General features: G+C 41.5%; 2 protein-coding genes across 2 annotated transcripts; one reads left to right on the top strand and one right to left on the bottom strand.

Annotated features, from left to right (window-relative positions):
* Window positions 1-73236: 73236 nt before the first annotated feature.
* On the top strand, window positions 73237-105862 carry LOC137282522 (uncharacterized). Its single transcript, XM_067814278.1, has 4 exons — window positions 73237-73255; window positions 74938-75000; window positions 100257-100334; window positions 103102-105862. The coding sequence occupies exons 3-4, from the start codon at window positions 100296-100298 to the stop codon at window positions 103978-103980; spliced, it is 918 nt and encodes a 305-aa protein (XP_067670379.1). The 5' UTR covers window positions 73237-73255; window positions 74938-75000; window positions 100257-100295; the 3' UTR covers window positions 103981-105862.
* An 8245-nt stretch (window positions 105863-114107) lies between these two features.
* On the bottom strand, window positions 114108-115908 carry LOC137280971 (zinc finger protein 862-like). Its single transcript, XM_067812143.1, has 2 exons — window positions 115795-115908; window positions 114108-114947 (listed from the first exon to the last, which is right to left on the bottom strand). Exons 1-2 carry the CDS (start codon window positions 115906-115908, stop codon window positions 114108-114110), a joined length of 954 nt encoding a protein of 317 aa, XP_067668244.1.
* Window positions 115909-138520: the final 22612 nt, after the last annotated feature.

Raw genomic sequence — 138520 nt, 5'->3', positions numbered from 1 at the left:
TTCTTGTGGTTACTGAATTTTAGGATATTATCACCTTCCTTAGGCATGTCGACTCGTATGGCCGTCTGCCCCACACCTTGACAATCATCCCGGTGGGATTCTAATAAATCAGCTCGTGTGAAGCCATGTAGGCATCGTTCACAGAAGTGGGTCTTTTCTCTGTGTGCCGATTGGTCATACAACAGCCTGCTAAAGTGTTTTATCCATGTGTAGTGATACTTGTCACCTCGCTGGATCATGAATATATTGATAACTTGGCGATCCTTCACCGGGCTGACCCTGTGTACTATTGTTGTGTTACCTTCGTGCCCAAAGACATTTATAGCCAGATTATTCTGTTTTTCTACTTTAGTGATCTGGTATATGGGGGTGGGTTCATCTATACCATCCCAGTTGAGCCCATCATCCTGAGGATAATTAGAAGGCCTGTTCGGATTAGTGTCAGCTGGAAATAAGGCTGACCTGATAGCTAACCTCAGGCAATCGTTTCCTCTATTCTTAACATTTACTATGGCATTTTTGGGGGGCAAGGCTAGGTATGACCCGCCTCTGAACGGCACGTAGTTAGCTATGTCTAGATAGACATTATCGATTTTATCTACACCCGGACCCCAAGTGTGTGTAGCGTTCTAGGTATTCTCGTATCTGCTGAAAACTGGTATCGATTGATGCGTCAATGGTCTCTGTATGTGTGACGACCTCTTGTTTACCTCGGAAGTAAGGCTGAACATACTCAGTGGTCCCTGTGGGCCCCCCAACCTGCTTATCGAGCGACATTTTCACTGTGATCTGAAACTTGATACTTCCTAGGTTATTTAGTTCCTGGTTGACCTTATCAGCTATCAGAGGCTTGATATCTGTAATGTCTATGTTTCTATCAACGTGCATGCGCCAACCTCTCAAATAGTTGCCTACAGCGCGCTCAGTGCGCACGAACTGTAGGTCAATAGCTCTATTCTGTCGTAATAATTCTACAAGCTGTGGTTTTCTCATATGGGAATACCCGCCTAAACCCAAATCGTGTGCCTCGGCTTTCAGTTGTTTTACAGTGGGAGGTTTTGCTACGGGGGCATGTGATAACAATGCGGTTAACCCGGCTCTCCCCAGGTTTGAATAACCCGTGTATCCAAGCTGTTTTGCTTGAGCTTTTAATTGTGTTACCGTAGGAGGGGCTTCTAAACCTAGTAATCTCAACAATGCTGACTTCCGCATTCGAGAATACCCGATCACACCTCTCTGTTTTGCGACCCGCTTCAGCTCGCGCACAGTAGTCATAGTGTTTACACCTAAGAGAACCAATGTCTAATTGGTTCACAGTAAAGGGAGGTAACCCTTAATAAAAATATGTGGCTGTTTCACGCACTGTTGGATATAGTGTTCCTTGTGTAAAACATTTAATTGGAGTCTATCTTGAGCAGTCGCCTACGTTCTTTTATGTAGCCCTTTTTATTCTCGTAGATGAGTTGATGTCTGACTACGTTCGCTCCGTGAGCTTTACATAGACAGTAGTGCCCTTTAACCCCGATACCACACACAGAACACGTGTAGTTAGGACTTCCCATATGGAAACAACAGAACCCCTGATTCCTGCATTTCCTACCACAGGCCTCGGTCTTCCCCATAAGTATGTATTCGCATCGGTATGGAGCGGGTCTCATGTTTACTTATATAGGTATTTAATTTAATTGCTTCGCAACCAACGCAGTAGCTGCTATACCCAACACTATGAAGCCCAGTTCACGATTCATTTGTCCCTTGGATGGTGTGTAGTACTGAGCGAGTGTGGGTTTATTGAGCGGTTCTAATCGTTTACCAGTTAGTAGGTAGTATTCTTTCATTGCTTCATCGACATCGTTGAATGTTTGAACGGCATGGTTTTCACGCGTGAGTTGTTCGTTAATAAAATCGATCCTCTGGAGGCGTTTTTTAGCGTACTCGGCCTGTGCCCTTTGTAATTTCTCAGTAGCGAGATCGTGCCGCTTCCTTTCTTCCTGTATTTCAGCCGCGTTGTCATTTCGTAGTTTCGAGAAGAGGAAATTACTCCCGGAAAATGCCAGGGCATTCACTAACGCCCCACCGGCCATCATAGCTATCGTGGCCATCCTATATTTATTTCATTATATTTTCAGGTATTATCCCTTGTTTTACTAGGATGTCTTTTGTGGCCATCGCCATACCAAGGTTCATTATGAGCATACCCATATCCTGCAGGTTGAAATCTAGCTTGATAGTTGGTTGTTTAAGCACCATTTTAGTCAACCGAGCGTACCCTACGGCTAGACTGGCGACCACTGTGGCGTGGTATGCGTCGTTGACGAACGTTTTCCCCTCAGACATTATGTATATGATATAAAATATTAAAATTATAACATGATATGCGGGTCAATAGTGGGGGTTACCTCACTGTTTGGGGGTACCTCACGGTGAGGGTTTCCCTCACTATATAACCACGAGATAGCCAAGGCAGCAGTTACGCCTACAGCCAACAACAGTCGGGTTGGGTTGGTCACTGTAATAATTTTATGTTGGTTACACCACCGTTTTTTACCGGCAGCTACTCTCTTAGGATTCTTCTGCCTGGTTACTGTTGGGGTCACTTCCCCCACTGTGGGGTGTACCCCCACTGGTTCCTGTGAAGGGGTCTCCACCGTCACCTCGGGAGGGGTTTCCCTCACTGTGGGGGGTACCCCCACTGGGGTTTCCTGTGCAGCATCCATCTATACTATTATTATTATTCTTTCTCTCAAATTGACAATGCTTTGCCGTGATAATCGCCGTCGTCACTGGAGCCAACAACATGCCATATTTGTGGTACAGCTCGCAGCTGATAGAGCTCACGGCGTGTTCGATAAAAGGGTCTTTCTCGAGGTCCTCCCACAGGTAAAGTCGGCGCTCTGGTGGAATGGGAAGGAAGTATGACACAATACCGGTGTATATCTGGGTCATAGCCGATCCTATTGTCTTTGTCATTTCTGCTCCGAGCCGGGACTCGTATCTAGCGTACAGCTTATCGATTTCTTCGGCTGACATTTTGTGAATTTTATCCGGAGTGTAGTCTCCAAAGTAATGTTTGGCTTTGCCGCCAACAGCCAACGCCACCAGTTTCTCTCGCTTGTCATCAGTGGGGGAGACCCCCACCGACAATTGTTCGAGCAATTCCTCACACTCCATCTTATAATATAACAAGTAAGATTTAGTTTTAACTATATAATACCCGATGCAGACAAAACACAGAGAAATGAAGATTAAGTTGCACACGACAAATACTTCAAATATCATAGCTATACTTAGCATTTGCTTCGCTTTAGCTTAGCTTTGCTTAGCTTTGCTTAGCTTTAGCTTAGCTTTGCTTAGCTTTGCTTAGCATACTATATATGCTACTGGTTGGTCGGTCTTGAGCACGAGCTTAGCGTGTTTAGTTTCAGCGAGCTGTTTCTTCACCCGTTCCCGTTCTAATTTACTCATCACATCATTCTCTCTCAAACACTCCTCGAACGAATCCCTGTCCTTGCAGTGAAATAAGGCCACCCATCGCGTCTGCTCCCTGAGGTCTTTCAACACCGAGTTGAACTTCTGCGTTAGCACCCAGACGCTGTGATTTGCATGGCGGCCGGAGAAGGCCAGGTACGATAGCATGTCTCTCTTTTTTGTTATCTCGCGATTAGCGCTGCAGTCGTCCAGTATGAACAGCGTCGGTTCCCCTTTAAATTTCTCGTGAAGAGCTTTCAACCAGTCCTGCAGGCGTGTTCCAGGGTCGATTTTGTGTACGTCCGGGTCCGTCATCAGCCAAGGTCGCGCGTACGTTTTATTCATGCTCAGAGTAGGGCACATGATAACGATGTTATCGAACACATCCTTGTAGTAACCCTCTAACATATCCAACACGAAAACGGTCTTCCCACAGCCAGTCTGCCCGCACACTTTGGCGCAGTGTGGGTCAGTGGGGAGGTCAATAGATGGCTTGCACGAATCTCCCATTGTCTATATACATACAGATATAATTTCAACTTACCAGCGGGTTGAGCCTTCTTAGTAATCTGGATGGTTATCCCTTCGCTGCCGTTATCTATACGGCGCCCGCTACCGTGCAGTTTATCATCATCCGTGGATCGCATGTCCAACCATAGGGCGTACTTGGTGGTCAGGTATTCACCGATCTGCACGGAGCCGAGGTCCAGGTCCTTTGTTATATAATGTGGGGTCCCCACTGGTAGCTTTTTTATCTCATCCCACTGCTGGTGTGGTCTCATACCATGACTGAACAGCTGGTTGGGCACGCCCTCGATGGTCACTTCCACCTTTTCAATCTCGGGGTTGAAAAACTTCTCGCTGTCCCTCCGGAATGGATCGTAATACTCCACGGGGACGACCAGGATACCTTTCATCAATCGCGCCGGCACGTTCAGGTTGATATTCCACACAGTGTCGCTCTTATCTCGCACGACTGATCTATGCCTCAGTACGCGATCGTACAGGATGGCCATCTTCCCAGAGTACTGGCTTCGAACCTGCCTTTCCAGCTCCGGGCTAGTGACCATGTCGAACTCCAGAGAGATGTTGTCTATGGCATAACTGGCCTCATCACCGTTCGGCGTACGCACTACTTTGCTATAGTCGTTAAACGTGAGCTCGTATTTGAGCCTATCACCCAGCGCGGCCTGGTAAAACGGCGCGTGTCCCGTGAGCAACTCGAAGTCGAGCGGCACGCAGAATCGATTCCCGTATGCTCGAGCGATGGCCTTTTCACCGTCCGATAGCTTGTCTTGCTGGTCTGGCGTGAAGGCATACCCTATGCGCAACCGGGTTGATTTGCTGATACCCTGGTACACATCATTGACTCGTTCTCCCTCGCTTTTCCAGAGATCCCCGTAGCAGTGAAACACGTCGCTGTCGTCGATGCTCAGCACCTCGTTACCGCTGATCTTGACGGTCGTTTTCTTGATGATGGCTCGCCCCACGTTCCGCACTAGCTCGCGTTTGTCGTTGTCGGAGGTCAACGTGATATTGAACGCCACTCGAACAGTTCCTGGTACAATGAGGTCATTCTCACCAAGGTTTGGAAATCTAACCAGCAGAGTTTGATTCTGGTCTATCTTGCTGGGATTGTTGGTGATGGTCACCGACTGGCGCACGGCTCTGGCTCCTAATGGCTCTCTCAATCTTCTGAAAGGATCTAATTTTCTGCCGTACATTGTTATATATAAACGAAATATATTTTTAATACTAAATAATGGCTGAAGACATACCTATGGAGGAGATGTGGGATGATACTATGGATGATACAGGGGCCGAGCAGGAGACCTCATTCAGTACTGGCCTACAGCCGGCTGTCGACGAAGTTGAAGATATAAACAACATCAAGCTCTCGCAAGATGGCTCACTCGTGAAGGGCGCCGTCGACAGATTTTATGATGGTTTAAAAAAGGATAAAAATTACGTAGAGCCGTTGGGGCGAGACTATACCAAGTTTTTTATTAATAGTGATGGCAAGCTGCGTTTGAATAAGCACCCGGAGATCGATCTCATGAAAAAACACACGAGAAAACCGCTTGCTTTATCAACACTGAGCGGTAAATATGGACCTGACTTTGTCCGCAAGGAACTAGGCTTCGAAGATTACGGTGGCGCGCGACCTAAGCTTCCCCCGAAGGCCCGTCAAGATCTGGAAGGCCTCAGGGACGCCACATCGGTTCAAAACATGACTTATGATATTGAAAAGGTGTTGGACGACTACAAGAACAAGCCCTTCCCAGGCCTCGAAATTACCTTTCGGGAACTGAAGGGGTTGGACCTGTTGATGCAAACCATTCGTGGTCAGCTCTGGAAAAGCACGGCCAAAATGAGTGAGATAGACGACCACATCGCCTATGAAAAGAAAAAACTCGGTGAAACTGAGGACGAGTCTATGAAAGCCACCATCGAGGAACGAATACGTAATTTGGAAGATGAAAGGCAGACCTGGTTGGAGACAGCGTCCGGCTACAAAGAAAAGCTTCGATCCCAGACCAACTGTGTGCGGGAAACCATCAATCAAGTCCTCTATCGAGACACCACGTTAGCAGACAGGATTCGGATATTGTTCCGGGAGCAAGGGATCACCATCGCCAGCATTCTGACTGCATTGGGTTTCATCATATCAACCTTGGTGGTGTCACTGACAGGGGGTACTGTGGGGGTTCCCCCCACACCCCCCACACCTGCCAGTGGCGGTGGTGTTAAAGACTGGATAAAAAAACTCGGGGAAGGCCTAGCTAAACTGGCTGGTAAAGCCGCCGAAGCCCTTCCCGGCATCCTGGGTAGCATCGTCTCGTGGTTGTTGGGCGCTCTGGCTAAAACTGCCACGTGGCTCAGTCAAAACCTGTGGGCAGCCATCGTCGCCGTGGCGGGTCTGGTGTACGTAGCGGCTAAGAAATCTTTAACCAAATAAGTCCCAAAGCTACTCCACCAACCACCAGGGCCGTTTTACTATCAATATGCTGCTGATAGGAGGCCTGAATATGGGGGTGTGTGGTGGGTACCCCCACATGAACTTTAGACTCCGGGGGTGGCGCCACTATACCTGTTTCACGTGGTGGGATGTGTGGGATATAGGGGGTGTTAATATCGGGGTTGATACCCAACTTTTGATCCGCCGTGGCTATGACTATTTTGTTGTTATAAACCACCACGTTTTTTACTCTCAGTTGCATATCACTCGGAGCCATGTACAGCCCCACGCCGAACACGTAATTGACTTTCGATCTGGCGTATTCTAACACGTTTTGGTAACGGTCGATGGCCCGCGGGAGATCAACTGGAGAATTGATAGCATCCTCAACGTTGGCAACGAACTGTTTCTGAGCGTCGAAAGCAGTTCCCTTACCGAGGATGTTGGAACGCGTCATCGACTGAGCACCCAACAGCGCCCACACGTACGTTCGAATCGAGTCGTTCAACCTGACTACCCCGGCACGAGTGAATCCTTTCGACGTATCCAGCATAAACATTTTCCACCCGTCTGCGGTTGACTGCTCCACTTTCTGGACTATGAAAGCAACACCACCTTCAAAGTCCATACGATCATCCCTCCATTCATTACTCGACAAAGCAAAGTCCTGCCTAAGTATACCTCGTTTCACTAAATCATCACTTGCATCTTTCACTGGTTTTGGTCCATATTTGGTAGGTTTAGGAACAATATCATCTAATGCATGGAAAAAATTCTCAGTACTAAACATTTTTCGTTTCATAAAGTTTGTTAGTAAATCTTTCTTAAATGCTTTTACTGAGAGCCCATCGCTGTAAGGAATACCCAACCCGTGGTTCAGCCCCGGCAAACGCCAATCCGTCTTCGGGCTTATTTCGAATTCATTGCAAATACGTTCGTAGACCCGTCTATCGTACGGGTTGTTTGTTGCGTCCCACGCTTTGTCCTGTGGGAGGGGGGCGCTGATCTCTTTAAGGATACGTCTGACCTGATAGTACACGTGGAACTTGAACACAGACTGACTCAGCGGTCCACGCCGAGTGTCGGTCAATGTCACACCACACCCCGTTGTAGCGCACCACACGGCAAAGTTTAATTGATTCTGCCAGAACTGCATAGGGTTGTTGAACCAAGCGTGGACTGCCTTGATGTTAGTCACCGAAAGCTTATACTTATCGAACACATCTAAAAGCTGGGCATTGAAATACAACCCAGGAGCAACCACGATCTTCATGGGGGAGAAATCTACGTCCAGTTTAGGGTAAAACAACATTTTAAAACTCTTATATAATGAGCATATATACTCTAACATGTACATAACACTTCCAGGAATAACGAGCGGTGAGGCCGTTCAGCTGACGCACGCGATCGATAACACGTCAGGCCAACTCGAAGTCGCACTCTGCGATATCACCTACCTACCGCAATGGACTAACATCAACGTCAGCAACAATAAGCTGTTTGTCAGTGGAACTCGCAGCCAGATAACTGACGGCTACTACAGCGTGTGCTCTCTAAACGACGAGGTCTTCAAACCCCTGGGAGCCGAACTCAAGATGAACGACTCAAACGGTACAGTGGTGTTAATCAACAACGGAAGAAACCCCTTGAGGCTCGGTCGACCATTAGTGAGGATACTCGGTATGTCTCCTGACGAGATAAAACCAACAACAACCGTCACAGGCACAAAGTTACTCGATCTAGTACCGTACCGAGAGCTGTACATTCATCTCGGTCAGGTGAGCACAACGTACAACATTCAAGGAGGTCACCCTTCCACTATACTGAGAGCAGTGCCGGTGAAAACTGAGAAATACAACGACGGTAGAACCGAGTCGTTTTCACCACGGCAGTATAAGAGATTAACCCAGGGCAACATACATGAGCTGACAATATCGGTGTTAGATATAAATCATAATCCTGTAAATATAGGATACCTCAGCTTAACGCTTCATGTAAAATCACCAGCGCACAAGGGCCCGGAGTGAAAAAATGCGTCAATATCGGGATCTCCGACCTCGGAGACACGCGCGGTTTCGACGCTCCCGGAGAAGATGGTACATCGTACGCCTTTCAACTGAAAAACAACATTTATAAACGCGTTGAAGTCCTAAGTGATATAATAGACACCACAACAGCAAAAGTCAACACTAAGTACGCCCTTGTCAACACCGGTAATAATAACTGGATAATATACCCATCGTTCGGGAGTAAACTGTTCGACTTAGACGATGTTGAGAGCACTACCGTCGCCCGAAACAAACCATATATGCTCGTCTTCACCGAAGATGACAAGTGGGTGTTGTTACCCGATAACGACGACTGGTTTCTCAATATTAGACTCGGCTCCCCCTACGTGTTCACGGATAACAAAGACAACCACCTAAACAAAATCGTGAACAATGGAACCCTGCTAGTGGCTTACGTCCCAACTCAGAGACGTAGCGTAGTCGTCAGCCCACTCAACACTATGGCAGCCCACATGCTATCGAGTAAACCGGCCATACAAAACGTGAAATTGCAGTTGGTGTCTGAATTCGAAGGCGTGGTCACTATACTAGAGAGTCTACCGGCAAACTCAACACTGGTCATCAAAGTCTACCTAGGGGAACCATCGGGGAATGATGTCGAGATCGTGAAGGGGATCAAACTCGGGTGGGTGAAACGACACCAGTATCAAGTTTGCAACGTTTACGTGCGGGTGGGTGTCGACTCCAACACCAGTCTGCAGGGGGTCAACGTGATCGTGGAAAACAAGATATCACTAACCAATATCTTCCTGCCTAACAACATACACTTCATGGGTATGAAGTTCACCCCTGAACTATTATCAAAAAACCAGTTGGAAATTATATCGTAAATAGTATAACAATGGCCAGTCATCGTCCCAACACTACGCTTAACGACCTAGGAGATACGGAGGGATTCGATCAGCCTGGTGAGGAAGACGCCTTATATATCCTGCACTTCAAAGACAACGTGTACAGACTGGTGTCGTTATCAGATTTAAAAGAGCCCAAATGGTTGATCAACTTAACACTCGCCTCACCTTATATCACAATAAACACAGATACGGGGTATATCTCTAAGATTAGGAACAACGGTATCTGGGCCGGGGATTTCATTCTGGATAGTATATTCATAGCAACTACTGATACCGAAAAAAATAGGTTAAAGACTGCAGTAAAAAATAAATTAGCATTTATCAATTATTCTTTTAACATATATCTTGATATATCCTCCCCTTTCACACTCATCATAGAAGTCTTCTTTAGTAATTTAGGCAATGAAAACACCTCAAGAGTACACCAAATTTTACCCGGGGTGTCAATACACTGGTTTGACGAACACCAAGGCCAATATTGTCGTATTATTATGCAACGGGATACCCACGGGGGTTCTATAAACCGCTTAATAAACCTCAGTGGGGTTTTTATTACAACAGGAAAGTCTATTAGATTATCACCTATTACCCTGAGTAGTAGTCTAGAACTTATAGACTTCAAATTAATTTATAGAATATTAACTGAAACCCAATTGAAATATCTTTCAAAATATATATTATAGATGGGTCTGTACCCAGTCGTAGAGGAAGTAGCGAAGACGCTGGAAACCGTAGATGGGTTCCGCTTGAGGCAGTTATGTGATGTGAAACGCCAACTAGAACAAGACCGTGACACGCGGAAAGCACTATATAAAAAGTACCATAGAGCTTTCAATATCTTGGACGGGGCTGACACTACCCTTATGACAACCAGCATGGGACTAGGGGCGGCAGGTGTTGGATTGTTAGCTACCATCGTGGCTACACCTATAGTGCTAGGTATTGAAATAACAGCTGGGGTGGCAGGGGTGTTAGGGTTGGCACTTAAGTTGATATCACGCAGACTGCATCGTAAGGCATTGAAACACGACGAGATCAGGGTTCTGGCTGAAGCAAAGCTCAACACAGTAAGTGGGCGTATTTCCACGGCACTCTCTGATAGTAAGATCTCAGAAGAGGAGTTTCGTTCAATCCTCTCTGAACTCACAAAATATAACGGAATGAAACAAGATATTCGGTCCAAGTCTCGTAAGTCTGCTATCAGCGAGGACGAGAAAAAAAAGTACATAGAACAGGGGATACAAAAAGCCCAGCAAGCCTTTATTACGAACACCAAAGAGATCATAGGCGGTTCACGTTAAACTGTTTCATCGAGGTAAACGTGACATAGGCCGGGTAAGAGAAGAATTATTGATCGTACCGTACGGCACAGTGTTACCTCCTACCAACACACGGTAATAGTAGCAAGGGTTCACGTTAAACTGTTTCATTGATATAAACGTGACATAGACACAGTAACTTTTTGTAGTAAGGGTAATAGTAGCAAGAGCTAAGGTCCCAACCAAAGCCTTATTTAGTAAATAAGGCTTTGTAGAGACTTTTCTTGAAAGTGTTTTAGAACCCCCATTGTATATACTACTAAAATATATGTATTATTGTTGTGATGTATAAAAACAATATGCACAGCAATCAGAGCTCACTTATGTATGTGACAATGGTAAAATATTGCAACAGAGCCAGGTTCCTGATAACACTTCCTCATACTCATCCTACAAAACATAGCTCTTTTGATTATTTTAAAAATAAATATATGCATGTAGAAACAGGACGCTTTTGGAAATATTGCATTACAAAACAAATGACCATGTATGAGTAAAAAAGAACAGAAAAAGGGAGTTTTCTTGACAGGGCAGAAAATACATCATGGCAAGTTACTGGCATGCATGGCATGTCCTGCTGGAACACCAGTTGACTTGAACTACCTTGTTGACTTGAACATTAGCCACCCAGTTACAGTTAAGTTATTAGAAAACATGTGACGAAGCACAGTCTAATCCTTTCTGGGATACCCAGAATATGGTAACATTCAGAAGTTCCTTGGTGATGCTGTACCTTTCTTTTTAACTGACTCTACATTATACATGAACCATTAGTCTCATGCACTTGGAATAAAGCATGCAAACCCTACAGTTTATGGAGTTTCAATATTTCCTTTGTAGAGATGATAGTAAATTGCACTTCAAACTTGTGGTCAATTTCTGAATGTACTGGGTCAAAAGTTCTTACTTTCCGAGGTTTTTAACGATTTCTATTTGTTATACACCCTTGACCAGAAATGGAATATTACCCTTAAAACCTACAGTTTTTGGAATTTTGAAGATGTTCTCTAAGCTCATTACAGTAAACAGCATTTCATACTTGTTAACAATTTGTGACTCTACCTAGTCAATAGTTCAGATTTTGAGAGATTATTAACAATTTAATTTGTCACATGACCTTAACAATATATTGAATTAACGCCTTTAAAATTTACGTTTATGGAATTTGGAGATGTTCTCTGGGCTGATGATACCAAATTGCATTTCAGCCTTGTGAGTACCTTCTGAATCTACGTGCTCAATAGTTCTAATTTTTAGAGATTTTTAACTTTTTTATTCGTCACATGACTGTCACCAAAAATGAAATGATGCCTTTAAAACCTACAGTTTAGGGAATTTGGACCTGTTCTCTGGGCTGATGATACCAAATTGCATTTCAAACTTCTGATTAACTTCCCAGTATACTTGCTCAAGACTTCTATTTTTTACAGATTTTTAACTTTTTCATTCGTCACATGACTGAGACCAAAAATGGAATAGGTTTTTAACTACATGCAATTTATGTCCCACACTGTTCCTGCCGAATAATAAGCTAGGTAACTAAGACTGATCACATGGTCACCACTTTGTATAGGAATTTATTCATGGGGATCTATTTTTACCTATAAATCCAGCACAGCTGCACGGCAATGGCAAGTGGGTGCATGAATTACCCTAACTAAACGCTAAATCTAGAAATTCAACAGTGCCGCTGCATTCAGTTCATAATGCTTCACTTGAGAGCAAGAGTAGACATCAACTGAATTCCAAGCTGTCTGCAAATTGTTGATCTGGACTAGGAGATCAACCCAACATGGGACGAATGGTGAACAACCTGTGAACATATGAAGTTAGTCATTAATAAAAACATTTGGTTTTAATGTCATGATAACCTGAAGGGAGCACAATATGAGAAAAATATAATGGAATTAAACATCAAACATAAAAATGTCTTACTGGACAATTACGGCTAAAATCTAACGTGTCAGAAACCTTTGAACTGTCAAATACATTTATTCACTGAATGGAAAAATGACAAATATGTCATTAGCCATGCCACTACAGAGCCGAGGAAATTGTCTAATTGTTACTATGGCATATAGTATTGGTACTAAGGGTTCACAGAAAGCTGAGCATATACTGCCTCACCAGTGGAAACTTGCAAGTCAAATACATCTATCTGTGTATCTGTCTCAGCAATAATTACATCAACAATAATTTCCTTTATATCATCTGTGACTAAAACTTTACATATGACCTTAAAAAATCACATGTGATATCTCATATCAGATCACGCATATTTTATTTGATATTTGTCAACTTCCTTTCCCTGAGATAGGGAATGTTGAGTTTGACTTATTGTTCCCACATCAAGGCATAACTGATTGTGATTACACTGCCATTTAGGAAGTGATCAAATGTAATGTATGTCATATTTGGGATTACACTTTCTTAGTAAAGTACAAATTCTATTACTTTTTTGGTTGAGTCCCATCTGGGACTTGAACCTGCACCCTAATCGCCAGCACACAAAGTCAGCTGTCTAGACGGATCAGCCACTGCGACTTCCTTACTTTTCTTTCTTGTAGGTTGTGCCTGAAATGTATCAATATCAATCATTAGGCTCAATTGTACTTCACATGTTTTTGTTTATTTTTTGTTGTTGTTATTAAATGCCACCCTCAACAATATCTAAGCTATATGGAGAGGTATAGTAATAAATAATGTTGTGTTTACCATTCTTTTTTATCTCACATTATGTCATTAATGTTAATAATGTTATAAAATTTACTGAAAATGAACAAGAGTAGACAAACATATTCAGTGCAAAAGCCACAGATACCAATCCATATTTATTGACATGTTCATGTAACATGTCTGGCTTAGCTATGGATGTGAAAAAATACATTTTAGGTACAAGGACATACTATTCAAAAACTGTCCATAATGGACTATTCCTTAATTGTATATTGTTCATTATATACTACTACAAAAAAAAAAAAAGAAAGTGGGAACATCACAAAATTTGATAGTCATATATATAAACTGAATCATGGTGAAGTCATTTATACTCTTAGATAAATGTAAGTTTTTGTGTGCTTAATGGGCCCTTTAAATAAAATTCAATATTCGTTGAGTTTGAGTGAAAAGAAACACTGTCAAAAACAGCAAAAAGCAAGGGTGTTGAAATACACCAGCACCAAGTTTGATTCAAACTCCCAAACACAACAGCCTAGTGCATGAAGAAGACAGACTTCCTTACGATGCACAGGTAATGGCAACAGGGCACTGGCAGTATATTTAGTGATAACAGTTTTCTATCTCAACCTATATAATGTGTTGACTAAAGAAGAAAGACTATTAATCATATGTCCATGACAGTCCTGGTTCAAAAATGTGTTCCAAATTAAACATGATTTGTACATTCCAAACCTTAGTATAAAAATACATGAACATGATGATTACTGTTGACTTCTGCACTGAAAATAATTTTAGAAAGCCTTAACTTACATAGCATGTGCATGTTGATGCTGCTGCACTACTTACAGTGTTGGACACTGACCAAAATGTGTCTATGATCCAATGCACCAGCCTACAGAAAACGTCTATTTGTCCAAGCTGAATTGCTGGATTCAAATATCATTGCTTCCAAAAAAAGAGGAATATAAAAATACTTTACATCTAACCTGTACACTTGTTCTACTTCCAAATTAATGATGTTTTATATCTTGGAAAAGTGGAAATCAGCATCATGTCACAACTACAATGAAACAAGGGTCATCAGAAGCTGACATATTCCACTTGCCCCCAAATATTTAAATTAATAGTTACAGGGGGTATGGTAGGTGAACTGGCTAAGGTGCCAGGCTAGTGACCCAGCGAGGTTGAGGTGTCAGGATCGAGCCCAACGGTGATCGGGTGTAAAAAACCTTGAAGTCAACTTTGTGTGCAGACTATTTCAGTGTTGCAGACCTCTAATGTACAGTGCACAACCCACAAATCCGTTGGCATATGACCAGATGGTGGCCACATGAATACTGGCAAACTCCAAACATGCAGTGAACATGGACTAAGTACTGTGACTATGTGTTCCAGTCCACCCAGCTGTGAATGGGTACCTCGTAAGGATGGGAGAATCACAATAAAACGTGGTGCACCTAGTGGTAGCATGAGTTGCATACTCCTCAGGGAGTTGAGATTGATAATACAATGTGCTGTTCAGATTGGCATCTAGTGCCTTGAACATGTACTAGTGCGTGGATATGTGTGCTATATAAATACCCTATGTCATGTCATGTCATGTCATGTCATGTATCATATATCATATCATATCATATCATATCATATCATATCATATCATATCATATCATATCATATCATATCATATCATGTCATATTTAAGGTTAAAGTCCAGCTTGTCTAATTCCAAATCATTTCCATGGAAATCATGAAAAGTATAAATGCCATATATCTGTAATCAGCAAAGTCACCATTTCATGATCTGTATCATATATCTGCCCAGATCTGTTGAAAGATATGAAATGGTTTTCGAGTTGTGCTCCGGGAACAAAGCCCATCCCTCTATTTTGAGACCAAGTCCAAGAAAACCAAGAAAAGAAGAAGTCACAAAAACCCGTAAATACCAAAAGGCACCACTTTGGGGTCTGCCACACATATCTACCAAGTTGTACTGACAGATATTTAGAAGACAAATCATCTGACAGTTACTTAATGTCTTTTTAGACTGGGTTTGAATTGTCTCCATGGAAGTCAAGAAAAATGTAAATGCCATATATCTGTAAACAGATAGGCACCACTTCAAGATCCTCCATTTTGAGACGAAGTCCGAATTGTTTCCCCGGCAATCAAGAGAATGATAAATCACACAAACCTGTAAATAGCGAAAGGCACCAGTTTAGGTTCTGACTGTTACATCTACCAAGTTTTGCAGAAAAATACTCAACGGTTTTTGAGTTCTGCTCCAGAAACGAGCCCACGGCACCATTTGACTAAGACCAAAACGTTTCATAGAAAAACAAAAAAATCAAAATCTGTGAATAGCAAAAGGCGGAACCATAGTTTGAGATTACTGTATCTATCAATTTTGGTCTAAAATTATGGAACGGTTTCTGAGTTATGCTCCGGAAACGAACTCCACCCTTCCCAAAGTCTGAATTGTTTCCACGAAAAAAAATGACAAAAATCTGTAAATAGCTACAGGCACCACCTCAGTGTCTGTTTGGTATATCTACCACTTTTACTGAATAATATTGAACAGTTTTTGAGTTATGGTCTGGGAAGAAAATCATTATGGACAACCAGACGGACAGACAGATGAGATGTCGACTATAAATGGGAATGGGATGAAACTTCAATACTTTCTCCAGTCCAACACATCCATAAAGAGAAGATTTTTTGCATTCAAATAGCTGTTAGAGACAAATTAGGCCTATTATAATCCTCAGGTAACACTATTTCAAAAATGCTTTGCAAAATGTATTTCTGCATTAATGAAGAATCTTTTATAATCATACAGATACCATGTGATTTTACTCATTTGTCATAAAAGAAGGGGGGTCATGTGATAGTTCCAAGCAAAGGCATATTTCGAATATCGAATAATGTTTAAACTTAAAAACTAGTAACTACACAACTTCCTGTTCATTAATGGTCAGTTGTTTGCCTTCCTCTACTGACACAGCAGAGTCTACTACATTAAAGGAATATGATTTTGATACTCATGACCTCGTGATTGAGATTTAAAATTGCTTCAACAACCCCTCATTTCATACATTAGTCAGTTTTTAAAAAAATGATGAAAATTTAATCCTGATAACTTAAGGAGTATATTGGTTACTCTTCTCAAAGTGAAAAAAACCCCTCAGAAATACAAATCTAATGAATAAGGGTAAGTGAGTCATTAAATTTGATAATGAGACACAGCCTGGACCAGAAGACTTACTAAACATGGTATGTACCTACATGTCCAGTTGTGACAGCATCTACAAGGTTGTAGAGGATATCAGTGCAAAAGGAGGGTGCTTGATTACATACTGCCAACATTAGACTAACTTGGATGTGAAGGCTTCTGATTATGCTGATTGTGCAAAGATACACCTCCCCAGTCACAACAAGTCTTTCTAAAAGTTGAAAATGGTGTCAATATCATGTTAAATGTTAAATAAGAAATTAACAGCCATGAGACTAAATACTTGTTTGAAAGCCATTAATGAAAAACGTGGGTTTTTTTAAAAAAGAAAACGATGTCTATTCATATGCAAAAAGGGTCAAACAGAAAGAATGAATCCTGTGTAACATTGTTTACTTCAATTAAAAGGGTTTGTGACATGTTGTGCCAACAACAGTGAACACATTTCATACTCACAATACTCACATCTTGTCACTTTACACTGAGAAGATTAACTCAGACACCCAAATTGTGGCAGAGGTGACTTTATCCTCATTTGTTGTCAAATTTATCGGTTCTATAAATTTAGAAACCAGGTAACAATGACTCGATGTGGGCTCTTGTCACTGATAGACCACAAAACAAAGCTCTGTTCAAATCTGGGCCACTAAACATTCCATTCCATTTATAGCTTCACACCCAGTACTATGAAATCTGTCCCTATTTGCCAACTGGTATCCATGGTAAAATATCAACAGGAAAGCAAAAAAGTATGAATTATTAAAGTGTGTACTTGCCTTTACAGGTTGCTTAAAACTGAAGTGTTTTCCCATTAACTTCCACAGCAACATTATGTTTCATTGAAAAATATCATTTCTTAACAGGCTGTTAACATGTTGCTGAAAAGTTATCAACATATTTTAGCAGTATTTACGAAAATATTCCGCGCAGTCAGAATTAGTTATGGTACTTACTGAGCTATTCACCAATATGGCCTGTCAGTTCACTGCTGCTGATCATGTTTTTATATAAGATGGCAGAAGAGAATCATGGCAGTACAAATAGGTGTTTCCTCACAATTTACTCTATCGCCATTTCAGAATTCCTTGTCTCATTTGTGAATTAATGTATGTTTGTATCATGATACAGTTACCTCTGATATTTGATTGTGTGACTAGTTGATTGATTTTTGCGGTAGACTGATGAATGGAGCAATTAATCACTTTTGTTAACATGAACTATTATGTATCATATAGATTGTTATTATATTGATTGTGTGATATTGCCCCGACTAAGGTCAAAACATTTATGCAGTTCATAAATGTTTCTTTAATTTTCCTCTTATGTTACATCCCATAAGATTCTTAAGCTGTCCTTTAGTGTTGTGAAAAAACATTGCAAACAAAACAGAAATTGTTAATTCAGTGCCCCGAACTGTGCACAGTGATACTGATGTATTGGCGATAACTGTTAGGTAGCAATAACTATTTGACAACCATATCGGCATGGAATGACCATCTCAATTTTGCCATACCCACTGTCAACAATGGTCACCAGAAGTTTCAATCTGAAACACACTAAACAACCTTGAACTTTTGCTCAAATCATGGGTGGGTGGGGTTAATACAATGTGCAGATTGTGGACCAAAGGGAATGTCAGTAAAGTTCAGTGTCTTTCATCTGATCTTTTATGAAAACTATCACAAGTCACCCTGAAGAAATTGAGCCCAGAGAGAACAGCCCATTTAAACAAAACACTGTATTCTCCTATTCCATTATATGACGGGTGGATAATAATGAATAATTTTTCTCTGATGATACATCTGTATATCCGAAATGGGATCCCAAACTCTAGAAAACCGTTAGTAAAACCCACATTTAAACCCATCAATTCGTTGAGCAAGTGACGTTAGTGAAACATCATGTTTTGCATGTGCAATCGTTCATGTGATCTTTGCATCGAAGGTTTCTTCATTTGCACATGTTTACATTGGCCTCAAGAACTGAAACAAGAGTCATCAGAAGATGACATATCCTCCGGTCCGCATATTGTTTGAAGGGACAAATAATATGAGAGTTACTCATTGTTTTTTTAAGACTAAGTTTGAATTGTTTCCATGGACATCATGAAAATTATAAATGCCATAGACCTGTAATCAGCAATGTCACAATTTCAAGACCTGTCTCATATATCTGCCAAACTCTGTTGAAAGATATAAAATGGTTTTCGAGTTGTGCTCTGGGAACAAAGCCCACCCCTCCATTTTGAGACCAAGAAAATAATACATCACAAAAACCTTTAAAAACCAAAAGCACCACCTTGGGGTCTGCCACACATATCTAGAAAGTTTTGCTAACTGATATTAAGAAGTTTGAGAGTTCTGCTCTGAAAATGAAACACACCTCTCACTTTTCAGGCTAGGTCCAAAACGTTTCCATGGAAACCGAAAAAATAATAAATCACACGATCCTATACATAGCAAAAGGAACCACTATAGGTTGTGATTGATATATCTACCAAGTTTTGCAGAAAAACATTGAATGGTTTTTCAGTTCTGCTCTGGAAACGAATCCCATCCCTCCATTTTGAGACTAAGTCTGAAACGTTTCCATGGAAACCGAGAAAATAATACATCACAAGATCCTGTACATAGCAAGAAGGCACCACTTCAGGTTCTGACTGATATATCTACCAAGTTTTGCAGAAAAATATTGCATGGTTTTTGAGTTCTGCTCCAGAAACGAAGCCCACCCCACAATAAATCTAACACCAAAATGTTCCATGGAAAAACAAAAAAAATATAAATGCCAAAAATCTGTAAATAGCAAAAGGCACAACCATAGGATGAGATTACTATATCTATACTATCTATACTATACTATAAGTTTGGTCTAAAAATATTGAATGGTTTCTGAGTTATGCTCCGGAAACAAAATGATTACGGACGGACGGACGGACGGACAGACGAGGCATCGACTATATAAAAACACATCTTTAAACCACAGTTCTAACGATACTTTAAATGGCACGACTGTCAAATGTGCAACGTAAATGTGCCGTTGGCATGTGAAAAGCAGGAAGATCATTCATTGACGTCGCAAGAGCAATGGGATGCAGATATCATACTGTGTATGACTTGTGAGGTCATCTACAAAAAAACTGGCACCACTTCTGATTGCAAAAGGTCGAGTTGTCCATGTGTGACGATACGAGCAGAAGACTGTCAAATCATCCTACATCACCTACCTGACAGATTTCTACTGGCTACACGAACCAGGGCTGAGATGTTATGAGGTCGACTGTCCTCATGGACCATTTGAAATCATTTGCAGGCTGCCAGTCTCCATTCTCAACATCCATATTGTGACTTGACATTCTGTATACCCATGTTTTTGGAAAGGAGGTGTAGCCTAATGGAACTGACTGTGGCACTGTCAGTGTATCGAGTACATCACTCAGTTCTCAGCAATGAAATAATAACAATTTAACCATCTTACCATCTCTTGTTCTTTTATAGTGCCCTAAAGAAAGAATATTTCTTTTTTGACTCAGCATACTTAAAAACTTGTCTGCACACATTCTGCAGAAGTCATCAGACTAGAAAAGAAGCAACTAAATATTAGAAATTAGTTTTAATTACTGCATGGATACAAAATTCTTACACAAAATCATCAAATTACAGCAGATGATTCAGTCAGCACTGAAGGCTGTACACAATGCATTTCAAAAATAGGCCGAGCACAAAGAAGATGCGTTTCATTTCCTACCAGTCCCAGAGTTAGGGCTGTATGAAGCTCTCCTGGGGTACACCCTGACTGTCTGCCTGACATGCCAAGGAAGTGGCCAAAGTGGGCTGGGATGAGAGAGAAAATGAATGAAATGTTGAGTCAAGAGGGGATTGTACATCTCTCTGCACAAAACAAAGCAACAAAGAGGGTGCAGAGAGGGTCCTAAAGCACCGAGAGTGCGGAAAGTGGTGACTGAAATGGGAGAGAGAGTGAATGAAATATTTGGTCTACAGAAGTCTGTACAGGTTCCAAGTGATCAGGGGCAGCCTCTGCACCAGCCACAATCAACCATGAGGGGCCAGGTAGGGGGCAAGACTTCAACCGGCACTTAAGACCTTGTCGGAGTTTAAGGGCTGCTATAGCTGTTCTTAAAGTCCAACAGGGTCTTAAGTTCCGAATGGTCCTTTTCAGAAGTTCCCCTGAACAGCTGCCAAAACCTGTGATCTGCCTACTGACTGTTCGCCGTGAAGCGCTGAGAATGCAGATATTGGTGACTGAAATGGGAGAGAGAGTGAATGAAATATTTGGTCTACAGAAGGCTGTATAGGCTCCAAGTGATCATGGATCACAGAGATTGTCAAGAAGGGATAAAAATAATTCCATAAATACTACCAAATTGTTGATATTTGAGTGATGAAGGAAATATAATTGACTTTTAAGAGTCAATAAATGTACTGTCTTCAACAACAACCTTTACACAATGGTATTCCAGAGAGAACAGGCCTGCTACAGACATATTAGCTGGTGAAGGTTTTGGCATAGTGGTTATTTTTTTATGCTTTATATTTATATTGGCTTCATACCAGAAACTATTAAATTTACACTTTAAAAGAATTTATCTACTTCAGATACAAGACCAAAAATGTAGAAAAATGAGTTGTCATTCTAGAAAAAATTGGGGACATATATATTTCTTTTTTTTTCAAAATGTGAACTAGCTGATAGCGTGACTAGCATTGCTTCAGTCTGGGTAACCTGTCTTACATCAGTGCACTATCAGAGTTGACCCACTTGACATGCGCGGAAATAGTCTAATTAGGTGTGACAATATGCATCGCATAAGTATTACGCCGGCTGACAATATATTTAGCTGTGTATGGAAGGATTGCAATGAATGTTCTCAAGATGGCTTTCGAAATTGCTTCAGCTCCGCCAATGCTACCTGTAGGAAGCTGCGTCTAAAAAATTCAAAAACACAACATATTGAATAAACGGCACATATACTAAATACTTACACATACCTCGTATGCATCTCATGGTTGAGACATTGCATAATGCAAAGAGGTCTGTCAATGAGACATGTATTCTATCCTTAGTTCAACGGAAACCATTGTTGCCCATATGTGACGTAACACATAAGTCCCGCCCACTGATGATTATTCATGTTCAATCGGGACTTAACACCTGTCGGGGTTTAAGGGCCGCACATACGTGTTCGTTTTGATGGTTTCATTGTTTCTCCGACTTGAAAAGCGCTTGACGTAGAGTACACCTTGATCCTTCATTTCAGATCCTATATGAAGTTCAGACATATCATCAAACAATCGGTCTCGATCTCCAACGGTACTATTGCTTGAGTTCAAGGTTTTGTGTGCAGAGACCATGACCAGAATGGCCACAAAAGATTTGATGTTCAGCGAATTAGTTGTTTGTTGCTTTTTCCCGCACTCTACTAGTAGGCCACCTGAACGTGGTTACTGTAAAGCCATGGTTAGTGTAAATGGTTCATCATCCAAGCCCCCCGCCCACCACGGAGTATCACAAGGATAATGCTAAAGTAAGCAGGCCTCCAGCTTACAGCAACAAGGATACTCGGATGATATACTCCAGCAGAAGAATTAAAACATTAATAATTTTACCAGACTGGCACATGATCCACCGCCTTCTGGCATACGACTCTATGCAAAACCATGAATTAGTAAAATTTGAAATTCACAGAAGATAAACAAACCGGTCAAGACCTAATAATAAGCATATTACGATTCCCAAAATTTTGTGCAACATTACATACAGTAATGCTCAGGGCTTGGCCATTCAACCTCCCGTCTAGGTGAAGTCAGGGCCGAAGTGGTGTGTTGAGCAATAGGAACACTGGTCCTGCTCCCATTGCCCTCAGCCACCAGGATCCCCTCCTCCACCAACACAGGGCTGCAACCCGGCAAACGGGTTGGTGGACCAAATATCCCCCCGGGTCCACTACGGGGGTGTCTGCGAGCTCTTGGCGTTACCCAGCACCCACCACGAGGAGGTGGCTAGCCACGCCACTGGTGCCGTCACCGCCAAGCCCGACGACAATTTGCTCACCGGTATGGGCGTCAACCACGAGAATTGTGTTTTCTGTTTAGTCGAGGTACTGTGTGTCCTTTGTTGATGGACGAGAACGTGTTTACTGGCAACATGGTGAACGTTACGCCAACACATGTGTGCGACAGCGAGATCGATTCGGTGGTGGCAGTGTGATGATTTGGGGGGCAATAAACGCACGTTTCAGGAGTGATCTTCATGTGAGCCAGGGGAATCTCACAGCACAGCGCTATGTGGATGAAATTCTTAGGACGGGGGCTGAAGTCGTTCCTTTACTTCGCCGTCACCAACAACCCCAATGTCAGTTGATTTTCCAGCATGACAACACACGTCCCTAGAGTCACACAAGCTTTCATCCAACAAGCTGGGATCAATGTGATGGACTGGCCAGCATATTCACCAGATTTAAAACCCTATTGAACACCTCTGGGATGAACTGGGCAGACGAGTTTAGCGACGTCCGATACCGCCAACCAACGGTGCAGAACTGACCTTGGCCTTGCAGCAAGAATGGAGAAACATTCCAATGGCGTTTATCACTCATCTCTGTGACTAGCGTATCCATTCTTGTGCCCAGGCTGATGGTGGCCACACAAGATACTGACTGTTAATGTGAGGGTAGCTTACTTTGAATGACGTCATTCTAGTACTGTTGAAACTTCTGCATTGTTTTTTCTTTGTACTGAATTCAATTCAATGACCTTTTGAGAAATAATACCAATTGATATCATAGTCGTTTTCATTATTTTTTCCATATAAAAGTTTTCAAAGTTCTTCAGTATAGAACCATGAAACAAATGCCCAATAACTGACTCACAATGTTAATTTAATTGTGAGTCTGAACCGTTCGAAACATACATGTTCCTGTCAACACAAAGCCAGACATATTCTTGTGTTCTTTTGAAAATGTGAATGGACCTGTGAATAGTTGGTTCCCTTTGGATTGCCTTTCATTTATATGTTCTCGAAACATTTTTAAACCATTTGTGCACAATGTATAGTGTTCGAGAGTATATTTTCTGTAATTTGTATTATAATTGATAAATTGATAGCTATGCTGAGTCCCAATGTTTAGAGTTCTGAGGGATCTTTATTATGGGTCACGTTTCGTATCGGTAATAATGTTGTGTTTTAGAATGTTTTAGTGTACCATAGTTCGCTGGAATGCTCACGTGGCTAGGCAAGCGTGCTTTTGTACATTACATTGGAGGCACCTGTGGCGAGCCACCTCCTCGCCGACACCCCCGTTGTGGACCCGGGGGGATATTTGGTCCACCAACCTGTTTGCCGTGGGTTGCGGCCCTGTGTCGGTGGAGGACGGGAGTGTGGGGGTTGAGGGCACCGGGCGACTGTGACCGCGATCCCTTTGCTCAACACACCCCTTCGACCCTTACTTCACCTAGACGGGAGTTTGAATGGGTCCGGTTCAACCAATCGACTGGTCATGCCGAGCCCTGTGCATGGAATATGCATATATATATCATTGCACAAGTATGATTTGAAATTGATGTAATTTTGGTCTTGGTTTTATTGTCAAAAACATGTTTGATTTGAACTATGACGTTTAGGACTTTGCCTAGGGTCTCATGCCCAGAAGGCGATGGCTCATGGGCCAATCTGGTGGATCAATTATTTCATAATTCTTCTACTGGAGTATAATCATCCAGGTATCCTTGGTGCTGCAAGCTGGAGGCCCGCTTGCTTTAGCATTGTCCTTGTGACACGCCGTGGTGGGTGGGGAGCTCGGATGATGAACCATATGACACCAACCATGGCTTATAAAGTACCCAACAAAAAAACCCAAAACGTCCACTTGAAAGTGATCCTGTTGATACTGACCACAGACCATCTCTATCGATTGGCCACGTTTTCTTGTTATTGAGAGTCCGGACAAGACACCATTAAAGCTGAACCCTTTTGCAGTATCTAAGGGTAGTCAAGGTATTGCTTGGGATGTTAAGACAAGACTCCGGACAAGACACCATTAAAGCTGAACCCTTTTGCAATATCTAAGGGTATTCAAGGTATTGCTGGGGACGTTAAGAACATTAGACGCTTACTTTCAGGTGCGCTACTAGTTGAGTGCGGCAAGAAACAACAAGCATCCAATCTGATGAGTATTGAATCTTTTGTGGGCATTCCGGTCACGGTCTCTGCTCACAAGACCGTGAACACAAGTAAAGGTATCATCAGAGATCGTCATTGATTGTTTGCTGATATGTCCGAAATTGACATAGCATCAGAAATGAAAGGTCAAGGTGTGCTGTATGTAAAGCGCTTTTCAACCCGAAAACACAATGAAACATACATTCCAAACAAATACGTATCTGTTCACCTTTTCATGTCCAAATGCTCCTAAATCAGTGAAGGCAGGCTATTGTAACATACAAGTTGATACCTACATCCCCAACCCGCTCAGGTGTTTTCAATGGCAGAAATATGGACACGTTGTAAATACTTGCACATTGTCTGTTGTGTATGTTCACTGTGATGAGAAAACACAGACAACAGAAGAATGTGACAGTGATTTAAACAAATGCACCAACTGCTCAGGCGACCATTCCTCATTTTCTAAACAGTGTCCAATTTGGAAAGAGCAAATGGAGATAAACATTTGAGTTTACTCAAAATATCACCTTTTCTGAGACAAAAAAAATGGTAAAGAGGTCCGATCTTCCAGAAAGTTATGCTACAGTAACAAAAACATCATCGGAGTCTACCTCTGAAATAGCAAAATCATCCACAGGCTGCCAGACTACCTTGACTTGAGTAAATTGCGATTCTCCACAGCTTTTGTACCCTGTTATATCATCACAGACTGAGGACTCACTTCCTAGTACATCAAAGTCTTCTTCTGATCACAAATCATCATCATCTTAGTCACACTCAAAGTCTCAATCGACAGCTGATAGTCAGTAAACTGTGAAAAGTAAGCCTAAGCCTAAGCCTGATGCTTCAAAACAACAAAGTGGCAGAGCTCCAAAAGGGTCACAAAATAAAATTTAATTGTTTAATAAATATGGGTCTCTTGAAGACATGGGCTTGTCGCCATCCAAAAGAGTGCGGGGTAGATCCCCAATAAATCCCCCTAAAAGATAGTTTATTCCAATAATATTGTACAGTGGAACTGCAGAGGATTCAGGACTAATTTACATGAATTACAGCTATTAGTCCAAGATTTTAAACCTTCAGTGTTATGTCTCCAAGAGACATATCTAAAACAAACAGATACATTTGACCTTCGTCATTTTAATGCATATCATTGTTTTTCACCTCTGGGTGATAGGGCCACTGGTGGATCATCCATTCTAGTCAGACAAAACGTCATTCAAAGCCCTGTTCCACTTATAGCTAATATGCAGGCTGTTGCAGTGAGAGTTACTTTACATGTAGCGTTTACGCTATGCTCTCTTTATATTTCACTGTCTTCGAAGTTTACCAAAACTGATCTTCAAGCTCCATATGACCAACTCCCGAAGCCCTGTATTATGGATAGGAGATTTAAATGGGCACAACCCACTCCGGGGTAGTGAAAATATAAACACTAAAGGTAAATTGTTGGAGGACTTTTGTTCTGACAATGATTTATGTATTTATAATAATGGCCCCACACATATTTACACCCTGGTACACGGATTTATTCTTCTCTCGACTTGTCACTCACTGCAGAACTACTAAATGAATTCGAATGGTCAGTCCACGATGACCTCTGTGGAAGTGACCATTTTCCTACTATACTAAAAGCTGTAACTCCATCTGATGTTCCTTCATCACAAAGGCGAAATTTAAAACTTTATATGACTATATGAAACACTGTGTGTTGAAAAACGTAAACCTGAACGTTTTATTGATGTTCCTGATGCTATGAATGTTTTTCTGATGAAGTGAATTCCATAGCTGATGAGTGTATACCAAATTCCTCTGTAGTTCCACATATTCGAAAACCATTGTTCAGCGATGAATGCAAACAACCTATAAAGGCAAGGAAAAAAGCAGAACATTATTTCCGTTGCCATCCTATGGTGCATAAATTAAATAATTTTAAAATTTTAAATGCTAAAGCGCAGCGTACTTTTAAACAGAACAAACACCAATCTTAGCAAAATTATGTATTCAAAATAAATTCTCGGACACCCATGTCCAAAATGAAAGGTAAAGGTACTAAATCTAGTGTCCATCATCTTAAACAATTACTTAATGATAACGCACCCGTTGTGAGCCACCTCCTCGTGGTGGGTGCGCCAAGAGCTCGCCAACACCCCCGTTGTGGACCCGTGGAGATATTTGGTCCACCAACCCGTTTGCCGTGGGTTGCGGTCCTGTTTCGGTGGTGGAGGGGATCCTGGTGGTTGAGGATAAGTGTTGCTAATGCTCAGTACACCACTTTGGCCCCGACGTCAACTAGTCGGGTGGTTGAATGGGCCCGGTTCAACCAATCGGCTGATCATGCCAAGCCTTGTGCATGGATTATATGTAATTGCACAAAATGTGATTTGGAATTGTTTAAATGTTAGTCTTGGCGCCCTTTGCTCACAGAATATTATTTGACTTGAATTTTGTTTACATGAACTTTGCCTAGAGTGTTATGCCCAGAAGGCGGTGGCTCATGGGCCAATCTGGTGGAAGAATTAATCTTTTGGTTTTTCTGCTGGAGTATATCATCCGATTATCCTTGGTGCTGCAAGTCGGAGACCAGCTTGTGTTTAGCATTGTCCTTTGTGATACTCCGTGGTGGGTGGGGAGCTTGGATGATGAAACATATATATTACCAACCCCCCCCCCCCCCCCCCCCCCCCCAAAACGCAATAATCGTCAACTTGACAATGATGATGATGACCTGCGACCTTCCAGCTCCATCGACTGTTGGCCACGATTTTTAGTTATAGAAACTGTAGACAAGACACCACTCAAACTTAACCCTTTTGCCATTTCCAAGGGTATACATGGCATTGCAGGTGAGGTAAAAAAACATTAGACGCTTGCGTTCAGGCTCTCTGCTGGTTGAATGCAGCAGAAAACAGCAGGCAACGAACCTGATATCAACAGAAGTATTTGTTGGAATTCCCGTGTCTATCACTGCCCACTACATAATCAGAGACAGAGATGGATTGTTTACTGATATGTCAGAGTTAGATATTGTTTCTGAGATGAAAAACCAGGGAGTTTAAAGATTTGCTATCCGCAGAAACAATGAAACGTTCCAAACAACTACTTATCTGTTCTCCTTCTCATCGCTGAATCCTCCGAAGTCTGTTAAAGCAGGTTACTGTAGTATTTCAGCTGACGTGCACATCTGAAATACTTTGAGATGTTTTAGATGTCAAAGGTATTGGCACGGTGTTAACACTTGTACCAAGCCCATAACATGCACCCACTTTAGTGAGAATATTCATGTCACAGAAGGTTCTAACAGTGACCATAAGAAGTGAACAAATTGTTCGGGAAATCATTCGCCTTTCGCCAAAGAGTGTCCAGTCTGGAAAAAACAAATGGAAATCAATAAAATTAAATTCACTCAGAACATCAGCTTTTCTGACGCATCTGCAGCACACACTGAATCATTTGCATCAGTTGTCAGAACTCCTGAATATATGTCAAAAGTAACTACCTCGTCAATACATTGTCAGACAGATTTGACGTGGGTTAAAACAAATAATGTTCAGTTTGTTGCACCCGAACAGTCTACTCAAACCTTGACATCTTCTGTCAACACTCAGTTGGTATCTAAAGTCGCGTCACAGTCCTGTAGACAGACTTCATCTGTATCTGGAGAACAATCTTTGTCTCAGTCAACTCATAAACCACGATCAAATACAAACTCGAAGAATATTGTTCAAAGTAAAACTGACTCAAGAACTGAATCTTCAAAAAAGAGTGGCAGACCCAAGAAGGGTTCAGAAAATCCTGTAAAACTATTCAATAAATCTCTTGGGGATGTCTTGAGGCCATGGAAGTGTCAGAAAACTGCCAACTTCCAACCTCCAGAAAAAGGTGAGGGGTCAATCCCTTATTATCCCACCCAAAAGATTATTATTCCAAAAACATTGTGCAGTGGAACTGTAGAGGTCTATGGACTAACTTCAGTTAGGTACAGCTGTTAGTCCAGGATTTAACACCATCAGCATTCTGTTTGCAGGAAACGTATCTGAAACAGACGGACAGTTTTACATTACATCAGTTTTTCTCCCCCAGGTGATTGGGCCACTGGAGGATCTTCTATCCTTGTGCGACAGGATATTATACACAGCCCTGTTACACTCAAAACTAATCTTCAAGCTGTAGCAATACGGCTCACTCTTGGTATTGGGTTTACTTTATGCTCTCTGTATATTTCACCTTCGTCAGCACTTCAGCTGACTGATCTTCAGTCTCTCTATGATCAACTACCGAAGGCCTGTTTTATCATGGTTGACTTAAACAGCCACAACCCACTCTGGGCAGGTACACACACCAATGGCAAAGGTAAAATATTTGAGTTTATCTCTAACAACGACCTGTGCATATTTAATGATGAGTCAAGCACGTTCCTGCGTCCAGCCCTGGCACATATTCTTCTTTAGATCTGTCGGTTTCAGATTCTAACCTGTTTTATGAATTTGAATGGAAAGTTCACAATGATCTTTGCGGAAGTGACCACTTCCCAACAATACTTTCAGAAATAACTCCATCTGATTCTCCATCATTTACAAGATTTTTTTTTCGAAGGCTAATTGGTCCTTGTATCCCACTATGTGTAATTCGAAACTACGACCAGAATGTTTCAATGATGTATCTGATTCCATTCAGACATTTTCTGACATTCCAAATGAAAGTGCTGATAAGAGTATACCTAAGTCCTCTACGACTCCACATGTACGAAAACCATGGTTTAATAGACATTGTAGACAAGCCAGGAATGCGAGGGAAAAGGCTGAAAATTATTATCACCATCAAAGTGTCCACAGCTTGAATAAATTTAAAATATTAAATGCGAAGGCACGTCGTACCTTCAAACAAAATAAACGACTTTCTTGGGAGAACTATGTCTCCAAACGTAACTCACGCACGCCTATGTCCAAGGTGTGGAACATGGTTCAGAGAATAAAAGGCAAAGTTTCAAAATTAGCTGTTAACCATCTTAAAGATACAGATAATTCTGATAAAACTCAAATTGCAAATAAAATTGGCGAAACTCTTGCCAAAAATTCATCATCGGCGAATTATGTCCCAGAGTTTCAGAAATATTAATTTTGATTCCAATAATGGCGAAGATTATAATGAAATCTTTTTCATTACACGAGTTATATACAGCTCTCGAGCAAGCTCACGACACTGCAGCGGGTGATGACAATATTCATTATCAGCTCCTGAAACACTTGCCTGAACCATGTCTGATGACAATTTAGATATATTTGATAAAGTATGGACGTCTGGAAAATGTCCTCCTTTGTGGCGTAATGTCATTGTAGTCCCAATACCAAAGCCTGGCAGTCATCATACAGATCTGTCTAATTACAGACCAATATCTCCCACTAGTTGTGTCTGGAAAACCATGGAACGTATGGTGAATAATAGATTAGTTTGGTATCTTGAAACCAATAACCTTATCACAAATATTCAATGTGGTTTCAAGAAAAATAGTACTACCACTGATCATCTGGTACGACTAGAATCCTTTGTTAAAATGCCCCATTAAATAAACAACATGCAGTATCGATTTTCTTTGATCTCGAGAAAGTATACGATACAACCTGGAAACATGGCATTTTGAAGGATTTACATGACTTTGGTTTAAGGGGTCGTTTACCTCTTTTTATATCACAATTTTTAAAGGACAGGCAATTTCAAGTCCGAGTGGGTTCAACCCTGTCTGACCATTATAATCAGGATCAGGGTGTTCCACAAGGCAGTATTTTGTCTCTTACACTCTTTAGTATCAAGATAAACAGTTATTCATCAGTCGATGGATCACTTTTTGTGGATGATTGTAATATTTCTTGTCGTGGGAAAAATATGCATACTATTGAATAGCAACTGCAGTTGTGCTTAAAGAAAATAAACAAATGGTGTCTTGAAAACGGCTTCAAAATTTCTGAATCAAAATCCAATTGTATACATTTCTGTAGAAAATACAAACCGCATAAAGACCCAGAATTGTTTTTAAATAGCACTCCCATCAAAGTCGTTAAGGAGGCAAAGTTCTTGGGTCTGATTTTCGAGTCACATTTAACTTTTCTCCCCCATATCAAGTCCCTAAAAAATAATGCCCGAAGGCGCTGGATTTATTAAAAGTCGTTTGAATTCAAAATGGGGAGGGGATCAAGCTACCCTCCTCCGCTTATATCACTTGTCCGCTCAAAACTTGACTATGTTTCCATCGTCTATGGTGGAGCCTCCAAAAGCAACCTGAAACTATTAGATTCTGTCCATCACCAAAGTCAAAGACTTTGTCTTGGGTCCTTAAGAACCTCACCTGTTGACAGTCTCTACGTTGAGGCTGATGAATCATCTCTTACACAACGCCGTATAAAATTGTCTTTACAATATATTACTGACTTATGCTCTAATGAATCTAACCCTGCCTATAACGGTGTCTTCAATCCACTTTATGAGGAGTGTACGACACCTCTAGGGCACAGAATTAAACCCTTTCTTTCTTCGGCCGGCATTGAGGTGGAAAACGTAGCTCCCCACCGGCGTTTTTCTTCTCCTTGACTGTGTAGAATTCTCCATCACTAGGGATAAGTATTTTACAGTTAAAACAATTAAAGATCTTTTTACCAGCGTTAATTTACATTTAATTATTGTTTTTTGTTTTTTTTAAAAAAATTGATCTCTTGGTTGAATTTTGAATATTATGTTGTGTAAATAGATGTATTTTAATGATTGGTAGTTTGGATTAGTAACTTGAATTGTTGGTGGCTGTACCCTCAAAGGGCGTTGAAGTATTGTAAAATTATTGTCCTCCTGCGAGGACTAACTTTTCGTACAATCGCCAGTAGCTGAAGGGATGGTGTAAATCCAACTGGGGTCCATGTAGATAGCAAAGGAACTCAAAGTCCCCTTGGTTCCTAGTGTGTCGATCTACCTTCTGTTGTTGGACATCTGTTTTTATATTGTATTGTCTAAAAAGTGATATTAGTTTTAACTTTCCATGCTAGTTTTAATTGAAATTGTGATATTCTAGTTGCTTTACTGTCCTTCGTTGACAGATATTACCACATGCATATATTTCATTTAAATGTTCTCGTCACGATATGCCTGAGATATTGCCGATGTGACGTTAAATTTTAACTTACTCACTCACTCTGACATTGAATGGGTGTGGCCTTAACTTGCGAAGTGGAGTGAGTATAGTTTCACGCCTCTTTTACTTGGGTGAGTAAGTGAGTTAAGATTTAACGTCACATCGGCAATGTTGCAGCCATATCGTGACGAGAACATACGTGACATAAAAAATATGTGTGCATATTATGTAGAACCTGTCGACGAAGGACAGTAAAACCACTAGACTATCACAGTTAATAGTAAAACTAGTGTGGAAACTTATAAAAATATAACAGTATCATTATTTGGACAATACAATATAAAAACAGGCTATAGATCGCCAACAACAGAGGGTAGATCACCATACTAGGGACCATGGGGACTTACAATACCTCTGCTACCTGCATGGTCCCTAGCTGGATTTACACCATCCCCTCAGCTGCTAGCGATTGTATGCAAGATTAGCCACAAATTAAAATGACACATATTCTACGGCTAAAAAAAGTGGAATTATAAATCTTACTTCAACAGTTTTTGGACTTACGTACCCTCTCAGGAGGACAATATTTTTACGGTACTTCAACCCCCTTCGAGGATACAGCCACTAACAATCGTAGTTCCTGATTCGACTTCCAATCTTAAAATATTTATCTATTTACAAGTCATGTAATAAATCTAATTCTTTTAAAAACGCAATGATTAAATGATTACTAACGTTACTAAAAAGATCCTTCATAGTTCCCGATTTAAAATAGTTATCCCTTGTGATGGAATATTCAACACAGTCAAGCAAAACGTGCTTGACTGTGATTCTTTCATCACAAGGGATACAGAACGGAGGATCTTCACCTTTAAGCAAATATTCATGCGTATATCTTGTGTGGCCAATGCGACATCGTCGCATGATGACCTCTTCAAATCTGGACTGACAACCCAAGTAGGTGTAACCAATGTAGGGTTATATTTCATATAATTTGTTGATACCGACTTGAGTGTCCCACCTTTTCTGCATCAGATCACGAATGTAGGACCTAATGGTAGCTTTATAATCAGTGCGTGGAATGAGAATTGGTGTCACAGATTTGTTGAGTGCTGCTTTAGCAGCAAGGTCAGCGAGTGTGTTCCCAGAAATGCCAACGTGGCTGGGTAACCAACAAAAGACGATGTCGTATTGGCCGGTAGCAAGATCGTTATACAATTCAATGATTTCTATTAAAAGTGGATGTTTACAAGAAATATTTTAATAGCCTGAAGGCAAGAAAGAGAGTCAGAAAAGATTATATATTGTTTACGTTTGGGGTGTCTTTGAATATATTTAAGAGCTGTTAATATTGCATTTGCTTCGGCAGTAAAAATGGAGCTCTTATCTGGAATTCTAGAAGATATTGTTCTGGATCCAGTGACAGTGGCACAAGCAACTGCGCCACCGTCCTTGGAACCATCTGTAAATAAGGGTTTGTATTTGCTATATGTACTTTCTAATTGATTATATTCTTGTTTATATTGTAAATCATTAGTTTCTGATTTTTTAAATGAAGTTAATGTTAGGTCGACTTGGGGCCTAACCAACTGCCAAGGAGGAGAAGAAAGAAGACAGAAAGGAGCTATGTTTTCCAGCTCAATGCCGGCAGAAGAAAGAAAGGGTTTAATTCTGACCCCTAGAGGTGGAACCAGAGAAGACTTCTTGCCGTACAAATCCTCATGAAGGGGATTGAACACACAATTATAGGCAGGGTTAGATTTATTAGAGTATAATTTAGTAATGTATTGTAAAGACAATTTTATACGACGTTGTGTAAGAGATGGTTCATCGGCCTCAACATAAAGACTGTCAATAGGTGAAGTTCAAAAAGATCCAAGACAAAGTCTTAAACCTTGATGGTGGACAGAATCAAGAAGTTTAAGGTTGCTTTTGCAGGCTCCACCATATACGATGGTGCCATAATCAAGTTTTGAGCGGATGAGTGATCTGTATAAGTGAAGGAGAGTAGTCTGATCCCCTCCCCACTTTGAGTTGGAAACAACTTTCAACAAATCAAGTGCCTTCAGGCATTTAGCATTTACCGCGACAAGAAATATTAAAATCATCCACAAAAAGTGATCCATCAATGGAATCGTTTAAAACCTTGGATAAACTGTTTATCTTAATACTAAATAATGTGACAGACAAAATACTGTCTTGTGGAACACCCTGATCCTGATTATAATGGTCAGACAGGGTTGAACCCACTCGGACTTGAAACTGTCTGTCTTTTAAAAACTGTGATATAAAATGAGGTAAACGACCTCTCAACCCAAAATCATGTAAATCCTTTAAAATGCCATGCTTCCAGGTTGTATCGTATACTTTCTCGAGATCAAAGAATATCGATGCAGCATGTTGTTTATTTACTATAGCATTTGTGACAAAGGATTCTAAACGTACCAAATGATCAATGGTACTTCTATTCTTCCGAAAACCACACTGAATATTTGTAATGAGGTTATTGGTTTCCAGATACCAAATTAATCTGTTATTTACCATTCGTTCCATGGTTTTGCAGACACAGCTGGTTAAAGAGATCGGTGTGTAATTGGAAGGATCAGTATGATCCTTACCAGGTTTGGGTATAGGGATTACAATGGCATTACGCCAAGAAGGAGGAAAGTTTCCAGATGTCCATATTTTGTCAAAGATATCTAAAAGTGTGACCAGACATGGTTCAGGCAAATGTTTCAGCAGCTGATAGTGAATATTGTCATCACCCGCTGCTGTGTCATGAGCTTGTTCAAGAGCAGTATATAGCTCATGTAATGAAAACATTTCATTATAGTCTTCACCGTTATCCGATTCAAAATGAATGCTAGTCTTCTCCTGTTGTTTCTGATATCTCTGAAACTCAGGGACATAATTTGCTGATGAAGAATGTTTGGCAAGAGTTTCGCCAATTTTATTTGCAATTTGACACTTGTCAGTAATTAAATTATCACCATCTTTGAGATGGCGTACGGCAGATTTTGAACCTTTACCTTTAATTCTTTGAACCATGTTCCATACTTTGGACACTGGCGTGCGTGAATTAAGTTTGGAGACATAATTTCTCCACGATTGTCGTTTGTTTTGTTTAAAAGTACGACGCGCCTTTGCATTCAGTATTTTGAATTTGTCTAGGTTATGGACAGTTGGATGACGGCGAAAATAATGTTCTGCCTTTTTCCTCGCTTTTCTGGCCTGTCTACAATCTGCATTGAACCACGGTTTTCGTACATGTGGAGTCGTAGAGGACTTTGGTATACACTCATCAGCTATTTTATTTAGAATGTCAGCAAAAGTGTGAATTGGATCAGTTACATCACTGAAACATTCAGGTCGCAGTTTTGATTGACACATAGTTTGATATAAAGACCAGTTAGCCTTCGAAAAGTTCCATCTTGTAAACGATGGAGAATCGGATGGAGTAATTTCTGAGAGGATAGTTGGGAAGTGGTCACTTCCACAAAGGTCATTATGAACTGACCAATCAAATTCATTGAGGAGGTTAGAATCAGCAAGAGATAAATCCAGAGAAGAATAAGTGCCAGTTGCAGGATGCAGATAGGTGTTTGAATCATCATTAAATATGCACAGGTCATTATTTGAAATGAAGTCTTCAATTATTTTGCCTTTAGTGTTAGTGTTAGTACTGCCCCAGAGTGGGTTGTGACTGTTTAAGTCACCCATTATAACACATGGTTTTGGGAGTTGGTCATAGAGTGATTGAAGGTCAGTATGTTGAAGTGTTGAAGAAGGCGGAATATACAGAGAACATAGTGTAAATGCTACACCCAAAGTCAGTCGCACTGCAACAGCTTGGAGATTAGTGTTTAGTATAACAGGGCTATGAATAACATCTTGCCCTATAAGAATAGTAGAACCTCCAGTGGCCCTATCACCCGAAGGGGAAAGAGAATGATAGGCGTTAAACTGGCGTAAGTTAAAATTATCTGTCTGTTTCAGATGTGTTTCATTCAGACAGAATGCGGATGGTGTGAGATCCTGGACTAAAAGCTGTAGTTCATTGAAATTAGTTCTTAGTCCTCTACAATTCCACTGTACGATATTAGTTAAATGACCTATCTTTTAGGTGGATGGATAGGGGATCTACCCCTTGCTTTTTTTGAGGGCGACAAGCTATGTGCCCTGGGATGGATGTTTTCTGACACATCCATGTCCTCCAATGAACCATATTTGTTAAATAATTGAAGATGGTTCTCCGAACCCTTTGAAGCTCTGACACCTTTTTTCACTGTTTCTGCCCTAGTCTTGACTGTATTTTTAACTGTTTTCTTTGAACTTGTTTCTGGACGAGTCTTCTGAGTGGACTGAGGCAATGACTGTGATTCATCCTGAACTTGGATCTGACTGTTTATACATGGTTCCGAAGTCTGAGTAGACTGTTCAACAGGTATAAGAAGGTGAGGGGTGTCAGCTGTTACCCAAGTCAAATCTGTTTGACACTCTATGGAAAAACTAGTGACTGCCGAATTTACTCTTGACAAACTTTCAGACGGTGACTGATGCATATGAAACATTGGGTACTGTTGACTCAACAATCTTTTTAGCATCAGCGAAGCTAATATTTTGAGTAAATTTAACTTTGTTGATTTCCATTTGTTTTTTCCATACTGTACAGTCTTTGGAAAAGGATGAATGATTACCGGAACAGTTTGTGCATTTTTTTAACGTACTTTCACAATCTTCAGTTACGTGTGAAGTCTCGCTACAGTGAGCACATGTTATTGGCTTTGTGCACGTGTTGACACCATGACCATATTTTTGGCATCTGAAACATCGCAAAGGATTTGGAATGTAAACATCAACTGACATAGTGCAGTAACCAACCTTGACACACTTAGGAGGATTTGGTGAAGAGAAGGAAAAGAGGTACGTATTTGTTGGAACGACATCATTATTTTTCCGGGTGGTGAATCGCTTGACATATGTGACTCCCTGATCCTTCATTTCAGAAACGATGTCCAGTTCTGACATTTCGGCCAACAAACGATCCCTGTCTCTAATGATACCTTTGCTGCTGTTCAGTGTTCAGTAACTGAAACCTAGATTCCAGCAAACGTTTCTGTATTCATCAAGTTAGTGGCTTGTTGTTTCCTGCTGCATTCAGTCAGAAAAGATCCTGAACGTATACGTTTTATATTCTTCACCTCACCTGCAATGCCATATATGCCCTTAGAGATTACAAAAGGGTTTAGTTTAAGTGGTATCTTGTCTACAGTACTGAGAACCAGGAAACGTGGCCAATTGTCTGTTGAGTTGGATGACCTCTGTTCATTATCATTGTCGAGCTGACGTTTGGTTTTTTTTGTAGGGGTTTGGTAGTCCATGGTAAGATTATTTTGATTCATCATCCGGGCTCCCCACCCACCACGGAGTATCACAAGGACAATGCTAATTGCAAGTGGGTTTCCTACTTGCAGCACCAAGGATACCCGGATGATATACTCCAGCAGAAAAATTAATAATTAATAGTTCTACCAGATTGGCCCATGAGCCACCGCCTTCTGACACTGGCATCTAGGCAAATTTTCTCAATTTAAAAACAAAACAAAAAAACACATGTATCATAGCATATGTATATATGTATATTTAAATATTGTGTTGAAATTAATACCAAGCCAAACAATGATCGAGCAATGAAATTTAGTGCTCAGGGCTCGGCATGACCAGCCGATTGGTTGAACCGGGCCCATTCAACCACCCGTCTAGGCGAAGTCGACAAGGACAAGCTTTAGAATGGGCAGAATCATGCATCTGTGTGTTATGAGTTTCTACTGTTCACACTGTGTTTATCTCGTAGGAGTGACCTTCCATTCGCACAGGTTATATACACCTCATCAAAAGTAACGCACCACCCACATTTTAAGAAAGTTGTGGTACATACAAATGACTGTGCGAAAGAAAATTGTATTCATAGACCATTGAATGGGATATATGTGATCTTTAGGTATCTTTCTCAGTTCTCATTGGCAAATCACCTGTGAAAAACGGTAATACATGAGTTTGAGGCAACAATACCAGCCAAAACAAGACCCTGAAAAGTATTGCCACCCACAGTTATTAAATGAACACAAGACATCGAATGTGCATAGAAACTGAACCTTATATGGGACAGTTTCACACAGAGAAATGGCTTCAATATCTTGTGTATCCACCTCTGGCAATAATGGTCACTCTGCTCCTCTTGACCTCCAGACTCGCGCACGGCCGTCTGTAGGAGGAACCGCCTTTCGTCGGACCAGTGTTCCACCCTTGCCTTGCTGTGTACCAATTCAGACGATCCTGTTTGTGCCTGGGTGTCAGTAGTGGTCTTTTGACTGGACGTTTTGCTCTCAGACCTGCATCATGAAGACGTCTCTGGATAGTGCCGGTGGACAGTCTTTGGAAGTGGCGCCATAGGTTCAGTAGCTGCACTGTTGAGGAGTGGATTACGCTTAACCATTCGAACAAAAGCTATGTCCTCCCTGGCATCTGTTTTCCGTGGCCCCCAGTCCTGGATCGGTCCTTAACCGCTCCTGTGGCACCATTTTTGGCAATTAACCTGCTAATCGTCGTGTGGCTTAGATTCAATTCTCGGCCAATAACACGGCATGACATCCCGGTCCTGTGCATACCATCTTTATTCTATGGACACCCTGGGTGAAAAAGGCAGCATAATTTATCTGAGGGTAGACATGCATGTTCGTGTTGAGATGGTGGCCTGTTACCCGTGCGTTTCACGTGCACGTGAATTTCCCCAAAGTGCATGCTTTAGGCAAAAAGTATGCACAGAACAACGTTTTCTCATAGAGACCTATCATAAAAAATTGTTAAGTTAGGGTAATTAATATTGGGTAGTGCGTTACTTTTGATGAGGTGTATATAAACATTTCAAGTGTCATTTTCAGCAATTCACAATAACAGAACATTAGTGCTTGTTTACCAACCCAGGTCACATTCTGTGAAAAACATACTTGAAACAGCATGGTGGCGTCAAACACACCTCTCAGTATTATTGATGGGGGTTTTAAATCACGCTCAATATAAGCCTTATACTTATCAATAACATAGATCTAGACCACCACCCCTCCCATCCCCCCACCCCACCCCCTAAATGTGAATCGATCGATACCGGCTAGAGCTGGGTCCCACAGTTCAGACGGCCTCGATAATACCGCTCTGTGGTGGTTCACCAAGGACGACTTGCATGGCCAGCGTGGTACTATGCACGTGTCTTTCTAGGACGGTAGTCACACCATTGAATTCAGACGACAACTGTTTCCTCAGGGTTTACAGGACAGCACAAAGACTGGTCTATTCGCGATTGCTGTGATGATCACACTGCGTCTTTCTGATGGGACGGAAGCCACGTGCACGATTTCATTGTTTACGACTTTGTTTAGGTAGTGGTCTTTGTTTTCTATGAAAATGTATGGAGAAAATAGTGTTATGTTGAGAAGCCAGTTGATTTGAGCTGGTAAGAACAACCACTTAGTGTCACTATTGAGTACTATATGTTGGGGTTTATTCCTCTCAACAGCTATTGTCAATTCAAAGTCTTCTAAATCGCGCAGTTTACAACCGAACGATGGGTGTTGTCTCCATTCATCTGCGTCGTTGCGAACTATATCGTATCGTGTGCTGCTGTCAGATCCTAATGTATCTAGGTTAAAAGTACTACCAGATCCACCGGCTGCGGGAACTTCAACCCGTTTGTAAATGCAGTTCATAAGCTTAAAAGCGTGTATTTTACCATCTATTCCTGTGTCATCAAACCCTCTAGTATCACCTAGGTCGGATAAACTTGTATTAACACATTTACAGACATTCCTGGCCCTTGATTACTAGCCATTTTGTATATGCAGTGTTACGCTTAGGTATCCTATATTTACAATGTTGTTTTTTGTATCTAAAATTGATACGTTTGATTCAGAAATATCACCATTTGTTATTTTTTTTATACTGACGGCGATCAAAATGGCTCGGTGCGACCCTCATTGCATTTTTCTGTTTTAACTGGGACAGCCCTCAACAACGTGGAAGGACGTACGTTCTCTTTGTATATCCCTATCCCTAATATCTTCGCCAACGGCTGACTGAGTGACAGTGTATTTTTTATATTATTATTGTCTAACACCACTGTTCCGTTTGAGTCATTTATTTTAAGTTCAGCTCCTAAGGGTTTGAAAATGTCATCGTTGACGGTTACGTTCTTGATTCCATTGACGAACATCTTGTTATTATTTTTGTTGATATTTGTCCATCGATCAATAACATAGATCTAGTGATATCGCATAGTGTTATTTCGAGTTGGCCAGACGTGTTATCAATGGCGTGTGTAAGTTGAACGGTCTCACCGTTCGTTATATCAGGAAGAGTACTGTACATATAATATACATTATATATATAATAATAATATACATAAACCAGAAGTATGTTACCCCAAAAATGACAACATAAACATGACTTCACACACATGAAAATCTTGGTTGATGTGGGTGGTTCGTATTCCAGAGCCCGATTCATGAATGTGTTTGAACATTATGGGTTTTCTGTCACTAGCGTGAAAACGGTACATGCATGGTTTAACAACTGGCAGAATCAATTTCGCTGTGTGGTGTGTGACGACTGGATGTGACTTGACGTTGACAGACACTAGACGTGATGAACTGAGTAAATCTGTGTGTACTACCATATCAGGTGTGTTCTCAAAGAAATGAGTGCACCAATACCCCAGGATAAGGCGTGGAATGCAGTAAACAACCCGTACGATAGAAGTGCATACGAACGAGTTTGTAATGAATGCGGTGTTGATCCGACGACGGACTGGCGTTTACCTGAGCCAAATCATGGATTAGGAATTCTTATCGTTCACAATCAGTCTCTCGCGGAAGCCAGCTACGACGTGGTTCAAAAAGAATGGGGTTACAAGTCGGATCCCTACTTCAAAACAAACGAGTGGGACGACAGGTACTTGGCTTTTGACGACAGCAAGGATTACCGCGTTTGGAGGTTTAAGCAAGGGCCAGGTGATGATTGGAAAAAATTCATACTGGATACATCCAAAGGATACACGCTGGTGTTATCCGTTTAAACGATTCAATTAGAACGTACGTGTGGGCTATACTCAAGGCTCTATCTCAGGTAAGGGAACAGCTTACGACGCGCAGAAGCAGTTCGTGGCTAACATCAAGAATGCTATCGCATCACCTGTAGATCTACCTAGAGTTATAAAACGACATCAGGACACGTTGCAATATGCCAGGTCAAAGGTCGACTATGTGTTCGGTGTTAGATTGTACACGGCACCGAACGACATGCGCCTGAAAATCAATAAAATAACTACAGCCGATCACAAATTGGGTGTTAATTGGGTGTTAATGGGGACAAACGGGTGTAGTCGCGCCACCACCAGAGCCAAGGATTAAACCAAGGAGTCCTACGGACAGCCGACTGCCACTCACCCTCACGTCTAATGACCAGCATATCGGTCGTAAAACAGCGCTGGTTGTCGGAGGTGTCGCGGTCGGCTTGTGCCTTATTTGTATATATTGCTGCTTGTAAAAAAAAAAATAAACAAAATTATGATGATTGAAGCTGTGTATTGCATATTGTCGTTAGCAGACAGGCAGGCAGACACATAGGTGTTAACAGACTTGACATTGTGCTTTCTCTGTGACAGAGGCTGCTTACTACAATCAACAAGGTTTATTTTTATGTAACTAGTAGATTATTTACTTGTGTACACAAGGAAGATGAGTCTACTGCGCACGACACGATACTCCGGGCATGCATACTGTTTCAAGGTCCGCGAACCTATTCACTGCGCATGCGTCATGGGAGCAGCAAAGCACAGCTGTTGAAACCACTTTTTACCCCAACGCTGGGGGAAATTAGTGAAACGTTTGAACTCCGATTTCGCGGGCTTTTTTTCATGGCGTTTGTTTTTCAACTTAATAGGTTGAATTAGCATTTTTGATGATTTGTTTCGGTAAGTGCATACAGAAAGGTATCAGAATCTGCAAAGTTGTATTTTTTCGTTGCATGTGACCTTCAAATATTTAATCAGCCAAACACAAACTCTGACACTGAAGTGCAGCCAGGTGTTACTGACGTGAAGCGCATGTGATATAAAGCCAAAGTTGATTGCCAAAGGCAGATGACAATAAGGCCGAGCCGGACGACATAGGAATTCCTAACTTGACACACAGAAGGGAGCAAGCCACAAAGACATATTTTATGTCATTGGAAAGATCCCGAGGATATGTCTTTGTAGCTTGCTCCCTTCTGTGTGTCTAGTTAGGACTCGCTGGCCATTCCTGAGTTGTCCCGCCCGACCTTCAATAATTTGATGACATGAAAATATGGACCTGTACCTAAAAACCAGTCATTAATAGCAGCCATTCATCCAGGATGGTATGGCAACGAACTATCGAGGCAGCCGGTTTCTTTCAAACAGTGTATTTATAGTGCATTTTATATGGCACAACTTGTCAAGCACAGCGACTTGCACATATGCAAATTGTCTTTGTTAAGAATAATTCGTATACTACATAAACATGTGTCAAGAAATATACTGAGGTAAACAATTGATGGAACTCTGCTTGATGGCTGTGTTCCTTTATTTATCCTGAGATTTCCTCCCACAGCGATATTCAAAGATGGTGATGAAAACTGGGCAATGGAACAAATATATTAAATACACCGTTGAATTTTCCTCTGTTCATGTATTTGTTTTATCAGTATCTATTCAAGGCTAAGTCCCTGTACTGTGATATTCTAGAACTTTCACTGTCCATCGTCGACAGGTTTTTATAATGAACATATACTCCATTTCAGTGTTAAATGTTCTCGTCACGACATGGCTGAAATATTGCCGATGTGACGTGAAATATTAACTCACTCACTCACTAACTTCCTGTAGTCAAATTCCCAAAGCTACTTCTGGCTGTACCTCTTGCTCACCACGCACAGCATAAAGGCTGTCTAAAATGAAATATGCTTCAGCAACCTTTATCCGTCAGATTAAGTCTTTTTACATAAAGACTGAAAACACAACGAGTTTTCAACGGCGTTGTATCGAACTCAAATGGATATCGGATTCCAATCAATATCAGAAAAAACAAATTATCAAGATTATGTTTGCTTCAGACCACACAGTGAAGTATAACACACACATGTCAAGGTGTGGGTATGTTTGTGAATAATTACTACCCAGATAATAAACGAACTCATTTACCTGAATGGCCACCATCGCACCTCCAGCCACCACGGTGGACATGCTAACAATACTGTTTTATCAGTATGGTTGTATCGAGAAATGATAGAAACGTCATGTGTTACTTAAGGTCAATTCGGGTCCGTCATTGTGTATACAAGTGAACTTCTTTGAGTGCCATTTTGAAAGTTAGGAAGCACAACACTGATAAATTTATGGAAAACGAAATTATTATATTTTGTGAGCGCGGAGTTTTGCTATAGAGTATTGTACTGCTGTCTCGCGGAACAAATACCATTTACAAAACCATATTTTTAACAAATATTACTTGTATGTACGACGTAAAAATGCCCTGTCCTTTTAGCGTCACATTATGATAATAAACACGTTTTCATGCACCTAAATAATGCGGGCTACAGCAGCATATATATTATCGAATAATGTTTATTTTTTCTAAGCTCGTAAATAAATAGAAATGTATACATGCGCGCACACACGCACACACGCACACACACACACACACACAACACACACACACCAACACACACACACACACACACACCAACACACACACACACACACACACACACATACATACATACATACATACATACATACATACATACATACATACATACATACATACATACATACATACATACATACATACATACATTTTCAATTTATGCTCATGTCATGTTGAGCGCTCTGCCATGTCTCCCGGCACAAGTAACCAAGGCAGAACCACGGATTATAACGGCTTTTCGTTTGAGAAAATAACTGGATTCGTACCCGAGGCTTCAATTCGGACGATGGGAGGTACATTGAATAGATGACCTGCTGATCTGTGTTCATTAAATGTTGTCTTAACAACATCTTGACTGTATTCATGTAGTCTTCAGTATAATTGTGCAACACTTGAGGAGTTCCCAGAAACATGGCTCCACCTACCCATGCCTGGTTTCCTTTGATTATGCCTTCTGTTGTTTCTTTATCGTTAAAACCATACACACTGCTATAGGCGACTTTCCGTTTGTCCCACTGGTTGGGTATTTGAAGCTTGAACGTCGAGGTATCGTCAACAAGGCCGCGGAAGAGTACAATGTCCAACCAACAAAAATATTTGGTAGGAAACAGTTCTTCTAAGACATATGTGATAATCTAGTGTTTTACTGCCATCGTTGACAGATTTTACTCTCAATAATGGTTCCTTTTTCGTATGAATTGTTTTCGTCACAATGTGGCTGAGATATTGCCGATGTCACGTTAAATATTAACTCACGCACTCACTCCTGGTTGGGACAACAAATGATTATCATCATTATGCATAATATTTCATAACGTCGTGCGTGTATTTGACAGTGGATGAGTGGTGGCCTTAACTTGCGAAATTAGTGAGAGTGAGTGAGTGAGTGAGCGAGTACAGTTTCACGCCTCTTTCAGTTGAGGTGACGTAATTACTACAAAATGTATTCTCACGAAGTTTTACTCATTGACTGTCAAAAGTTCCATTTGTTGCACTGCATTTGATCCTAACATGTTACGTGCATTGATGTTTAGGATCACTCAATAATTTTCAAACTGCCACCATTTAGCTGGAATATTGCTGAGTGTGGTGTTAAACACCAAACACGCCAAACTAACTGGATCATCAGTGAGGTAAACATCTGGTGTCATGGAACTAGAGAGCTGTTTGAAAATGATGTGTCAACTGTGGAGACAAGGACAGAGATCGAGAATAGGTAGAATCATGTGTCTGTGTGTTATGAGTTTCTACTGTTCACACTGTGTTTATCTTGTAGGAGTGATCTTCCATGCGCACAGGCTATATACATTTTCAAGTGTCATTTCCAGCAATGCAGAATCACAGAACATTAGTGCTTGTTTACTAATCCAGAAAGCGATAGCACGACGCTAGAAAGCGATATGATTGGGCGAGAAAGTTATAGAGCCATAAAGCGATATGTGAAGGCGAGAAAACGATGGAGTGAGTAAGCGATATTTCCCCAATTCTGCATGACGTCTTGTCTGCGCATGACTTAAACCAAAAGGAGGCTTTGTCGCCATTTGCAAAATGGAAGACATCCTGAAAGATCTGAACTTAAGTTATTTGACAACAAACTTTATTGGCAACAAGGTGGGATTTAAAAAGTCATTACTATTTGTTGAGTGTATGTATTTGCACCTGTGGTGATCCGCTTTAGAATTTCTCTTGAGATACCCATGCTTGTTATGAAACACCATTCACGGAATCGGGTGATCAGGTACACTCACTTGGTTGACACGTGTCATCGTGTACCCAAATGCGAACATCGATGCTCAGGCTGTTCATTACTGGGTTGTCTGGTCCAGACTGCCGCAATATAGCTGTAATTCTGCTGAGTGCGGCCTCAAACATCAACCAACCAACGGATGCGTTCGAGTTATATATAGAAACGAATAATACATACTTTCAGAATTCAGTGATATTTTTGTCATTAACGTATTAACTTGTCCAATCAATAACTCAACTACAACTGCAGGTACGAAGTGTGACTGTTTTGAGATATCTGTTATCAGTATGTTACGTTAGTGTTACATGAGGAAATACCTTTAAGTATTTTCTGGATCAAGTTTTTGTGTAACTATAGGGAAGCACGACCATAAGGAAATGAGATTTTACCCCAGCAGCTCAAACAGTCAGCATGTCCATTACTCCCCTTGTCCCATCTTTCAAGTTCACACTATGCCTGTTTCCCCTACGGCGCAGATATATTTTTTTAAAGAACATGAGTGCGTGAGTTTAGTTTTACGCCGCACTCAGCAATATTCCAGCTATATGGCGGTGGTCTGTAATTAATCGAGTCTGGACCCGACAATCCAGTGATCAACAACATGAGCATCGATCTGCGCAATTGGCAACCGATGACATGTGTTAACCAAGTCAGTGAGCCTGACCACCCGATCCCGTTAGTCGCCTCATACGACAAGCATAGTCGCCTTTTATAGCAAGTATAGGTTGCTGAAGGCCTGTTCTACCCCTGCCCTTCACGGGTCACCTTCTTTTTTTAAAAAAGGCCTGAATAACATTATTGATATGGGAATAAGGAAAAAGAACCTAAATCACCAGCAACACGCGAAACGTTCCTGTTGATAGGTATGTGTTTAACGAGGACGTGGAAGGCGGTCCGCGGAGAAATAAACTAGCCCAAGTTTGCGTATAAATTGAACATGGCAAATTGTGTACAGTATATTGGGGGTTTAAAATCACAAACAGTTCACCTCTTGCTGATAAAAAATAAGAAGGTTAACAAATAAAAAAAACAGGTTTAACTCAAGGCTAAGTCTCTACTATATTCATGGTGTGGCTGTGAAACGTGCGGTTAGTGGCAGTCGTGAGCTAGACTGGGTGGTCTGGAGTTTACACAGTGATATGTAGCTCTAGTGATTTTTTTCAACGCTCTAACGTCAAATATGACGCCCGCGCACAGAATTTGGATCCATATCTGAAATAAAAAGTGAAGAAGTTTGTAAAATTAACGTAGTGTTAATTTATGTGTATACGTTTCTCAATATGTGCAGTTTCTCAATATGTTCAGTTTCTCAATATGTGTATAACTGATGAAAACAAATACTTCAACTTTAGGCACCCGTGGTGGGTGCTGGGTAACGCCAAGAGCTCGTCAACACCCCCTTTGTGGACACGGGGGCATATTTGGTCCACCAACCCGTTTGCCGTGGGTTGCGGCCCTGTGTCGGTGGAGGAAGGGATCCTGGTGGTTGAGGGCATAGGAGCAGAACCAGTATTCCTATTGCTCAGTACACCACTTTGGCCCTGACTTCACCTAGACAGGTGTTTGAAGAGGGCCCGGTTCAACCAATCGGCTGGTCATGCAAAGCCCTGTGCATGGATTATATGTAATTGCACAAAATTTGATTTGGAATTGTTTAAATGTTAGTCTTGGCGCCCTTTGTTCATAGAATATTATTTGACTTGTATTTTGTTTACATGAACTTTGCCTAGAGTCTTATGCCAAGACATGTGTGTGTTATACTTCACTGTGTGGTCTGAAGCAAACATAATCTTGATAATTTGTTTTTCTGATATCGATTGGAATCCGATATCCATTTGAGTTCGATACAACGCCGTTGAAAACTCGTTGTGTGTTTTCAGTCTTTGCATGCCCGGAGTATGGTGTCGTACACAAGTAAATAATCTACTCGTTACATAAAAAAAACCTTCTTGATTTTAGTAAGCAGCCTCTGTCACAGATAAAGCACAATGTCAAGTCTGTTAACACCTATGTGTCTGCCTGCCTGTCTGCTAACGACAATATGCAATACACAGCTTCAATCATCATAATTTTGTTCATTTATTTTTTTACAAGCAGCAATGTATACAAATAAGGCACAAGCCGACCGCGACACCTCCGACAACCAGCGCTGTGTCACGACCGATATGTTGGTCATTAGACGTGAGGGTGAGTAGCAGTCGGCTGTCCACAGGACTCCTTGGTTTAATCCTTGGCTCTGGTGGTGGCGCGACTACACCCGTTTGTCCCCTGGGGGTGTGGGGGAACCCCCCCTTCCCCACATTAACACCCAATTAACACCCAATTTGTGATCGGCTGTGGTTATTTTATTGATTCTCAGGCGCATGTCGTTCGGTGCCGTGTACAATCTAACACCGAACACGTAGTCGACCTTTGACCTGGCATATTGCAACGTGTCCTGATGTCGTTTTATAACGCTAGGTAGATCTACAGGTGATGCGATAGCATCCTTGATGTTTGCCACGAACTGCTTCTGCGCGTCGTAAAGCTGTTCCCTTACCTGAGATTGAGCCCTGAGTATAGCCTACACGTACGTTCTAATTGAATCGTTTAAACGGATAACACCAGCGTGTATCCTTTGGATGTATCAAGTATGAATTTTTTCCAATCATCACCTGCCCCTTGCTTAAACCGACGTGATCCGACTTGTAACCCCATTTTTTTTAACCACGTCGTAGCTGGCTTCCGCGAGAGACTGATTGTGAACGATAAGAATTCCTAATCCATGACTTGGCCAAGGTAAACGCCAGTCCGTCGTCGGATCAACACCGAATTCATTACAAACTCGTTCGTATGCACTTCTATCGTACGGGTTGTTTACTGCATTCCACGCCTTATCCTGGGGTATTGGTGCACTTATTTCTTTGAGAATACACCTGATATGGTAGTACACGCGAAATAAAAACACAGATTTACTCAGTTCATCACGTCTAGTGTCTTTCAGCGTCAAGTCACATCCAGTCGTCACACACCACACAGCGAAATTGATTCTGCCAGTTGTTAAACCATGCATGTACCGTTTTCACGCTTGTGACAGAAAACCCATAATGTTCAAACACATCCATGAATCAGGCTCTGGAATACGAACCACCCACATCAACCAAGATTTTCATGTGTGTGAAGTCGGAGACGTTTATGTTGTCGTTTTTGGGGTAACATATACTTCTGGTTTATGTATATTATTATTATATATAATGTATATTATATGTACAGTACTCTTCCTGATATAACGAACGGTGAGACCGTTCAACTTACACACGCCATTGATAACACGTCTGGCCAACTCGAAATAGCACTATGCGATATCACCTGCTACCCGGGATGGACAAATATCAACAAAAATAATAATAAGATGTTCGTCAATGGAATCAAGAACGTAACCGTCAACGATGAAATTTTCAAACCCTTGGGAGCTGAACTTAAAATAAATGACTCAAACGGAACAGTGGTGTTAGACATGTAACATGTAAAAAATACACTGAGACTCAGTCAACCGTTGGCGAAGATGTTAGGGATGCCAATAAGCGATATAAATCTCTAGTCTGTCTTCACTGGTACAAAAGTACCAGATCTAATTCCATACCACGAGTTATGCGTTCATCTCGACCAGCTCAGCACAACAGATAATATACAAAGAGAACGTACGTCCTTCCACGTTGTTGAGGGCTGTCCCAGTTAAAACAGAAAAATGCAATGAGGGTCGCACCGAGCCATTTTGATCGCCGTCACTATAAAAATTAACAAATGGTAATATTTCTGAATTAAACGTATCAATTTTAGATACAAAAAACAACATTGTAAATATAGGATACCTAAGCGTAACACTGCATATACAAAATGGCTAGTAATCAAGGGCCAGGAATGTGTGTTAATGTGTTAATACAAGTTTATCCGACCTAGGTGATACTAGAGGATTTGATGACACAGGAATAGATGGTAAAATATACGCTTTTAAGCTTATGAACTGCATTTACAAACGGGTTGAAGTTACATTAGTTAGTTACCTAGATACATTAGGATCTGACAGCAGCACACGATACGATATAGTTCGCAACGACGCAGATGAATGGAGAATACACCCATCGTTCGGTTGTAAACTGCGCGATTTATACATATGGAAATTAATTAAGCAACACCAAATTCAAAGACACATAAAAACTTAACAAAGTTTAACGAAGTAATTTTGATGATTGATTATTCAATTTTGATGTATTGACATACAGCATGAGCTTTTCATGGGTTGATATGACGCGCGTGAAGCTTGCACAGCGCACGTGCATTGCTTTAACCTCAACTTTCGAAAAATGCACTTTTTCTCTGGGGTGTTTACAAGCGCAGGTTGTCGATTGCATTCGGTTTTTCATTCATTTCAATGTCATGGCACGTAGGAAATTATCAGAGGCCACTCGTTGGCAAATAATCGGCATGAGGAATGCTGGTATGTCTCTAAGACAAATCGGGACTCAAATCGGACGACATCATTCCATAATTTCAAAACTTTTGAAAAAATACCGGGCCACTAATGAAGTTAAAGACCTGCCTAGACCAGGAAGACCCAGGAAGACCACAGTCCGGGAGGACAGAGCTTTACTGAGACTTGTACGGCGCAGGTCCTTCGACTCGAGCTCTCGGTTGAGACAGGAGTGGCTTCCAGGGAGACCCATCTCGAACAGGACTGTTCGGAATCGTCTGAAAGCTGCAGGATACCGGGCAAGGAGGCCAATCAAGCGACCCAGACTGTCTCCAGCCCATAAGGCAGCCCGACTGGCCTGGTGTAATGACCGTTTGCACTGGAACATTGCCTCTTGGAGGAAGGTCCATTTCTCAGATGAGAGCCGGTTCTTGCTGCACATGGTGGACGGTCGTACTCGGGTCTGGAGGCAGAGGAACACAGCAATGGCTCCACGGAACATCCAGGAGACTGTGGCCTTTGCGGGAGGTTCCGTTATGGTATGGGGGTGCATTTCCATGAACTGCAAGTTGGATATCATTACCATCCGTGGCAACCTTAACGGTGTTCGTTACCAACAGGAGGTTCTTGACAGGGCTGTGGTACCTCATTTTGAGAACCATCCTCTGGCAACGAGACCCATATTTATGGATTATAATTACAGGGCGCATGCTGTAAATGATTTTTTGCGGCAAAATGCAATTGACAGAATTCCATGGCCTGCCATGAGCCCTGACCTCAACCCCATTGAACATTTGTGGGACTTTATTGGCCGTCGTGTGAGGCAGAGAGACCCACCAGTCCATAATCTCAACGAATTGACGGCTGCCCTGCATGAGGAGTGGAACAGGATCCCCCAGAATCAGATCCGGAGACTCATCCAAGGAATGAGGAGGCGTCTGGAATCGGTGGTGCGTGCGCAGGGAGGACACACTAGATATTGATGAAAGTCGGTGTGCAGACTCTCAGATGACTGTTCTTTCTTTCCATGTGACATTTGTGTTAATACACCTGACAACAACGTCTGTGGATGAATAGTAAATTGTGTCCATTTTTTCATGAATTTAAGACAGTTTTAAGAATTTGGATTTCGTTGCAATAAAGCAAAGTCTTGATACTTTTTCCCTTTAAGTTGTTTGTCAGAGATCGTCTGTTGAATAAAAAAGTGTCAAACTATATCAACCCGGCATATTTTGATTGTCAGAACACTTCAAAGTTGCTCCAATAGAAAAAATTGGGGTGTTGCTTGATTAATTTCCAGGTGTATAGAAGACTTTGAATTGACAATATCTGTTGAGAGGAATAAACCCCAACATATAGTACTCAATAATGACACTAAGTGGTTGTTCTTACCAGCTCAAATCAACTGGCTTCTCAACATAACACTATTTTCTCCATACGTTTTCATAGAAAACAAAGATCACTACCTAAACAAAGTCGTAAACAATGGAATCGTGCACGTGGCTTCCGTCCCATCAGAACGCATTGTGATCATCACAGTAATCGCGAATAGACCAGTCTTTGTGCTGTCCTGTAAACCCTGAGGGAACGCGGTATTACAGTTGGTGTCTGAATTCGATGGTGTGACTACCCTCCTAGAAAGACTCGTGGATAGTACCACGCTGGCCATGCAAGTACTGAGAGGTGCAATACTGAGAGGTGTGTTTGACGCTGATTCTGAATGAACATGTGGTGCCTCATTTTGACAAGCACAATCTTGCAAGCCGACTTGTCTTCATGGCCGAGAATGCTAGACCTCATCGAGCCCATGCTGTTCACCAGTTTCCCAGGAACAGTGCCATAGACACGATACCATGGCCAACTCGAAGCCCTGACCTCAACCCCCTGGAGCATCTGTGGGACATTCTGGGCTGCCAGGTCAAGCAGAGAGAACCTCCAGTCAATTCTCTGAAGGAACTGTCCCAGGCTTTGGTAGAGGTGTAGACAGGATACCATTGAGGAGGATCCGGAGGCTCATTGAGAGCATGAGACGCCGTGCCAGAGTGACCATTATTGCCAGAGGTGGATACACAAGATATTGAAGCCATTTCTCTGTGTGAAACTGTCCCATATAAGGTTCAGTTTCTATGCACATTCGATGTCTTGTGTTCATTTAATAACTGTGGGTGGCAATACTTTTCAGGGTCTTGTTTTGGCTGGTATTGTTGCCTCAAACTCATGTATTACCGTTTTTTACAGGTGATTTGCCAATGAGAACTGAGAAAGATACCTAAAGATCACATATATCCCATTCAATGGTCTTTGAATACAATTTTCTTTCGCAGTCATTTTTATGTACCACGACTTTCTTAAAATGTGGGTGGTGCGTTACTTTTGATGAGGTGTATATAACCTGTGCGAATGGAAGGTCACTCCTACGAGATAAACACAGTGTGAACAGTAGAAACTCATAACACACAGATACATGATTCTGCCCATTCTAAAGCTTGTCCTTGTCTCCATAGTTGACACATCATTTTCAAACAGCTCTCTAGTTCCATGACACCAGATGTTTACCCCACTGATGATCCAGTTAGTTTGGCGTGTTTGGTGTTTAACGCCACACTCAGCAATATTCCAGCTAAATGGTGGCAGTTTGAAAATTATTGAGTGATCATAAACATCAATGCATGCAACATGTTAGGATCAAATGCAATGCAACAAATGGAACGTTTGAGAGTAAATGAGTAAAACGTTGTGAGAATACATTTTGCAGTAATTACGTCACCCCAAGTAAAAGAGGCCCTTCAGCTGCTGGCGATTGTACGAAAAGTTAGTCCTCGCAGGAGGACAATAATTTTACAATACTTCAACGCCCTTTGAGGGTACAGCCAACAACAATTCAAGTTACTAATCCAAACTACCAATCATTAAAATACATCTATTTACACAACATAATATTCAAAATTCAACCAAGAGATCAATTTTTAAAAAAAACAACCCCCAAAACAATAATTAAATGAAAATTAACGCTGGTAAAAAGATCCTTACTTGTTTTAACTGTAAAATACTTATCCCTAGTGATGGAGAATTCTACACAGTCAAGGAGATGAAAACGGCCGGGAGGGAGCTACGTTTTCCACCTGAATGCCGGCCGAAGAAAGAAAGGGTTTAATTCTGTGCCCTAGAGGTGTCGTACACTCCTCATAAAGTGGATTGAAGACACCGTTATAGGCAGGGTTAGATTCATTAGAGCATAATTTAGTAATATATTGTAAAGACAATTTTATACGGCGTTGTGTAAGAGATGATTCATCAGCCTCAACGTAGAGACTGTCAACAGGTGAGGTTCTTAAGGACCCAAGACAAAGTCTTAGACTTTGGTGATGGACAGAATCTAATAGTTTCAGGTTGCTTATGGAGGCTCCACCATAGACGATGGAAACATAGTCAAGTTTTGAGCGCACAAGTGATCTATATAAGTGGAGGAGGGTAGCTTGATCCCCTCCCCATTTTGAATTAGAAACGACTTTTAATAAATCCAGCGCCTTCGGGCATTTATTTTTTAGGGACTTGATATGGGGAGAAAAGTTAAATGTGACTCGAAAATCAGACCCAAGAACTTTGCCTCCTTAACGACTTTGTTGGGAGTGCTATTTAAAAACAATTCTGGGTCTTTATGCGGTTTGTATTTTCTACAGAAATGTATACAATTGGTTTTTGATTCAGAAATTTTGAAGCCGTTTTGAAGGCACCATTTGTTTATTTTGTTTAAGCACAACTGCAGTTGCTGTTCAATAGTATGCATATTTTTCCCACGACAAGAAATATTACAATTATCCACAAAAAGTGATCAATCGACTGATGAATAAACTGTTTATCTTGATACTAAAGAGTGTAAGAGACAAAATACTGCCTTGTGGAACACCCTGATCCTGATTATAATGGTCAGACAGGGTTGAACCCACTCGGACTTGAAATTGCCTGTCCTTTAAAAATTGTGATATAAAAAGAGGTAAACGACCCCTTAAACCAAAGTCATGTAAATCCTTCAAAATGCCATGTTTCCATGTGGTATCGTATGCTTTCTCGAGATCAAAGAAAATCGATACTGCATGTTGTTTATTTAATGGGGCATTTTAACAAAGGATTCTAGTCGTACCAGATGATCAGTGGTAGTACTGTTTTTCCTGAAACCACATTGAATATTTGTGATAAGGTTATTGGATTCAAGATACCAAACTAATCTATTATTCACCATACGTTCCATGGTTTTCCAGACACAACTAGTGGGAGATATTGGTCTGTAATTAGACAGATCTATGATGACTGCCAGGCTTTGGTATTGGGACTACAATGACATTACGCCACAAAGGAGGACATTTTCCAGACGTCCATACTTTATCAAATATATCTAAATTGTCATCAGACATGGTTCAGGCAAGTGGTTCAGGAGCTGATAATGAATATTGTCATCACCCGCTGCAGTGTCGTGAGCTTGCTCGAGAGCTGTATATAACTTGTATAATGAAAAGACTTCATTACAATCTTCACCATTATTGGAATCAAAATTAAGTCTTTTCTTTTCCTCTTGTTTCTGATATTTCTGAAACTCTGGGACATAATTCGCCGATGATGAATTTTTGGCAAGAGTTTCGCCGATTTTATTTTGCAATTTGAGTTTTATCAGAATTATCTGTATCTTTAAGATGGTGAACAGCTAATTTTGAACCTTTGCTTTTTATTCTCTGAACCATGTTCCACACCTTGGACATAAGCGTGCGTGAGTTAAGTTTGGAGACATAGTTCTCCCAAGAAAGTCGTTTATTTTGTTTGAAGGTACGACGTGCCTTCGCATTTAATATTTTAAATTTATTCAAGTTGTGGACAGTTTGATGGTGTCTATTAAACCATGGTTTTCGTACATGTGGAGTCGTAGAGGACTTAGGTATACTCTCATCAGCACTTTCATTTGGAATGTCAGAAAATGTCTGAATGGAATCAGATACATCATTGAAAGATTCTGGTCGTAGTTTCGAATTACACATAGTGGGATACAAGGACCAATTAGCCTTCGAAAAAATATATCTTGTAAATGATGGAGAATCAAATGGAGTTGTTTCTGAAAGTATTGTTGGGAAGTGGTCACTTCCGCAAAGATCATTGTGAACTTTCCATTCAAATTCATAAAACAGGTTAGAATCTGAAACCGACAGATCTAAAGAAGAATATGTGCCAGTGGCTGGACGCAGGCACGTACTTGAATCGTCATTAAATATGCACAGGTCGTTGTTAGAGATAAACGCAAATATTTTACCTTTGCCATTGGTGTGTGTACCTCCCCAGAGTGGGTTGTGGCTGTTTAAGTCAACCATAATAAAACAGGCCTTCGGTAGTTGATCATAGAGAGACTGAAGATCAGTCAGCTGAAGTGCTGACGAAGGTGAAATATACAGAGAGCATAATGTAAACGCAATACCAAGAGTGAGCCGTATTGCTACAGCTTGAAGATTAGTTTTGAGTGTAACAGTTCTGTGTATAATATCCTGTCGCACAAGGATAGAAGATCCTCCAGTGGCCCAATCACCTGGGGGAGAAAAAAAATGAGAGCCTTTGAATTGACGTAATGTAAAACTGTCCGTCTGTTTCAGATACGTTTCCTGCAAACAGAATGCTGATGGTGTTAAATACTGGACTAACAGCTGTACCTCACTGTTTTTGGAAATAAATCATCTTTTGGGTGGGATAAATGGGGATCGACCCCTCACCTTTTTCTGGAGGTTGGAGGTTGGAAGTTGGCAGTTTTCTGACACTTCCATGGCCTCAAGAGATCCCCAAGAGAGTTTTTAAATAGTTTTACAGCATTTTCTGAACCCTTCTGGGGTCTGCCACTGTTTTTTGAAGATTCTGCTCTGGAGTCAGTTTTACTTTGAACAATATTCTTCGAGTTTGTTTTTGATCGTGGTTTATGAGTTGACTGAGACAAATATTGTTCTCCAGATACAGATGAAGTCTGTCTACAGGAGTAGTATATACAATGGGGGTTTTAAAACACTTTCAAGAAAAGTCTCTACAAAGCCTTATTTACTAAATAAGGCTTTGGTTGGGCCCTTAGCTCTTGCTACTATTACCCCTACTACTTAACGTGTGTTGGAGGTAACACTGTGCCGTACGGTACGATCAATAATTCTTCTCTTACAAACCCCCTACCCGGCCCATCCCTCAAGTAGTACAAGTTAGGTTCGTCGGCTTTTATATCCACTTTATCTATGTTGTAAGTTTTGACTGACCATATAGGATCGGTGGCCCGCTTACGGCTATCACCCTTGTGTTCCCCTGGCTGGTATAGATACCTCACTAGGGCCCTATCTGGTATCTGTTTCTCCTTCCCACGCAATGGAGCGGCCGACTCTGCAACTATTGATTTTAGTTTGATAGCGTCTGCCGGTTTCTTACCGGTGAGACGGGTGACTTCATGGTTGATTGCCGACACCACCTTGGGTAACCTCGTGACCCATTCAGTCGATCGTTTTCCAGGGGTGACCATCTCCCTAACATACTGATGGCCGAACAAGCGCTCAGCCAAAGTCCTATTAAATCTCTCAACTATGGCTTGGCTGCGATGGGCTCCGGCCGTGCCACGCCTGACCTTTGTATCGTGTTTGGCTAGCAGTTGTGACACGGCACCCATGAACTCCCGTCCGGGGTCAACTTGCAGCTCTGTTGGCCACGTCAGCGGACTGCGTTTGTATATGCGTTCGAATCCTCTGGCTACCTGGGCCGAATCTTTCGTGGTCAAGGGTTCGGCTTCCTTGTAACGACTGGCTACGTCCACGGTTAAGGCATACTTGTACCTCTTGTCGTGGGGTAGGAACAGTAGGTCTGCCTGGTGAACGCTATTAGGTATGTTAATACCGAACCTCCTTCTAGGCACGTAGCGTGGTGCCGGCAAATAGATCTGCCACAGGGCTTGTTTTTCAAGCCACGCTTTGGCTTCCTCCGTGGGTACTCGCGCTATTTTAGCTAGCTTATCTACTGCGCTAGCTCCTTTCCAGTACCCACGCGGGCTGTAGTAAATAGCCTCAAATTTTTTCATGTCCATACGCGTATGTGTTTATCCCATCAATAGCTATCCAACGTTTCGTGTCCATAGGCGACAGGGACGTCTTGTTTATAGTCAGTCCGTATATCTTATGTCCATCAGTTCTAAGTGTGTTCATTTTATGCCTAAAGGTACGGGTCTTGAACGGGGCTTCCTTGAATCTGGCGTGTTTGATGTGTTGTTTCACCACATATTTCTTAACCCCCTTAGCCTTCCGGATCTCACTATTGTCGGCTTTCAGTATGGAGTACATCTTAGGTCTCAAACCTATGTACTCGGCTATGGGCGTGCCAGCACACTCGTCCTTCATCTTACCGAATCACCGTTAAGTGGTGAGTCACACACGTGACAGTTAGTGCTACTAGCGTGAGCTAGCCTGTCGACTCGGGTCATACACATGGGAGCGATTCTATACAATGCATTCCTAATAATTTTTTCTTCCTCCTGCAAACACTTTAGAAACCTTTCAGCCGCGTCAGGGCCCCTATACACTACCGGAGCTTTCGTTTCCCCGTCACAACGGACGACAATGTATCCAAACCCACAGGCTTTATGATGTTGTGTTTTGTGGGTGATGGGAACCTCGCCGGCGGCACCACTGGGGGTATCCCCCACCACCACCAAGGCTTCGAAGTCGGCGTATATGATATAAGGCACAGACATTTGGTTCTTGTGGTTACTGAATTTTAGGATATTATCACCTTCCTTAGGCATGTCGACTCGTATGGCCGTCTGCCCCACACCTTGACAATCATCCCGGTGGGATTCTAATAAATCAGCTCGGGTGAAGCCATGTAGGCATCGTTCACAGAAGTGGGTCTTTTCTCTGTGTGCCGATTGGTCATACAACAGCCTGCTAAAGTGTTTTATCCATGTGTAGTGATACTTGTCACCTCGCTGGATCATGAATATATTGATAACTTGGCGATCCTTCACCGGGCTGACCCTGTGTACTATTGTTGTGTTACCTTCGTGCCCAAAGACATTTATAGCCAGATTATTCTGTTTTTCTACTTTAGTGATCTGGGATATGGGGGTGGGTTCATCTATACCATCCCAGTTGAGCCCATCTTCCTGAGGATAATTAGAAGACCTGTTCGGATTAGTGTCAGCTGGAAATAAGGCTGACCTGATAGCTAACCTCAGGCAATCGTTTCCTCTATTCTTAACGTTTACTATGGCATGTTTGTTCCTATAGTAGGGGGGCAAGGCTAGGTATGATCCGCCTCTGAACGGCACGTAGTTAGCTATGTCTAGATAGACATTATCGATTTTATCTACAGCCCACCCGGACCCCAAGTGTGTGTAGCGTTCTAGGTATTCTCGTATCTGCTGAAAACTGGTATCGATTGATGTGTCAATGGTCTCTGTATGTGTGACGACCTCTTGTTTACCTCGGAAGTAAGGCTGAACATACTCAGTGGCCCCTGTGGGGCCCCCAACCTGCTTATCGAGCGACATTTTCACTGTGATCTGAAACTTGATACTTCCTAGGTTATTTAGTTCCTGGTTGACCTTATCGGCTATCAGAGGCTTGATATCTGTAATGTCTATGTTTCTATCAACGTGCATGCGCCAACCTCTCAAATAGTTGCCTACAGCGCGCTCAGTGCGCACGAACTGTAGGTCAATAGCTCTATTCTGTCGTAATAATTCTACAAGCTGTGGTTTTCTCATACGGGAATACCCGCCTAAACCCAAATCGTGTGCCTCGGCTTTCAGTTGTTTTACAGTGGGAACGGGGGTATGTGATAACAATTCGACTAACCCGGCTCTCCCCAGGTTTGAATAACCCGTGTATCCAAGCTGTTTTGCTTGAGCTTTTAATTGTTTTACCGTAGGAGGGGCTTCTAAACCTAGTAATCTCAACAATGCTGACTTCCGCATTCGAGAATACCCGATCACACCTCTCTGTTTTGCGACCCGCTTAAGCTCGCGTACAGTAGTCATAGTGTTTACACCTAACATAACCAATGTCTAATTGGGTCACAGTAAAGGGAGGTAACCCTTGATAAAAAATATGTGGCTGTTTCCTTGTGCATGAGTAAAACATTTATTTGGAGTCTATCTTGAGCAGTCGCCTACGTTCTTTTATGTAGTCCTTTTTATTCTCGTAGATGAGTTGATGCCTGACTACGTTCGCTCCGTGAGCTTTACATAGACAGTAGTGTCCTTTAACCCCGATACCACACACAGAACACGTGTAGTTAGGACTTCCCATATGGAAACAACAGAACCCCTGATTCCTGCATTTCCTACCACAGGCCTCGGTCTTCCCCATAAGTATGTATTCGCATCGGTATGGAGCGGGTCTCATGTTTACTTATATAGGTATTTAATTTAATTGCTTCGCAACCAACGCAGTAGCTGCTATACCCAACACTATGAAGCCCAGTTCACGATTCATTTGTCCCTTGGATGGTGTGTAGTACTGAGCGAGTGTGGGTTTATTGAGCGGTTCCAATCGTTTACCAGTTAGTAGGTAGTATTCTTTCATTGCTTCATCGACATCGTTGAATGTTTGAACGGCATGGTTTTCACGCTGGAGTTGTTCGTTAATAAAATCGATCCTCTGGAGGCGTTTTTAAGCGTACTCGGCCTGTGCCTTTTGCAAGTTCTCAGTAGCGAGATCGTGCCGCTTCCTTTCTTCCTGTATTTCAGCCGCGTGGTCATCTCGTAGTTTCGAGAAGAGGAAATTACTCCCGGAAAATGCCAGGGCATTCACTAACGCCCCACCGACCATCATAACTATCGTGTCCATCCTATATTTATTTCATTATATTATCAGGTATTATCCCTTGTTTTACTAGGATGTCTTTTGTGGCCATCGCCATACCAAGGTTCATTATCAGCATACCCATATCCTGCAGGTTGAAATCTAGCTTGATAGTTGGTTGCTTAAGCACCATTTTAGTCAACCGAGCGTACCCTACGGCTAGACTGGCGACCACTGTGGCGTGGTATGCGTCGTTGACGAACGTTTTCCCCTCAGACATTATGTATATATAAAAATATTTAAATTATAACATGATATGCGGGTCGACAGTGGGGGTTACCACCTCACTGTTGGGGGGTACCACCTCACTGTGGGAGGGTACTCCCACGTATAACCATGTTATAACCACGGCAGCACCTACAGCCAACAACAGTCGGGGTTGATAATTTTATGTTGGTTACACCACCGTTTTTTACCGGCAGCTACTCTCTTAGGATTCTTCTGCCTGGTTACTGTTTCCCTGGTCTCCACCGTCACCTCGGGAGGGGTTTCCCTCACTGGTTCCTGTGTCACTTCCGTCACCTCGGGAGCAGCATCCATCTATACTATTATTATTATTTTTTCTCTCAAATTGACAATGCTTTGCCGTGATAATCGCCGCCGTCACTGGAGCCAACAACATACCATATTTGTGGTACAGCCCGCAGCTGATAGAACTCATGGCGTGTTCGATAAAAGGGTCTTTCTCGAGGTCCTCCCACAGGTAAAGTCGGCGCTCTGGTGGAATGGGAAGGAAGTATGATACAATACCGGTGTATATCTGGGTCATAGCCGATCCTATTGTCTTTGTCATTTCTGCTCCGAGCCGGGACTCGTATCTAGCGTACAGCTTATCGATTTCTTCGGCTGACATTTTGTGAATTTTATCCGGAGTGTAGTCTCCAAAGTAATGTTTGGCTTTGCCGCCAACAGCCAACGCCACCAGTTTCTCTCGCTTATCATCAGTGGGGGAACCCTCCACCAACAATTCTTCGAGCAATTCCTCACACTCCATCTTATAATATAACAAGTAAGATTTAGTTTTAACTATATAATACCCAATGCAGACAAAACACAGAGAAATGAAGGTTAAGATGCACACGACAAACACTTCAAATATCATAGCTATACTTAGCATTTGCTTAGCTTTTGCTTAGCTTTGCTTAGCTTTGCTTAGCTTTGCTTAGCTTTAGCACACCCTATATGCTACTGGTTGGTCGGTCTTGAGCACGAGCTTAGCGTGTTTAGTTTCAGCGAGCTGTTTCTTCACCCGTTCCCGTTCTAATTTGCTCATCACATCGTTCTCTCTCAAACACTCCTCGAACGAATCCCTGTCCTTGCAGTGAAATAAGGCCACCCATCGCGTCTGCTCCCTGAGGTCTTTCAACACCGAGTAGAACTTCTGCGTTAGCACCCAGACGCTGTGATTTGCATGCCGGCCGGAGAAGGCCAGGTACGATAGCATGTCTCTCTTTTTTGTTATCTCGCGATTAGCGCTGCAGTCGTCCAGTATGAACAGCGTCGGTTCCCCTTTAAATTTCTCGTGAAGAGCTTTCAACCAGTCCTGCAGGCAGGTGTACGTCTGGGTCCGTCATCACCCAAGGTCGCGCGTACGTTTTATTCATGCTCAGAGTAGGGCACATGATAACGATGTTATCGAACACATCCTTGTAGTAACCCTCCAACATATCCAACACGAAAACGGTCTTCCCACGGCCAGTCTGCCCGCACACTATGGCGCAGTGTGGGTCAGTGGGGAGGTCAATAGATGGCTTGCACGAATCTCCCATTGTCTATATTAAGTTGCGCGTCCATAATAACGTACAGATATAATTTCAACTTACCAGCGGGTTGAGCCTTCTTAGTAATCTGGATGGTTATCCCTTCGCTGCCGTTATCTATACGGCGCCCGCTACCGTGCAGTTTATCATCATCCGTGGATCGCATGTCCAACCATAGGGCGTACTTGGTGGTCAGGTATTCACCGATCTGCACGGAGCCGAGGTCCAGGTCCTTTGTTATGTAATCCCCCACTGGTAGCTTTTTTATCTCATCCCACTGCTGGTGTGGTCTCATACCATGACTGAACAGCTGGTTGGGCACGCCCTCGATGGTCACTTCCACCTTTTCAATCTCGGGGTTGAAAAACTTCTCGCTGTCCCTCCGGAATGGCTCGTAATCCTCCACGGGGACGACCAGGATACCTTTCATCAATCGCGCCGGCACGTTCAGGTTGATATTCCACACAGTGTCGCTCTTATCTCGCACGACTGATCTATGCCTCAGTACGCGATCGTACAGGATAGCCATCTTCCCAGAGTACTGGCTTCGAACCTGCCTTTCCAGCTCCGGGCTAGTGACCATGTCGAACTCCAGAGAGATGTTGTTTATAGCATAACTGGCCTCATCACCGTTCGGCGTACGCACTACTTTGCTATAGTCGTTAAACGTGAGCTCGTATTCGAGCCTATCACCCAGTGCGGCCTGGTAAAACGGCGCGTGTCCCGTGAGCAACTCGAAGTCGAGCGGCACGCAGAATCGATTCCCGTATGCTCGAGCGATGGCCTTTTCACCGTCCGATAGCTTGTCTAGCTGGTCTGGCGTGAAGGCATACCCTATGCGCGACCGGGTTGATTTGCTGATGCCCTGGTACACATCATTGACTCGTTCTCCCTCGCTTTTCCAGAGATCCCCGTAGCAGTGAAACACGTCGCTGTCGTCGATACTCAGCACCTCGTTACCGCTGATCTTGACGGTCGTTTTCTTGATGATAGCTCGACCCACGTTCCGCACTAGCTCGCGTTTGTCGTTGTCGGAGGTCAACGTAATATTGAACGCCAGTCGAACAGTGCCTGGTACAATGAGGTCATTCTCACCAAGGTTTGGAAATCTAACCAGCAGAGTTTGATTCTGGTCTATCTTGCTGGGATTGTTGGTGATGGTCACCGACTGGCGCACGGCTCTGGCTCCTAATGGCTCTCTCAATCTTCTGAAAGGATCTAATTTTCTGCCGTACATTGTTATATATAAATGAAATATATTTTTAATACTAAATAATGGATGAAGACATACCTATGGATGATATGTGGGACGATAGTGCCCAGGGATTCAATGATGACCAGGAGACCTCATTCTCGCAAGGTGACTCACTCATGGAGGGCGCCGTCGACGATTATTACAACGCAGTTGAAAATAAATCCAAACTCAAGCCGTTGGGAAGGAACTATTCCAGGTTTACCCTCGATAGCAATGGCACGCTGCGTTTGAAGGCTCACCCGGAGATCGATCTAGTGCATAAACGCACGAGAGAACCGCTTGCTTTATCAACACTGAGCAGTCGACATGGGAGTAACTTTGTCCGCGATGAACTAGGCTTCATAGATTACGGTGGCGCGCGACCTAAGCAGTATCCTCCGAACTTAGTTCAAAGTCTGGAAGGCATCAGGGACGCCACATCGGATCAAAACATGACTTATGATATTGAAAAGGTGTTGGCCGACTACAAGAACAAGCCCTTCCCGGGTCTCGAAATTACCTTTCGGGAACTGAAGGGGTTGGACCTGTTGATGCAAACCATTCGTGGTCAGCTCTGGAAAAGCACGGCCAAAATGAGAGAGATAGACGACCACATCGCCTATGAAAAGGAAAAACTCGGTGAAACTGAGGACGAGTCTATGAAAGCCACCATCGAGGAACGAATACGTAATTTGGAAGATGAAAGGCAGACCTGGTTGGAGACAGCGTCCGGCTACAAAGAAAAGCTTAGATCCCAGACCAACCATGTGCGGGAAACCATCAATCAAGTCCTCCACGGAGACACCACGTTAGCAGACAGGATTCGGATATTGTTCCGGGAGCAAGGGATCACCATCGCCAGCATTCTGACTGCATTGGGTTTCATCATATCAACCCTGGTGGTGTCACTGACAGGGCCTGCCGGCGGCGGGGTACTCCCACACCTGCCGGCGGCGGTGGGGTTAAAGACTGGATAAAAAAACTCGGGGAACACTTAGCTAAACTGGCTGGTAAAGCCGCCGAAGCCCTTCCCGGCATCCTGGGTAGCATCGTCTCGTGGTTGTTGGGCGCTCTGGCTAAAACTGCCATGTCGCTCAGTCAAAACATGTGGGCAGCCATCGTCGCCGTGGCGGGTCTGGTGTACGTAGCGGCTAAGAAATTTTTAACCAAATAAGTCCCAAAGCTACCCCACCAACCACCAGGGCCGTTTTATTATCAATATGATTGGAGGCCTGAATATAGGGGTGTGTGGGGGGTACCCCCACATGAACTTTAGACTCAAGGGGTGGCGCCACTATACCCGTTTCACGTGGTGGGATGTGTGGGATATAGGGGGTGTTAATATCGGGGTTGATACCCAACTTTTGATCCGCCGTGGCTATGACTATTTTGTTGTTATAACCCACCACTTTTTTTACTCTCAGTTGCATATCACTCGGAGCCATGTACAGCCCCACGCCGAACACGTAATTGACTTTCGATCTGGCGTATTCTAACACGTTTTGGTAACGGTCGATGGCCCGCGGGAGATCAACTGGAGAATTGATAGCATCCTCAACGTTGGAAACGAACTGTTTCTGAGCCTCGTAAGCAGTTCCCTTACCGAGGATGTTGGAACGCGTCATCGACTGCGCACCCAACAGCGCCCACACGTACGTTCGAATCGAGTCGTTCAAGCGTATTGTACCAGCACGAGTGAATTCTTTCGATGTTTTTGAGATCATTTTAGTCCAGGCTGTGGCTGCATCAGGATTGGTTTGCTTTATACAGCTGACATGGATCTTTTCATTCGTATGGGGCCTGTAAATGTATGACGGTTTGGGTTGTATGAACCATCTTTAGAACCGGCCTGATATGTTCCGGACCTGTAGAAGTACACGAGAACTATACCGAGACCATGGTTCACACCAGGAAGGCGAAAGTCTTTATTCGTTGGAATCTCAAACTCCCCACAAACACGTTCATAAGCGCGTTTATCATAGGGGTTATTCGTCATACTCCACGCTTTATCTTGGGGAAGAGGAGCACTTATTTCCTTCAATATTCGTCTCGTTTGATAATAAATATGAAACAAAATGACTGCCTTACTCAGTTCGTCTATACCGTAGTCTAGTGTCACACCCGACCCTGTCGTCGCACACCACACAGCAAAGTTGAGTTGGTTCTGTCAAAACTGCATTGGGTTTTGATTCCAGTTTACCACCGCCTGCGCGTTATTAACGGTCATGATATAGTTTTCAAAGATATTAATAAAGGTTGCTTTAAACCCCGTACTACCTACCACCACGATTTTCAAGTGTGCTAAGTCCATATTATAATATATAAATTATATATTATAATATGTACATAACACTTCCAGGAATAACGAGCGGTGAGGCCGTTCAGCTGACGCACGCGATCGATAATACGTCAGGCCAACTCGATGTCACACTCTGCGATATCACCTACCTACCGCAATGGACTAACATCAACGCCAGCAACAATAAGCTGTTCGTCAGTGGAACTCGCAGTCAGATAACTGACGGCTACTACAGCGTGTGCTCTCTAAACGACGAGGTCTTCAAACCCCTGGGAGCCGAACTCAAGATGAACGACTCAAACGGCACAGTGGTGTTAATCAACAACGGTCGAACCTCCTTGAGGCTCGGCCGACCATTAGCGAGGATACTTGGTATGTCTCCTGACGAGATAAAACCAACAACAACCGTCACAGGCACGAAGTTACCCGACCTAGTATCGTACCGAGAGCTGTACATTCATCTCGGTCAGGTGAGCACAACGTACAACATTCAAGGAGGTCACCCTTCCACTATACTGAGAGCAGTGCCGGTGAAAACTGAGAAATACAACGACGGTAGAACCGAGTCGTTTTCACCACGGCAGTATAAGAGATTAACCCAGGGCAACATACCTGAGCTGATAATATCGGTGTTAGATATAAATCATAATCCTGTAAATATAGGATACCTCAGCTTAACGCTTCATGTAAAATGACCAGCGCACAAGGGCCCGGAGTGAAAAAATGCGTTAATATCGGGATCTCCGACCTCGGAGACACGCGCGGTGTCGACGCTCCCGGAGTAGATGGTAAATCGTACGCCTTGCAACTGAAAAACAACATTTACAAACGCGTTGAAGTCCCCTCCGGTGGAACCCTAAGTGATATAGTAGATACCACAAGAGCAAAAATCAACACTAAGTACGCCCTTGTCAACACCGGTAATAACTGGATAATATACCCATTCGGGGGTAAACTGTTCGACTTGTTGAGAGCACTACCGTCGCCCGAAACAAGCCATATATGCTCGTCTTCACCGAAGATGACAAGTGGGTGTTGTTACCCGATAACGACTGGTTTCTCAATATTAGGCTCGGCTCCCCCTACGTGTTCACGGATAACAAAGACAACCACCTAAACAAAGTCGTGAACAATGGAACCCTGCTCGTGGCTTACGTCCCAACTCAGAGACGTAGCGTAGTCGTCAGCCCACTCAACACTATGGCAGCCCACATGCTATCGAGTAAACCGGCCATACCAAACGTGACATTACAGTTGGTGTCTGAATTCGAAGGCGTGGTCAGTATACTAGAGAGTCTACCGGCAAACTCAACACTGATCATCAAAGTCTACCTAGGGGAACCATCGGGGAATGATGTCGAGATCGTGAAGGGGATCAAACTCGGGTGGGGGAAACGACACCAGTATCAAGTTTGCAACGTTTACGTGCGGGGGGGTGTCGGCTCCAACACCAGTCTGCAGGGGGTCAACGTGATCGTGGAAAACAAGATATCACTAACCAAGATCTTCCTGCCTGACAACATACACTTCATGGGTATGAAGTTCACCCCTGAATTATTATCAGAAAACCAGTTGGAAATTATATCGTAATAGTATAATAATGACCAGTCATCGTCCCAACACTACACTTAACGACCTAGGAGATACGGAGGGATTCGATCAGCCTGGTGAGGAAGATGAATTATATATCCTGCACTTCAAAGACAACGTGTACAGACGGGTGTCGTTATCAGATTTTAAAGAGCCCAAATGGCTGATCAACTTAACACTCACCTCACCTTATATCACATTAGGCGCAGATATATGGATCACTAAGATTAGGAACAACGGTATCTGGATCGGGGATTTCATTCCGGAGAGTGAATTACGCATAATAACTATTGGTATCGAAAAACATAGGTTAAAGTCTATAAAAAAAAATAAATTAACATTTAGCAATAATCCTTTTAGCATATATCTTGATAGAATATTAGTCCCTTTCACACTCATCATAGAAGTCTTCTTTGGTTTAGACAATGAAAACACCTCAAGAGTACACCAATTTTTACCCCGGGTGTCAATACACTGGTTTGACGAACACCAAGACCAATATTGTCGTATTGTTATACAACAAGATACCCCCGCGGGTCCTATAAACCGCTTAATAAGCTTCAGTGGGGTTTTTATTACAACAGGAAATTCTATTAGACTCTCACCTATTACCCTGACTAATAATCTAGATCTTGTAGACTTCAAATTCATTAATAGACTTTTAACTGAAACCTAATTAAAATATCTTTCAAAATATATATTATAGGATGGGTCTGTACCCAGTCGTAGAGGAAGTAGCGAAGACGCTGGAAACCGTAGATGGGTTCCGCTTGAGGCAGTTATGTGATGTGAAACGCCAACTAGAACAAGACCGTGACACGCAGAAAGCACTATGTAAAAAGTACCATAGAGCTTTCAATATCGTGGACGGGGCTGACACTACCCTTATGGTAACCAGCATGGGACTAGGGGCGGCAGGCGTTGGGTTGTTAGCTACCATCGTGGCCGCACCTATAGTGCTAGGTATTGAAATAACAGCTGGGGTGGCAGGGTTGGCAGGGTTGGCGCTTAAGTTAGTATCACGCAGACTGCATCGTAAGGCATTGAAACACGACGAGATCAGGGTTCTGGCCGAAGCAAAGCTCAACACAGTGAGTGAGCGTATTTCCACGGCACTCTCTGATAGTAAGATCTCAGAAGAGGAGTTTCGTTCAATCCTCTCTGAACTCACAAAATATAACGGAATGAAACAAGATATTCGGTCCAAGTCTCGTAAGTCTGCTATCAGTGAGGACGAGAAAAAAAAGTACATAGAACAGGGGATACAAAAAGCCCAGCAAGCCTTTATTACGAACACCAAAGTGATCGTAGGCGGTTCACGTTAAACTGTTTCATCGATATAAACGTGACATAGGCACAGTGTTACCTTCAACACACGTTAAGTAGTAGGGGTAATAGTAGCAAGAGCTAAGGGCCCAACCAAAGCCTTATTTAGTAAATAAGGCTTTGTAGAGACTTTTCTTGAAAGTGTTTTAAAACCCCCATTGTATATACTACTACAGGACTGTGACGCGACTTTAGATACCTGATACTGATACTGAGTGTTGACAGAAGATGTCAAGGTTTGAGTAGACTGTTCGGGTGCAACAAACTGAACATTATTTGTTTTAACCCACGTCAAATCTGTTCGACAATGTATCGACAAGGTAGTCACTTTTGACATATATTCAGGAGTTCTGACAACTGATGCATATGATTCAGTGTGTGCTGCAGATGCGTCAGAAAAGCTGATGTTCTGAGTGAATTTAATTTTATTGATTTCCATTTGTTTTTTCCAGACTGGACACTCTTTGGCGAAAGGCGAATGATTTCCCGAACAATTTGTACACTTTTTATGGTCACTGTTAGAGCCTTCTGTGACATGAATAGTCTCACTATAGTGGGCGCATGTTATGGGCTTGGTACAAGTGTTAACACCATGCCCATACCTTTGACATCTAAAACATCTCAAAGTATTTCAGATGTGCACGTCAGCTGAAATACTACAGTAACCTGCTTTAACAGACTTCGGATGAATCGGCGATGAGAAGGAGAACAGGTAAGTAGTTGTTTGGACCGTTTCATTGTTTCTGGGGATAGCGAATCTTTAAACATAAATCACTCCCTGGTTTTTCATCTCAGAAACAATATCTAACTCTGACATATCAGCAAACAATCCATCTCTGTCTCTGATTATGCCTTTACTTGTATTCAGAGTCCTGTGGGCAGTGATAGACACGGGAATTCCAACAAATACTTCTGTTGACATCAGGTTCTTTGCCTGCTGTTTTCTGCTGCATTCAACCAGCAGAGAGCCTGAACGCAATGTTGTTTTTTTTTATCTCACCTGCAATGCCATGTATACCCTTGGAAATAGCAAAAGGGTTAAGTTTGAGTGGTGTCTTGTCTACAGTTTCTATAACTAAAAATCGTGGCCAACAGTCGATGGAGCTGGAAGGTCGCAGGTCGTCATTATCGTTGTCAAGTTGACGTTTACTGCGTTTTTGTTTTTTTTTGGGGGGGCGGGGGGGATTGGTAATCCATAGGTAGTATATATGTTTCATCATCCGAGCTCCCCACCCACCACGGAGTATCACAAAGGAGAAAGCTAAACACAAGCTGGTCTCCGACTTGCAGCACCAAGGGTACTCGGATGATATACTCCAGCAGAAAAACCAAAAGATTAATTCTTCCACCAGATTGGCCCATGAGCCACCGCCTTCTGGGCATAAGACTTTAGGCAAAGTTCATGTAAACAAAATTCAAGTCAAATAACATTCTATGAACAAAGGGCGCCAAGACTAACATTTAAACAATTTAAACATGATCTGCTGACTGGTTGAACCGGGCCCATTCAACCACCCGTCTAGGTGACGTCGGGGCCAAAGTGGTGTACTGAGCATAAGGAACACTGGTTCCTCCACCGAAACAGGGCCGCATCCCACGACAAACGGGTCGGTGGACCAAATATCTCCCCGGGTCCACAACGGGAGTGTTGGCGAGCTCTTGGCGTTACCCAGCACCCACCACGAAGAGGTGGCTCGCCACGGATGCGTTATCAATAAGTAATTGTTTAAGATGATGGACACTAGATTTAGTACCTTTACCTTTCATTTTGGACATCGGTGTCCGAGAATTTATTTTGAATACATAATTTTGCCATGATTGGCGTTTGTTCTGTTTAAAAGCACGCCGCGCTTTAGCATTTAAAATTTTAAAATTATTTGATTTATGCACCATAGGATGGCGACGGAAATAATGTTCTGCTTTTTTCCTTGCCTTCCTAGGTTGTTTGCATTCATCACTGAACCATGGTTTTCGAATATGTGGAACTGCAGAGGAATTTGGTATACACTCATCAGCTATGGAATTCACTTCATCAGAAAAAACATTTCATAGCATCAGGGACGTCAATAAAACGTTCAGGTTTACGTTTTTCAACACACAGTGTTTCATATAAAGTCATATAAAGTTAGCGTTTTTAAAATTTCGCCTTGGTGATGAAGGAACATCTGATGGAGTTACAGCTTTTAGTATAGTAGGAAAATGGTCACTTCCACAGAGGTCATCGTGGACTGACCATTCGAATTCATTTAGTAGCTCTGAATTTGTGAGTGACAAGTCGAGAGCAGAATATATCCGTATACCAGGGTGTAAATATGTGCTGGAGCCATTATTATAAATACATAAATCATTGTCAGAATAAAAGTCCTCCAACAGTTTACCTTTAGTGTTTATATTTTCACTACCCCGGAGTGGGTTGTGCCCATTTAAATCTCCCATCCATAATACAGGGCTTCGTGAGTTGGTCATATAGAGCTTGAAGATCAGTTTTGGCAAACGTCGAAGAAGGGGAAATATAGAGAGAGCTACATGTAAAGTAATTATCACTGCAACAGCTTGCATATTAGTAATAAGTGGAACAGGGCTTTGAATGACGTTTTGTCTGACTAGAATGGATGATCCACCAGTGGCCCTATCACCCGGAGGTGAAAAACGATGATATGCATTAAAATGACGAAGGTCAAATGCATCTGTTTGTTTTGAATAAGTCTCTTGGAGACATAACGCTGCAGGTGTAAAATCTTGGACTACTACCTGTAATTCATGTACATTAGTCCTGAATCCTCTGCAGTTCCACTGTACAATATTATTGGAATAAACTTATAGTCTATCTTTTGGGGAGATTTATTGGGGTTCTACCCCGCACTCTTTTGGATGGCGACAAGCCCATGTCTTCAAGAGACCCATATTTATTAAAGAATTGAATTTTACTTTGTGACCCTTTGAGCCCCGCCACTTTGTTGTTTTGAAGCATCAGGCTTAGGCTTAGGCTTACTTTTCACAGTTTGCTGACTATCGGCTTTCGATTGAGACTTTGAGTGTGACTGAGATGATGATGATCAGAAGACGAATTTGAGGTACTAGGAAGTGAGTCCTCGGTCTGAGATGATATAGCAGGGTACAAAAGCTGTGGAGAATCGCAATTTACCCAAGTCAAGGTAGTCTGGCAGCCTGTGGATGATTTTGTTATTTCAGAGGTAGACTCCGATGATGTTTTTGTTACTGTAGCATAACTTTCTGTAAGATCGGACCTCTTTACCATTTTTTTTGTCTCAGAAAAGGTGATATTTTGAGTAAACTTTCTCCTGTTTATCTCCATTTGCTCTTTCCAAATTGGACACTGTTTAGAAAATGAGGAATGGTCGCCTGAGCAGTTGGTGCATTTGTTTAAATCACTGTCACAATCTTCTGTTGTCTGTGTTTTCTCACCACAGTGAGCACGCACAACAGACAATGTGCAAGTATTTACAACGTGTCCATATTTCTGCCATTGAAAACACCTGAGCGGGTTGGGGATGTAGGTATCAACTTGTATGTTACAATAGCCTGCCTTCACTGATTTAGGAGCATTTGGACATGAAAAGGTAAACAGATACGTATTTGTTTGGAATGCATGTTTCATTGTGTTTTCGGGTTGAAAAGCGCTTTACATACAGCACACCTTGATCTTTCATTTCTGATGCTATGTCAATTTCGGACATTTCAGCAAACAATCAATCACGATCTCTGATGATACCTTTACTTGTGTTCACGATCTTGTGAGCAGAGACCGTGACCGGAATGCCCACAAAAGATTCAATACTCATCAGATTGGATGCTTGTTGTTTCTTGTCGCACTCAACTAGTAGCGCACCCGAACGTAAGCGTCTAATGTTCTTAACGTGCCCAGCAATACCTTGAATACCCTTAGATATTGCAAAAGGGTTCAGCTTTAATGGTGTCTTGTCCGGAGTCTTGTCTTAACATCCCCAGCAATACCTTGACTACCCTTAGATACTGCAAAAGGGTTCAGCTTTAATGGTGTCTTGTCCGGACTCTCAATAACAAGGAAACGTGGCCAATACTCAATCGATAGAGACGGTCTGTGGTCAGTATCAACAGGATCACTTTCCAGTGGATGTTTTGTTTTTTTCTGTTGGGTACTTCATAAGCCATGGTTGGTGTCACATGGTTCATCATCCGAGCTCCCCACCCACCACGGAGTGTCACAAGCACAATGCTAAAGCAAGCGGGCCTCCAGCTTGCAGCACCAAGGATACCCGGATGATTATACTCCAGTAGAAGTATGAAATAATTGACCCACCAGATTGGCCCATGAGCCATCGCCTTCTGGGCATGAGACCCTAGGCAAAGTCCCCAAGGACCAAAATTACATCAATTTCAAATCATACTTGTGCAATGATAGATATATATCACCAGTCGATCGGTTGAACCGTACACATTCAACCTCCAGTCTAGGTGAAGTAAGGGTCGAAGGGGTGTGTTGAGCAAAGGGATCACGGTCACAGTCCCCCTGTGCCCTCAACCACCAGACTCCCGTCCTCCACTGACACAGGGCCGCAACCTACGGCAAACAGGTTGGTGGACCAAATATCCCCCCGGGTCCACAACGGGGGTGTTGGCGAGTTCTTAGCGTTACCCAGCACCCACCACGAGGAGGTGACTCACCACAGGTGCCTCCAATGTCACACCAAACCCATGCCACCATACAAATGTACAAAAACACGCTTGCCTAGCCACGTGAGTATTCCAGCGAACTATGGTACACTAAAACATGCTAAAACACAACATTATTACCGATACGAAACGTGACCCATAATAAAGATCCCGCAGAACTCTAAACATTGTGACTCAGCATAGCTATCAATTTATCAATTATAATACAAATTACATAAAATATACTCTCGTAACACTATACATTGTGCACAAATGGTTTAAAAATGTTTCGAGAACATATAAATGCATGGGATGAATTTCTCCCATGTTTGACAACAGCTATTAGTGTCAGTATTCAACTTGCACACTATGCTACTGGTTTACAAGTATCAAATAAAGACATGTGGAAATGTCTTGTCATGTGGGGTATGGCTCTATATAAGGTAATAACGCTGTCTGCCTGCCTGATGTGACCAGTTCGAATATTTCTCAAAGCAATTTGTTAAGTTTTTTATATCTCTTTTTAGATTAATCAAATGACAACTACTTGCGTCCCGTAATATCTATTGATCGAATGCCAGTATCACCAGAACAACGATCGTTACTACTTATAAACCACACAACAAAACCATGCAATAGCGTTACATCGGCACATTTGACTGACACACAAGGACTAACTGCGACGCGGTGAGTGCAATACAACGGTAAGCTCCGAGCTATATCATTACGGGAGGATGCAAGTAATTTCAGGATTGACGCTCTCATTGGTACAACGTGAGCATATATATATATATGATATATGCTTAAGACCCTGGCTTGACTCCTCTCATTAGTATAATCTGAAAAGTCTTTGTCTGATGATAGTGCTATTATATACACAGGGATATTACATGCTTCAGACCCTGGTTTGACTTCTGAAATAGTTACAATGTGAAAAGTCTCTATCTGGTGATAGTGATGGAATATTGTATCCTTCAGACCCTGGTTTGACTTCCCAAAGGGTTACAGTGTAAAAAGTCTTTATCTGGTGATAATGTTGGAATATTGTATCCTTAAGGCCCGAGTTTGACTCCCCTCACTGGTACAGTGCGAAAAGTCGTTATCTGGTGATAGTGATGGAATACTGTATCCTTAAGGCCTTGGTTTGATTTCCCTCATTGGTACAGTATGAAAAGTCTTTATCTGGTGATATTGTTGAAGTATTACATGCTTCAGACGCTGGTTTGACTTCCCAAATGTTTACAGTGTGAAAAGTCTTTGTCTGGTGATAGTGTTGGAAGATTGTATCCTTCAGACCCTGGTTTGACTCCCCTCACTGGTACAGTGTGGAAAGGCATTATCTGGTGATAGTGATGGAATATTGTATCCTTAAAGCCCTGGTTTGCCTCCTCACATGAGTACAAGTTTTCATCTAATGACAGTGTTGGAATGATGAATGCTTAAGACACGGGTTTGACCCCACATATTGGTACAATCTGAAAAGTCTATATCTGGTGAGAATGTTGGAGTATTACATGCTTAATACTAGGGTTTGACTCCCCACACTGATACAATGTAAGCTATTTACCTGGAGATACTTCTCAAATATTGCACGCTGAGCATCCAGGTTTGATTCATCACATAGGTACAGTGTGTGAGGTATATATTCCATGCTTGTGTGTGAGGTATATATTCCATGCTTGTGTGTGAGGTAAATATTCCATGCTTGTGTGTGAGGTATATATTCCATGCTTGTGTGTGAGGTATATATTCCATGCTTGTGTGTGAGGTAAATATTCCATGCTTGTGTGTGAGGTATATATTCCATGCTTGTGTGTGAGGTATATATTCCATGCTTGTGTGTGAGGTATATATTCCATGCTTGTGTGTGAGGTATATATTCCATGCTTGTGTGTGAGGTATATATTCCATGCTTGTGTGTGAGGTATATATTCCATGCTTGTGTGTGAGGTATATATTCCATGCTTGTATGTGAGGTATATATTCCATGCTTGTGTGTGAGGTATATATTCCATGCTTGCGTGAGTGGCACATTTAGAAGCTAGAAGTCAAATAGAATAAGTGTATATGGATGATGACTTCTTTTAACACTAGAACACGACGGTTCATTTACACTTGAAAACGATACAATAACCTGTATCGTGTCCTAGGATTAAAAGAAGTTGTCATCCATATACACTTATTCTATATTCAATGCTGCTGAAATATTGCATGATTGCAATATTGCAAAACCCAGGATTGATTTTCCGCCGGGGAATAATGTGTGAAGTATTTATGTACATTGTTGCTGCAGAATTAATTAGCGAATTTTACCGACCATCAATTACTCGTCTCGTCACATTTTAAAAATCATTACCATTATTTTATAGAAATGTCTTCATGGAGTAAAACCCGTCTGTCACTGGTGTTTATCTTTGGAACTGTCGTCTTCTGTAAGTAACTGTTTATGTTGAAGCATTCTGTTTAACATTTACTGAACCTGTTTGATGTCATAAGTGTTAATAACTGGATTGTACACCGCCTATTTACAGTGTGTACTTATGCAATAACCCCTATATTCCCTAGATTCAGTGCGGGAAAAGAATGACTACTGGTTTAAAAGATACACTTACATTTTATTTTAGTTTCCATTACTCACCAGTCTTGCAGGCTCAGAAAACAATTCCGACCACTCAATATTGTGATGAGCATTCTCACAAGGCAACGTGGGTAACTTATGATATATTGAGTATTGTATGAAGTATTAAACAATTTTGACACGTTATAAACAATTGTTTGAAATAACAGAAATGACAGGCACTTTCTGTTCACTTCCCAATTTAGCCATATTTCAATACCCCGTAAGGATTACCTAGGCGTTTCAGAAAACTATTTACAGTGCAACCCAGAGAAGCCACCTACTGCCGAGAGACGATTCCTGAGTATGTCTAAAATGAATAAGTCCTATCATCAATGTGTCCACAAAGCAGTGTATGCATGAGTAATCTAAACATGGATGATTATATACATCAATATATCTATATATACTAACGGAAAAAGGTAACTGTGCACAAGATAGAATTGCAAAAAATAACTTTGAAAACTGATAAAAAGGTACCCTTAAATAAGCATGCAACAAAGTACTTTGATGTCCCGTATCGCCATTGGCATGTGCACAATGAACGTATTCATTTATTGCATATATATATATTAGTAAAGATTATATCGTTGTTCAGTATACATGAAAATATTGTCGAGAAACATGTAACTTACTTGTATATAGAGATATAAAATATTAATCGACCTTCTAGTCTGTTTTTGAACGTTTTAAGGGAACAATGTTATTCATCAAACTCATTGTGCATGGATCGAATCAATTGCAGCTGCTCCAGGAGATACGGCAACTTGGATTTCGAATATAGCAACTGTTGCAGGAGGAAAGAGCGCCAGTTTTCATGCTTTGACCTTGTATATGTAACAATATGGGCGGTTTAAGTGAATACTGTTATAGTTCCTAAATGCATGGATCTTGGCTTCAATAGCGGGCGGGAAACACCTTCAAGTAAACAAACTGAGAAGAATATGAATACCGATATCTCGAAAATATCTCGAAGGTGTTCCACCTCCATCTTTGTTTATTCTGCCTGTTCTTTTCTTAAACTGATCAGTTGAACTTAGACTCATGTAGTCTTTCCCTTTATTGGTAGCCGATGTAAATCACTCGACTCTGTCCAGCTAGAATCGCTTAGGGGAGAATATGTGTCTCTGTTGCGTTTACAAGATTCTGACCTCAATCATAAGGTTCTTGAAACATCCATGAGAACCACGTGATCACCATTTGTTCCTTGAGTGAGTTAAACGTGGTAAGGTTAACATTCTTTCGTCAATTTTTCAGCTATTCAAGACGCTTATTTCACTAAGATAAACAATAGAATAACGGGTTTCTTTTGCATTAATGCTTGATACTACGACAAATCAGCTGATGAAAGTCACAGAATACACGGCGAATGGCAATCTGCTGCAAGTACAATCGATCATGGCATTGGCATTTTTGATGAATTCAGGTTTTTGAAACCTTGAACAAGTCATGTTACCCATTCATATCAATACTTCTCATTATTTAAGTTATATCAAACATGATGTCTTTTTTTTCGTTAATTTTGAGCGATCAACATCGGGATCCTTGGCGTTATTCCATCATTATTGCTTCCATCACTGGCGGCAATATTAGCTGTGACCTGATTGAAGAAAATTAGATGTGACCGGCATGGAAATGCATCTTGAATATCCATTATAAAATTTATTTTTACTTGAACAGTAATTTTCACAGTTTGGAGTGATATGACAAATGTAGTAAATACGTCTTGATAAATATGATATTTTCTCTAAAGTTCACTGAAAGTGTTTCTGAAAAAAAACCCAAAATCTCTCGTAATTCTAATGGGATGGTCCAAACTTTATATCAGGATTTGTTGCACGTCATTTGTGCATTTTTTACATACTTATCAGGTAAGAAAGCCAACAATGCCCACGTGAGTGGCGCTTACTCAATTTCTCTCATAACACAGTCTACAAAAAGTAGAGATGCGAGGTCAACATACGGGCGGTAGGTCACCCAGGTCACGAGATGACCTGGACACGTCATTCCCTTACTAGAGACGAGCGAGTCAAGACGTGTTGCTTGGCCGCTCTACTGGATTCTAGTTAAGTGTGTGCTTTGTTTATTGCATTTTTCTATATCTCTCTCTCTCTCTCTCTACTATCATCGTTCTAGTCGCTTTTAGGTGTTTTTCGTTATCTGCGACTAGCTGATTTTTTCTTTCTTGCCAGCAGTTTGTGGGTCGTCGGCCGTCGTCCCACTTGCACGTGCTTCACGGGTGTCCCGATTGTGTCTCGGTTCACGCTTGTGTGGCTCGTGCACTCGGACCCTTGTCGGGCTTCCGCGTTACTCGCTGGCGGATAGGCGGGTTGGCGGATAGGCGGACCTTCCGCCTTGACGGAGAGGCAGAGGACAGGCGAACCCTTCGCCCCAGCGGACCTTTCGTTAGGGGTTCCTTAACAATCGTTCACCTGCGCCTTTGTGCGCAGTAGCGGAGGTCAGGCGGACCCTCCACCTAGGCGGACCCTTCGCTAGGAGATTCTTCTGTCGTTCCCCTCAACCCTTGTGTGGCGTAGAGGAGCATTGGCGGACCTTTCGCCTTGACGGAGAGGCGGAGGACAGGCGAACCTTCCGCCTGGTCGGACCATTCGCTTGTGACGTACCCTGTCGTGCGTTCCACCATGGTATTCGCCTCCTTCTGCACGCAGTGCGGCACTAGGAGGTCGGCTAAGTGGGATCCTCACACATTGTGTAGGCTTTGCAAGAGTCCCTGCGCTGCGGATAACTCTTGTGCAGAGTGTGAGGTCCTCTCTGAGCGGGACTTTCGTCAGTACCTGGCAGTACTTAGGAAGAGCGAGAGGGAGTCTCATCGGAAGAAGGCAGCGCCTTCCACAGGTTCGCCAGTGTCTTCGGCGTCATCTAGACGATCGGTGCCTTGCTCTCCCATCCGCCCTCCTTCTCCCTCCGCATCAGAGGAGTTAGTTATTCACGAGGAGGCGGAGGAGTTCGACTCTCAGTCAGGAATGGAGTCGGACCCCATCAGGACTATGCCAGAGGGGAGCGCTACTCGCTCCCGTTCCATCTCTCCCTCTCGGCCCCTCCTGAGGGAGGACGTAGCCGTATCACCGGAGGGGAGGAAGGAGAAGAAGAGAAGGAAGGAGAAAAAAGCGAAGAAGTCTCGTGACAGGGAGCAGGTTCGATCAGAGAGGCTTCTCCTTTCCGTTAAAGGGTTAGTGGAGTCCATCCTTGATCAACGCCTTGGTCCGCCCACATCGGCACGTTCCGCGGAACCCTCCTCTCCGCTCCGCCTCCGGAGGCGGACGCCTGTTCACTCCCCGAGGCGCTCTCCTTCTCCCAGGTCCTCCCCCTCTAGGGAGTTCATTAACACAAGAGACCCTCCACTTATTCCTATCCTCCCGGAGGAGGTGGGGGATGACAGCGACCCTGTCCTTCCAGAGCCTAACCCTCCAGTCTCTGACTCTGCGTCTAGACTGGAGGCAATTGCGGAATACACCGGTGTGGTGTTGGCGGAGGTGGACGATCAACCTTCTGCCGCTTCTAGGGCGAGAGGCGAGTCTTTCTGCCCTGAAGACTGTGTTCTCTCCCCTCGGAAAGTCCTCCCTCCGCACCGCTTCCTTGAAGCAGCCGCTAAGGAACTGAAGGAGGCTGTTGCCACCGCCGGACCAGGTCGCCTTACCCCTCAGCTCCTCCTCTCAGACAAACAGAGGATCAGGCTTCCAGTGGCGAACTCGCCCATTCTTTAGATCCTCCCTCCTTGGATCCCGATATCTCTCATGTTGCTTCTGCTGGGGTACCCCACAAGGTGTCGGACAATCACCTTATCCATTTGGACAAGGAGGCCAGATCCATTGTGGGGCTGAGCAACTATGTTGCTCACGCCCGCCAAGCTATGGCCACTTTCGCCAAGGAGGCAGGGATGGAACAGGGTGAGGAACCTCTGTATAGGGCATTTGGAGCGGTAGCTGGCGGAGTGGCACAAGTCACCCTGTCGGCTGCTAGGATTTCAGCTGCCATTACCAACCTCAGACGGGAAGGCTTCCTGGGGCGCACTAATCTCCCTCCGGAGATTAGGGACTCCCTCCGTCACGCCTCAGTGTTGGCAGACACCTTGTTCGCGGGGGAAATCCCAGAAGCTCTCTGCCCTCGCCATGAGATCCAGCAGCAGGACCTAACCAATCGGATCATGACGAGTGGCGGACCCTCAGCCGGCTCCACCCCCCGCAAGCGTCAGGGAGGTCCTCCAGCAGACCAATCCACTCCTAGGAAGCGGACAGGGAAGGTGGACTTTCGGTTCGGAGGTCGTGGCCGAGGACCCACGAACCAGTCCAACCAGCCCAGCCAGGCTAACCAGGGATTCCAAACCCCCAGCAAGGGCACTCCGCGGAAGCGGAACAAGGGCAAGTGGACGTCCAAGAAGAAGTGACTCTTGGTGCCCGCCAATCCTTCCGCCACCTATCATTCCTCCATTCGACGGACCTGTTGGCGGCCGCTTGAGCCTCTTTGTCCCAAACTGGCGTCAGCTAGGACTAGACCCATTCGTGTGTCGGATCCTGGAGCGTGGCTTCCGCATCCCGATCTCCTCTCCACCCCCTCTAACCTGCTCTCCGGTGGAACGTCCGATGGACTCGGTCAGGTTCCAACTCACCTTAGAGCAGGTGGAGTCTCTAGTCTCCAAGGGGGCAGTTCAGGAAATCCCCCTCCAGGATCTGACTCCCGGGTTCTATTCCCCCGTTTTTGTCAGGCCCAAACGCAACTCGGGGAAATGGCGGCTGATTCACGACTTGAAGGAGTTCAACTCCTCCTACCTCGAACAGCCGCCATATTTTCGACTCTTGACTGTTCCATCAGTCATGCGGTTACTGGAGCCCTCGGACTACATGGTGTCCCTCGACCTCCAGGATGCGTACCTGCACATCCCCATTCACTTGGCGGATTGCAGGTACCTCCGTTTCGTCCTGGGGGGCAGGCACTTTCAGTGGAATGTCCTCCCGTTCGGGATTTCCTCTGCCCCATGGCTGTTCACTCGTGTGACCCAACCCATCGTCCAGTTCCTCCACGAACTCCAGGTCCAATTCCTTATGTACCTGGACGATGGATTCGCTCACAACCCTTCGCCCTCCATTCTCGAGGCGCAACGGGACCTCGTCATCCACCTCCTTCGACGCCTAGGGTGGCTAGTGAACCTGGAGAAGTCGGACCTGGTACCAACCACCTCTCTCCAATACCTAGGTGCCATACTGGATACAGTAGCCTTCAAGGCTTTTGTACCCAAGGAGCGGATGACCAGGCTAGCGCCCCTGATGACTCGGGCACTATCAGAGCCCCTGTCCCTCAGGCAGTGGCAGCGGATATTGGGCCTCCTGACGTCAGCCCAGGACCTAACCATAGGGGGAGGCTGATGCTCCGACCTCTTCAGGTGTTCCTCAACGAGCACGTCAGGGAGACCCACTGTCTTCATCCAATAAGTCTCCCACCTCACCTCAGACACTTCCTCACCTGGTGGCAAGTGGACGACAACGTCCTCAAAGGAGTTCCCCTAAGGACACCTCTCCCGACCAGTCACCTTTTCGTGGACGCCTCCACCCAAGGATGGGGCGCTCACTTGGGGTCGGACCAGACGGCAGGTACCTGGTCGGCAGCCCAGCAGGACCGGCACATCAATGTGCTGGAGTTGGACGCCGTACGACTTGCCATCCTCCATTGGTCCATTCCCCTCAGGAACCAGACCTTACTGGTCCACACGGACAGCTCAGTCGCAGCCTGGATGATCAACCGTCAAGGCTCCACCAGAGCCACTCCTCTCCTAGGCCTGACCCTCTGCCTGTTCGAACTGGTAGACAGGCTCTGCCTGAGCATCCGTGCAGTTCACATTCCAGGAGCCAAGAACGTCCTGGCAGATGTTCTCTCCCGGCCGGACGCGCCTCCTTCGACAGAGTGGCAACTGAACCCGCGGCCGTTTCAGTCCCTCTGTCTCCAGTTCGGCAGGCCCATGTTGGATCTGTTTGCCACCAGGCTGAACTGCCAGCTCCCGATCTATGTATCCCCCGTGCCGGACCCAGCGGCCTGGGCCGTCGATGCACTGTCGTTAGAGTGGGAAGGGATGGACGCTTATGCCTTCCCTCCCCCAGCGGTTCTAGCACAGGTAGTGTTCAAGCTTCAGACCACCAAGTCCATCAGACTGCTTCTGGTGGCTCCCATGTGGCCTGCCCGGCCCTGGTTCGTTCCCCTTTGCAGACTCTGTCTGCAGGATCCCGTTCAGATCCCTCACCGGAGGGACCTTCTCATAAGCAAGCCAAGCGGCTGTGTTCACGAAAACCCTCAGGTATTCGATCTGCACGTTTGGCTTGTATTCAAAGGGGGCTCAGGAACAGTGGATACTCCAAGCGAGTAGCCTCGGCCTTGGCTTCCTCACAGAGGAAAACCACGCAGAAGCTCTACGACTTCCAGTGGGGTTCCTTTTCCTCCTTCTGTGAAGACAACGGCATGGAGACCGGTTCTGCCACTCTTCCCCAGATAGCTGATTATCTGGTTCACTTGCGCAACGTTCGAGGGCTCAAGGCCTCCTCCATTAACACCAAACTGGCGGCCATCATGTCCGTTATAAGGAAGAGGTCGCCAGGACTGGACATTTCTGTACTGAGGGAGCTCATCAAGTCTTTCCGACAGGCGGAGGGTCGGCGCAAGCCGAGGGCTCCTGAGTGGGATCTGGCAGTGGTCCTTGACCACCTCAAGTCAGATTTTTATGAGCCTCTGGAAGAGGTTCCCCTCCTCCGCGTCACGGTGAAGACCACCTTTCTAGTGGCCATGGCCTTGGCGGCCCGAATATCGGAGCTTCACGCTCTTCAGGCGGATCTCCTGAGATTTGAGGCCACGGATGGAGGATCTGCGTCCTTGGGCCTCGCCCCCGACTTCGTTTGCAAGAACCAACAGGCAGACGAACTGGGACGTACCTTCCACATCCCTTCCTTAGGGCCGTTGGTAGACCCGACGGAGGAGGGAGCACTCTCTCTCTGCCCTGTCAGGGCTCTCCGAGTGTATACCGACCGTACCCGCTCCCTTAGGCGGGGGCAGCGGAGGCTCTTCCTCCCTCATTCCCAGAGGAGCAAAAGGGAGATTGATCGGAGAGCTCTTGGGGTATACCTTCGGTCGGCCATCATAGAGGCCTACAAAGGCCAGGACAGACCTCTTCCGACTCGAACCAACCCACACGAGATCAGGGCCGTCTCGGCCACCATGGCTTATCACTGCAACATTGCGGTGGCGGACATCATGGCGGGCTGCTTCTGGAAGTCTGGCTTGGTGTTCGCCAACCACTATTTACGAACCCTCTCCAACGAGGATCTGGCGGGCATTTCAAGGCTAGGGCCCCAGGTATTTGCCCAGCAAAGAACGGGGGGTCCTTACCCTTTAATTCGGCGCGGGGCTGCTCCTCTTTAGGCGGCCTACACTCCCCCGCCTCTCGTATGGTGCCAAGCTGGGGCCTCAAATAAACTTTTCTGTTGCTTCTCTCCACTCCTTCAGTGTTGAGTTGTCTTTTCTCGTGTTGGGTTTCCCTTCCGGGGTTGTCGGCCGATCCCTCCTCCTTATCGGAGATGTCCGGACAGCGGTTGGTGTCCTACCCGCCCTCTAGTGCGGAGGCGGATGCCGGTGGATCGCTCTCCTCAGGGTTTCTTGGTTCCTCTTCACGTAGAGACGCACGGGCGAGGTCTCGCGTCCACGCTCTCAGCCCTCCGCCTCTGTGCCATTCTGGGCATTGTTGGCTTTCTTACCTGATAAGTATGTAAAAAATATAACATTTTTGATTAAATGTCATTTTTTATACTTACCTGGTAGAAAGCCAACAGTCGGGAGTTCCCGCCCAGCCTCCCCTCCTGAGGGTTTTGTTGTCTGCCTCGCTGGGTAAGGGAATGACGTGTCCAGGTCATCTCGTGACCTGGGTGACCTACCGCCCGTATGTTGACCTCGCATCTCTACTTTTTGTAGACTGTGTTATGAGAGAAATTGAGTAAGCGCCACTCACGTGGGCATTGTTGGCTTTCTACCAGGTAAGTATAAAAAATGACATTTAATCAAAAATGTTATATTTTGTGAGATAAAACAACACTATTTGTCTTTCAACAAGGAAAAGGAACTAATACAGTACATTAATTCCATAAAGGAATATGTTTTTGCTATTAATTTAGAACTAAATAGAACAAATCTGAAAACAAAATTTATGAAAAGAATAAAAATGAACCAAATTAATATCTGCAGAATTTCAAGTTGAACCTTGATTGCCGTAACAGATATCATAAAATTTGATGTACCACTTCTTGAGGTATAGCACAAACCAGTTGTTTGGACGCACAGGCAGGCTGATGGAGAGTGATTTTTTATATCCCCGTCGCGTGGGATATAAAGGTCAAAAGGTAAAACCTCCTTGAATAGGACATAATGAATATAACTCATGTGACCATTTATGTAAAACACCATGAAGAATATAATGATTTCCTTGGATATTGTCAAATATATACTACTCACACTTTGATAAGGATCACAACAATTCACAACTTTACTTGTACGTAGCCATGGATGGTGGTGCAGTTTCTCGTGCTACTTTCATTGGATCCAGAACATCATCTTGATTTCCTGACAACACTATTCTCACAGCAGAAGCTAACGCCATAATAACAACATTAAAATACATTAACCGACACCCTAAATATAAATAATATATCGCAGACTCTCTTCCTTCCCTTCAGGGTATAAATATTCTTTTTCTTTTAACCATCCATTTTTAATTGAATTTATTGAATTATGTAATGATTTTGCTACTGTCCAATGCGACATCGTCTTTTGTTGGGTACCCAGCCACGTTGGCATTTCTGGAAATGCAATGGCCAATCATGCTTACCAAGGCCGCACTCAACAAATTTGTGACACCACTTATTCCATACACTGATGTTAAAGCTACTACTAAATCTTATATTCGTGATCTGATGCAAAAGAAGTGGGAGACACAAGTGGGTATCAATAAATTACATGTAATCAAACCCTATACTGATTACACCTCCTTGGGTTGCCAGTCCAGATTTGTAGAAGTCATTATGCGACGATTTCGCATTGCCCACACAAGATATACTCATGTATATTCACTGATAGGTGAGGATCCTCCGTTTTGCATTCCCTGAGATGAAAGGATCACAGGCAAATATTTGTTACTTGACTGTGTTGTATATTCCATCACAAATATTTTAGTGAGTGAGTGAGTGAGTTTAGTTTTACGTCGCACTTAGCAATATTCCAGCCATATGGCGACGGTCTGTAAATAATCGAGTCTGGACCAGACAATCCAGTGATCAACAACATGAGCATCGATCTGCGCAATGGGGAACCGATGACATGTGTCAACCAAGTCAGCTAGTCTGACCACCCGATCCCGTTAGTCGCCTCTTACGACAAGCATAGTCACCTTTAATGGCAAGCATGGGTTGCTGAAGGCCTATTCTACCCCGGGACCTTCACGGGTCCAAATATTTTAATCCACGCACTATGAAGGATCTTTCTTAAGAATTTTAGTTCTCATTTCATTATTGCATTTTAATTAAAAAGATTCAGATTTCCAAAATGATTTATAAATAGTTAAATATTTTATGCTGGGCAGTTTGAATTAGTAACTTTTAGATCGTTATTGGCCGTATCCTCGATGGGGGTTCAAGTATCGTAAATTTATTGTACCCTAAGAAGACACGTAGGTCCCCAAACTTAAATTTGAGCTTGTCAGAGTTTAAAAGTAGTATTTTTGTTCTTTTAATATTCTGCTAAATCGTTCCCACAATTTCCAGCGGCTGAGGGATTGATGTAACGGTTACGGGAGGGCTAAAATCGTGACGCTTCTCGGTACTTCCAATGCAATGTTATGGCTGAATGAACACGGCGCGCCCCACTCGGAGGCTCTGACAAATTACAAAGAAAACAGAATTAACGTGGACGCTCTTTAATTTGGGCACATATGAAAATGGCAAATAAGGAGATTATATGTACTTATATCTTTTAAATTTTAAAAAATCCGATTTTAGGTCCAGAGATGAGACGTAAATAAACATTTCATTGATTCATATAAAATATAAATAAAGTTATTTACACGTCGTCATTATCCGTGGTGTCACATTCACTGTCTTTGAGTTTAAGACAATTTGAAAAGTTCGGACACGTGGTCAGTGTAGGCGATGTCTGATCAATGTTGTCCATCAGGGTTTGGAGTCCGGAATCAATGTTCATGTAACGCCTTGCAACTGTTGTACCTTCTTCCTCTTCCTTCCTCCTAGAGTTGACTCACTGAAGTGAATTTTAACTGTGCATCAGCCATCATAAATATGTGCATGACAGTTCGGCTTCGGTTTGTAACTTACATATAATAGCATTGATTAATCTTCCTATAATGTTTTTTCTTCTTATTATTTCTAATTAAATACATTTAAAATGCGAAGAAGATATGACAATGTTTGGAAAATAGATCTCTGTACTCATGAGACTTTTTTCAAAACGACCAAAGAAGCCACGTATAGGACTCATGCAGGTAGCAAAGGCAATGTAAGTCCCCATGGTCCCTAGTATGGTGATCTAACTTCAGTTGTTAGCGATCTATAGCCTGTTTGTTTATATTGTAACATCCTTTATAGTGAACTTATTTTAGATTTCATTGCTACTTTTAATATATATATATATATATATATATATAAAATATTATATATCAGCCATTTTGCAAATCATGGAACGAGTCATTGACAAACAAACAAAAGATGTCAATAACAGGTAAGGAATCCACAAGATGTAATGACAATGTCATACTGAAACCTGCTCACAATATGCTCAGATACTTAAACCAAATTTGATCCCATATGATAGTTTTCAGTTATATTACGATATTAAGTAACATATATATTTCAATAGCTTTTCTGCAACAATATTTTGGAGAACAATAATGCAAAGTGTCTAAAAAGTCAATTTCATTTACCAAAGCTTATGCGTTTTGCGTTAAGTTTTTAGATCTTCAGGCCTTCGTCAACCCATGATTGCAATAAAAGACGATTATGCAAAGAGCCGGTTGACGGGACTGTGTGGTCAGACTCGGTGACCTGGTTGACACATGTCATCGGTTCCCAATTGTGCAGACTGATGCTCGTGTTGTTGGTCACTGGATTGTCTAGTCCAGACTCGATCATTTACCGACCGCCGCCATATAGCTGGAATACTGCTGGGTGCGGCGTAAACCTAAACTCACTCACTCATATCGAGGTTGTACACTCCTGTCACTGTGTGTGGCTAGTGAGACTAACTAATAATCTGAGGTACCCTTGTCCCTTTACATGCAGAAAGTGAATGGGACTTCTCCCAGGACGTCATTACTACTCGATTGTACAGAGACTATGTAGACTCCCCTGATACTGTCGAGCTCCCTATTACCCAGAGTGTCAGAAGTGTTGTATTCTCGACTGAAACTCCAAACCAAATGTTAGCAATATTTATGGTGAAATATCAGTTTTATAGTCAATATGAAACATCTGTTCAATTGTGTAATATATGCCTCCATAACTAGCCAACTAAAAATGACGTGCGTGCGATATTGTGTATTATATGATATTTTGTACTAATGTATGCTTGTAACATGGTGATAGTGGTAATGCTGGCTAATGGTTGTATTTCATTATATTGTTGATGAAGTTGTTGATGAGATAATAGTGATGATAATACACCTTTCACAAAGTATGGGATATTGGATTTACCAGATTGAGTGAGTGAGTGAGTTAATATTTAACGTCACATCGGCTATATTGCAGCCATATCGTGACGAGAACATACGTGACAAAAATAATATATACATGTATGTATATTATGAAGACCCTGTCGACGAAGGACAGTAAAACCACTAGACTATCACAGTTGGTATTAAAACTAGCGTGGAAACTTAAAAAATGATAGTATCAATATGTGGACGGTACAATATAAAAACAGGCCATAGATCGCCAACAACAGAGGGTAGATCACCATACCAGGGACCATGGGGACTTACAGTACCTCTGCTACCTGCATGATCCCTGGCTGGATTTACACCATCCCCTCAGCTGCTGGCGACTGTATGCAAGATTAGCCACAGATTAAAATTACACATATGCTACGATTAAATAAGTGGAAGATCAAATCTGACTTAAACCGTTTTGGGACTTACGTACCCTCTCAGGAGGACAATAATTTTACGGTACTTCAACCCCCTTCGAGGATACAGCCAGTAACAATCTTAGTTGCTAATTCAACTTCCATTCATAAAATATTAATCTATTTACAAGTCATGTAACAAGTCTAATTCTTTTAAAAACGCAATGATTAAATGAACACTGACATTACTAAAAAGATCCTTCATAGTTCTTGATTTATAACACTGATCCCTTGTGATGGAATATTCCACACAGTCAAGCAGGACATGCTTGACTGTGATTCTTTCATCACAAGGGATACAAAACGGAGGATCTTCACCTTTAAACAAATATTCATGTGTATATCTTGTGTGGCCAATACGACATCGTCGCATGATGACCTCTTCAAATCTGGACTGACAACCCAAGTAAGTGTAACCAATGTAGGGTTTTATTTCATGTAGTTTGTTGATACCTACTTGAGTGTCCCACCTCTTCTGCATCAGATCACGGATGTAAGACCTAATAATAGCTTTATAATCAGTGTAGGGAATATGAAGTGGTGTCACAGATTGTTTGAGTGCTGCCTTAGCAGCAAGATCAGCCAGTGTATTCCCAGAAATGCCCACGTGGCTGGGTAACCAACAAAAGACGATGTCGTATTGGCCAGTAGCAAGATCATTATACAATTCAATAATTTCTATTAAAAGTGGATGTTTGCAAGAAATATTTTTAATAGCCTGAAGGCAAGAAAGAGAGTCTGAATAGATTATATATTGTTTACGTTTAGGGTGTTTTTGAATATATTTAAGAGCCGCTAGTATGGCGTTTGCTTCAGCTGTAAAAATAGAACTGTTGTCTGGCAATCTAGAAGACATTGTTCGGGGTCCAATGACAGTGGCACAAGCAACTGCGCCACCGTCCTTCGAACCATCTGTAAATAAGGGTTTGTAATTGCTATATTTAGTTTTTAATTGGTTATATTCTTGTTTATAATGCAATTCATTAGTTTCTGATTTTTTAAATGAAGTTAATGTTAGGTCGACTTGAGGCCTAACCAACTGCCAAGGAGGAGAAGAAAGAAGACGAGAGGGAGCTATGTTTTTCAGCTCAATGCCGGCCGAAGAAAGAAAGGGTTTAATTCTGTGTAGAGGTGGAATGAGTGAGTGAGTGAGTTAATATTTATCGTCACATCGGCAATCTTGCAGCCATATCGTGACGAGAACAAGTAATACTGACATTGTAGAATGAATGAATATAAGAAAATAAAACCCTGTTGACAACGAACAGTAAAAACACTAGTAAATAGCACAGATATACATTTAAGACTAGTGATTAGATCTAAAACAGTTTAACTATAGTGAACAAGACAATATAAAAATGGGCTATGGATTGCTAACAACTGAAGGTAGATCACCATACAAGGGACCATTGGGACTTACATTACTTTTGCTACCTGCATGGACCCCAGCTGGATTTACACCATCCCCTCAGTCGCTAGCAATTTAGGCACATATAGCCATAGATTTAAAAGAACACATATACTACGATTAAAAGAGCGGAGTGTTTGAATTTACTTTGAATGTTTGTGGACTTACGTACCCTCTCAGAAGGACAATAATTTTACGGTACTTTAACCCCCATCGAGGATACAGTCACGAACAATCTTAGTTACTAATTCAAAATTCCAATAATAAAATATTTATATATTTACAATTCATTTAACAAATCTAATTCTTTTAAAAAAGCAATAATTAAATGACCACTGTTACTGTTAAAAAGATCCTTCATAGTTCGGGATTTAAAATAGTTATCCCTTGTGATGGAATATTCAACACAGTCAAGCAAAACATGCTTGACCGTGATTATTTCATCACAAGGGATGCACAACGGAGGATCCTCACCTTTCAATAAGTATTCATGAGTATATCTCGTATGGCCAATACGACATCGCCGCATGATGACCTCTTCAAATCTGGACTGACAACCCAATTAGGTATAACCAACAGAAGGTTTTATTGCATGTAATTTATTTATGCCCACCTGGGTGTCCCACTTCTTCTGCATCAGATCACGGATATACGATCTAATGGTAGCTTTATAATCAGTGTAAGGAATAAGAAGTGGTGTCACAGATTTGTTGAGTGCTGCCTTAGCAGCAAGATCAGCCATCGTGTTACCAGAAATGCCAACGTGGCTGGGTAACCAACAAAAGACGATGTCGTATTGGCCAGTAGCAAGTTCATTATGCAATTCAATAATTTCTATTAAAAGTGGATGTTTGCAAGAAGTGTTTTTAATTGCCTGAAGGCAAGAAAGAGAGTCGGAATAGATTATATACCGGTTATGTTTTGGATGTCCTTGAATATATTTAAGAGCCGTTAATATAGCGTTAGCTTCAGCTGTGAAAATAGAGCTGTTGTCGGGCAATCTAGAAGATATTGTTCTGGATCCAATGACAGTGGCACAAGCCACTGCGCCACCGTCCTTGGACCCATCTGTAAATAAGGATTTATAAGTGCTATATTTATGTTTTAATTGATTATATTCTTGTTTGTATTGTAATTCATTAGTGTCTGATTTTTTAAATGTAGTTAATGTTAGGTCAACTTGTGGCCTAACCAACTGCCAAGGAGGAGAAGAAAGAAGACAGGAAGGAGCTATATTTTCCAGCTCAATGCCAGCAGCAAAAATAAGTAGTTTTATTCTTAAACCAAGAGGCGGAACAAGAGAAGATTTCTTATTGTATAAATCCTCATACAGAGGATTGAAGACACAGTTATATGCAGGATTTGACTTATTCGAATGCAGTTTTGTTATATACTGTAAAGCTAATTTTATACGTCGCTGTTCAAGAGATGGTTCATCAGCCTCGACATACAGGCTGTCAACAGGTGAAGTTCGAAAGGAGCCAAGACAGAATCTTAGACCTTGATGATGGACTGAATCTAATATTTTTAGGTTGCTTTTGCATGCTCCACCATACACAATGGAGCCGTAATCAAGTTTCGAGCGAACCAGTGATCGATACAGGTGTAGGAGGGTAGATTGATCCCCTCCCCACTTGGAACTGGAAACAACTTTTAATAGATCTAGTGCCTTCAAGCATTTATTTTTTAGGTATTTAATGTGTGGAAGAAAAGTTAAATGGGAGTCAAAAAGTATACCCAAGAACTTTGCCTCCTTTACAACTTTGATGGGAGTGTCATTTAAAAATATTTCAGGGTCTTTATGTGGTTTGTATTTGCGGCAAAAATGTATACAATTAGTTTTGGATTTAGAAAATTTAAAGCCGTTTTCGAGACACCATTTATCTATTTTATTTAAACATAACTGCAGTTGTCGTTCAATAGTATGCATATTTTTTCCACGACAAGAAATATTAAAATCATCCACAAAGAGTGATCCATCAATTGAATCACTTAAAACCTTTGATAGACTGTTAATTTTAATGCTAAAGTGTGTGACAGACAAAATACTGCCTTGTGGGACGCCCTGGTCCTGAGTATAATGATCAGACAGGGTAGAACCCACGCGTACCTGAAATTGTCTGTCAGTTAAAAACTCGGATATAAATTGAGGCAAACGACCCCGTAAACCAAAATCATGTAAATCTTTTAAAATGCCATGCTTCCATGTCGTATCATAAGCTTTTTCTAAATCGAAAAAGATTGACACTGCATGCTGTTTGTTAATGATGGCGTTCTTAACGAATGATTCCAATCGAATTAAATGATCTATGGTACTGCGGTTTTTACGAAAACCACATTGTATATTTGTGATTAAATTATCTGACTGTAAGTACCAAGTTAGTCGGTTATTGACCATACGTTCCATGGTTTTGCAAACGCAGCTAGTCAAGGAAATAGGCCTATAATTAGAGGGATCTGTATGGTCACGGCCAGGTTTAGGTATGGGTACAATAATGGCATTACGCCAGGATGGAGGAAATTTACGAGATGTCCAAGTATAATCAAAAATATTCAACAGTGTCTCTAAACAGGATTCAGGTAAGTGTTTCAGGAGTTGATAATGAATGTTATCAGCTCCTGTAGCAGTATCGTGAGATTGTTCAAGAGCAGTATGAAGCTCATGAATAGAAAATATTTCATTATAATCTTCCCCATTATCTGAATGAAAATTGATTTTGTTCTTTTCCTGCTGTTTTTGATATTTTTGAAATTTTGGAACATAATTAGACGAGTGTTGGGCAAGAGTTTCTCACAGTTTGTTTGCAATGTCAGATTTATCTGTTAACAACTGATCCCCAGTTTAGAGATGATGTATGGTTGATTTGGTACCTTTACCTTTTATTCTCTGGATCATGTTCCATACCTTGGACATTGGCGTTCGGGAATTTATTTTCGTAACATATTTTTGTTTTGCTTAAATGTGCGCCTTGCTTTAGCATTTAACACTTTATATTTATTTAAATTATGCACCATTGGGTGGCGGCGGAAATAATGTTCAGCTTTTTTCCGTTTTTTCCTAGCTTGTTTACATTCATTAGTAAACCATGGTTTACGTATGTGTGGATTTATAGAGGACTTAGGAATACATTCATCGGCTATTTTGTTGAGCTCATCAGAGAATAATTGGACTGAATCAGGAACATCAATAAAACGATCAGGAATTAATTTGTCCTTGCAAAGTAGTTTGAACAAAGGCCAGTTCGCTTTACTGAAGTTCCATTTTGACGATGGGGGGATATCACCTCGAGCTATTGCCTGAAGAATGGTCGGAAAATGATCACTGCCACACAGATCATTGTGAACTGACCATTCGAATTCATTTAAGAGATCTGCATCAGTGAGTGACAAATCAAGAGAAGAATATGTACCTGTACCAGGATGTAAGTACGTTTTCGAATTATTGTTGAATAGACATAGTTCATTGTTTGAAAGAAAATCATCTAATATCCTCCCATTTCTGTTTGTATCAGAACTACCCCAAAGTGGATTATGGCCGTTAAAGTCACCCATAATGATACATGGCTTAGGGATCTGGTCATAAAGAGCCTGAATATCTGTTTGTTGTAGAGTAAAAGACGGTGATACATAAATTGAGCACAACGTGAAAACAATATTCAAAGTCAGCCTGACAGCAACAGCTTGAAGTGGTGTATTCAGGGGGACAGGGCTATGTATAACACCCTGCCTCACCAAAATTGAAGAACCCCCTGTAGCTCTAGGTCCTGGAGGAGAAAAATAATTATAAGAATCATATTGCCTTATATCCATAAGGTCAGTGTCTCTTAAATAGGTTTCTTGCAAGCAAAATGCCGATGGTTTGAAGTCCTGTATCAGTAACTGTAAATCATTTAAATTGTTCTTTAGTCCTCTACAATTCCACTGGATGATGTTAGTTGAGCGGTTCATGGAGGTTCAATTGGAGTTCGTGATTTTGAGTGGGGTCTAACTCCACTAACTGGGAGTGACGGATTGACCTCCATCTCTAAAGGTTCAAATTGGTTGTGAACCGTGATAGGGGAAGACTCTGAGGAAGGCACCTCCAAATGCTGGATGGTTCTGGTCCTTTTGGATTGTTTCTTTTCCTTTTTGCCATTTTGTGAAGATTTACTCCGACTCTGTGATCTCTCCTCTGCGATACATTGCGCTGCTGAAGATAAATCTACCGACGGCAGTGATGCTACATCCTCTGTCTGAGAAGTTGATGTAGATACATCAATCAGAACCTGAGAAGTCTGAGTAGTGTCACTGATTATGACTTGTTGATTGACCCAAGATAAGGATGTTTGACATGATTTTGATGTCATAGAAGGTCTGGAAACAAGAGCTCGAGAAGAGACTGCATTTGAGTATAAATTTGATGAAGTGGTAAAAAGGGGTACCAACTTTCTTGCAGAAGAATACGAGATATTGTTAGTGTGTTTGATATGTTGAATTTTTGTCTCGCGTTCATAAAAAGGACAGGATTTAGATGAGGCTAAGTGGTCTCCATCACAGTTAGCACACTTAATGCCATTCGCACACTCAGAAAGTTCGTGTGCACTACCACAACGGGAACATACCGAGCTGTTGCGGCAGAACTTTGCCCCATGACCAAATTTTTGACATTTGAAACATCGGAGTGGAGACGGTACATACACCTCCACCCCAATGTTGAAATATCCCGCTTTTACAGATTTTGGAAGGACGGAATGTGAAAACGTGAACAAATACCTATTGAGCTTGATTGTTGTGCCATCGTCTTTCTTTTTGGAAAATCGCTTTACAGCGATGACCCCTTGATTGTGAAGCTCAGTAACAATGTCCTCCTCAGTCATGTCAGAAAGACAATGAGCCCTATCTCTGACAATGCCTCTACATGAATTCAAAGTTCTGTGTACAGAGGCAACAACGGGTGTATTCACAAACTGTTTTAATTTCAACAGATTGTCCGATTGTTGCTTACGCGCACATTCCACCAACAGAGAGCCATTTCGAAGTCGCGTTACATCCTTAACTTCTCCACAGACACCGTGAATGCCCTTGGAAATAGCAAAGGGGTTCAATTTGAGAGGGTTTTCATCAGCAGATGAGATGACAATAAATCTCGGCCACGAGTCAACTAAGTCAGATGAGCCTTCATCAGATGACGAAGATTCAACATACCGGCGTTTATTCTTCGATGAACCAGAAGGAATGGAGGTAGCCATTATGTAGGAAAAGTGTTCGACAACCCTGCTCCCCACCCACCATGGAGTGTCAACAAGGACGGTGTTACAGCGGAAACCAGTCTGTTACACCAGGGCTACAGGGATGTTATACTCCAGCCAATAAAAACTTGAAAAGCTGTTGAATCAAACAGAACAAATGTCAGGCTGGTTCGCCCTCGACACATTCCTGAAGAAACACAGAATTCAGAGGTTAATATTGCCAGATTGGCCCATGAGCCACCGCCTTCTGGCATGGGACTCTAGGCAAATTAGTACACATAAAATTGTACATTGAAAGCCAAAAAAGCCAAGATCATATAATCAAAGTACTACGTGCAAAAGTATTCACCATGCACAGGGCTTTGCGTGACCAGCCGATTGATTGAATTGGGCCTATTCAACCTCCCGTCTAGGTGAAGTAAGGGCCAAAGTGGCGTGTTGAGCAACAGGAACACGGTTGCAGGCCCCTGTTACCCTCAACCACCAGGATCCCCTCCTCCACCGACACAGGGCCGCAACCCACGGCTAACGGATTGGTGGACCAAATATGCCCCCGGGTCCACAACGGGGGGTTGGCGAGCACTTAGCGTTACCCAGCACCCACCACGAGGAGGTGGCTCGCCACGGGTGCCCCTAGAGGTGGAACCAGAGAAGACTTCTTGTCATACAAATCCCCATGAAGTGGATTGAACACACAGTTATATGCAGGGTTAGATTCATTAGAGTATAATTTAGTAATGTATTGTAAGGATAATTTTATACGACGTAGTGTAAGAGATGGTTCATCAGCCTCAACGTAAGGACTGTCAATAGGTGAAGTTCTGATAGACCCAAGACAAAGTCTTAGACCTTGGTGGTGGACAGAATCAGGAAGTTTAAGGTTGCTTTTACAGGCCCCACCATATACGATGGAGCCATAATCGAGTTTTGAACGGATCAGTGATCGATATAGGTGTAGGAGGGTAGCTTGATCCCCTCCCCACTTTGAGTTGGAAACAACTTTCAACAGATCGAGTGCTTTCAGGCATTTGGCTTTGAGGGATTTAATATGCGGCAAAAAGTTAAATGGGAGTCGAAAACTAGGCCCAGAAACTTGGCCTCCTTTACAACTTTAATGGAGGTGCTATTTAAATATAGTTCAGGGTCTTTATGCGATTTATATTTCCTACAAAGGTGTAGACAGTTAGTTTTCGACTTTGAGAACTTAAAACCATTTTCAAGACACCATTTATTTATTTTATTTAAACATAACTGCAGTTGCCGTTCAATAGTATGCATATTTTTACCACGACAGGAAATATTAAAATCATCCACAAAAAGTGATCCATCAATTGAATCGTTTAAAACCTTGGATAAACTATTAATCTTAATGCTAAATAAGGTCACCGACAAAATACTGCCCTGGGGAACACCCTGATCCTGTTTATAATGATCAGACAGGGTTGAACCCACACAGACTTGAAATTGCCTGTCTTTTAAAAATTGTGATATAAAAAGAGGCAAACGGCCTCTCAAACCAAATCCATTTAGAACCTTCAAAATGCCATGTTTCCATGTGGTACCGTAAGCCTTTTCAAGATCAAAGAAAATTGATACAGCATGTTGTTTATTGACTATAGCATTTTTAACACAGGATTCTAAACGTACCAAATGATCAATGGTACTATGATGTTTCCTGAAACCACACTGAATATTTGTGATAAGGTTATTGGTTTCAAGATACCAAACTAATCTATTATTCACCATACGCTCCATGGTTTTGCAGACACAGCTAGTTAACGATATTGGTCTATAATTCGACGGATCTGTATGATCCTTACCAGGTTTTGGTATTCGAACTACAATGGCATTTCGCCATGAAGAAGGAAATTTGCCAGACGTCCATATTTAGTCAAATATATCCAAAAGTGTCATCAAACATGATTCAGGTAAGTGTTTCAGTAGCTGGTACTGTATATTGTCGTGAGCTTGGTCAAGAGTCGTATGGAGCTCATGTAAAGAAAACACTTCCTTGTAATCTTCCCCGTTATTTGAATCGAAATTAAGTTTTTTCTTTTCCTGTTGTTTCTGATATCTCTGAAACTCAGGGACATAATTCGCCGATGATGAATTTTCGGCAAGAGTTTCGCCAATTTTATTTGCAATTTCAGATGTGTCAGTAATTAAATTATCCCCATCTTTAAGATGGTGAACACCAGCTTTTGAACCTTTACCTTTAATTCTTTGAACCATGTTCCATACTTTGGATATTGGCGTACGTGAATAAATTTTGGAGACATAGTTTCTCCAGGATTGCCGTTTGTTTTGTTTGAAGGTACGACGTGCTTTCGCGTTGAGTATTTTAAATTTATTTAAGTTGTGGACAGTTGGGTGATGGCGGAAATATTTTTCTGCTTTTATTGTCGCTTTCCTGGCTTGTCTACAATCTGTATTAAACCATGGTTTCCGTACATGTGGATTCGTAGAGGACTTGGGTATACACTCATCAGCAATTTCATTTAAAACGTCAGAAAAACACTGAATGGGATCAGCTATGTCACTAAAAACTTCGGGCCGTATTTTAGATGTGCATAAAGCAAGAAATAAAGACCAGTCTGCTTTGGAAAAATTCCATCTCGAATATGATGGAGAGTCAGACGGATTAATTTCTGATAAGATAGTTGGAAAATGGTCACTTCCACAGAGGTCATTGTGGACCGACCATTCAAATTCATTAAGTAGCCTAGAATCTGAAAGAGAAAGTCTAAAGAAGAGTAAGTGCCAGTTGCAGGGTGCAGGTAAGTGCTAGAATCATCATTGTAAATACACAAATCATTATTGGAGATAAAATCTTCCAGTATTTGACCCTTTGAGTTAGTGTTTGAGCCACCCCATATCGGGTTATGGCCATTGAGATCACCCATTACAATACAAGGTTTAGGAAGTTGGTCATAGAGAGCTTGCAGATCTGACAGTTGGAGTGCTGAAGAAGGCGGAATATACAAAGAGCATAGTGTAAAGGTAACATGAAGAGTTAGTCTAACTGCAACGGCTTGGAGGTTAGTTGCGAGTGGTACAGGACTATGTATAACATCCTGTTTAACAAGGATTGAAGATCCCCCAATGGCTCTGTCACCCGGAGGTGAAAAGTAATGATATGCATCAAAATGCCGTAAATCAAAAGCATCTGTCTGCTTCAAATAAGTTTCCTGCAGACAGAAAGCCGATGGTGCAAAATCTTGGACTAAAAGCTGTAACTCATTAAAATTGGACCGTAAGCCTCTATAATTCCACTGTACTAGTTTTTTAGAATGAACTATCTTTTAGGAGGGTTGATTGGGGATCTGCCCCGCACTTTCTTTGAGGGCGATAAACTATGTGCCCTTTGATGGATGCTATCAGAAACATCCATATCCTCTAGTGATCCAAATTTGTTAGATATTTTTATCTTATCTGACCCTTTAGATGCCCGATTTGTTTTTGAAGTGTCTATCCGTGATTTGATTTTGGACCTTCCAGGTTGGTTCTCATTTCTGTCAGGTTGAGAACAAGTTTGTGGAAGAGACGATTGTTCCTGCAAGTGGTTCAGCTGTGAAAGTGATTTTGCTGTCTGAGTGAACTGATCAGGAGACAATCGTGTAGGAGTGTCAGAGTTTACCCATGTCAAGTCTGTTTGGCATGAGTGCGAGGAGGTATTTTTAATTGTGACTGAAGGACTTTCCTTATGGGTTGTTTCGGTTGATGAACTGGCGATAGAGGCATAGGTTTCACTGTGTTCTCTAGACTGAACAAGCTTTTTTGCTTTAGCAAAGCTGACATTCCTTGTATATTTAACCCGATTTATTTCCATCTGTTGTTTCCAAACAGGACAGTCTTTAGAAAAGGATGAGTAACTTCCGTGGCAATTGGTGCATTTTTTATAACTATTGTCACAATCTTCTGTTATATGTGTATTCTCAGCACAGTGAGCACAAGTAACAGACAATGTACAATTATTCACTCCATGTCCGTACTTTTGACATTTAAAGCACCGCAGAGGACTAGGGATGTACACATCAACGTTCACATTACAGTAACCTGCCTTGATTGATTTAGGAGGGTTTGGCGCTGAAAACGAGAAGAGATAAGTGTTTGTTGGAACTGATTCATTATTTTTGCGGGTTGTAAATCTCCTGACAAATAACACTCCTTGGTCTTTCATCTCAGAAGCGATATCAATCTCTGTCATGTCAGCAAAGAGGCGATCTCTGTCTCTTACAATCCCTTTGCTAGCATTCAAAGTTCCATGAGCAGAGATCTTAACGGGAACACCAACAAACATATCTGTTGATAGCAGGTTCATTGCTTGCTGTTTCCTGTTACATTCGACTAACAGGGATCCTGAACGCAACCTCTGAACATTCTTCACTTCTCCTGCTATGCCATAAACTCCTTTTGAAATCGCGAAAGGATTTAGTTTCAAGGTAAGGGAGTCTTATCCAAAGTCTCAATAATCAGGAAACGTGGCCAGTAATCAAGTACTGTGGAGGGTCGTTGTTCGTCATCAGTGTCATGGGGACGTTTTGTTTTCTTAGAGGGTGTTTCGTAGTCCATGGTAAGTGTATAGTCGTTCATTATCCGAGCTCCCCACCCACCACGGAGTATCACAAGGACAATGCTAAGCACAAGCGGATCTCCGACTTGCAGCACCAAGGATACTCAGATGATATACTCCAGCGGAAAAATTAAAAAAGTTCAATAATTCCACCAGATTGGCCCATGAGCCACTGCCTTCTGGACATAGGACTCTAGGCAAGTTACAAAGTTGGATATCGAAATCACAATCAAAAGAAAATTATATCATCATGAAGCTAGAACAAAATTTGTAAATAGTGTCTCAAATTTGTGCAGCCAAATTTGCATGTACAGGGCTTAGCATGACCAGCGATTGGTTGAACCGGGCCCATTCAACCACCCGTCTAGGTGAAGTAAGGGTCGAAGGGGTGTGTTGAGCAAAGGAAACACGGTTACAGGCTCCCATTGCCCTCAACCCCCAGACTCCCGTCCTCCACCGACACAGGGCCGCAACCCATGGCAAACGGGTTGGTGGACCAAATATCCCCCCGGGTCCACAACGGGGGTGTCGGCGAGCTCTTCGCGTTACCCAGCACCCACCACGAGGAGGTGGCTCGCCACGGGTGCCTTTACCAGATTGATAAAATGAAAATGAAATTGTGCCAATTTATTCCACAGCTTTGAAAATATTACACGTGTTTGGATATATACTGCTATATCTTGATATGCCCGAAAACTGGAATATCTTCTACTTTTGTTGAATGGCAATATATGTAGTAATATTTGAATGAATGATGTCACAGTGTCAGCTTTATGGGTAGCCTTTTCACAGGGGCCATACTACACAGGGTGCAACTTGCCCTGCACGCTTATTCATTCATTCCTCTAATCCAGGTAACCCCCTGATGGCTGCGTGCAAACTAGGGGTAGATCTTTCAGTGGTGGAGTCCGCATGTGTATCATGCCTATCCTGAATCTTGACATATTGCGACACATAAATCAATTAAACGGTATTATCGAAAAGGACAAGATCAGCTTGCTTAACAGGAGTTTGTTTTAGGATGTATATAGGCCTATTCCAAGGGAGTTTAAAACTGTCCTTACCATGACCATATCGCTAAAGATATTGTCAAGGAAGGCCTTTAACTTACAAGGTGTTCTAGAGTCAGACAAGACAAGACACGACTTGTATTGTGTTCAAAGCCTCTGGTCCACATATAGTGTACAACTTTACACACAATCATACGTCAGTATTTTTTTTAAAGTCAGTTGATTGTACCTAATTTTTCAGCAGTTCATCCCCTAACATATATATACTGGCATGTTATATAAAAAAGGACCACTTTCTGATGTTTTGTTCATTGCAGGAACATACTGATGATTTCGGGGCTGCATTACCGTGAAGGTCCGGGACAGAATAGGCCTTCAGCAACCCACGCTTGCCACAAAAGGCGACTATGCTTGTCGTAAGAGGCGACTAACGGACTCGAGTGGTCAGGCTCGCTGATTTGGTTGACACATGTCATCGGTTCCCAATTGCGCAGATCGATGCTCATGCCGTTGATCACTGAATTTTCTGGTCCAGACTCGATTATTTACAAACCGCCGCCATATGGCTGGTATATTGTTGAGAGCGGCGTAATACGAAACTCACTCACTCACTAGTTTGGTCTCACGTGTCGCCTATATCGTATAAAAATCTGACACTGTTTTGTAATGTTTCAGACCAATAGTATTTCACACCAACAAATTCTCCCATCCGGGATGCAAGTGACATTCAACATAGACACGGACACTAATAAGGTGAGCTGGTTCACCTGAATGCAATAATGTCTTAAGATACATATACATCGACTTAATGTTTGCATTTCACATTTAGTTCATTTCCCATTGTTAATATACTCATGCCAATAATGGTTGTCACCCCCCAGCAAAAAGTCGAAAACTGCTCAGGAGATGGTACACATTGTTCCAATTTTTTTTCACATGCATGTAAGCTCAAACATTCACTCAAATACAACTTGTCAACTCAGTAGCATGTAAAGCTTTTTATACAGCGATACACACGAACCGCACCGAAAATGAACTATGCTGTTGTCAGACCATAAATCCTCTGCCTGTGCCTTTTGGTGTTGAAACTTTATGTCCTTAAAATGCCGAGGCCAACGTCCAATGACATACGGAATCAAATCATTGGAATGAGTCGAGTAGATGCTACAAATCGTATGATCAGTCTTCAACTTAACGAAAGCAAAAGAACTGTTCAGAGAATAAAGAAACTTCATCGAACACAACAGTCAGTAACTCCAAGGAAATCCACAGGTCGCCCCCGGAAAACTACGCAACGTGATGACCGTGTACTCTTCCGTTTGGTACATCGCAACCGCCGTTTGTCTTCAACGTCACTGAGGGACAGATGGGGTCACCTTATTAACGTCCGAATTAGCCGTCAAACTGTGAACAACAGACTGCTTGAAAGAGGCTACAGAGCTAGAAGACCTCTGCGTCGACCATTCCTGACTGCAGAACACAAGCGGTTACGTGTTCAATGGGCCAGGCAGCACAGGAACATCAGACTGCAGCATTGGCGTCACGTCATCTTTACGGACGAATCACGTTTCTTGCTAAACAGGATCGACGGACGGGTGCGAGTACGTCGACTAAAAGGAGAAAGGTTCAGGGATGACTGTGTTGAGGGTTTCATTCAGGGTGGAGGTGGATCTGTACTTGTGTGGGGTGGCATTCACTATAATGGTAAAACTGAGTTAGTGGTTCTCCAGGAGAACGTCAATCAGCGAACCTACCGACATGTCCTTGAACACACTTGCCTGCCCCATGCTCGCCGTGTTTATGGCAATAACTTTTTGCTACAAGACGATAATGCTCGTCCTCATCGTGCTCGAGCAATTGATGATTTCCTGGCGACGGAAGGTGTGAACAGACTACCCTGGCCTGCCAAAAGCCCAGACATGAATCCCATCGAGCACATGTGGGACCGTATGGACCGTCAGGTAAGGAAAATGAACCCTCCTCCGTCAAATATAGACGATTTGGAAACATCATTGGTTAGAATTTGGAACGATGTGGCCCTACAAGATGTCAACAAACTCATTAACAGCATGCCAACCCGGATTATCGCCCTTATTGACGCACAAGGGGGAGCAACACGTTACTGATATTACACAAATGTTTTTGAATGATCAGACTCTCTTTCCATCAGTGTCTTGACAGTACACGTTTCATTTTGTAAAGCCCACATTTCCCCAAACGGTTGACATTACGTCTTGGTAATTAGCTACTCTATACGTATTCTTCATTTAACGTAAAAATAAATTCCTGGTAGAGGCACATGATTGACTTGTGTTGCATGGCCATGTATTTATGATGATGAGAATTTTTAGTGCGAGTATTAAATCTTTGCTTTTCTACCATTTCTTCTGTTTGTTTTTGTACATTTTCCAGTCCTATAAATAAACTTAAAGGGGATGACAACCTTTATTGGCATGAGTATATGTTGAGGTTTAAACAAGTACTCTCAATTTACGTACTCCGTAAGTTATGCCTGAAATCCAGACCTTCAGAAAGGAAACGTAACGTGCAGCTCTAAGGAGATAATGGGATGTTACTTTTGCCTTTCAGAAATGATTTAATTTAAGGCTGCATTGCGTGGGAGCCTGTTGAATTGCATTATATTAATATGGTTGTGGGTATAGTTTAGTTATTCGCTGGAGCGTTTTTCTGAAAAACCTTTGTGTGGATCGATTGTCATCAAATCAGCTCATGATACATCATCATGGACAATTAGTAATTTATATTTGTTAATATTACAGATAATGTTGGTTATGGCAAAGGTAATTTTGAAACAGGAATACACTTAACTTGAAAAAATATTGTTATCTAGATCAGCGATATTATTTGAGTGAGTAAATTGTTGGTCTATGAATATAAAATGGAAATGAGAGAGTGTTATCCGAAATATACTAGTAACATGAATAAATTCCAGGAATATCAGTATTACTAACATCACTCATGAAAAAACTTAAATGTATTACTCGAAATGATCAAATTGTACAAGTGATCAAACACATGTAGTACACTTTCATCTTGTTTGGACAGTATAATTACAAGATAGTGAAATAAAGAAAGACAGTGAATATAACCATGGACTAACAAATGTATTTTCAGGGCGAGGTCAGCCATTTGATTTCAGATATAGTCAACACATTCCTCATATCTCATGCTCTCGGGAACTGTAACGCTACGTTCTGAAAAGTAATTGGGCATTCCCTCTTGACACGCTGAGGTGATGTCAACGTCACTGGAACGTGTCTCCTTTAGCAACATTTGCCTGTACATTGATTTTTATATGCACATATATAAATGAGTGAGTTTAGTTTTACGCCGCACTCAGCAATATTCCAGCTATATGGCGGCGGTTGCACTAATATATAAAAAGGCCTCTATGTGCATTAAGATGTAAATATACTGCATGTCGTTGATTGTAACCCACATCATGAGTAATGTATCAAATGTATTATCGAATTCTATCACACGTAACCATTTTTTTCAGACTCTGTCACAAAGTATTGAAGACCCATCCCTTCTTAAACCAGAAATCACTGTCATTACGGCATATTTTAATATCGGCTCCTTCGCCAAAGGCACCAAGTCTAACGTGTACACACCAAGCCGTTATATGAACTGGATGAAGGTGTTTGGCCGAATCAGGAACAACCTTGTAGCATATACGGATTCCAAAGATGTCTTTGATTTACTGACGAGCCTCAGACGTAGGTTCCCGAGCAACATGACAAAGGTATTCCTCATAAGGAGGGCCGATCTGTGGTCCTTCTCTTTGTCGAAAGAAATTCGAAATATTTACAGGCAGCCTAACTATCCACAACACTATCCAAACACAGTAAATGAGAACTACTCCTGCGCAATGCATGCAAAGTTTGAGCTAGTTAACAGAGTCTTAGTTGAAGAACTGTTTCCTACCGAATATTTTTGTTGGTTGGACATTGGACTCTTTCGTGCTCTTGTTGATGATAACTCGATGTTCAAGCTTCAAATACCAAACCAGTGGGACAAACGGAAAGTCGCCTATAGCAAAGTGTATGGTTTTAACGATAAAGCAACAACAGAAAGTGTAATGAAAGGAAATCAGGTGTGGGTAGGTGGTGCCATGTTTCTGGGAACTCCTCAAGTGTTGCACAATTATACTGAAGACTACATGAATACAGTGAAGATGTTGTTAAGACGACATTTAATGAACACCGATCAGCAGGTCATATATTCAATGTACCTTCCATCGTCCGAATTGAAGCCTCGGGTACAAATCCAGCTATTTTCCCAAACGAAAAGCCGTTATAATCCGTGGTTCTACCTTGGTTACTTGTGCCGGGAGACATGGCAGAGAGCTCAAAATGATGCACGCAAGAATAGTTAATCGACTTCCGGAACTGGAGAATAAATTAGAAAATTAGGTTCCAAGGTCAAATTACTACGCCACGTCTTGAGTGAGTGAATTATAATTTTACATCGCATCGGCAACATTACAACCATACAGCGATGAAAACAAGGTAATCAATCTAAAATATCAGCCGACAAAGGGCAGTAAAACTAACTAGATTATCACAGATATATTGATGTTAAAACTAGTCATGAAATCTAAAATATTTTAACTAGAGAGGACAATACAGTGTATAAAAACTGGCTATAGATCGCCTGTCACGACTCTGCGACACGCAACATCGCCATTGCAAGAATGCATGCTGGAGATTACCAATCTTCTGTTGCCAAGCGTGGGTATGTATGAGCAAAGTATCATGGCTTTCAAACTAAACTGGCTGGCAAAAGAAAGTATAGGTTTTTAATAATATTACATTTTGTACATTTGTGACAACATGTGATGAGAGTTTGTATAATAATGACTGCCTAAGTTCCCATTTATGGTTTCCATTGCCAAAACGCAACTTTTGGTCGTTATTCTGGAAATATTCAAGAAAATGGTAAAACACGTACAGAAGTCCAATTTCATGAAATGCTCGTGCAGGAGTTCAGTATAAATTGACTTCTCCGATGCTGCAATATCACAGCAACTGATAAACACAAAAAGGATGCCACATTTGACCCAGGAAGAAAGAGAGCGAGCGGTTGGAATGGCACAGATGGGAGCAACACATGTGCAAATTGCGAGGACTTTCCATTGCTCACCCCATGACAGTGTCCAGGCTTCTACAACGTCACCGGCAGACTGGTACAACTCGAGACAGGCCCCGTAGTGGCAGACCACGTATAACAACGCCCCAAGAAGATCGCTATATTCGGACAATTCATCTCAGAAACAGATTTGTAACAGCAACAGCAGAAACAGCACTTGGTCACCGCATTAGTCGACGCACAGTGTCAAGGAGATTGCGTGAAGCAGGAATTCGTGCTTACCGGCCCTTCCGTGGCATGACATTAACCCCTCAACATCGGCGTAACAGGCTTCAGTGGGCACGACGAGTATACAGATGGCAAGTCCGTAACTGGAGAAGGGTTCTGTTCACAGATGAAAGTAGTTTCAGCTTGTATCGCAACGATGGTAGAGAACGTGTATACAGACGTCGTGGTGAGCGGCTAGCACGTCCATGCATCCGGGAAGTTCATCCTTACGGTGGTGGTGGTGTCATGGTATGGGGTGACATTTGTGGGGAGATCAAAACACCTTTGGTCATAATAAATGGAAACCTGAATGCTCATCGGTATATTCAAGAAGTTCTTCAGCCCGTTGTACTGCCATTTTTACAAACTCAACCACAGGGCATTATTTTCCAACATGATAATGCGAGACCTCACACTGCAAGAGTAACACACAACTTTCTGCAGCAAAATAACGTTCATGTTTTACCCTGGCCTGCCTGCTCACCGGATATGAATCATATTGAACACTTGTGGGACCACTTGGACAGACAAATTAGACTTCGGAGACCTGTTCCACATGATCGTCAAGAGTTGCAACGCGCACTTACAGAAGAATGGCAACGGATACCTAATGACGTCATCAGACGATTGACTACGTCAATGAGGAGACGTATCCGAGCCTGTATTGACGTGGCAGGAGGTCATACACATTACTGACAGTGACCATGCTTCATTGTAGTGTGCTACTGACATTTGGTGCAACGAGAGATTTGGTGCAACGAGAGATTTTAACAAAATGTGCTAATTCAACCCTTGTGTGTTTACTGGGCCATTATGGTATAAATGCAAACATAAAAGTTTTCTGTTTTATGTTGAGAATATCATTAATCATCACTGAATCCGATAAAATAATATAAACTGAACTATTTTCGTTTGTCTTTGTTTTATGGGTTGTGAAAGTGTACCTATACTTTCTTTTGCCCGCCAGTTTATCACATATCTCTGAAATTCTACTTCTATCAGAACAATACAATATACAAACGGACTATAGATTAGCTATCTAATAGATGTAAGGCAAAGGCCAGATTTGTGGGTGCCACCTTCTTTTTTGTGAATAACACAAAGTTTCGGAGTACTCTCGTGTGTTCCCTTATTTGTTTCCATGAGTATATATAGACTAACAATAACAAATGATAGATTACACAATCCTGTCAACGGTAAAATAACTAGAATATCGGTGATCAGTAAAATAACTAGAAAATCACAGATATACATTAAAAACTAGTTATTAAATCTAAAACATCTTAGCTATAAGGGACAACAAAATATGAAAACAGGCTATAGATCGCCAACAACAGAAGGTGGATCACCATACTAGGGGACTTACAGTACCTTTGCTACCTGCATGGACCACAGTTGGATGTACTCTATCCCTTCAGCTGTAGGCGATTGTAGGAAAAGTCAGCCAAAAATAAAACAAGTAAAGAAAAAAAAATAAAGCCTGGTAAGTTTACGAGGACTTAAAAGTTTTGGGACTAACGTACACTCACAGGATGACAATAACTTTACAATACTCTAAGCCTCTTTAAGGGTACAGCCACTAACAACTCTAGTTAGTTATACATCTACCTACAAATCATATTACTTCAGATTTCAGCAATGAAATCAATTTCCTTTCAAAGACAAATACTTTAATGAGCACTGTGTTAAAAATATCCTTAACTGATTTTACAGTAAAATACTTATTCCTTATGATGGAGAATTTAACACAATCACGCAGGATATGCCTGACCGTGACTCAGTCATCACTAGGGATACAAAACGGAGGATCCTTATCTTTTAAGAGGTATGCATGAGTATATATTGCATGGCCAATACGACATCGTCGTAAAATGACCTCTCAGCTTGTTGACATAAAACAACTTAATGACTGTAGTAACAACAGCTCGGAAAGGGGCCATCCTTTTAGTTAGAAGGCCTACTAGTCAGAAGACCCGCTAATGAGAAAGCCCGTTAGTCAGAAGACCCGCTTGTGAGAAAGCCCGTTCGTCAGAAAGCCGGTTAGTCAGAAGACCCGCCAATGAGAAAGCCCGTTAGTCAGAAGACCCGCTAGTGAGAAAGCCGGTTAGTCAGAAGACCCGCTAGTGAAAAAGCCCGCTAGTGAGAAGACCCGCTGGTGAGAAAGCCCGTTAGTTAGTAAACATGTTTATGATTTTGAGAGAGACGAATGGAAGGTAAGTTTCAAGTATGATGCTTAAACATGTGTTTCACAAACAGAGCAACTGATTTAATAACATGTGGATCTTTAGACTGTAGTACGTGTGTCATGCTTTGTTCACATTGAGGCATGGCATTCAGCTACGGCAGGTACTTTTGGCGAATTTCATTATATATTATACACTGCATAAAACATGGTGTGCATCTTCAATCGCTCCAAACTAACAATTTATACAGATACAACTAGTTATACCATTGATCTTATTTCTCCGGAACGAAACAGGTTTAAAATTATGTAAGGATATTCTGAATTTACAAGCAACACTTGGAGGAGACTTATTCAGCTGCAAAATACAACATTCAGGCTCCTACACTGCTTTCAGCTTACAGCAGTGCCTTAAATAATACAAGTTACAAATCTTATTATGCCATGTTTGTTTGTACATGTCAGTTAATCTTTCTCTAAACTTCCGTGTAAACATAAGTGCATCATGAACTGTTTGTGTTATCCACACAAATGAAAAACCCGTTGTAAACGATATAGGTCTAATGTTGTACACCTGATTACGTTTTAATTAATTGTATAAGTAGTACATGGCATTGGTATGTAGATTCCTCGCACACGTGGACAACGATTGGGTGAGTGAGAAATTAAAACGTCGTTCAAGAAGAACAGTAAAACCAATAGTATATCACAGAAATCCATTTACGACTAGTAACTAGATCTAAAACAGTTTAACTAACAGGACAATACATTATAAAAGCCGGCCATAGATTGTCAACAACAGAAGGCAGATCACCATACTGAGGACCATGGGGACTTACAGTACATTTAATCTTCCTGCAAGGGCCCAAGCTGGATTTACTCCATCTCTTTACCTACTGGCACTTTAGACACATCTAGCTATACATTAAAATACACAAATGCTACGTTTTAAAACAGTGGAAAGTTTAAATTTACTTCCAATGTTTTGAAACTTACGTACCCTCGCAGGAGGACAATAATTTTACAGTGTTTTACCCACTTGAGCATCCAACCACTAGCACTCGGAGCTACTAATTCAAACTTCCCATAATAAAATATTTAACTATTTACAAATTAGATGGCAAACCTAATTCTTTTATAAATGCAATGATTATATGACCAACAATAGTGTTAAAAGTATCCTACTTAGTGAGTTAAAATGCTTCATCACAAAGGATACAAAACGGGGGAATTTTCGCCTTTCAATAAATATGGCCAATGCGACACCGCTGCTAGACCTCTTCATATCTTTACTGGTTACCCAAGAATGTGTAACCAATATGGGATTTTATTGCATGTAATTTACTGATACCTACCTGGGTGTCCCACTTCTTTTGCATAAGATCGCGGATGTAAGTTCTAATTTTTGGCTTTGTAATCTGAGTATGGAAAATGAGGTGGTGTTACAAATTTCTTGAGTGCTGCCATGGCAGCAAGATCGGCCACTGCATTAACAGCCAGGCCTACGCAGCTGGGTAACCAACAAAATATGATGTCGTATTGGCCAATAGCAAAATCATTATACAAGTCAATAATATCAATTAAAAGTGGATGTTTACATGATACGTTTTTAACCACCAGAAAGTAAAACAGAGTGTCTGAATAGATTAACACAGCTGCAGTTATCGTTCAATAGTATACATATTTTTACCACGACAAGAGATATTAAAATCACACACAAATAACGATCAATCAATTGAATCATTTAAAACTGTTTTAAAACTATTTATCTGTATACTAAAAGGGGTGACAGACAAAATACTGCCTTGCGGATCACCCTGATCCTGACTATAATGATCAGACAGGGTAGAACCCACGTGGACTTGAAACTGTCGTTTAAAAAAATGACTATAAATTGAGGCAAAGGGCCTCGCAATCCGAAGCCATCTAAATCTTTCAAAATGCCATATATATTTCCAGGTTGTGTCATATGCTTTTTGAAGATAAAAAATGATAATTACAGCGTTCTTAACAAATGATTATAAACGCAAATGATCTGCTTTTACGGAAACCACACAGTATGTCTGTTATAAAAGTTATGTTTTTCAAAGTCGATTATTCATCATGCGTTCCATGGTTGTGCACAGTTAGTTAGTGAAATCGGTCGATAGTTGGACGGATCCGTATGATCACGTCCAGGTTTGGGTATTGAAGCAACGAAAAAGGAAATTTATCTGACGTCGAAACATCATCAAAGGTGAGCGTCTCTTAACAGGGTTCTGGTAAGGGCTTCGGGACTTGATAATGCATGTTATAAGCTCCTGTAGCAGTATCATAAGCTGGATCAAGAGCAGTATGGAGTTCATGAATAGACAACGTTTCATTATAATCTTCCCCATTATCAGAATTGAAATTAATAGTTTTCTTTTCTTGTTTTTTATATTGCTGGAATTTTGGTACATAATTTGAGGAGGAAGAGTGTTTAGCAAGGGTTTCACCCAGTTTATAAGCAATATCTGATTTATCAGTAAGCAATTGATCTCCATGTTTAAGATGATGATGGACAGGAGATTTAGTACCTTTACCTTTGATTTTCTGGACCATGTTCCATACTTTTGACATAGGTGTCCGAGAATTTATTTTGGATACATAATTTTGCCAAGATTGGCGTTTGTTCTGTTTAAAAGTACGCCGTGCTTTAGCATTTAAAATCTTAAATTTATTTAAATTATGCACCATAGGATGGCGACGGAAATAATGTTCTGCTTTTTTCCTTGCCTTCCTAGCTTGTTTGCACTCATCGTTGAACCATGGTTTTCTTATGTATGGAACTACAGACGACTTTAGTATACACTCATCAGCTCATCAGAAAAACATTTAACAGCATCAGAAACGTCAATAAAACGTTCGGGTGTAAGTTTTTCAGCACACAGTGTTTCATATAAAGCCCAGTTAGCCTTTTTAAAATTTCGTCTTGATGATGGAGGAACATCGGATGGAGTTACAGCTTTTAATACAGTAGGAAAATGGTCACTTCCACATAGGTCATCGTGGACTGACCATTCGAATTCATTTAGTAGTTCTGAATTTGTCAATGACAAGTCAAGAGCAGATTAGGTCCCTGTACCAGGGTGTAAATATATGTTGGAAGCATCATTATAAATACATAAATCATTGTCAGAACAAAAGTCCTCCAACAATTTACCTTTAGTGTTTGTATTTACACTACCCCAGAGTGGGTTGTGCCCATTTAAATCTCCCATTATAATACAGGGCTTCGGGAGCTGATCTTATAGAGCTTGAAGGTCGGTTTTGGCAAACGCCGAAGACGGTGAAATATAAAGAGAGCTTAGCGTAAACGCTACATGTAAAGTAATTCTCACTGCAACAGCTTGCATATTAGTATTAAGTGAAACAGGGCTTTGAATAACGTTTTGTCTGACTAGAATGGATGATCCGCCAGTGGCTCTATCACCCGGAGGTGAAAAACAATATGCATTAAAATGACGAAGGTCAAATGTATGTTTGTTTTGAATATGTCTCTTGGAGACATAACGCTGAAGGTGTGAAATCTTGGACTAATAGCTGTAATTCATGTAAATTAGTCCTGAATCCTCTGCAGTTCCACTGTGCAATATTATTGGAATAAACTATCTTTTAGGGGGATTTATTGGGGATCTACCCCGCACTCTTTTAGCGGGCGACAAGCTATGTGCCCTAGAATGGACGTTTTCAGAAACGTCCATTTCTTCAAGAGACCCATATGTATTAAACAATTGAATTTTATTTTGTGACCCCTTAGGAGCTCTGTCACTTTGTTGTTTTGAAGCATCAGGCTTTGGCTTCGGTTTACTTTTCTCCGTTTGTTGACTATCAGCTGTTGATTAAGACTTTGAATGTGACTGAGATGATGGTGATTTGTGATCAGAAGAAGACTTTGAGGTACTAGGAAGTGATTCCTCAATCTGTGCTGATAAAGCTGGGTACAGAAGCTGTGGAGAATCGCAATTTACCCAAGTCAAGGTAGTTTGGCAGCCTGTGGATGATTTTGTTATTTTAGAGCGTGACTCCGATGTTGATTTTGTTACTGCAGCATAACTTTCTAGAAGATCAGATCTTTTTACCAGATTTTTGGCCTCAGAAAGAGATATTTTGAGTGAATTTGATTTTGTTTATTTCCATTTGCTCTTTCCAAACAGGACAGTGTTTAGAAAATGAGGAACGGTCGCCTGAGCAGTTGGTGCATTTTTGAAAGTCACTAGTACATATCTGCAGCATAACTTTCTAGAAGATCAGATCTTTTTACCAGATTTTTGGCCTCAGAAAAAGAGATATTTTGAGTGAATTTGAAATTGTTTATTTCCATTTGCTCTTTCCAAACAGGACAGTGTTTAGAAAATGAGGAATGGTCGCCTGAGCAGTTGGTGCATTTTTTAAAGTCACTAGTACAATCTTCTGTTGTGTGTATTTACACCATGGCCGTACATCTGATATTTAAAACATCTCAGCGGATTCGGAATGTACAGGTCAACCTTGATGTTGCAGTAACCAGCCTTCAGTGATTTTGTAGCTGTCGGAGATGAAAATGAGAACAGATAGGTATTGGTTGGAACACTTTCATTGTTTTTACGGATTGAAAAGCGTTTGATATCGAGCACACCTTGATCTTTCATTTCAGTCATGATGTCAAGTTCTGTCATGTCAGAAAAACAACCGATCACGGTCTCTGATGATCCCTTTGCTCGTGTTTAACGTCTTGTTAGCAGATACAGTAACCGGAATTCCAACAAACGATTCTACGCTCATCAAATTGACTGACTGTTGCCGTTTCCCGCACTCAATCTGCAGTGCACCTGAACGTAACCGTTTAATGTTCTTAACTTCCCCCTCAATACCTTTGGGAACTGCGAACGGATTCAATTTTAGAGGTGTTTTATCAACCGATTCAATCACAAGAAAGCGTGGCCCAAACTCATTTGTTCTGATCGTCATCTACATCATTTTCAAGAGGACGTTTGTGTGGGGATTTCATAAGCCATATTTACGGTTGAGATTTCATCATCCGAGCTCCCCACCCACCATCCACGGAGTATCACAAGGACAATGCTAAAAACAAGCGTATCTCCAGCTTGCAGCACCAAGGATACCCGGATGATATACTCCAGCAGAAAAATTAGAAGATTAATAATTCCGCCAGATTGGCCCATGAGCCACCGCCTTCAGGCATACGACTCTAGGTAAAAACAAACAACATTTCTAAGATCAAAACATTCGCCAAGTCTTTAGACATGTTATAATTTCGTAATTTTCTTACAACAGTAAACAAATGTAGCACAGGGCTTGGCGTGACCAGCCAATTGGTCGAACCGGGCCTATTCGACCACCCGTCTAGGCGAAGTCAGGGATAAAGTGGTGTATTGAGCAATAGGAACACGATTGCAGGCCCCTATTGCCCTCAACCACCAGGATCCCCTCCTCCGCCGACACAGGCCGCAACCCACGGCAAACGGGTTGGTGGACCAAATATCCCCCCGGGTCCACTACAGGGGTGTCGGCGAACTCTTGGCGTTACCCAGCACCCACCACGAGGAGGTGGCTCGCCACGGGTGCCTTAAAATTTGGAGGCGAGAAAGCGATATCACAAGATGAGAAGGCAATAACGCAAGACGAGAAAGCGATAGCGTGAGACGAGAAAGCGATAAAGCAGTAAAGTGATAAAACGGTGCGCGAAAGCAATCGAGCAAGAAAGTGATACAGCCAGTCGAGAAATTGATAAAGCGATGGAGTTATAAAGAAATAAAGCTAATGCACGGTAAAGCCATATTTATCTTAATTCTGTCCTGTCAGCGCATGTCGTCTTGCCTGCGTATGACTTAATCCAACAGGAAGCTGAATCACTATTTGTTTTAGTCGTATAGAATAGAATGGATATGCCTTAAAATTCTATGGCAATTTTGTAATTATTCTTTTAACTTGTCTAGCCAATAATCCAACAATAACTCCAGAAACCGAGAGTGTTTTTGTTGAAATAAATGAATGTTTTGAAAACCTGTGAAAAGTTTAGCAAGGCCTGGATTAATTCCTGGCTTGCATTTCTCTATTGTCATTTCCCTTGCTAAATGCCCCCATTGTTATCTCATCACTCATGCTTGGATGAACAATCCCTGGCTACCATTGGCCCGTCCACCCTACCAGTTTGGCGCTAATTAACTATCGGCTTCCCTTGTTATCTTATCACGGTTGTTTCAAATGTTCGTATAGTTTCTTCATGCACCTGATGGCGTAACATCGTGTTCCACAAATACAGTTTGAAGTATTCCTCTTTAGTTTATGCTTACTCGATTTTTTTATTCCCTGGGCTAAGTCAGGCTGGCTGACACATGTCATCGTAACCCCATCACACAGATTGATGCTCATGATGTTAATCACTGGATTGTCGCATCCAGACTCGATTATTTACAGACCGCCGCTAACCAGTGAATGTCATCTATTGCTGTAATTAGATTCGAATACTTTTGACATAAACTGACCAAATTATAAATACTACGATAATACAGGTAGATCATTACATATATTGAACGAGCTTCAAGTCCTCGCATGACGACGAAAATGTTGCAGACTTTAAAAAAGTTAATTGGATACACGCGTCACCAATCAGCTTATCAAAAGCTACGCGACCACGAGCAGCAGTACCCTTTGAGATATATACATGCAGGGGTTCAAATTTTTTTTTAAAAGCCACTTGCCACAGGGCAAGTGACTTCAAGAAAGTAACTTGCCCTGACTAATTTTCCACTTGCCCTGATTTTTATGACATAATTGTGATGATATTGTGAAAGAATAAATCAACATGGTATTTGATGTTATAGTTTACTGTTTGGACGTCTTTTTTCTCTCTTTACAGGTAATAATTGGCACTGTTTTTATACAGAACAGTCTCTGACTCTCATATTGTTGAAACGTAATTTAAATCAACACCAGTATGATTACTCTAAGGCTTTATGTATCTCTGGACTGGTGGCGGACTTGAAACAGTGTGGATATGGCAAAGATATGCCTGCTTGCTCGTGAAGACCATGCCCCTTGACATGTCTTGTACCTTTACAGCCTGTCGTCCACTCTTTGATTTCTGACCTGGGGTCGAAGTCTTTGAGGGACTTGGGCCCATGTGTCATAATTGTCAGGATATTGTTAAGGTTATCTTGACTGAGAACTGATCTGTGAGAGGATTTGACAAGATTCATAGATGAGAACAGCCTCTCACAAATTGCGGTGCAGGGGCTGATTGTAAACATAAGTTCAACAATTTTCAAGAAAACCTTGAAACACAGGGGTCTACTAAACAGCAGGTTTGAGTAGCAATCATACACTGTTTTTTTACAGTTCTTTAAGTATCCTTTAAGAGTGGTGAACTCTTCTTTGATTCTTGTCTTCTCCTCATCTGTGAATAGTGGATGGTAATGTTCAAGTAAGGCATCTATCTCCTCACACCCATACACTGAAAGACTGCACCTATCAGTGGGCCACTCTGTGTAGTCTAGTACTTTGAAGTATTTCAGTGGAGCTTGACTGAAACATTCAAACCTTTTGTCAATATATCTCACAATTCCATCAATGAGTGAATTGAAGAACATGTCCTGTTTGAAGTTTACATGTTTTGATTGTCCAATCAGTTGAATCACACCATCAAAAGTACCATCTTGGGGTGAGTAGAGATCCATGAAGGCTTTCAGGTTTTCTCCTGTTTCTGGCTGTACCTTTAGTTGGGTAAGTTTCAACATAACACCTTCAATTTCCTGGGACACTGTAGTGACAAGAAGGTCCTCCTTTTGGAACACAAGAGATACTTCAGTGAGTAAAGGGAGCACATCCAACAGAATAAACAAAGTCTTAATGAAAGTCACAGTTTTTATTTTTGCAAGCCAGCCCTTTGCTTTAGAGCTCTGTTCAGTTCGCCCAGTAGCAACAGTTTCAAAGTGTTGTATCACTGAATGAAGACTTGTCCTCAGAGCCCTTACAGCTCTCTCTTTGCTAGCCAACCATCTCACATTTTTCACATCACTCAAATGAACCAAATCTGTTTCAAAGATCTGAGAAATAGTTTTAAGTTCTCTTCTCATTTTGGGGCTATTATGGTAGAATTTAAATATCTGTTTCAATACCTCTTCTAAATTTTTCAATGGCAACAGGCCCTTTACTGCATCCAACACTGACAATTCCAGCTTGTGTGCTACACAATGAACAGGTACAACGTAAGGAGCTTCTCGTGTGATCTTTCCTGCAACTCCAGAACGGTTACCCATCATAACAGATGCACCATCAAAGTTTGCAGACACTAGTTTGGGCCCCTCACAGTCATGTGATACAAGCTTTACTAATATCATTCATTTCAAGAGCAGTTTTTATTCCATCCAACACCCCATCAGCAGTAGCATGATCTAGAGTTACAACTGCAGCATGGAATGAAACTGGAACACCATGGCTTACATAACGAATAAACACAGTTTCCTGTTCAAGAATTGCCGAGTCAGTACTCCCATTACTAAGAATGGATGCATAGTTTGCTTCATTAATATCTGATTGGAAGTCTTTTTTCAAACTATGTGAAATTGCTTGAATAAACTTGCTCGCACCATCAATGTTTCTGTAATTACGCCCTATGTCCACACCAACCCTGTCAAGCAAGTCTAAGTGCATTGCAAAATCACTTAGTGGTTTTCCTTTGCTGGCAATGAGAAATGCTGTCACAAACAGTTTCTCAATTTGATCGTAATTCTTCTTGTCCATTTTTTAAAAACACTTCAAAAGTTTCCCGTCTCTCTCTACTTTATCGCAGCTTGCCCCAACCTACAAATCACCGGTTTCACCGCTATGAATATAATATGACAAACACTCGGCATGAACGGCTGAACTGTCATGGATTTTCAGATATTCTACTCTGAATTTTGAACACCCACTGACAAAAGTGTTCTTTACCCCATGTCTCGTGGATACAGACGGAAATCGCGCACAATATTCACAAGTCATAATGTCTTTTTCTTCGTTGTAAAGTAACCACGGCCATTTTGAACACCAAGACTTCTGAAACTGTCTACACCGTTTCTCGTTGTCGTACTTTTTATCTTTAGATTGTTTGGTGCAAACCTCGGCTTCGGTGTCATCACCCAAGGCCTTCCTTTTCACCCCTGTGTCCGATTGTAAAAAACTGTCCATCAGTTCCTGTGACATGTTTTTTTTTCCCCATAAAACATGAAGAGGCAGTCGTCTGCTATTCAGCCGCGGTCTGACAGTTCACTCAAACGTGCCTGCCGGCTCTCTTGTCAGTTATTTATAAAAATGCTCGCTTCGGTTTCCAATAGCTTTACTGCGATCGGGGAGGGATAAATAGCAAAGAAAGATAACTCTAGTTTATTATCATTGCGAAAGTTCCCTCATTTTGCTCTCGTATCGTCTCACATTTACCTGTTGGAACCGTAAGCATTGCAGTAATTATCAGGTAGCCCACAGGCAAGTAAGATATCATTATTTATACGCCCGAAATGAAATCTGCCTTGTCCCGGGCGTCGGGCGATGGGATTTTTGAACCCCTGTACATGTATACAGAAATAGGTAAAACAGTGTATTTATAAGTTAGGACGCTGTCAGATATGGCAAACGGAATGTTTTACACATCAACTTTCGACATATAAACACCATTCAAACTGTCTCAATAATATATTCATAACGTACTGTAAGTGGTGATATGTATGATATCAGATAACCGTGATACAGAGCGAAGTTAATGGTTCCACTTTGTTGGATTATTGATATGAGCGACATAAATCGATCGAATCTCACTCACTTAAGCGTTTCCTGCAGTATTGTACAGGACGTGCTTGACAACAGTGTCTACACCAAAACGTTGCTTATATTATAACAAAGAAGCTGCATATCAATAGAACTGTCCCCACTGTTCAGCACACCAGCTGCAAAATGCCTCTCGAAGTTCGCTATGGTTAGTTACACCGGCGTTTAACAGCGTAGGGTATACTGTACATTTTCAGCTTTGACGTTGGACTGCATCCTTTTGCCTAGGTTAGACCACTGATTGTGGAATGGCTCTGTTTCTACAGTTAGGTACCAATTTAAGGTGCTTTACTGTGAAGAGCGCCTCTTCGTTCATTGGGTAGGGGCGATTTGGGTTCATAAAGGTGAACATCACCAGTTAATACATTTTATCCTCTTGAAGAAATCAAAGAAAGTACAGCTGTAATTTTTGATAGCCATGAAAAACATAAATGGTTCCAGCATATTTTATTGTTGCTAAGAACGACGTAAATCGCATCTCACGCCCTTAAAGGGGGGTGTTGCAATGATTTTATTTTAGGATGAATGTTTGGATGTGGTTGAATACACCGTTTCAGGTTGCACTTGTGCTATCACAAAGTCTTATTTGTCATTACCCCTCTCCCCACTTACAATAATTGGCTGATGTAATTATGTTGGTTAAGACAATTCCAGTTCAGTGATGGCATAAAACATGTAATTCCTTCAGTCACTTCACAAAACGAATATTTCCGGTGTTTCATATTCAAATAGTATGCCAAAGGAAAGTCTACATATATCTTAAATTTATCTAAACGTCAAGTCAAACAATGCCACAAAAACATTACTAAGAATAAAGATTTTATGGATATCAACTTATTTATTATTAGAACACAACGTTTCGGAGTTAATGCTTACTCCTTCATCATGTACAGGCAAAACAATAACAAAGTAGCAAGTGGAATGAATTAACGAAAGCTGGAAGCCAGTATAAAAAAGCACTGATAGGAAGCCGACAGTTATGATAACAATGATGGAAGCCAATGGTAATGCATTACAGATGATAGGATATGCATACATAACACAGATAGGGGGTAAGGACGATTTACGTGATTGGGGAAAAGGATGGAAGCCAATGGTGATACATTACGCATGATTGGATGGTGTTTACATAACACATGATTGGGGATTAAGGATGATGTACATGATTTACATGAGGGTTCATGATGTACAAACACAAGTTGATAAGGATGTACACGGGTAGATTGGCTATACATGAATTACTGAATTGTGGGTAATATCGCTTTCTCGCACAATGATATTGCTTTATCGCTTCCAAAATTTAAGGCGAAAAAGCGATGGCCCAAATCAGCCATAGGATCCCGTCCTCCACTGACACAGGGGCGCAACCCACGGCCAACAGGTAACTCAATGTGGTCGCCTCTTACAATCAGCACTGGGGCGCTGTCGGGTTCACACGGGAGAAGAGCACTTAGCTTTATCCAGTGCCCACGACGAGGAGGTGGCACTTCACCCGTGCCGAAACGATTAGGGTGTGACTTTGTTTGCCACAAATGGAATTTTGGAGAGGCTCCAGCGCTGTTCTGACGGTACACAGACATTACTTTCAGAACATGTCCCAGACCTTACATGCAGTACTTCACCATACATGGCATGCACAGAAAAAGGGTCCTTTCCTTGGCTACAGCCCTCTTGACGGGGAAACACTGGGTCACTATCGGCAAGTGCTGAAGAGAGAGATACGCCCAATATCAGGTCACAGATGGAACAGGAACAAGGCGGTGTGTGACTTTGAGCTGACCGTAATCACTGCTGTGGAAACCGAGCTGCCAAGGACCCAAATTGCTGAATTGCTGGCTGTTTCTTCCATTTCTGTCAGTCTTTGTGAAGGCGTTTGAGCAAATTAAGGCTGGCTGTACCTTATCAGACAGATGAACGCATTCGAAAGTGCATCCGAAGATAACTCTCTTTCGGACACTTGCCTGTAGCCACTATGTGACATAACTTTCATCGGGTTTGTGCAACGAGTCCCATTCGTTCTGTATCTGAAAATGAACTGTTTTGATAGCCAGTTCCTTCCACTGGAGAGACAGTGACACTCGGATCACACGCATTTGACGTTCACGCTCATTTTAATTTCATTTAGGTCTCCATGCTGGGTGGAATCGGAGAGTTGCAGTGAAGCAACCATCGTCGTGGACATTTCTTTGCCACTAGAAAGACCCTCGGGCGAACGTAGAGGTTGCAGTGGAAGCTGCTGACAGAGGGGGCCGAGATCCTCCACGCAAGCGTAAATGACGTCATCTTGAGTCCCGGATTCAACGACTAAAGGGGGACTACCGACCTGAAGCAAATCTGACCAGGGTCCGGTTGTTTAACGTACCGTTAAACACTAACGACCCGTTATATAGCTAATGGAAATTTAGTTAATAGTATATCAAAATTGGGTTGCTGGAAGGTCTTTTTAACAGGCCGTTAACTAATGGTTTGTGTTACTGATGTGTTACTGCAGGGTCCCTTATAATGAGTGAGTGAGTTAAAAGTCACTCTGGCAATATTTCAGTCATATCGACTGAAACAGTATAGAATCATATTTTTATTTCATGAAATCTGTCGCCAAGGGAACTGAAAACTATCATGTGGCATTTAGAGATAAAAAGCTATTACGTAGCTTAAAATTATATGACAACATAAAATGGGTTATAGATCGACAACAGCTGAAACTAGGTCACTATGAACTTTCAGTACTTCTGCAACCTGCATGGACTCAAGCTGGTGTAGACAATAGCAAATTCAATGACTCTCCGCTCGACAACGCAATCGTGCGACATGCCGAATTGGGAAAGAACAACACCAGCTGCTGGATTGGCAATACGTACGGACAATGGCGGCTTACTCACTGTTTTAATAATTAAGTTGCTGAGTTATCAACAGTAGTTGCTAAAATCACATAAACAAATTTGAAAACGATTCATGTAGTATCGACATTTCTGTAATGCTTTGTTTAACAACAGAACAGGTTGGAAATCGAAAATGAGTCAGCCACTAACGTCAATATCTATACAAACGTATGAGCTTACGCGTTCGGCTTGAAATGAAATTTAAAAACTATCAATTCAGTCTAACATTCGTCTAACTACGTTTACCTCCTAAACTGTTTTGAAAATATCTGTATTCTATCTAAAATATCAATAATATTTGAAATATAACTGTAAATAATTTTAAAACAAATTAGAAACTTGAATTACTGATAGCTAAAAATGTTATAGAGATGTCAGGAACATATTGCGTGATATGTCTAAATGTTTTAAGATATCTGTAAAACAGCTACAGTGTATATAAACGTATTAGAAGTTAATTCCAGATATCTTAAAATCGACCCAAGACAGCTTCAACGCGATTTGAGATATCGTTTATTTCAATACATATATACCTTCAAGTCTTGCTATTATTGATGTATCAAATAAAATTATAGATAGCTTTAATACGTTTGAAGAGTTCTTGAAATCATTTGTTCATATTTATAAAGCAATTAGAAAGAGAATGGCAAACGAAATATTCCTCAAAACGCAGAAAAGATTTACAGGTTTCTTTACGTACATCCGGAAACATATCCATAAATACGTCCGATTTGGACAATGGCGGGTGACATAAATCATTTTCAGATTCTGACCCGTGAAGGTGAGTGAGTGAGTTAAAATTTTACATCGCATCGGCAATATTACAGCCATATAGCGATGAAAACAAGGTAATCAATCTAAAACATCCCTCGACAAAGGACAGTAAAACTACCTAGATTATCACAGATATATTGACGTTAAAACTAGTCATGAAATCTAAAATATTTTAACTAGAGAGGACGATACAATGTATAAAACAGGCTATAGTTCGCCAACAACTGAAGGTAGATCACCATACTAGGGACCATGGGGACTTTTGCTACCTGCATGGATCCTAGCTGGATTTATATCATCAGCTGCAGGCAATGAAGTGAATTTTAGCCAAAATTAAAATGACTGGGATACTACAATTAAAATAGACGGTAAAATGAAATTATCTTTGAATGCCTTGGGACTTATGTACCTTCTCAGGAGGACAATAATTTTACACTACTTCAACCCCCTTGAAGGTACAGTCACTACCAATCTCAGTTACTAATCCAAATTACCACTCATAAAATATTTATCTATTTACAAATCTGACAACAAATTCAATTCTTTCAAAAATGCGATAATTAAACGATAACTAACATTACTAAAAAGATCCTTCATAGTTCGTGTTTGAAAATAATTGTCCCTTGTGATGGAATATTCAACACAGTCAAGCAGGACATGCTTGACCGTGATTATTTCATCACAAGGGATACAGAACGGAGGATCCTCACCTTTCAATAGGTATTCATGGGTATACCTTGTATGGCCAATGCGACATCGTCGCATGATTACCTCTTCAAATCTGGACTGACAACCCAAGTGGGTATAACCAACATAAGGTTTTATTTCATGTAATTTATTGATACCTACTTGGGTGTCCCACTTCCTTTGCATCAGATGACGGACATACGATCTAATCATAGCTCTATAATTAGTGTATGGAATATGAAGTGGTGTCACGGATTTGTTTAATGCTGCCTTAGCAGCAAGATCGGCCATGGTTTTACTAGAAATGCCAACGTGGCTGGGCAACCAACAAAAGACGATGTCGTATTGGCCAGTAGCAAGATCATTATGTAACTCAATAATTTCTATTAAAAGTGGATGTTTACATGATAAATTTTTAATTGCCTGAAGACATGAAAGAGAGTCAGAAAATATTATATATTGTTTATGCTTAGGATGTCTTTGAATATATTTAAGGGCTGAGAGTATTGCGTTTGTTTCTGCTGTAAATATAGAACTATTATCCGGTAATCTAGAAGATATTGTTCTGGATCCAATGACAGTGGCACAAGCCACTGCGCCACCATCCTTGGATCCATCAGTAAATAATGATTTGTATGCATTGTATTTATTTTTTAATTGATTGTATTCTTGTTTACATTGTAATTCATTAGTTTGCGAGTTGTCAGTGTTAAGTCAACTTGTGGCCTTACTAGTTGCCAAGGAGGAGAAGAAAGAAGGCGGAAAAGAGCTATATTTTCCACTTCAATGCCGGCAGCAGAAATGAGTGATTGAATTCTGAGCCCCAGAGGTGGAGCAAGAGAAGACTTTTTGTTATACAGATCGTCATAAAGAGGAGTAAACACACAATTATAAGCAGGGCTGGACTCATTGGAATATAGTTTTGTGACATATTGTAATGATAATTTGATACGGCGCTGTTTTAGGGATGGCTCATCAGCCTCGACATAAAGACTGTCAACAGAAGTACGGAAAGATCCAAGACACAATCTCGGACCCTGATGGTGAATAGAATCAAGTACTTGGAGTAGTGCTCTGTATAATTGGAGGAGGGTCTTCTGAACCCCTCCCCATTTAGAACTGGCAACAACTTTGAGTAAATTTAGAGCCTTCAGGCATTTATTTTTCAAGTACTTTATGTGAGGTAAAAACGTCAGGTGATGATAAAAAAATTATACCTAAGAACTTAGCTTCTTTAACAACTTTTATAGGAGTGCCATCTAGAACTAAATCTGGATCCTTGTGAGGCTTTTATTTCCTACAGAAGCGTATACATTTTGTTTTAATCTTCGAAAATTTAAATCCGCTTTCTAACGACCACTTATGAATTCTATTTAAACATAATTGTAACTGTCTTTCGATAGTATTCATATTTTTTCCACGACATGAAATGTTAAAATCATCCACAAAAAGAGATCCATCAATGGAATCATTTAAAACCTTAGAAAGACTATTGATTTTTACACTGAACAATGTGACAGATAAAATGCTGCCTTGTGGGACACCCTGATCCTGATTATAATGATCAGACAGGGTAGATCCCACTCGGACTTGAAACTGTGTGTCATTTAAAAACCTGGATATGAACTGAGGCAAACGGCCACGTAATCCAAAATCATGTAAATCTTTTAAAATTCCGAGTTTCCATCTAGTGTATGCCTTTTCTAAGTCAAAGAATATGAATACTGCATGTTGATTTTGAATCATTGCATTTTTTACGAATCATTCTATTCGAACTAAATGGTCAATAGTACTTCGATTTTTCCGAAATCCACACTGAATATTTGTGATTAAATTATTAGATTCTAAGTACCATGTCAGTCTATTGTTGACCATGCGTTCCATGGTTTTGCAAACGCAGCTGGTTAATGAAATAGGTCTATAATTTGAGAGTCAGTATGGTCACGTCCAGGTTTAGGTATGGGCACAACTATTGCTTCACGCCATGAGGAGTTACCAGGCGTCCAGATTTCATCAAAGATTGCAAGAAGAGTTTCCAAACATGCTTCTGGTAAGTGTTTCAGGAGTTGATAATGGATATTATCCGCTCCCATAGCAGTATCATGAGCTTGACCAAGTGCAGTATGAAGTTCGTGGATGGAAAACAACTCATTGTAATCTTCTCCATTATCTGAAGTAAAGCTGATATTTTTCTTTTCTTGTTCTTTTTGATACCTTATAAATTTAGGATCGTAATTAGATGTGGAAGAATGTGTAGCTAGAGTTTCCCCAAGTTTATTTGCAATATCGTATGTATCTGTTAAAAGGTGATCCCCATCTTTAAGGTGCTGGACACTAGATTTAGACCCTTTGCCCTTTATCTTCTGAATCATATTCCAGACTTTGGATATAGGCGTTCGTGAATTTATTCTGGAGACAAACTTGCGCCATGATTGGCGTTTGTGTTGTTTTAATGTACGCCTTGCATTTAAAATTTTAAAGGTATTAAAATTATGTACCATAGGATGGCGACGGAAATAACGCTCGGCCTTTTTCCTTGCTTGTTTGCAATCATTGTCAAACCATGGTTTACGAATGTGAGGGTTTGCAGAGGACCTAGGAATACATGCATCAGATATGTCATGTAGTACATCAGAGAAACGTTTTATCGGATCGGAAACATTACGTAGAAGAGCATGCGTTAATTTGGTTTTTTTTATGTTTCTTTTTCAAGCAAGGACCAGTTCGCCTTTGAAAAATCCCATCGTGTTGAAGGACGGTTATCAGCTGGTACAACAGAGCGTAATACAGTCACTGCCACAGAGGTCATCATGGACTGACCATTCGAATTCAGAAAGTAGAGTGGAATCAGAAACAGATAGGTCAAGAGACGAATAGGTTCCTGTCCCTGGTTGCAAATAGGTTTTAGAATTGTCATTGAAAATGCATAAATCATTCTGTGAAATGAATTCTTCCAATGTCTTCCCTTTATTGTTTGTATTAGCACTGCCCCAGAGCGGGTTATGTCCATTAAGGTCGCCCATAATGATACACGGCTTAGGAAGTTGATCATACAGAGCCTGAAGATCGGTTTGATGGAGATTAGAAGATGGTGGAATATAAAGAGGACACAAAGTAAAGACAATGTGTAATGTTATACGCACAGCAACAGCTTGCAGTGGAGTATTTAGTGGAACTCGGCTCTGGATGACACCTTGTTTCACGAAGACTGATGAGCCTCCAGTTGTTTTAACACCTGGAGGCGAAAAGAAATGATATGAATTATACTGCCGAACATCCAAGTGATCGGTATTCTTCAGATACGTTTCTTGGAGACAAAATGCTGATGGATTTATGTCTTGTATTAATAACTGTAAGTCATTTAGAATATTCCTAAGTCCTCTACAGTTCCATTGAATAATGTTACAGGAGCTATTCATGGTGGCTCGATTGGTGATCTAGACCGGGGTGGGGGTCAACTCCCATGCACTTGAGGTGAAGGGAGAGCCTCCATATCAAGAAGCCCATATGAGTTATGGACCTCAACTGGGGATGAGGAAGAAGGAACCTTCAAATTTTGTAGGCCCCTGGAACGTCTCATCTGTTTCTTCTCCTTTTGTGTTAATTGGACATTATCCTGAATAAGTTCACTTTCAATTTCTGGTTTTATGTCAGATTGAGTCATCTTGGTCTGTGAAGCTGAAGTAAGACAATGTGAAGCATAGTGACTGTGAGTAGTATCACCAAATGTAAGCTGCTCGTCTTTCACCCATGATATGGTTGTTTGACATCATCAGACGAAACACAATCTACATGTCTCCTTTTGTAGTTTTTTGATGAACCAGATTGTGCGTGTTTTGCCATGATGGTAGAATAGGATTCAATACCCATGCTCCCCACCCGTCATCGAGTGTCAGCAAGGACGGTGATGCAGGGGAAGCCAGCCTGCAACGCCAGGGTTACAAAGGTGTCATACTCCAGAATACATAGACATGAAAAGCCATGATATCTTAAAGACAAAGTGTCAGACTGGTTCAATCCATGACACAGTTCTTAAGAACACGTAATTCAGAGGTCTATATAACCAGATTGGCCCACGAGCCACCGCCTTCTGGCATAGGACTCTAGGCAACGAGACAATGATAATTTGTGTATTGAAATTTTCATATAACCAAGAACAAATAGTATAAAAGGTGCAATTATGACAATCACTAAGCACAGGGCTTGTCGTGACCAGCCGATTGATTGAATCGGGCCCATTCAACCTCCCGTCTAGGTGAAGTCAGGGCCAACGTGGTGTGTGAGGCAACAGGAACACGATTACAGGCTCCTATTGCCCTCAACCACCAGGATCCCTTCCTCCACCGACACAGGGCCGCAACCCACGGCAAACGGGTTGGTGGACCAAATATCCCCCCGGTCCACAACGGGGGTGTCGGCGAGCTCTTAGAGTTACCCAGCAACCACCACGAGGATTGCCGACCCGTGAAGGCTTGGGGTAGAATAGGACGTCAGCAACCCATTCTTGGCATAATGGCGACTATGCCTGTCGTAAAGGGGTCGGGTGGTCAGGCTAGCTGACTTGCTTGCCGCATGTCATCGGTTCACAACTGCGCAGATTGAAGCCCATGCTGTTGATCACTGGATTGTCTGGTCTAGACGCAATTATTTACAGACCGCCGCCATATAGTTGGAATAATGCTGTTTGCGACGTAAAACTAAACTCACTCGCTCAATTTTCAGATTCTCGTGGCCTATTACCATTCGTATTTTCTTGAGAGATTGAGAAACATTTGACAAGCGTTTTTCTTCTGAAAAATTTATATCGATGCTTTCCCAGAGAAGCCCCTGTACATAAATGTAGCTGTCATATACATGTATAATGACAATATAGTTAGATAATTATTACATGCCGGAAACCTCTTCAGTTCTTGTATTAACGACTCGTGAAAGTCTAGGCGTAGAGTAGGCCTTCAGCAACCCATGCTTGCCATAAAAGGCGACTATGCTTATCGTAAGAGGCGACTAAGGGGATCGGGTGGTTGACACATGTCATCGGTTCTCCATTGCACAGATCGATGCTCGTAATCAGATGATCAGACTTCGTAACTGCAAAGTTACTACATTTAATGAATGAATTTGCGTAACAAGCTATATTTTGCATAAAATAGAGAGCAGATATCAAAGTCGTAGGGTTAAATTAACACAGAAAACACATGTATTGTACTGAAGACAAGTAAAACCTTGACATCAATATTTCTGCAGAATATAGTGACCAAGTAACATTCTACTATGACTCAAGAAAATACTGGATTCTGGTTATTTAGGAAAGTCAGACGGCATTAATTCTGGATTGACGCTATCTGATTTTAGGCCGTTTCACCACGCATTAACAAGTCTTATTGTGAGAACTACTTCCGTTTGACCACAATGATGGCGGGTCATAACAACAACTCCATGGCTTTGACGCTGATTCGGGAATTACAAAATACACAGCACTTAACATAAACAACATCTAACACATAAATTAGAGTGCCTCGCCAAAATACACCCCTATCTATACAAACCTGTGCAGCAACACGTTAGCAAACATTTACCTACCTTGAATATGGTATATTTGTTTCCATTTAGAATGCGAAATTCGCAAGATAACCGTCTGGTGAAACACCGAATTTATTCTACTCATACTGCATCAAGTCACATTGATATATGTGTAAAAAACTGAACCACCACCAGTTCTGTTCAGCTATCCTCCCAGCAAAGCAGTCACTGTTATCTGTTATGTTCGTACACTCTGAGAAAAGCTTGGCCTCAATCCATCCCCAAATGATGAAACAAAGTTTCAAGGAATCCCAAGTTAGTCGGATGTACATACATTTTGACAAAACGGCACTGTCACTCTTTTGCCGCATGCCGGGGTGGAGGCAAGTACATGAATAAGCACAATTGACACTCGCCGAGCGTAAAAATCAAGTTTTTGAAGAGTTACAGGTCGTAGCTCTATCAGAAAAGGATCTTTTCTTCGATTATGGGGTGTGCTGATTCGACATCCAGTCAAGTATTTTCCACTTTCACGTCAAATTCGAACTTTCGCAAAATGTAAACATTGTCATTTCAAACCGTTGTGAAACTCTACTTCCACGAAAATATGTAGGTCAGACGATTCCATTATTGTTTGACCAAGGGGGTAGAGTATCACGGCAAACAAAACAATAGGCTGGTGTCAGTCGTGTAGAGTTGGGATTTTAAAAGCAAGCTCTTAGGCATTACGTTATGACATTGGATAAACAGTTGTTCGTTTACTATAGACAGAATATTTTGTATGTTGAATTGTTTAAAAAATACGAAAGGCACCAACCACTCCATTCACAGACGAGTTTAACTCGCCGCTCATCCCTTTCCGGATCACACAGTGTCTTCCGCAGAGCGAGGAAGTTCGATTTTAAATGGGCCATGGTAGAAAGGAGATAAACCTACTGTGTTTGAAAATAAGAGACACGCTGTACTGAATTGACGGCGAGTAAATATTACACCTGAAACCTCATGCTGCGCGTTCGGTTCCAACTGGAATTTAGTCGCCATCAATACTGTACAGCATGTCTCTGAACTATATTGTCCCATCTATTTTACCTAAATATTAAGGTAGTAGCTTACTTTGTGCAAGCGTTTCTAATATTCTCGTGAGATAAGTGAAAATGAGTAAATATCATGGTTTTTTCCATGAATGTAATTTTAGTCACACCTCTTTACTAATTATTTTAAAGAATATTTGTACACAAAAATCATTTCTACTACTTTTATTACATATTAACATTTTATGTGCCTGCAATATATTAGCATATCATAACAATTACTTCATTGTTCCCTCTTAATGTCATTCCCTTCGAAACTTTATGTCTCTAGCAAGTATCATTAATTTTTCTAAATGTTTACTAACCCATGGTTAAAAAAAACACAAAATTCCATTTACTGAAATTTTGCAGAGATCAACTGACCGAAAAAACGTCTCTAAAAGTTATGGGGAAGATGATTCCATTAGGTCCAGGTACGAGCTGAAATGGGGTTTAACATCACACTAAAAATATTTTGCTCTTAGGACAACATACATGTGTGTTGCATGGCAGTTTGTACTAGTCCATACTTGCCATGCAGCAGGTAAGCATGAATACACATTATACTCCAAGCTGACCAGTCCTTGTTGCACTCTGTTCGGCAACCACTTTTCATGAGATTATCATTATTATTTTATGCATCAGTGAATTTAAAATTTAACAAATTTTCTTTACTAATGATGTCATATGGAGGCCGCTAACCAGGGTACCACACCCTAAGTGTTCAGCCGTCACATGGGCATCCAAGGTTAATCACAGTATTACGTAAATGAGTTCTCATCAGCCAACCAATTTTAACCTGGGTCAGGCCTTGGTCAACACAGATTCACCAGTATAACATGCTTAAAGTCATTTTCCTCACCCCTCAGGGTCTCTCAGCAATGTTACACAAAATTGAATTCATCTACCCATTTTTTTGCTTTTATGCTGGGGTATACGGTCTAACCCTCATCTCTCCATGTACCCCATCTGTATGTAACCATTTTACTTCCAGAGCATAACTTGAAAACCATTCAATACTTTTCCAGTAAACTTGATACATATATCAAACACACCTTCTAGAGGTGTCTTTTGCTATTTATATATTTTTCTGAATTGGAGGCATATGTTATCTTCTTATTTTTATCTATTTTAACTGACTTTCAGTATACACTGACACCACTAAGACATTAGGAGTACCTGCTCATCCAGGGTAAAGGTCTGTCTCCATGCGGCCAACGTCGCACTGAATTTGCCCTGCTAGACTTTGACCAGATATTTAATAAATTGAAAGTTGTTCAGTTATATAATATTACATCTCACCATTGTCAAATCCATCGAGCCATGCAAAAGCTCACGTATAAGATTTTTTTCCGAATTTATTGTACATTACTACTAAAGATTTACTGAATATTTTCTTCATATCCACATCAGCTAGCGCGCCATGGCCCTGTAATTCTCCCCATATTAATGGTGCAATAACGTTTTGTGTAATTTTACTTATATCTCTTTCTTTCCCACCCTTTGAACACGTTGCCCTAAATAATCTATGTTACATAACATTTCACATCAAACTAGAGAACAGTCCTTAAATGTACATATATTCCCCCCAAATACCTTAAATTTCATTCGTTTTTTGATATATCTGTATTGTTAATGTATGTTTCATTTCTCATTAAACTTTTACAAATATTCTTTTTTGTATTTAGGATGTTTAATTACATTGTTCGGCGACGCAACGTTGCGTGTTGTGATGGCAATACCTGGGTGTATGCTTGCCAGTGTCGAAAGGCAAGGGAAACACTGGTGTTTGCCATTAAACAACCGTATAATGGCTTAGTCCAAGAAATCTAAGGTTTGTTAAAATAATTTGTAAAATATATCTACTGGTCCTTTTTCACATTCATATGTTCACATGTGCCTAAGTATCAGTTTAAAATAAGTCACACGCTCATTATTGTCCCGTGCTTCCACTTGTTATTATGTCTAATCACGTACCAAAAATAACTGTTCTACAATTACAGATGTGCTATTTCTTGTTACCTTTAGCATTCATTGTAGAATTTTGTACAAATGCTTTGCTTTGATATTTGCAGGGTTTGTTTTTAGTTTTCCTCTGATTGCTATTGCAGATTTATACCAGCATGCCAATCACGGTAAAGGCATTCACATCAAGGCACGCAGAGAACTTTTTATAAGCACCATCACATCTGAGGAGTACAATGCACATCCATTTAGTGGTATTTGAACTAACCAATAATAAGTTTCTTCTAATTAAAATTAATGACAATTCTATCCATATTAGCTGTAAGTACCTAATAGTTCTTGTGTATACTATATATTGGGCATACATATTTTGAATCATGCAAAACTACTGTTTCACTGCATACAATATTAACAATTTTATTCTAGACGTGTCAGACCACCAGTACTGCAAGCAGAATGATCATGTGAGTTCACATTTTTGGCTCAGGTTTTCAGTTGCGTTTAAGTGTAAATGAAAACATGATACTTGTTGAATATTTTGTTTAGAAAATTATTCCTTTTGTGACTATACGTAAGCATGCATTTAATTTATTTCATAATACTGTATTGTATTTTTTTAAATGACTGTTCATCAATGCTTTGCTGTGGCTATTCTAATCTCAAGCTGTTCAGACCATGTTTTTTATGCCTTTATGCCTTAATGCCTATAAATGTATGAGGCCTGTATTGTTATCCCACAGGTGGAGTTGTGTCTCATTTTGTCGATAGACAATGCTGTGTGTGTCCATGGTCAGCCTAAACTTTCAAGGTGAGCACTCATTAGCATGTTCTGTCTGCAAAAAGACCCCATGCACACACAGATGCTATCACGTGTTCAAGGCACGCATCAGCTAATGTACTGAAAGAGCTGCTGTCATCCAAGCCATCTTTCAGGGCACGATAAGTCCCTCATCCAATTTTTGAAAACGCCAATAGATTTTAGCATGTCTACCTTTGAAGTGACATATGACAACATTTTTGCCCCGGACACTTCTGGCATGTGTGTGTGGATTTCTGTCGGATGAGCTCATGGAAGGCGTGGGAACCATGCTGTTCACCACAACCACGTCATCGAATGTTAGAGGTATGAATAGATTTCATTTAAATTCCAGTTTGAAAGAACAAAACAAAAACAGTATGTATAAATTGAAAAAAGAAACTACAAATGAGCTTCATGTAAGTGGTGTGAATTTTATTTTGATGAAAAAGAAGAGCATTGTACCTGGTCATTTGGCTGATCAATGTCTATTTTTGTATATTAACAAATTCACGCAAAATTTCAAATTATTTCTTTATCTTGTCACTTGTTAAACAGATAGAGTAAGAGGTGTAAGTGCTATAGATGTTACTAATATTAATTAATGAATTTCCTTATGTTTACATATGAATTTCTTTGAGATCTTTGGTGCTCTTTCAGCTCTAGAAGCCTATGGTCCTTAGTTGAATATTCTACTCGAAATCCAGCCTGACACTCAGATAAAACTTCACGAGTCGGATATCCAAGACTTAATATCTAATGATTATCTAATACAGTGGTAAATATTTTGTTTAGTATGTTTAGTAATGCAGGACCTTTATAATTGTTTGTATGGCCCTGATTACTTATATAGCTATGAACATGTTCACCAAAGGAATTGTCAATGCTATTCGTATCTCCAGCGAGGAGACTTTTGAAATAGTTAAAGTACTCATCAACTGATACATTATCCGAGATATTTTCGGTGCAATAAGAATATTTGTTTATAGATTTCCAGAAATGACGACAGTCTTGTTTCTTTGCAGCAAAAAAAATGGTTTAAAATGTTTTCTTTTTCATACTCTCCTTTCTTCCAATCACAAAAGTGTTTTAAAACCCTTCTCTTCCCTTAGATAGTGTTTACAGCGCAGCGAGTTGTTTTTTCTGAGTCTATTTAGTAAAACATACTAATGTCGTTTTGCCTGTTGGCATTCACAATGCCTTCATTATTCATATATACTCTTTAAAAAAAGGTAGGGGAACCTGAACTGTGAAGTCTGATAGAAAGAAAACCCATTGAGGAACGTTACAATGACATTCATCATGTATGCAGCATCATTTCACGTTATTACCACACGCAAACACAATGCATGGGAGGCGCGAGCAAGGGGTGTCAGTATGAATCTTGATGTTTTACAGGCAGGTCGATAAATCACTGTAGACCATTTTTCTTCCAGGTGTTTCAGGGTCAAAACACACACTACTGGCTGAAAATTGTAAACCTGAAATTTTCAGGTCATACTATAGTCAGCTAACAAAGGGGATAACTGAACGAACAGATTTGCTTTGAATGAAATCCATGTGGTGAATCATTTTCAAACCATCCATTATTATTGTATCAACAATCTATCAATCCCCTATATCTCCCAATTTTGACAAGGGTACATTGAAAGTACAGTTCCCTACTATTTTCGAAGAGGGCTTCCAGTGCCCGTGTTGTTGGAAGTCACCAGCGGTGGTCATTATGGACGGTGCATTGAAAAAAAACAAAAAACACCCATATGGACTGGAAGATGCCACAGTTAGAACAGCAGAATCTGGATGGAAGATAAGTAACACAACAGTTTCATTATTATAAACTAATCAGGATTATTAGACAAAATATAAATATATATACTTTCTCAACAAATGCTTAATGTCCAAAATGTGTTTATACTTCTTTCAGCTCTAGGGTGTTTGTGAAGAATAGGAGAAAACTGTTGAGGCAGTTTACTATCAGCAGCATCACGCAACAGGAAATGGCGGAGCTCCAGACACTAATGACGACATATGCACCCTTTTTGGAGCCTTTATTTTCGGAAATTACATCAAATTTTCATACTGGAAAGTGCCCCGAAATCTTCAGTTCTATCATTTCTACATTAAGTTCGGATTATCCTTTGTTGGCGTTAAATAAAACTGAAGATGAAATTGTTTTAGATATTCTCATGGAGGAGTCTAAAGGGGCAAATTTTAGACATAACATCTGTCACATGGCCATTTTGGAAGATAATGTCCCTACACTCTTTTCACTTCTCTCATTTTTCAGAAACCCCTGCTTATGTTCCCTTGTTCCTTGCTTTTATAGACAATGTTGGTCAGATTATGAAGGTTGATGAACATCATTTAGAGCCATGTATACCAATTTCAGTCCTCAATTTGAATTGTTCAGTGGTCGTTACTTATTGATTGATGTTATTGTAATATTTTCATGCAGTTTGGCTAAAGTTATTTGCACCTGAAAACCTTTTTTCTATATCCATTGTACAAGATTCACAACATTTTCTTAATGAGGAATGCGTGAATCATTAAGCAGCGTTCAACCAGCTATAATTACTTCCAAGATGAAAACTCAATAGAATTATATCCATTCTGCCATGATGTGTGCACCATGAATAAAACGTGTATTAAATATGCACTTATTACCCTTGTGTAGTGTTTAGGTCGCACTGCGGATAAAAGCCTTCTAAATGGTTTCGCCCATACTCGGGGTGATTCAGGAAAAGAAACAATTTACAAGTGTCAAATGTTTTATTTATTTCCAAAAGGAAGTCTTTGAATACATTGCAAGCTGCGATATCTTTATTGACATTCTAATTCATATTTTGTGGACAACTTTAATGTAATGCCTTTCAGTTGTTACGGTTAAGAATTTACCGTGACAAATTATTCAAGAAATCCCCTTGTAAACCAGAAAAACAGAACAAAGACAAGTTGTTTACCTTCAAATTCTATATATTGTTATGTAACGAGAGCAAGATGTACAGAGTCACAAGTCAATATAACAATGCTGATTACAAATACGTTTCAAGAGAGACAAAATCTAAGTCAGTGGGTCCCAAAAATACAATCTATCAAACTCACCAAAGTCTTGATGTGAGAGGAAACAGCTATGGCAAAATGTAAACAGCGATCGGTGCGGCAGCAGATAATGTAGACAGGATTTCAAGTTTTGGCAGTATTCCAGCAAATATGAATGACTGTCAGTTTGAATGTCGCCCTCAACACGGCAAACAGCCCTATTTATATGTTTATACAGTCATTTCCCGAAAGTTCGGGGCACAAACGACTATCGTCAACACTGTAGAATGGTCTCGAAACAGCATCCCCGAAGTGAAACATCGAAAACTAGGAACAGATAAATTCCGGAATGCCAGAATGCTGAAAGTGTTGACCAGATATTAAAACGAAATGTGACCCATAATATTTACTATTCAAAACAATAAACATTGTGTCCCAATAATAATTATGACTGAATTAGTAACAATATACATGGAAAATACATACTCGTAATACGGGATACCCCCTAACTTCAAAAATAGATTCGTCTGGTTTGACCTGACGTCATAGGTCATTTTGGCGCGTGCCAATTTCGAAACGTGGCTGTTCTCGGTATATGTCAGTGCTTTGCCTAGTTCTGAAAGTGGTTATTAATGACAACCTGGCTGTTGTCAATTTTGAAGAGACCAGGCATCAAGGAAGAAGTGATTGTATTATTCGACATAGATTTTGAATCTACCACGTTTTGAAACTGGCCGCCTTGCAAACTTGCAAATACTGGCGCTGTTTGAGCGCTAGACGGATCTCGGCTATACGATGACAAGCTATGCTCATTCTTGTGACCCGTTATATTGGTGATTTCTCGACCTTAGACACCGGCATGTGACAAAAGGGTAACTGTTGTCGCCAGTACACAGTGATAAATGTAGATTTTACTGAGACCACAATCATGGGAATTCACCTTCATAATGTTTTCCAAGGTGTTGATGTGAACCACGTGGGATCAGATTCGCAAGCGTTTTTACGGGGTTGCTGAAAAAAATGTCTTATTTCGATTGAGTTTTGACATGTACTTTCGAAAGGATAATACCGGACAGGAAGCAGTTCCAGTCGCATAAATTCCGGGTTTCCCATGATCATGGTCCCCTATACCTCCACGATATTTCGTGGTCTATCTATACGCCATTGTGATAAATTCACACCCAGCATCGTCTTTACCAACAACGAAGGACATGCTCGTCAAATCACGTTGGTTCTCGCATCCGCGGCAACCAAAACCTAACGTCAGATCAAACTAGACCCTTCTTATCCCCCTGGATGCCGATGTTTTTTTTCAGGCGCACATCTTCTTTAAACCGGTTTGAAAAGTGAACGTTGTGCGAGATTTGCGAGATTTTTTAAATATGCACTCATTACCCTTGTGTAGTGTTTAAGTCGCACTGCGGATAAAAACCTTTTAAATGGTTTCGCCCATACTCGGGGTGATACAGGAAAAGAAACAATTTACAAGTGTCAAATGTTTTATTTTATTTCCAAAACGAAGTCTTCTTTGAATACATTGCAAGCTGCTTTATTGACATTCTAATTCTTATTTTGTGGACAATTTTAATGTAATGCCTTTCAATTGTTACGGTTAAGAATTTACCGTGACAAACTATTTAAGAAATCCCCTTGTAAACCAGAAAAACAGAACAAAGACAAGTTGTTTACCTTCAAATTCTATATATTGTTATGTAACGAGAGCGAGATATACAGAGTCACAAGTCAATATAACAATGCTGATTACAAATACATTTCAAGAGAGACAAAATCTGAGTCAATGGGTCCCAAAAATACAATATATCAAACTCACCAAAGTCTTGATTTGAGAGGAAACAGCTATGGCAAAATGTAAACAGCGATCGGTGCGACAGCAGATAATATAGACAGGATTTCAAGTGTTGTCAGTAATCCAGCAAATATGAATGAATGTCCGTGTGAATGTAGCCCTCAACACGGCAACCGGCCCTATTTATGTTAAAAGTGAACGTTGTGCGAGATTTGCGCTCGCGTAGTGCTGGACCTGCGTACGGCTGTAAAATTACACATAAATGTACAATATTTAAGTTGCCGGAATAAACGTCAAAAATCGATTTTCTCCTGTGACGTCAAACGGCGACAGAGAGGTCATGCACGTACATGTATAAAGATAAGGGGGCATATGCTTTACATTAGGTCCGTGTAACTCAGATCACATGGAGGGAAGTTGCTGTGAATGCGGACAGTATAATTTCGTCATGTTTTCTGTACAGTGAGCCAAAACATTCCAATACAAAGTTCCCCAATGTGAGCGGATACCTTTTGCTACTTGCACAATTTGTAGGAAAAGATGTTAATGTACTACATGATACAAAGCAGGTAATAGCGATTTGGATGGTCCTATTCGATACGTAATTTAGATTCCCATATTCTCCTGTTTGTGTAGAAGTATTTTGATTAATTTTGCATCATTATAAACGGAGTAACAGACACATCTTCAAATGTAATCAAATAACTGAAAATAATGCGACATTCTAGTTGGCCATTGTATTTACTCCTGTTTCACCGACCTTCACCTCAAAGAAATTGCCTAATATGCGCAACAATTTTGACGTGAGACATCACTACCGATGACCGATTTCTTTCCCAATGGCGGCTTAGCTGACAAGGGTACACAGGATTTTGCGAGGACTCTTTCCTTCATTCAGGGATCTTTTGTACATAAAATTGAGATGTACGTAATCAGAATTATTCTGACTATCTGAGTATTGTTATATGTTTTTATCGTTTGCATAGTAACTGACAGAAGAACCCAGAAATGCCGACAAGTACCGTACGTTGTCGTTCTGCGTGATATTGCGTCAGTCATGGCGTCACGCTGCACTAAAAATTGAGAGTTTCTTATGAATTATCAAATGACTGCATTGTACAGTATGGTTCAAAATTATTGAGAATAGCTAAAGCATTTCATATTATTAAACGAGAACAAATCAGATAAAATTGAATGTATTGTGAAAGTGAACTGACCTTTTCATGTTGTGTAGGTAACAATTTAATATTTTATCAAGTCTCCTTGAGCTTCACGGCACAGTCTAAGACGGGTAGGCATACTTCCTATCAGAGAGGTTAGTGTCTCGTGAGTTATGCTGTCCCAGTATCGGACCACTTCTCTCTTCATGTCTTCAATTTTTGTCAACCCCTTTTGATTCACACATTCATTCATCATCCTCCAAATGTTCTCAATGGGATTTAAGTCAGGACTATATGCAGGAAATGGTAATGCAGTCACATTTTTCTCCTGAAACCACTGCTTGGCATGTTTTGCGGTGTGTTTAGGATCATTATCTTGCTGCAAAATCCAGTCATTTCCATAAAACACATGTGCACTTGGAAGGAGAAAATTATCTAATATGTTAGTGTAGCGTTGACTTGTCAGATTTCCCTCAAACACACATAGCGGGGTCGTTCCTAATAAGGATATCCCTCCCCATACATGAAACTTTGGGCTGTATTTAGGTCGTCGATACAACGGTGCTGACGCAGACTTTGTCCATATTTTCACATTATTGGGATAAACCCATATTGAGCTTTCATCAGTAAAAATCACATTTTCCCAGTCAAAGTTTTCATGTGCCAAACACCACTCAACACGCCTGTCTTTATGTTCTTGTTTCATGAGAGGAGAAGGAATTCCAGTCTTTTTCTCCCATCCAAGATCAATCAAATTTCTTCTAACTGTAGATTCTGATACAACTGTTGATCCCCTTTCTATCATTTCATACCTGTTATTGGAGATGCTTGCCCTTTGCTTTTTAGACGCTAAAATTCCCAGCCGGACGCGATCTGAGAAGTCCAATTTTCTGGGTCTCCCTGCTCCTTTCTGGTGCCCAAAATCCTTTCCCTCTTTAAAATTCTTCCTAATCCTATACACAGTAGAAAGAGGAGTTCCTGTTCTCTCTGCCAATGTATGTACATCATCAATTCCTTGATTACACAACTCAAAAATCAACCTTCTTTTATCTTCAGCACACATTGTTGACAGTGCTGAGGAAAATGACGTCTGCTACAAATTCAGGGGAGGTAACTCTAATTGTACTATACTCAGTAGGCCAAGATGAGTTACCTCCCTTATACCATTACTTAGTTTTAAGTATCAGTGAATCAGTTGAGGTGTTAGGATAGCTCAAAGTAAGAAGAAAAATTCTCATTAATTATGAACCAGACTATATCTATTTTTAATTTGCTATTTCTTGCTACGATGTTCTTCCCCTGAATATTCTGAGCGTATTGAGTCATTGTATGCAATGGGTACACGGCTGAATGCTGGAAAATTTCCTAAGATGCTACGCAGTGTAAAATCGGAATGTTTCATTGTTTACGTGATTTTGCAAACACTATCCAATATGGCGGAAAGCGCACTTCGGCGTTCGTGTACGTGTATTTTCGAAAACATCCCAACCGATTCTGGGTTCATCGGCGACGTTTCAGAATTATCAGTCCTATTTAAATGGAAACTTGATATCAGTGATCATTAAGATGCTGTTTTTCAATACTCCCTGTAATTAAACGATTTTCACATTTCAAAACATACAACAAATAATAAATATATATTTAGAATGTTATTGGACTTCAAAGTGAGGGGTGAAGAGGAGGGACCCTGCATGCAGGGTCATGTCTTGACTGTATAGGACCGCATCGCGGCTCTCGGCTACGCTAGGAATAAATGTGGTTTCACGAAAAAAAAAAAAACAACAAAACATAGTCATACTTATCTGTTTGCTCTTTTCATTCAGCTCTTTCATTCCCTGGCATACTCACGTTATTCA

The sequence above is a fragment of the Haliotis asinina genome, chromosome 4, assembly GCF_037392515.1.
Source record: "Haliotis asinina isolate JCU_RB_2024 chromosome 4, JCU_Hal_asi_v2, whole genome shotgun sequence".
In the NCBI taxonomy this organism is placed as follows: Eukaryota; Metazoa; Mollusca; class Gastropoda; order Lepetellida; family Haliotidae; genus Haliotis; species Haliotis asinina.
The sequence above is the reverse complement of the archived record's forward strand: the minus strand, read 5'-3'. Positions and strand labels throughout refer to the sequence as shown.

Bases quoted from the DNA above. Each gene is read 5' to 3' on its own strand.
- LOC137282522 (XM_067814278.1), top strand. From the start codon at position 100,296: ATGCAAGTGACATTCAACATAGACACGGACACTAATAAG. The intron at 100,335-103,101 runs GTGAGCTGGTTC...CATTTTTTTCAG, and splicing joins TAGACACGGACACTAATAAG to ACTCTGTCACAAAGTATTGA.
- LOC137280971 (XM_067812143.1), bottom strand. From the start codon at position 115,908: ATGGACAAGAAGAATTACGATCAAATTGAGAAACTGTTTGTGACAGCA. The intron at 114,948-115,794 runs GTTGGTGTGGAC...GTGTTCCAAAAG, and splicing joins ACTTAGACTTGCTTGACAGG to GAGGACCTTCTTGTCACTAC.